This window comes from Acomys russatus, chromosome 4 (genome assembly GCF_903995435.1).
Source record: "Acomys russatus chromosome 4, mAcoRus1.1, whole genome shotgun sequence".
Taxonomy (NCBI): domain Eukaryota; kingdom Metazoa; phylum Chordata; class Mammalia; order Rodentia; family Muridae; genus Acomys; species Acomys russatus.
Genome location: NC_067140.1, coordinates 63044080 through 63188258, shown reverse-complemented (window position 1 = coordinate 63188258; position 144179 = coordinate 63044080). Strand labels below are relative to the sequence as shown.

General features: G+C 43.5%; 3 protein-coding genes and 2 pseudogenes across 4 annotated transcripts in view; 1 reads left to right on the top strand and 4 right to left on the bottom strand.

The window, feature by feature from the left end:
- Nucleotides 1-13703, top strand: part of Ncaph (non-SMC condensin I complex subunit H) — a 22942-nt gene extending 9239 nt beyond the window's left edge. Inside the window, exons 8-18 of the mRNA XM_051144569.1 lie at nt 838-929; nt 1635-1840; nt 3776-3924; nt 4371-4474; nt 5180-5302; nt 6386-6496; nt 8188-8373; nt 9418-9534; nt 10842-10933; nt 11318-11393; nt 12988-13703. Of these exons, the coding sequence (XP_051000526.1) occupies nt 838-929; nt 1635-1840; nt 3776-3924; nt 4371-4474; nt 5180-5302; nt 6386-6496; nt 8188-8373; nt 9418-9534; nt 10842-10933; nt 11318-11393; nt 12988-13047 (1316 nt within the window). The 3' untranslated portion in view covers nt 13048-13703. The remainder of the gene's footprint in view (nt 1-837; nt 930-1634; nt 1841-3775; nt 3925-4370; nt 4475-5179; nt 5303-6385; nt 6497-8187; nt 8374-9417; nt 9535-10841; nt 10934-11317; nt 11394-12987) is intronic.
- A 2770-nt stretch (nt 13704-16473) lies between these two features.
- Nucleotides 16474-29730, bottom strand: Blvra (biliverdin reductase A). Its single transcript, XM_051144914.1, has 7 exons — nt 29721-29730; nt 27984-28149; nt 24804-24923; nt 24001-24098; nt 19960-20067; nt 18492-18663; nt 16474-16815 (listed from the first exon to the last, which is right to left on the bottom strand). The coding sequence occupies exons 1-7, from the start codon at nt 29728-29730 to the stop codon at nt 16536-16538; spliced, it is 954 nt and encodes a 317-aa protein (XP_051000871.1). The 3' UTR covers nt 16474-16535.
- A 1887-nt stretch (nt 29731-31617) lies between these two features.
- Nucleotides 31618-32346, bottom strand: LOC127188626 (coenzyme Q-binding protein COQ10 homolog B, mitochondrial-like; annotated as a pseudogene).
- An 11376-nt stretch (nt 32347-43722) lies between these two features.
- Nucleotides 43723-110739, bottom strand: Ap4e1 (adaptor related protein complex 4 subunit epsilon 1). Of its 2 annotated transcripts, XM_051144562.1 has the most exons (21): nt 110548-110739; nt 106561-106632; nt 102450-102573; nt 97476-97549; nt 90875-90996; nt 86534-86693; nt 84763-84929; nt 78535-78608; nt 73490-73612; nt 73278-73387; nt 70054-70193; nt 69298-69410; nt 69093-69211; nt 67708-68010; nt 65095-65209; nt 60410-60533; nt 52421-52679; nt 51071-51607; nt 49134-49324; nt 47665-47822; nt 43723-44853 (listed from the first exon to the last, which is right to left on the bottom strand). In XM_051144562.1, the coding sequence occupies exons 1-21, from the start codon at nt 110692-110694 to the stop codon at nt 44693-44695; spliced, it is 3393 nt and encodes a 1130-aa protein (XP_051000519.1). In that variant the 5' UTR covers nt 110695-110739; the 3' UTR covers nt 43723-44692. The 2 variants fall into 2 exon arrangements, with proteins under 2 accessions (XP_051000519.1, XP_051000520.1); XM_051144563.1 differs by lacking the exons at nt 97476-97549; nt 106561-106632; nt 110548-110739.
- Nucleotides 110740-121230: 10491 nt separating this feature from the next.
- LOC127188151 (60S ribosomal protein L37-like) lies at nt 121231-121523 on the bottom strand (annotated as a pseudogene).
- Between the last annotated feature and the right edge of the window lie 22656 nt (nt 121524-144179).

Here is a 144179-nt window from a genome sequence, read left to right as displayed (position 1 = left end):
TTACCAGGGCACCCTAGTCACAAGAGACACTTCTCATAGTTATAGGGGTGGTGTTGGCGTTGCTTCTGATTACTCGGGGGATTCTTCTGGACAGCCAAATTGGGTGTTCTTTGGCAGTGCCTAGCAGTCCACTCACTCCCCACCCTTACAGTATGGAATCTAAATAGTAAGCCATTACTGTGTCTATGTGCCACCGACCTCATGCGCTCACTGTTTACACCCAGTGAGCTCCTTCACTCGCAGGCTCACCTGGAGGGTCAGGGTTTGATCTGGGTCCCTCTGCTTACCCATGTTGGCCTCATTTCGGCCCCCTCCTTCCACGCCTGAGTGCTGAATTACAGGCATGCACCTCTGTTCTTAGTTTTAGTCTTTCTATTCTTGCAGAAGTTTGCTCAGCATAACTGTGCTAACAGTTTGTTTTCCGTTCTTATGCTGTCAGCTAGGGCTCTGATCCTCTAAGCTATGTCATCTGTAGTCCTTGAGTTTCAGACTGAAAAGAAGACCCATCACTTGATTACAGGACCTTAGTGTGCTTTCAAGAAAAGGCTTGTGCGTTTTCAGCTATAGCACAGGACAGAGCTCACTTCAGAATCAAATGTCTGGGCCTCTGGCTTCTCCCTTGCATTTAACTCTGGGAACAGCATTTAACCTGACTCCACTGTGAGTGCTCTTATGCTTTTATCTGTGTTTACACCCCCACATGGTCCAGCAACAGGAGGTTGCCAGCCAGTCGACACTGCAGGACAGTGAGGTGACTACCTCTCGGTTTGTGTCATTCTAAAGCCAGGTGAACTTGGCCCCGCAGTAACGTCTCCTATGATCTTGCTGTCCCTGCAGCTCCCTTGCAGCAGTGTGTGGAAGACCGCCAGCTCTGCCCTTCCCTGGCTGGGTTCCAGTTCACTAAATGGGACAGTGAAACACATAATGAGGTGTGGTCAAGTGTTGGATTTATAAGGGCTCGGGGCATTTCCCAGTGGCTGGTGGTTTCAGTTAGCTAGCCCAAGATTAGTTCTGCCCAGTGGGAACCAAAACTGTGGCATCAATTTTATTTATTCAAGAGGACAGAAAATATTTCCTTTGGCATGCCCATAGGAATTCTCAGCCTGGCTGGGAGGGTGGGGCTGTGAACCCCACAGGGCCATCACCATTGTACATTTGTGTGTTCTGGGGTCAGTTCTGAGTCTCCTCGTTCTCTTCCCTAGGGTCAGATTTGACCTTGAGCATGCTTATCACAGTAGCTTCTGGACTCCAGCTACTGTCAGGCGGGAGGCATTTCCTTCTTTTGGGGGTTAAGTCCCTTGGCACACTATTTCCTGAGAAACTGTCATGTGTCAAGCCTTCCTTTGTGTATTTTTAGCAGGCCCCCCTTTAGCCTACTTACTACAACTTCCAACATAAATAAGTCTCCATGAAAAACTGTGCTCTCCAAGCGTGCATTCAATGAATGCAGGTAACTGTTTAGTGTTTTATACATGTGCCTAACATAGTGCAGCTTCAGCCTGCAGACTTGTTCAGGAGAGTGCGGGTTCTAGCAGGTGGAGCTGCGGGGTAGGAAAAGGAGAGGCTGAAGATGGGGGTGGCTGTTCTCTGGATGAGCATGGGGACAGCCGGAGAGCCCTGTCTTCTCCTTGTAGTCTGTGTCGGCCCTGGTGGACAAGTTTAAGAAGAACGAACAAGTATTTGACATCAACGCTGAGGTTGAAGACAGCGATGATGGGGACATCGCTGATGGGCCCCCCGTGGAAGACTTTGATGACAATGATGAGCCAGACCCTTGTGCAGCTGGGGATCATGAAGAGTTCCGGAGCTGGAAGGAGCTGCGCCAGGTCCAAAGCAGCCAGTAAGGCCCCTGGGGTCCCAGAAGGTTTCCAAACAGGCCTCCAGCTCCCATTAGCTGGGCTGGTTTGCCATGTTGCACATGGCTGACTCCCAGGCTGAGGGTTTGTATTTTTTAAAAATTAAATTAGAGCCAGAGCTGGGTCTGGGGGCACATCCCAGCACTCGGGAGGCAGAGGCAGGCAGATCTCTGAGTTTGAGGCCAGCTGGGTCTACAGAGTGAGTCCAGGACAACCAAGGCTACACAGAGAAACCCTGTCTCGAAAAACCAAGAGAGCTGGGCATGGTGGCGCACGCCTTTAATCCCAGCACTTGGGAGGCAGAGGCAGGCGTATTACTGTGAGTTTGAGGCCAGCCTGGTCTGCAAAGCGAGTCCAGGACAGCCAAGGCTACACAGAGAAACCCTGTCTCGAAAACAAAAACAAAGCCGGGCGTGGTGGCGCACGCCTTTAATCCCAGCACTCGGGGAGGCAGAGGCAGGCGAATCGCTGTGAGTTCGAGGCCAGCCTGGTCTACAAAGTGAGTCCAGGATGGCCAAAGCTACACAGAGAGACCCTGTCTCGAAAAACAAAAAAAAAAAAAAAAAAGAAAACAAAAACAAAAAAAGAAGAAAGAAAAAAAAATTAAAATACATATTTTCTTGGGCTTTTGGTTTGGTTTCTTCTGTTTTTCCTTGGTTTATTTGTTTTTGCTTACCATGTAGAGTGTCATAAGGATTCACTCTCGGCTCAGTACCCATGCAGAGCCACTCAGATAAGACTGGATGACCTCACTCATCACCTTTGTCCTCACAGGGCGCCAGATTTGCACTGACATGTTTTCTAGTGCCTTGCCTGAGGAGAGGGCTCCCTCACACACCAAAGCTGCCAGGCTGAATGGGTCTGTGTGTGTGTCATACACGCAGATAAAGCTGGGTGACCTAACAAACTATAAAGGGTTCCCAGAGTGTTTGGGGGGGGGGAGGAAGCATATATGTAAAATAGGACATCTTTTTCACTCTCAGGAGTAGCTAAGGCCCTGTCTGTGGATCCTAATTGGTGAGACAATGGGAACTAGGGTTGTCATACTGCCTAGCAAAATCCATATGTGTGAAAAGACCCAGGTCTGAGATTCAGAGAATTGTACCCAGCTTTGCTTGTTTTTTGGGACTAAACATCATTTTGTAGCTCAGGCTGCCCTCAAACTTAAGACTCTCCTGCCTCCTCGTCACTGTGCAGGGAGTGTAGGCTGGCAGTTTGCTGCTCTATGTAGTAAGTCTCAGGCTAGCCAGAGCCGTGTGGGGACCCTGTCTAAAACTTACAAGTCCTTGATTTTTCTTCCGTTCTCCTGTCTTTCAGATGGGTAGAATGGTTTTTACGAGGCCCTGTGGAACAGCCACACATTAAGTATACTTATGAACACTTAGTGAGAAAATGAGACTAAACACGCAACAAGTAAAACCTTGGTGGTTTCTTTTTTTGTTTGTTTTGTTTGTTTGTTTGAGACAGGGTTTCTCTGTGTAGCCTTAGCTGTCCTGGACTTGCTTTGTAGACCAGGCTGGCCTCGAACTCACAGAGATCGACCTGCCTCTGTCTTCCTAAGTGTTGGGATTACAGGCAAGTGCCACTGTGCCTGGCTCTTGGGTTTATTCTTAGGCTGCTCTGGGTCTAGAGGCCACATGGCTGTTCACAAGCTCCTGTAATTCCAGTTCCGGGGAACCCATGCCCTCTGCTGGCCGCAGAAGGCACATGCACGTGGTACACAGTCAGTCATGCAGGCCAAACACCTGTGCACATAACATCAGCTTCCTTTTGTTTTTTCAAAACAGGGTCTCTCTGTATATCTACCCTTGGCTGTCCCGGACTCGCTCTGTAGACCCGGAGCACAAACTTCTTCACTTAGAGGTGCACAGTGTATATTCCATGCAGTGTATACAGACAGATGATTTTGTGTGTTACAGGGAAGAAATTATTTCTCTTGGGGACAGAGACATCAAAACCATGTGCTCGTTTTTGTCCACGAAACCTGGAGAATACTCCTATTTCAGTCCCCGGACCATGAAGATGTGGGCTGGCCCGGATCACTGGCGCTTTCGGCCTCGGCCCAAGCGTAAGTCCTTGTGGGTTGGGCTGAAAGGCAGTGCTGAGCAGCACATGCTGCCTGCTGGCCTGTGGAGAGAAGAGATGCTGCTGACCCCCTGGTCTTCGCATCTCCTGAGGAGGAGCTGAAGCTGGGGAGCTGAGCCAGCCTTTGGTCATGAGTGGGAAGAGTAAGACTTTGAGTCTGGAGAGCAGGGCTCATGACCTCTGTTTCCTAGTGCCAGCACACAAGTGACACAAGGGAAGTACCTTCAGCCTCAAGCTCTATCAGGAAACACAGAGCATATGATGGGCATAGCCAGCCACAACACAAGCGTTGGCTTAGATGGGTGTAAGGTGTGTGATTCCACCACTGGAGTGGTGCTTAGCTACCGTAACGCTGTACCAGGCCACTGGGAGACACGAGGTGAGAATAATGTTGGTCAATAGTGTTATAAACTGTGTCTGTTTCTGCAGAAGAGACTACCCAGGTGGAGAACAGAAAGAAGAGTGCAAAGAAACCTTTTGAAATTAATTTTGATGATGATATTGATTTTGATGCATATTTTCAGAAAACAAAGGTTTGTGCAAGACATTCGTGCCTTTTTAGATTACCCAGCACTCCTCTGGCCCTTTCAGGCAGGCTTTTCAAAAATCACTGTACAGCCTGATGTCATGGTACATGCTTTAATCTCAGCATGCAGGAGGCAGAGGCAGGTAGGTCACTGACTTCCTGACCAGCTGGGGCTACATAGAGAGAGCCTACAACAAAAGAAACAAGCAGAAATTTATTGTATATTTTATTTTTTGTTTGTTTGTTTTAGAGATAGGGTCTCATGTAGCACAGGCTGTCCTCAAACTTGCTGTATAGCTGAGGCTGGCCTTATGTGTCTGCTTTCTCCTCCTGATTTCCCCAAATGTGCGCCCTGCCCACCTATAACTCTAGTTGGTAAACAAGTTGTCTTTTCTCTCCCTCATTTCCTGAAGGACTGTTGAGAAACAGTCTCAAAGTCAGTGGCAGGGACAGGCGGGTTTAGAGAGCTTTAGACAGGGTGACACCATGTGGCTTAGACTCCTGCCCTCTATAGCCCAGGCCGACCTTGAACTCATGACAGTATGCCCGCCTCAGCCCTATGAGCATCTATTCTTATGCCTAGTGCAGTCACTTCATTATACAGACCAGAGAACTGCAAGTCACTGAGTAACGTCCAAACCCTTCCTAAGTTCCTTAAAATGGTATACATGCATCGTTGTTACTAATAGCGCTTTTTTTTTTTAATGTATAGGCTGCTACCATTCTGTCCAAGGTCACTTTGGAGAACCAGAATTGGAAAGCCACTACTCTTCCCACAGATTTCCACTATGAAATTGATACTCTGGTCCAGCTTTACCTCAAACCAGGCCTAAGGGTGAGACGATGCCTCTTTTCTTGTAAGCTGCTGCAGGGCCTGCTGATGGCCTGTGTGGGTCAGGTGGCTTGTCATGTCGCTGTTGGGCAGTACCTCGGAGGAGGAAAGGAGTCAGGCAAGGAGGAATCACAGAGAGCCAAAGGGAGGCACAGTGTGAGCCCGTGGAAGGCTGAATGGGAGCTCAGGTGTAGTTGGGTGAAAGCTCTGGATGCTTCTTTCTTTTCTGTGTAGTGGGCAGTGGTTGCCCTAGCAAGGGACAGCTGCCTTTATTTTTTATTTGTGTGTGTGCTAATGCATGTGTACTTCCTTGTGTCTTCCTTGTGTGTACTGTGTAGGAACATGCATGGGTGTACCACAGTGTGTGTGTGGAGGTCAGAGGACAACTTTGAGGAGTCAGTCTTCTATATTGGGCCTGGGGACTGAATGTAGGTTGTCAGGCTTGGTGGCAAGCAGCTTTCCCACTGAGCCACCCTACTGGCTTTGCGTTACCTTCTGGGAGAGCCTCTCATGGCCCCCTGTACCCCCAGTCGGCCCACCTGGCTGGCCAGCAGAGCTCTGGGATCCATCTCTTGGCATTCCTGAACTAGGGTCGATGTGGGCAACCACACCTGCTCTTTTACGTGGGTGTTGGAGATCCAGACTTACGCCTTGTGCTTGCAAGGCTGGCCCTGTATTGAGTCCTCTCCCAGGCCCCAGGCCCCAGTAGCTACCTCTAAGATATGGAAATGAGTTCTTAGCAGGGTTGTTCAAGTACAAGTTGAATTTCTTCAGAAAGCTGTAGGCAGGTGGTCCGCTTTTGTATTTAAATAAACCCACAGAAGATGCAGTTGCAGATCAGAGGAGAAAGTGTTTTTGTTGGTGGGGGGGGGGGGGGGGCGGTGAGTAGAGACTCTGTGTCCTGTACCTTGTGGTGTTCTGTGCAGGGGTGACTAGGTTAGCCTTTGTAGCCTGTTAGGACCCTGGCTGTGGAGACATGACATTCTAGAATGGGCCTGAGCATAGGAAACAAGCTTGGGAGCCCCAACCTGGTCCAACAGCTGCTTTTTTAGAAATGTCTTTTTTGCATCCTCCCCTTTATTCTAGTTACTTAAGATGGGCCAGGAACAGAAGGCAAAGACTGAGCACTATGAGGATGTTGAAGACTATGATTACAACAACCCTAATGACACTTCCAACTTCTGCCCTGGGCTTCAGGTAAGGGGAGAAGAGCTCTTGCTCCTCCCAGTGCAGGATGGTCTCTTCCCTGGTCTCAGACAGACCAGTGAACAGTGCCGAGGATGGAGTTCAGCAACTCATACTCTGGGTGCAGGAAGCAGTGGGCATGCTCCGCTAATGCGTGCACACATGGACGGAAGCTTTGGCCTACACAACACAGCACTAATCTTGGCTACTGTGAGATTTCAAAGGAATAGAACTACACCTCCTGTTCATGGCTGAGACACAAAACACATAGGCATGTGAAAGTGGTGTGGTCTAGTGGGGCCAAGAAGTCTGGCAGTATCTCTGAGGAGGAATTGTACAAGCTCCAGACCTTGGTTGGTACCGAATAATTTCTGTTTCTCATTGTGAGTGTTCTGAAGAAACAGCAAGGAGAAGTGATGGGGAGGCGGACAGCAGCCTCCTGTGACCATGCATGCGGGGAGGAGAGAGCACTGGACGGTCGTTCATTCTGTGTTTTTCCTTACTGGGGAGACAGACTGTTGTGATTTAGTGAAGACCTAGTCTGACTTTCTGGCTGATGCGTCTCCATCTTCAGCACCTGTAAGGACCAGCCAGTGGACCTGTGCAGAGCTCTGCCCTACTACCTGTGTCACAGCTCTGATCTGCTCACTTGGGGCTTGGTTCTGAGAATGACTTTCTGTAGGCTAGGACTGTAGACCAGCATGAACGAAGCCGTGGATTTGATCCCCAGCATCATATAAACTGGGTGTCCTAGAGTTTCTGTGGCTGTGAAGAGACACCATGACCATGGCAACTCTTATAAAGGAACACATTTAACTGGGGCTGGCTTACAGTTCAGAGCTTTAGTCCATTGTCACGGTGGAAAGCACTGAGGTGTGCAGGCAGACACGGTGCTGGAGGAGTAACTGAGAGGTTCACATCTGCATGGCAGGCAGCAGTGAGATGAGAGGACATGGCCTGGCGTAAGCCTCAAATCTCACAGGCCACCCCAGTGACACACTTCCTCCTAATAGTGCTGCTCCCTATCAGCCTATGCGGTGGTGGTGGGGGGTTTCATTTTTATTCTAACCATCACACTGGGTGTGGTAGGGCATACCTGTGATCCTAACACTCAGGAGGTGAGGTGGAAGGAGGAGGCTCAGGAGTTCCAGCCATCCTTTGATAAAGGCAAGTTTAAGGTCATCCTGGGATGCATGAGACCCTATGTCCAAAATATATAAGGGAGCAATGGCTCCTGCTACCAACTTAGATAGTGCCTGGGGTTTCCCCAACTGTTTTTGGGTGGTAAGGATGGAACCCTGTACCTCACACGGTGTGTGTGCGGGCGTGCGCATGCGCGCTCTACTACTGGGCTGCGTGCCCAGCCCCTGCTTTATGCTCTTGTTGGCTGAGGGATGCAGGCTGTGCTTCCCTGTTTCGGGAATGCTTTCCATAAGATGAGATATTCTTCTGGCTGCGCAGTGGAAGGGACACTGGCCTCTGTGGTCATTGCACTCCTTTAAAGCCATGCCTCAGAGGCCTCAGGCTGATAACAGATCTCTGTCTGTAGTAGGGTTTATGTGAAGCGGGAAGAAGTGAAGTGAGCAGGCATCCTTGGCGGGACTCTGAGGCGGTCTCTGCCTGCTTGGTGTGTGGAATCTTTCTGGTGCCCTCCAAGGTCCATTGACAGTGTCTGCCAACTGAAGACTGGTTTCCTTGCTCAGGCAGCTGACAGTGATTATGAGGAGTCAGATGACTTATTAGCGGGACCACTTGGGACTCTTGACCTCGAGGCTGATCCTTGCCATACACCGAAGATGGCACAGGAGGACGGCCGCAGATTTCCTGAAAGCCAAGGAGCAGATATCACAACTTATGGAGAGTTGAACTTGGTGGCTGAGCCTCAGAAGGTAAGGAAGAGACAGCAAGGAATGACATGGTTTCCCGGCTGTCTAGTGCCTGTCACATGAGGCCCACCGGCCTACGTGCCGCCTGTTTTCCTTTTCCATCTTAACCTGTTGCTCTGAATTTTTAGACAGGGTTGAGCTGTCTAAACTGGTTAGGTACATGTGGAACTGATATCTTTCCAAAGACCTTATTTTACTAACTTATTGATGTTGGGACTGCTGAGAATCAAACCCACAGCACAAGTAGGAGTGGACTGATCACGCCAATAGAGTGCATGAATGAAGGCTGCAGCAGAGAGCAGAGCTGTGTGCCTCTGAAAGACCTTGGCCAGATTCATTCAGTTCAGTTTATGTGTTAAACATCTGTATGTCCTGTACCAAGTGCTACCTAGTGCACTGGAGTTCTTAATGTTCATTGCTTCGGATTAAAAGAAGTTAGCGTCTGGGAAGGTAGCCTTGTTGGTAGAGTGTTTGCCCTGGGTTCAATCCCCTGCACTGGCTCCTTAGATTCTGGCTTATTAAAAGTGGGCATGGTGATAATCTGTAATTACACACTGTCATCTGGTGCTACAGCTTAGAGGGAAGAGGTTTGGAAGTTTAAGATATGGTACGTCCAGGGCAGACTTGACTATATGAGACCCTGTCTTAAAAACCCACCAAACAGCAAAATCCTAAAAGTAAAAATAAAAAGAAATGAGGTTTTTTTTTTTGTTGTTTTTTTTTTTTGTTTTTTTTTTTGTGAGGGACTCTGTGTATGCCAAAAGAGAGCTCTAAATAACTTCATAGCTGAAACCGGATTCCTGTTTTTGTTTTTTTGGAGACAGGTTACATTTTGTGGCTCTGTCTGTCCTGGAACTCACTATGTAGATCAGGCTGGTGTCGAACTCACAGAGATTCAATTGCCTCTGCCTCCGAGGGCTGTGCCTCTATGCCTGGCCTAGATTCCTTCTTGGTTTCCAACTTTTCATTCCAGTCTTTTGTTTTTATAGTAAATTGATAGTGAATGTTTTTCTTCTGCCTAATTTTGCTTCCTTACACCTATTTCAGGTGAATAAAATAGAAATCCATTATGCCAAGACTGCCAAAAAGATGGACATGAAGAAGCTGAAACAGAACATGTGGAATCTGCTGACAGAGTTTTCTAGAAAGGATGTTGTCACAGAGGTAGGTGACAGCACTCGTGGTCTTTAGGTCCCCGTGTGCAGGAGGGGAGAGCTGATGTCTACAGCTCATGATCCCTCAATGTGGTCCATGGCCCCAAAGTAGGGAGATGCAAAGTTTAAAACAGTTATCATAGGCCGGGCATGGTGGCACACGCCTTTAATCCCAGCACTCGGGAGGCAGAGGCAGCAGTATCTCTGTGAGTTCGAGGCCAGCCTGGTCTACAAAGCGAGTCTAGGACAGTCAAGGTTACACAGAGAAACCCTGTCTCGAAAAACAAAACAAAACAAAACCAAAAAAAAAAAAAAAAAAAAGTCATCATTGCTCTGAAAAAGAAATCGTCCTAGCCGAGGAGCAGGCAGGTACATGAGAGCTGATGCACATGGCAAGCCATTGTTTCACCTTACTGGTGATGAAGATGTGCAAATGGAAGCGTCTTTATGCTGCCTTAGCAACTGAATGCTTTCCAGTATTGATGAGCGTTTGGAGTTCTTACCCAATAGCAACTTCAGTTAAAATACAACCTTTTGCAAAGTAAATTATGACTACCTTACAAGTGGGGCAAAGTGTTTAAATCTTTGAGCTGATGTTCTAATTTGAGATGTTCATTCTCTACAAGAACACTGGAAAGATGGCCATGCTGCTGGGGCAGGGCGAGCCCTGACTGACAGTTCAGACCCATCGGGTGCTACACACTCCACACACTCTCTCTTACACATTCTGCTGGCTGAGCAGTGAAATCAATCATTCAGGACCCTGAGCTACATGGTCTTGGATATATCAGAGAAAGACTCAGTCGCTGTATTAGTCAGCGTGTGTACTGTGACAGACAGCGGGGAAAGGCACTTAGCAGGGCTAAGGTTTAGGTTTTGGTCTGTAGTGCGTGGCCACCGTGGCTTTGGCCTTGTATCTTACAGAAGCACCAAGTAGGGTCCATCCCTGTATCGTGGCTGGGATATGACAGGAAGAACAAAACACGTGCTCCACGGTCCACAGTCACAGCTGAGTGGCCTGGTTACCTCTCTTTAAAGTGCCAGCACATCAGCCAGGCATGGCAGCTCACCCAAAGGCAGGTGGGCTTCTGGGAGTTTGAGGCCGACATAGTTTACATAGTCCCAGGACAGACAGGACTACACAGAGACAAAAATTCCATGTGGGGACCAAACTAGGACACCTTAGGGTCTTCCAGGGATAGCCAAGGGTTTGTCTTTGCTTCACTTTTCCTTACGGGATTTTCTAAGTTTTCTAAGTTTCTGTTGTTTCAAACATGAACTTAGGTGTTCAATCCATAAATATGCTTTTTTGGTTAGGCAAACCACAGTGACAGTGGAAACGAAGGTGCTGCCGAGGAAGTGGCTGATGAGAGGAAACTCAGTGGGCTCACAAAGGACCTACAGAAGAGGTGTGTGCCGACAGAGAGAAGGCTGGGGTGCGCTGTCCCTCCTAGCCCTGGCTAACTTCTTGGTGGGGCTTTTAGCATGACAGGACCACTGCCCATGGCTTGTTTTATGTAAATATCTGAAGGAGCTGCTATCTGTCGTATGCATGGATAAGCTGTGAAAACTTCTCTGTTCGAGTGGCTGGAACAGTCTAGGAAACATTGTGTTTCCATATACAAACTGGAAAAACCTGCTTGCAATGCATCTGCTATAAAGCCTTGAGCATCCTTTGTTGCTGAGTAGTTTTTAGTTGTGTGTGTGTGTGTGTGTGTGTGATTTCATACTTGATGGAGAGCCCTGTTCTCTGAGCTGCATGAGCTACTCAGCGTTTGCCCCTTTCTTTTCAGGTTGCCCCCACTCATGGCTCAGAATCTCTCCATACCCCTGGCTTTTGCGTGTCTCCTGCATTTAGCCAATGAAAAGGTAGGTCGTCTGAGTAAGTACGGGGTGTTTGACCCTATCAAACTTCTGTCAGCTTACTGGAGCTTTTATAGCGGATCTTCCAAGGGTCACTATATTAGTGAGCACATACTCCTCTTCAGAGGGTCTGGGTTCAATTCACAGCAACCACATGGTGACTCACAACCATCTATAATGTGATCTAATGTGCTCTTCTGGAGCTAAGTACTCATATACAATAAATAAATAAATAATAAATAAATAAGATCTTGAAATAAAAAGCCCATGGGCGAGGGTGGCGGGTACACAGCACCTATTGTGGCTATGCAGTGAAGTGTTGCTGGTGGTTTCTGATATAAGCTGAGGCATCTGACGTCAGACGCCAACAACCTGAAGGAAAACTAAGAAAAGCTGAATGGCTAACTGGGGGACTGTAATCTGCTTGACAAGAAGTCTGGGCAGCAGCTGTTGAGTCCTATTTGTAGTAGGAGTGTGGCTCACTGATGTCTCTGCTCTGGCAGCTCTGCCCCCACCCCCTTCCTCAGTGATGGCACAGCTTCCAGAGGCTTGATTCCCTCTTGCTGTGACCGAGTCTCCCCTGTAGAGGCCTTGATATCTGAAGAATGCAAGATGGCCATAGCGCATGCCCTGTCTGGCCGAGTACGGGATTGGACTAGGACCATTTTGGCATTTCCTAAGATCAGAGTTCTGTGGTGACTCAGAGCTCAGCACCCCAAGGAAAACATTCCCCAGATACTTCACCCCTGACCTTCACCTTTGCCCTTCAGTCACTCCCATGTGGACCCTATTCATCCATCACTGTGGCTAGTGACCTCCCTCAGAGACGTTGTGTGGTGGGCTGAGGGCCCAGGGGTGGGTGTGCTTCTCTCTTTCTCTGCTTCCTTAGCCAGCAGCATGGAACTGATTGGCTAACTGCAACGACCACGTGTCCCCCCTCCCCCAGAGATCAGACTTAGGGCCTTATATTTCATGTGTTCTGCGCATGTTGTACCACTGAGCTCAGTCTCCATCCTCTCAACAGCTTCTAGAATGTGAGCTGCAGAGTACCAGGAAAGTTTGTTAGGGAAGAGGGTGGAGTGGATGCCGAGCACCAACATTTCTCACCACTGCACCTCTGAGGCAGGGGAGGGTGAGGGAGAAAGACAAAGGCTTGACAGCTAGCACTAAGGGAAACAGCTGCCTGCAGTTAAGATGAGAGAGAGCTAGGGCCCAGCCAGAGCACAGGTGGGAGAGGGCAGCTGTCAGGGACGTAACAGGTGGGGGTGGGTTATAGACCTGTGGAGGAGCCAGTTTAGGCAGGTTAGTCATGTGGGTCAGATCTCTTCATGGCCTCCCTCTGCGTCTCTCAGCTCCCTTGGACAGATGGCCTGGCTCTTCGCCTTCTCTGGGAGCTGTGTTAACTGAAGCAGAGGCAGAGAAAGCTCCCTGCTTTTTCCCTGCCCTTGGCAAGGCCTGAGAAGCAGCTTTGTACAAATTTTGCTGAGATGATGCTTTTCCTTTTAATGATGAACAGACCTCGTGCTCTGTAGTCACCTTGTCTCCTTAACTAAAATTTGTCTCAGTCTATCAAAGCCCCCTGTCTCTTATCTTCCCTCAGAACCTGAAGCTAGAAGGCACAGAGGATCTTTCTGATGTTCTTGTGATGCAAGGAAACTGAGTCCGCTGAGACATCTGCAGGAGGCCCACTGCTTTCTGGTGGCGACGGAGAGGGGCTGGGTGGCTATGGCCACCTACCACGGTGCTGTTGCTCTCCCCTCTTGCCACCTCGGTCTGGATGCCACACTCAGAAGCCCCATGCTGACGCAAGTTTTCACGTGGGAAACCATCCACCTTGGAGAGGGAGCTTACTAGTCTGGAGTCGAAAGAGTCTGTTCGTTATATCCGTGTGCTTCTGGTCACTAAAAGAATCTACTTTCTGCTCTGTATTGCTATAGAGGACAGTTTCTCAGTAGGCTCTTACTGCCTGTAAGGAATTCCCTGATCCATGTACATAAAATTCATCAACTGTAAACATATAAATGTATATAATACTCAGTAATAAAACTATCCTGGCACAGTCGTCTGAGTGCAGAATCAGCACCTGGTTATCCCCTCAGCTGTCCTTCAAGGCTGGGGATCCACATGAGCAAGAGGAGGGGACTGGCTGTTGGGGATCAGGTCTGTGTATAAGCACTATGGATTCTGTGGATGGGGTGGCAGCACAGATCATAGACATGTTCTTGCCCTTCTGTGCACGACTCCATCCAGCCCAGGCCCCACTGTTAGGAGCACACCAAGTTAGCAGAGCGACAGGACACAGAAGGGGAATGGTTGTTTCAGTTGAGCCTTGTAGTTTGCATCCTGAATTTCTTGGAGCCACTGTGCTGCTGTAGTCACAGGCTTTACAGTGACTCCCTCCTCACACACGCTCCATCTCTCCATTCCAGTCAGCAGCAAAGTTCAGATGCCTAATCATCTGCCCTGGGTGACTGCAATGGCCTCCTTCCTGTCTTCTATGTCCACACTGCAGGGCCAAGGGCCACTCATCCAGCCCCCCCAGAGTTCTCACTTCAGGAAATAAAATGCCTTCTCCTACCTCAGAGAGATAGGCATCAAGGTTGCTTGCATTGTGCCGAGTCCCGCCACTACCCAAGGCAGCACGTAATTACTCCTTATAACTTGCTTTCAGCCCAAACAAAACACAGTCCTCCTCTGTGTGACTTCCTCATCAGGTCCTAATGTCAGACAAAGGATTCCACTGGTCTAACGTGATGAAGCAGCCCGTATCAGGTTATGGGACCATGGTGACAGCTTACAGGCTGCATCCCTGGTGCTCCTGCCTTCAGCTAGCTCGCAGGCAGCTTCATCAGTCTCTAGCAGCTGTCCTGCTTGTGTGGCCTTGTGAGTCAGGCTTCCTGAGTCCTGTGAGCCTCCCTCTCACTACAAGGGAATTACATTCAGAATAGCCCCTGCTCCTCTGCCTCACGGGAAGGTTTCAGAGCCCGTGAACAGTCAGGCAGGCCCTGGGCTGTGGGTGGAGTATCTGCCACACCAGGAGGGTCCGATCCCCGCTCAGCTTTTAGTGTCTCCCTGGGACTGGCCAAGTTTTCCTCAGCTCATTGCTTCTCTCTAGCAGGACACCTTATGTTTTCTCTGTTTACAGTTCCTTTTCACTCAAGACATTTTTGCACATTTTACAATGGGGTATACTGGATATAATTCACTGATAAATTTAAAAGTGTGGGGGGCTAGAGAGATGGCTCAGAGGTTAAGAGCACTGGCTGTTCTTCTAAAGGTCCTGAGTTCAATTCCCAGCAACCACATGGTGGCTCACAACCATCTATAATGTGATTTAATGCCCCCTTCTGTCATGCAGGCAGAGCACTGTATACATAATAAATAAATCTTTAAAAAAAATAAATGTGTGATGAGACCAGGGTCCTTTTTCTCCCCCTCCCTATTAATCTGCCTTGGTCCACTACCCCAGGGTTCCCAACTCCTTTGGGGTTGCATATCGGATATTTGTATTACGATTTATAACTAGCGAGATTACAGTTATGAAGTAGCAATGGAATAACTGGTTGGGGGTCGCCACAACCTGAACTGTATTAAGGGTCACAGCGTTAGGAAGGTTGGAACAACTGCTCTAGCCTCCCCTAGTAGTCTTCTGCCCCCCCCCCCCAAGTAGTTCTCTGCTTTCATGTTATATTTGTATACAGAACAATGCACAATTTGAGGAGAAAGAGGACACCAGGACACCAATATAATGCTGTGCTCAGAGAGATGAGAAGTTTATAGAAAGGCCCGATGTGGAACGGAATAAAGAAAACGGTGGCCTCTGTAAGAATCTCCACCCAGCTAAGCCTCACCAATAAAAAGAAAGGCCTGAGGGACCTCCTGAAGCAAAGGAAAGCGTATTCAGCAAAGGAAAGCCTCAAGGAATCAAAGCTCCTGCAAATTTAAGAAAGGCAGCAGGGCTGGATGTGGTGGTGCACGCCTCTAATCCCAGCACTCAGGAGGCAGAGGTAGGCGGATCACTGTGAGTTCGAGACCAGCCTGGTCTACAAAGTGAGTCCAGGACAGCCAAGGTTATACAGAGAAACTCTGTCTCGAAAAAGCCAGAAAGGCAGGTAGCAGGCTCCACCCCAAGCAGGAAGCAGAGCTCTGTGTCTCTGGTGAACAGAGTCTATGACCCACAAGTATGAAATGTTGCAATGAAACCCATTCTCTGTCTCTGTCTGTCTGTCTGTCTCCCTCTCTTTTCTTGAGACAGGGTTTCTATGTTAACAGCCTTGGCTGTCCTGGACTCACTTTGTAGACCAGGCTAGCCTTGAACTCACAGGGACCCATCTGCCTCTGCCTCCTAAGTTCTGGGACTAAAGGCATGCGCCACCCACGCCTGGCAAACTGTCACCTCTTTCCCATGGCCTTCTAAGTGCTTATCGTGGACTGAAGAACTCAGCAAGCTATTACTATGTTAAGTAATAAATCTCAGGACCACGGTGCTCTATCTGTCCCCTCTATGGTTTATAATTCCTCCCAGCACACCAAGTCCTATTTCCCTCTCTGGGATTTCCTCCTGTAGGCCCAGCTGCCACAGCGCTGTTACCAGGCTTGCTCTAGGCTACGTCATTGCCCATCTCTACCCCGAACTTACTTCCTACAAACGCAAGTGGTTTTCCACCAGCAGTGCACAGGGGTTTTATTCACATCCTTGTCACTTACTATTGCTGACACCCTTCCCGTGACTAACCCACAAGTTACCCACTGGTCAGTAAGATAGGATTACCAGCAACCAGTGGTGACCCTGTGACCGAGGGACAGTCACATTTCCTAAAGGACAGAATGCAGCTTAAGGTAAGTGGTTCGGAACATGGACAGACCTTCAAATCTACATTTTCCCCCCTGCCTGCATGATTTCAAGCTAGCTTTTCCACAAGAATGAATACTGTACTGGCTACATCCAGCTCACAGGGCTGCTACTAGGAAGAAAGATGAAACTAATATAAACCCTGACCTCAGAAGGTTCTTTTCTTCTTCCCACAGGATGGCTCTAGCACCAAATATTACCCCAACACAGCTCACACTACTACACTTCTTCTGTTTATCCAACATATTTAATTCTAAGAGCTAACAGTGAACTGTTGATAAAACCCTGGCCCATTTTCAGGGGTACTGAAGCTTCCCCCTGATGCTGGGGTGGCAGAGCTTCTGGATGCTGTCAGCCAGTCCCAAACAGTGGATGATGCGCTGCTTCTCAGCAGCCAGGTCCTCCGCAGAGACCTGGCCCAAGAGCTTCTGGACAAATATGTCCTGATCCTTCAGAAAAATTTTCTTATTGACTCCTGCATTTGGCACATTCTCCAGGGTCCCAGATTTGAATTGGAAGCTTAAGTATCTGTTTCTTTTTAAGTCGGGCCCTTTCTCTTCAATCCATGACAACAGTCTGAAAGACAAAAAAAAAAAAAAAAAAAAAAAAAAATCCTCATGTTAAAAACCTCACTGGACAGAGCAGGCAGATGGTAAGGACATGCAGTCTTGTGGTACAAGCACCAGAGCTGATAGCCTCAGCTCCCACATGAAAGTGTGCTGGCATAGAGGCCTGCTTGTAATTCCAGAGCTGAGGAGGCAGATGCAGGAGCCCTGGAAAGCTGCCTGGCTACTCAGAATATGCAAGTTTGGATTCAGTGAAAGATTCTGCCTCGGTCAATAAAGTGGAGACTGGTCAAGGAAGAAGATAACACTCAACATCAACCTCCAGCATCCACATGCATGTGCACATGTGCAAACACATATGAACACATGCCTGTCACACACATGCCATGCCCCCCCCAAAAGAACCACACAGGAAAGCAGATGGGTGCTCACATCTGACTTCATGTGACAGGTCCCATCTTCCTGAAAGGCTGGCTCACTGTGGCGGCTCAGTGGCACCCTGATTGTTTCCAACACTGCTATAGCCAGGTACTTATTTGCCATTAGGTAACGTCTGTGTAAACACTGCTTTGCACCCTGAATATTATGGGGTGCTTTAAGGAAATCCAGATAGGGAAGAAAGGCAACCAGAAGCCAGGAAAACTGCAAACTGCTGTTATCTTGTGTGTGAATTTTCAAGTTATTTCACTGGATTCTCAAAGAAAAGAATACACGATAGCAAAAGCCCTCTTGTTAGCAAAGCTCCGCTGTAACCTCACCTCTTTGTCATGACACAGACCCAGCCTCTCCAAAACGCTGCTTCACCTGTGTTGCTTCTTTCTTCCTCCTCCCTCCCTCCCTCCCTCCCTCCCTCTCATTTACTTAGCAGAGCTATGATACCTGGCCATGGAAAACAGAGATCTCTGCCTAAGTTGATTGTGATCTCAAGCAAATACATCATTGAATATTCAAAAGTAACAAAAAGCTAATCAAATTTTATCCAAAAATTAGTCCCCATGCATAGTTTGCAAAGTTCACAGAACAATCTTGGCATGTTGGTAATTCTAGCTGAAGTATGAACTTGTGTTTGAGGTGGGCTATATAATCTATACAGTATGTTGAAGGCCAGCCTGGGCTACATAATCATTATTTTTACTTTAATTCTGGATAAAATAAATTGGAGTAATTCCAAACAGTTCTATCTACTTAAGACAACTTCATATATCCATCCAAATAACAGTGTTTAACAGAGTGTGAAGGTTTGAGGCACCTCAAAATACCAATATGGTTCTTGCTCCTTAATTGCTTTTTTTTTTTTTTTCCGAGACAGGGTTTCTCTGTGTAGCCTTGACTGTCCTGGACTCAGTTTGTAGACTAGGCTGGCCTCAAACTCTTAATTGCCTCATAGCTAAAAATATGCAATGGCAGCAATGGCACACGCTCATGTGTATCCTAGTATAAAAGGGGCTGAGATACAAGGACTGCTTGAGCCTAGAATTTTGGGATTAGCCTGGACAACACGGTGTTACCCTGTCTCTAAGATAAATAGATAAAGCCCGGCGTGTGGCACACACCTTTAATCCCAGCACTCAGGAGGCGGAGGTGGGCTGATCTCTGTGAGTCCAAGGCCAGCCTGGTCTACAGAGTGAGTCCAGGACAGCCAGAGGGCATTAAGAAGTCCCCCCTTTACTGCCCCTCACAACTCACCCCTTGTTCTGAGTCTGGAGCTGCACCGTCATTTTCAGATACTGATCTTCTTTTTGTTCTTCTAACGTGGCAGAAATAAGAGAAAGCTCCCCAAAGAGGCAGACCAGCCAGGTCAGGCGAGAAATGCCACTGAATGCAGGGAAGCCAAATTTCTCTTCTTCCAGTGGGCTAGCTGCAAGAAAACACAAATCTAAGAGGGCTGGGAAAAGGAACTGTCTCACAGAGGTCATGCCCGGGAGGTTGGTGAAGGGGCACGGCTTAGTGATCGAGAGGACACCCTGCCTCATGGCACATGTATGTACCGTGATCAATGAAACGATGAAAAGCAAGGTGTAAAGGGAAAATGTTTTTTTGAGAAAAAATAGTATTTTAATTAAAAATTTAAAATTTGTACCCAATGTTGTTAGTAAAATAAGACAAATTAGCAATAGGAGTTAAAACAGCCAGAGATATTTTAAGTTTGTTGCTTTGTCTTTGGTGTGTGTGTGTGTGTGTGTGTGTGTGTGTGTGTGTGTGTGTGTGTGTGTGTGTGTGTGTGTGTGTGTGTGGTTTTTCAAGACAGAGTTTCTCTGTGTAACAGTCCTGGCTATCCTGGACTCATTTTTGTAGACCAGGCTGGCCTCAAACTCACAGCGATCCTCCTGCCTCTGCCTCCCGAGTGCTGGGAGTGGTGATGATGATGATGATGACAACAGCAGCAGCAGCAGCTTTGGTTGTCCTGAACTCAATTTGTAGACTGGGTTGGCTTCAAACTCACCAAGACCCACCTGCCTCTGCTTCCCCGAGTGCTGGGATTAAACGCATGCGCCACCTTGCTAAGCTGTTTTTATTAGTCTTGTATGAAGTTCTCTAAAGACAATTTAGATAAAAATAATATTTATTAAAAATAGATAATGAGCCGAGCATGGTGGAGCACGCCTTTAATCTCATCACTTGGGAGGCAGAAGCAGGCGGATCGCGGTGAGTTCGAGGACAGCCTGGTCTACAAAGCAAGTCCAGGGCAGTCAGGGTTACACAGAGAAACCCTGCCTCAAAAAAACCAAAAAACCAAAAAAAAAAAAAATCTGGGAGTGGAGTTCTAGACAGTTGCAAATCACCATGTGGATGCTGGGAATCAAACCTGAGCCAGTGAGTGGCTCTTAACCTCTGAGCTGTCTCTCCAGACTCTTGAATCTCTTTGGACATAAATGGCGTGTTCAGTTACTGCAGAGGCATTTCAGTATATGCTCCTTTCAGGTAAGCACATGGGTGTCTTCAATTGCTTCCTGATTTCAGTTGCAATAGATTACTGACTTTCCCTCATTTTGGGGACTGAAGCAGATGACATCTATCCAGCTCACCTGGGCAGAGCCCCTGAGACTGCGCAGGTGACAACTCTAACCGGATGGCTTCTGCTGCCAGAGGTGTCAGTACAGAAGATGGTGGGGCTTGGCATCACCTGGAACCAGCAACCCTGCCTCACACTGACCTGTGAAGTGGAGGCACCCTTGCAGCAGCTCTTTCCCCATCACTTCTTTTTTCAGGAATGCAAATTCTTCCATCAGGAGTTCCACATGCTCCTCATGCAGGACTTTCCCTATCATGACAAAATAGAGTAGCAGGGGGCCATTATTCAGTGTGCACAGCCAGCTGGGTGACTGGAGGTTGTGTCATTCTTCCTCTGGAATAAGATACAGCATGCCAGCAGTGTCCAGAGCACAGGTTAGACCAGTACGCTACCCTGAACACCCCAGCTGACACTCATGTGCACAGACAGGCCCCTAACATCTCTACATCCTCATGCACACTTATTTACAGGTTAATAAAGGGTGCGTGTGGGAGGCATGCGGGTTCTTGTGCTCACAGATAAGCACAGGGGAGCCAGGAGTGTTAGACACACAGGGTTGTGCCTTCAAAGGAGGGATGCATAACCTGTTATCTGCCCAAAAACCTGAGAGCAGACATGGTCAGCAGCCTGGTGACCTTTGTGTCCAGACCCTTTCATGTGAGTGTCAATCTATAGAGCCTATTTTTTTTTTTTCCGAGACAGGGTTTCTCTGTGTAGCTTTGGCTGCCCTGGACTTGCTTTGTAGATCAGGCTGGCCTTGAACTCACAGCAATCCACCTGTCTTCTGCCTCTCGAGTGCTGGGATTAAAGGCGTGCGCCACCACCGCCCAGCTTAGAACCTATCTTTTATTTTTTTTAAGTTTTTAAAAAAGATTTATTTATTTATTTATTATGTATACAGTGGTCTGTCTGCATGTACACCTGCAGGTCAGAAGAGGGCATCAGATCACATTATAGATGATTTTGAGCCACCATGTGATTTCTGGGAATTGAACTTAGGACCTTTGAAGGAGCAGTCAGTGCTCTTAACCTCTGAGCCATCTCTCCAGCCCCTATAGAACCTATCTTTATGGAAGATGTCACACGTACTTTACAAAGAGTTTTGATGTAGTCCCATCTTAGACTTTATTGTACACATGAGATTTAGTTATTACCAGGAAAATTTTCAGCAAATTGTGCCACGCTTAAATATGTGTAAAATAAACTACTCAGGGTCAGACTCCTGAAGTTTGAACAGCAGTGGCTAGTTAGTTGTGTTGAACTGAACTTACTTTTTTTTTCCCCCCAAGACAAGGTCTCTCTGTGTAGCCTGTGTCCTGGGCTCGCTTTGTAGACCCGGCTGTCCTCAAACTCAGTGATCCGCCTACCTCTGCCTCCCCATGAACTACCTTCTTGCTTTCTACTAATCTTACTCTGCTGGCTGTGGTGGTCACAGCGACCTAATGAATGTGCTATCTTTTGAAGTTTTCATTTGCATTTCTTTAAAAACTGGTGATGTTTTACTTGTTTGCCACTTTGAAAAATGAAAATTTCTACAAAGTGCACTTTTCTAGTCAGGTTATTTGGTCTGTTTCTAACTTGTGGAACCCTGAATGTTAAACTTTTTTCAATGATGCCCATATGCATATAGCTTCCTTTTTACATTATTCAATCTTTCCTTTGAAGCATCAATTACATTTTGACAGTTTTATACTTTAAAAAATATTTATTTATTATGTAGACAGTGTTCTGCCTGCATGTAATGTCCGCAGGCCAGAAAAGGACACCAGATCTTATTATAGATGGTTGTGAGCCACCAAGTGATTGCTGGGAACTAAACTCAGGACCTTTGGATGAACAACTGGTGCTCTTAATCTCTGAGCCATCTCTCCAGCCCGACAGTTTTATACTTTTACTTTCCTGTGCTTTAAATGTTACATGAAGAAACTGCTGCCACACACTTTTTTCAATAAATGATACTTGGATATGAAAACATATGGTAGATTCTTGAGAACACTGGCTCTGTTGCTGTGATAAAAAACCATCCGCAGAAACAACTTAGCAAGAGTTTAAGATTTCATCAGAATAGGAGGCATGGTAGCAGGTAGGAGGCACAGAGACAGGCAGCAGGTAGGAAGCACAGAGACAGGCAGCAGGCAGGAGGCACAGAGACAGGCAGGAGGCAGGAGGCAGCAGGTAGGAGGCACAGAGACAGGCAGGAGGCATGGCAGCAGGCAGCAGGTAGGAGGCATGGCAGCAGGGACAGCACCAAGCAGCAGGGAGCAGGGACAGCAGCAGGCAGCAGGGACAGCAGCAGGCAGCAGGGAAGCAGGAAGTGCAGTGAAGCACCCTTTAATCAAAATCACAAAGCACAGAGGGGAGAGGGAGAACTGGAAACGGACACAGCTGTATAATCTCAGACTTCCAGACTTATTCTTTTTTGTTTGTTTGTTTTTTGTTTTTTGAGACAGGGTTTCACTGTGTATCCCTGGCTATTCTGGACTAGCATTATAGACTGGGCTGGTCTCGAACTCACAGAGATCCGCCTGCCTCTGCCTCCCAAGTGCTGGGATTACAGGCATGTGCCACCACGCCTGGTTCCAGACTTATTTCTTAAACCTCACCTAACAGTGCCACTAACTGGGAGCCAAGCGTTCAAATTAGAGCCTCTTTCTTCCTTCCTTTCTTTTTTTTTTTTTTTTTGAGACAGGGCTTCTCTGTGTAGCCTTGGCTGTTCTAGACTCACGTTAGAGCCTATTTCTTACTCAAATCACTACTGGATTAGGCAAAAGTTTCTTAGGTAAGACACAAAACTATAGACTATAAAAGATAAACAACTAAAGTGATATGACAGCAAACTAACATTTATAAATAACAATTAACAGAATAAAAACACCATATACAAAATTAAAATACTTGTAAAATATAGATTCAGTAAAGGGTAATATCCAGAAAAAAACAGAAAATCCCACAGGGAAAATGGTAATAATAAAATTTAGAAAATTAAAAATAGGTAATATGTATACAAATTTCTCTAAAGAAGACATGCAGATGACCAGCAGCTATAGAAAAAAAAAATGCTCAACATTTATCATTAGGGAAATGAAAATATAACCCACAATAAAATATCACCTCTTCCATTTAGAATGACTATTATTTTAAAAAAAAAAAAAGGCCAAAAAATTGCTGGCCAGGATGTGAAGGTACCCCTACACATTGCTAGCACAGCTCTGAACTTACTGTCATGGGGAACACCGTGGGAATTTCTCACAGGCTCAAAATAGACCTAATGTTAGACTCAGATCGTCAGAGTCTATTCCTGGAAGCCCAGTTGAGAGTCAGAGTCCAGAGTCAATGCAGAAGCAAAGGAATTTTATTGAGCTGACGCGCCGGGGTCCAACAACCTCTGAGGAGATGGAAGACCTCGTTCTATAAAAGCAGAGGGTTTAAATACCCTTTCCAGAAGCAGAACTCAGTAAGGTGGTTAGTTATCAAGTGACAGGCTAACAATAGGTGACCTTTTATGTGAATGGGGGTCTGAGGCAGTAAATTCCAAGTAGGGTGGGCTGGGGGCAGTAAATTCCCAGGGCGGGGTGGAGATGGAGGCCTATAATTCTTTTTTTACAGGGTTTCTCTGTGTAGCCTTGGCTGTCCTGGATTCACTTTGTAGACCAGGCTGGCTTCAAACTCACAGAGATCGGCCTGCCTCTGCCTCCCAAGTGCTGGGATTAAAGGCGTGCGCCGTCACTACCAGGTCTCGGCCTATAATTCTTACATTGTTTAACAATGCATAACTTTTTTATTTTTATTTTTTGAGACAGGGTTTCTCTGTGTATCATTGGCTGTCTTGGACTAACCTCCAGCCATATGGGGTATGGGGTATGAACTAAGTAAATCTCTTTTCTTCATAAGTTGCCAACCTCAGTAAACAAAGATCTCTAACCCCAAAACTTTTTATGAGAACTAAGCATACAGTGTGTTTATTTTATTTTATTTTGGTTTTTTGAGACAAGTTTTCATCATAGCAAAGCCAAGAGTTCACAAACTCTCCCACACCCTTCTCAGCCATGCCCTGCCCTCTGCACCCACAGCCTGGGGCAGCAGGGAGATGGGGAACTCAGCACCAACGCAGATAAGGCGACTTACTGGAAAGGCAGAAAGACGGTACCCTAGAGTCTCGCACAGGGGCAGAGAATACGTCACCTTTTTGTGCAGCCAGTTCCCACAGGTCCTGGGCCGCTGCCAACGACAACGTCATGGGGTATTCCACAAGGACATGCTTGCCAGCCTGAAGAAATTGCCTTTGAAAACACAAATACAGAGAAAGGACACTTCAAGTAAATGCTCAAATGCCCCATATGACAGAGAACACAGCGCTGCCAATGCACAAGAGCCTGTGTGTGAACAGAGCAAACAGCCAAGAGTCAGAGCCCTGCAAAACAGTGATCTACACCGCATTTTTCCAGTTATAAAATCAATTCATCAACATCCAAACTCTAGTTGGCTTTCTGTTACTCTGAGAAGCACTATGACCAAAAGCAACTTGGGATGGAAGGGGTTTATTTCATCCCCTGCTCCCCTCCTTTTTATGGAGATGGTTTCACTAGTCTTAGCTGTCCTAGAATTCACTATGTAGACCAGGCTGGCCAAGAACGCACATCGATCCGCCTACCTCTGCCTCCTGAGTGCTGGGATTAAAGGCGTGCACCACCACACCCGGTTTCTTGACTTTTTTTTTTGGTTTTTCGAGACAGGGTTTCTCTGTGTAGGCTTCTTGCTTTGTAGAGCAGGCTGGCCTTGAACTCATAGTGATCCGCCTGCCTCTGCCTCCCAAGTGCTGGGACTAAAGGCGACTGCCACCATGCCTGGCTCCTGACTGTAATTTTTAAAGGTCACAGGACAACCAGAATTTCCTGTGTTGACCATTAAGCCCCATTTGCATAGGTTTAGCTTGCTCAGTCTTCTCTCCACTTGTAGGCAAAGCCTACTTGCATCAAGAAACCTACCTTATATAGTCTTCATGGCTGGAACTCTCACTGCAAATGTAGGCAACATCAATCTCTTGACTGCAGAGAGCGTCTTCCAAAGAAATCTGCCTTACGCCGTCAAGGCTCCCGAGTTCTCGTCTGTTTCAGAATAACAAAGCCTCAAAAGCAGACAGAGCCAAGGCTTATATTAAATGAGCTGTACTCTCCCTGCTCCTAACACTTCCCAGGATGCACTTTTGGAAAGTAAGAAATCAATTTCCTTCTTCCTGTTCCTGGGTAGTTTCCACTGTAGAGTGGAGCAAGCAGCGTTAGGGTTGAAGACAGGGGACCTGGCATGGAATGCCAACATGGCCACCGATAGCTTATAGAAACCAGCAGCCTTCCGAGTTACTTCTCTAAAATAAAAAGAACCAGACCTTTGGCATTTCACACAAAAGGATCTTTGTGGTCATTTCGTATTAAGCTCCTGGTGAAATACTATGACTACCATACCAAGCCCAGTCTCACACACGCATCACCCTGGTATAAACCACCATATATACTCCAGGCTCCTTCACGTACTTCAAGCCTTGGTGACCAGCAGGAGAAAAGCAAGCCTCTCCAGAGGCTGTAGCTGCCACAGCTGACCAGTGGGACCTGGATGAAAACCTAAGGGATGGTCACTACGACAGAGAACACAACAGTACAAGAGCCACTCTGTACCATTCCCCAGAATAAAAGCTGTAGGGAGTGAGTGGTCCTAGAAGGGTGCTGTAACAAAGCAACATGGGGCAGCCAGCAGGCGTTCCCATCGACGGCAGCTTCGGCCAAGAGGGAATTTGTGAGCTACTCAATTTACACTGCTAGATTTTCCCAACACTCATCATTTGCCTACTGTGTGCTGGGCGCTGGAGGAGAAAACACAGAGAATGAGCTCACGTTCTGACAGAGGCATGGAGACACAGCATACGCAGCAGCAGCAGCAGCAGGAGGAGGACCAACAAAATGACTAAGTGAGATTGATGTGGGAACGGATGGGAGGCTGGGGAAGCACAGGGACACATCTAATCTTGGGTTTCAACACAGGCTTTCTAGGGAAGACTAGAAGCCAGCAAGGAGGTCACCGGCAAGAGTGTAACAATAGCAGGACGTAGTAAAGCAAGGCTGTGAGTGGGCTATCTTCCCACATGGTTGAGGAAGTTGAGGAGGTCTCAAGATATGCGCCGTGGCGGCTAGCTGGGGCTTAAAAGAAAAGATATTGGCCTGGAGAGATGGCTCAGAGGTTACCCGCCCTGACTGTTCTTCCAGAGGTCCTGAGTTCAATTCCTACCAACCACATGGTGGTTCACAACCATCTATAATGAGATCTGGTGCCCTCTTCCGGAGTGCAGGGTACATGCAGGGAGAACACTGTATACATAATAAATATATCTTAAGAAAAAGAAAGTAAAAAGATATTCCCGCTTCAATCTTGAGGGCACATTATATTTGATTCCATCTTCAGAAAAAGGTCCAGTGGGGTGTGTTGGCTAATATTAATCATGATTTTCCTGTTGCAAGCAGCCCCACCCTTCCCACCTTGAGTCTGACAGGGAAAAAAGGACTAAGAAGATTCCAGCACACATGGTTTTCTCTCATCCCTGGAATAGGGCCAACACAAGTCAGGTAGTCTGGAAGAATGACTGAGCAAGGTGGTGGTGGTGCACGCCTTTAATCCCAGCACATGGGAGGCAGAGGCAGGTGGATCGCTGTGAGTTCGAAGTCAGCCCGGTCTACAGAGTGAGTTTCAGGACAGCCAGGGATAAAATTATCTGATGTTCTTCTGGACCACTGGAAATAGAGATGTGCCTAAAATGGTCACTGCCACAGCATCAACTCCCCCAATATCTGTGTCTACCTCATAATTAATCTGATGTTGCAGATACTTAGTTGGTAAATGGGGTGGGAACAGACCTGACGGTGAAGAAAGGAGGAGGAGTATTACGACTTAGTTTCCACTGAGTTATAGTTAAAAAAAAAATCCATACAGAAAAATGCAATAAAAGCAGGAAGGTACTTGGAGTAGGGAGTTAGGGGGAAGAAGAGACTAAAACAAATTCTGCTTAAAAATGCCATAGTGAGACCTAATAATTTGCATAAAAATTAATAAAAAAGGAAGTTCAGGTCAACCACCAGCCTGAAAAGAGCACGTAGTGTTAGACTCAAACACTTTCCATTAAATGTAATTCTTGGGTTTTCCAGTTGTTATGGCCTCGACAAGATTACTGATTCTTCCTGTCTCTGCTTTTTGTTTAGTTTAGTTTAGTTTAGTTTTTTTTTTTTTTCTTTTTTGGTTTTTCGAGACAGGGTTTCTCTTTGTAGCCTTGGCCATCCTGGACTCAGTTTGTAGACCAGGCTGGCCTCGAACTCACAGCGATCCGTCTGCCTCTGCCTCCCAAGTGCTGGGATTAAAGCCGTGCGCCACCACGCCTGGCTTGTTTTTGTTTTTCAAGACAGGGTTTCTCTGTGTAGCCTTGACTGTCCTGGACTCACTTTGTAGACCAGGCTGGCCTCGAACTCACAGCGATCCACCTGCCTCTGCCTCCCAAGTGCTGGGATTAAAGGCGTGCGCCACCATGCCTGGCTCTGTCTCTGCTTTCTTATCTTTTTCTAAAAATATTTCTTAGAGCTTTATTTATTATGCATACAGTGTTCTGCCTACGTGTAGGCCTGCAGGACAGAAAAGGGCATTAGATCACACCATGTAGTTGCTGGGAATTGAACTCAGGACCTCTGGAAGAGCAGTCAGTGCTCTTAACCTCTGAGCCATCTCTCCAGCCCCTGCTTTCTTATCTTGAACTGAAGTTGGTACTGAGAATGATTTTAAAACTGTTTAATTACAAAGCCACTGGCATGACCTTCTTGAACGACAGAATGGCTAAGTGACCTAAACTTAGACTTCCTTCAGGCCAAACTTACCATGTGCTCACTGCACCTTCTGTGGTAAACAAACACTATGCTGATTAATGCTCCGTGTGGGGTGTGCAGTGGGCATCACTCACTGGACATGCAGCTGTAGACCCCTGACTCTTGAGCTCCCAGATGGTTCCAAATTAGTTTCTAGGGACCACTCTGCGTGGCTCTCTGGAGTCGCTGGCTTTCCCTTACCCTGGGTCTAGAAAATCTCCATGCCGTGTGGCACTACCACTCACTGCGATTTCCATGGCTAGCGGGCCTTACCTGGACACAAACCCAATCAGGCTCAGGAATGCTGAGGAGTGTGGATCCCGCAAGTCCCTGATCCTCACGGAGCCAGCTCTGCCAACACCAACCACTACCACACCAAACTTCCTCTCAGGCTGAAATACCAAAGACCAACATGGGGTTTGAAGACAGTCCAGGCCATCTAATGGAGTACATCAAAACTGAGGACCAGGTTGGGTTCTGGCAGGGAAAGCTTGCCAGACCCTGGACATATAAGGGTTGGGGTAAGACCACACTAGAAGCCAGGTCTCAGGCACCAGAGAACCCGACCCAAAGCACATTTGGAAAGGGCTCTGCCCATGTCTGTGTTGAAGATCTTCCAGGCATGTACCAGAAGAACCCACCCATTTGGCTCTATCTCCTACCAACCACTCCTCCACAGACCGGGGAATTTCTGCTATAAACCAGTCTGATATGGTACCTCCACCCTACCTGAGTCCAGGCTCTAGAGACAAGACTCTAATCAGCTATTAGTCATTTGGAGGCAACAGCTGCTGCACAAGAGGCTGACAGACCAGGGCACATAGGAACGCCCCTCTGTCTCCCTCTCTCTCTCCCTCTCCCTCCCGGCCCCCTCATTCACTCTCTTTCAAGACAGGGTTTCTCTGTGTAGCCTTTGCTGTCCTGGACTGGCTTTGTAGACCAGGCTGGCCTCGAACTCCCAGTGATCTGCCAGCCTCTGCCTCTCCCAGAGTGTTGAGATTACAGGCGTGTGATACCACACCCGGCAGAAGACACCTCTTCATTCAGACTCAAGACCCATGTTGTTATAAGTCCTTACCATGGCTGAGTTCCAGCCACCTTCATATTCACTCTACTCTGTTAGCTTAAACAGCAATTAGTTATGCTGCTAGAAGACAGATGTTGATAAACCAGAGTAGAAAAAAAGCCCATTTTTAAAAAAAGCCTACATAACAACAACACATTATAATCCGAATACATTACCGCCACAGTCACTAAACCCAGTTCTATTTGTGCACACACATATATATGTAACAATTATAACTAATGAAAAAGAGACCATGAATTTGAGAGGGAGTAACGGGGCAATCGGTTTTGGTGGCTAGAGTAGGTAACGTAGAAAGTCATGGGAAAGCATCTAAGAAGTGACCTGAGACAGAATGCCATACGGAGACAGTTCTCGAAGATTATGCCCAGTGGTTTTGTTAGCTTTGTGTGACTATAGCAACTATCTGAAATAATCACTATAGAAAAAGGCTTGTGTTGACTTCTTATTTTGGAGGTTCCAGGCTATGAACCCTGCCACTCCGGTCCACGCCCTGCCACACGGACTGACTTAAGGTAGGTGGACACAGATAAGAACCCAGGAGGTCCTAATGCTTCCTCTATCTACTGGAACCATGTGCACATGGGTAGCCTAGAGGGGAAATATTTACCTGTTTGTCTGTTTCTAAACTCTTTGTGGTGTGTGTATGTGTGTGTGTGTGTGTGTGTGTGTGTGTATGTGTGTGTGTGTTGGGGCGGGCAGCAGAGACTATCTTAAGTAGGTGCAATAACAGACCCTGGAAACATTATCACTGACTAGTTGGCCGTGTTGTACGGGCCTGGAGGGCAAGCATGCCATGCCAGGAGCACACAGCGGAGGAAGACCTCTCACTCCATGGTTAGGGACAGAAAGGGAGAGGCAGAGGCAGCAGAGTGACCCACAGCAGGCACAAATGAAAACTCAGGGGAGCTAACGTCTTCTCTCACCCACAGCCATGTGCAAGGAGGTGGCCTAGGGGAAATGTTTTTTTGAAAAACCTGGAGAGAGAAAGGATAACCTATAAGCGAAATACGGCACGTTGCAGTAAAGGTATCTGTTAAAGCCCTCTGCGTGGGACTCACCTCAGCAGCGTTCATCTTGGCCTCTTCCGTCAGTGTCTGTGAAGACAGAAAGAGGCTCAGGACCCTGGGAGTTCTGGCACAAACGCTCTGTGAGACTGTCTTCACACTTACCTTCAGATGTCAACTTAACACTGCCAGAGGGAGCTGTTGTGTGTGAAGCGTACACATTCACTCATTCCAAAAAGGGAGCCCTGGACAGACCAAAGAACAACTATTCCCATGTCTGATTTGGTGACGGAGCAAGTTTTTAATTGGGTCACTTAAAACTCATCAACAGGAATATGGGTGAAGGGTCACTCACAAGGAGCAGAGGTACCCAACCATACAGGTGCAGACTCCCAAGACCTGCAAGCCTGGTATGCTCTCCACAGCTTGCGGTGGACACTAAGTCCAGTTAAGAATTCCTTTGTAGGCTGGGCGGTGGTGGTGCACACTTTTAATCCCAGAACTCCGGAGGCAGAGGCAGGTGGATTGCTGTGAGCTCGAGGCCAGCCTTGTCTACAAAGGGAGTCCAGGACAGCCAAGGCTACACAGAGAAACCCTGTCTCAAAAAAACAAAACAAACCCTTTCTGGCCAGGCATGGTGGTGCATGCCTTTAATCCTAGCACTTGGGAGGCAGGTGGATCTCTGTGAGTTTGAGGCTAGCCTGGTCTAAGTGTGTCCAGGACAGCCAAAGCTAACACAGAGAGACCCTGTCTCGAAAAACAAAACAAAACAACCAACCAAACAAAAAACCCACCAAAAACCACAAAAAACAATCTTTGAGAACCTCTATACTATAGGGACAGAGACAACGGATCTCTTGGCAATGGTGTTTGGCCAATATAGAATCACTGACCGAGGGTTAGGAAAGGAAGCCGAGCCGGTCACTGTCTCACATGCACAGTTCTCCCAACAGCTCATCAACAAAGCATGTTTGGCCACAGCTGCTACAGCCCTGGAGGAGGCACAGGAGGCATGGGAGTGCTCTAGCCGCCTCTGCCACACCCCAGCCTTGGTCTGAGTCCCTCCTATGCCTTCAGAGCAGTGTGGGTGGAGGCAGTGGTCCACTGAAGTACATCATTGGCTGCACCCTTGGGAAGGGGAGATAAACCTGTTTTTGTTTTGATCCCAAATGTAGGACGCAGAAGAGGGCAGGATGTTTACCCCGTAGATGTGAGAAAGCAGGATATTTTTCCACATAGAAGTCGAACTACTTCGCGGGAGAGCTTGGTGAAAAACACCCTTGAACAGACTGGGAGGATGCACACAGACACACAGACACACACAGACACACACACACACACACACACACACACACACACACAGACACGCCCAAAACAGGAGAGGGGGCTTTTGGTTGGGACTTGGTTTTTGGCTGTTCATCCCTGCACTTCAAGAGGCTCCTAAAGAGAACCTAATAACTTAAACATGATACAGTTAATAGAGCACACACTGCATCTCAGTGACCCTTTCATGTGAGGTGCTAGGTACTGTTAGCTCTGTACATCAAGGGAGGCAGTATCCTCGTGTGGTGATGACACCCATTATTACAAAGGCAGAACCTGCAAAGGTACACATTACTTTTGAGTTACATTTGATTGAAGAAATAATTCTATGTACAAGTGGGTCCATATTCAATGTGTAAATTTTCAGTGGAGCGGGCTTAGAATCGAGGCAGGTTTAACAAACGCTTTCTGACTTCTCAAAAAGATGGTGAAAGGACTTCCTATAAGTGAACAAGCTAGTCAGAAGTAGGTGGTGGCAGTTCTGATTTTCCTCTTAGGTATGGTGCATTTCGTGAAGCATCAACTCCCGGGGTATGCTTGTTTCTGGGCCACACAGCTTGCACGCTTTTCTTTCAAAGGCAACTACCATCTGTTTCACAACTTCATCAAAGAACAACGTAGCAAGCTGAGAGTGCAGAAGCGAGCAGAATTCAAAAGAAATTGAAAAATCCAAGGTACAAGTCCTTGGATAGCCAGGAAGACCTGGGCTAAAACGCCAAATAGTCTCCAAATGATTGAAAAGTTTCCCATCAGTACAAGATGCCTTTATCAAATGTGGTTTTACCAAGGTTACCATTGATGTGTATCGTTCCAAAACAGGGGGAAACCCAATTTCTAATCAAGTTTTACAATATCCAGATCTCCTTGATATTATGTCTGATTTTTTACACCAAGGAACAAAATGCTCACAGACCTCCATTCCTGATACGACATCATATATTTCTTGCATTGAGTACCCTATAATTCTTCTCTCTGAATATTCTTTTCATTTGTTTACTAATGGTGCAGTGATTTTGAAGAAAGTTCTTACATAGATCTCTTTAGGCAAAACTGAGGTACGAGGTGGGAGAGTTCTGTTCATCAGAATACCACAGGAAGCCAAGTATCTGACGTTGCGCGCAGGCCCCCGCGCCGGGGCTTCCATCACGGTAGTTGACTTCGGACGGCACCCTGATGCCACCCTCACCAGGGCCCTCTGACTGGTCCGAGCTGCCATGGTCATTTTTGTGAAGCCGGTAGCCGACCCATTGTAGTGCTCTTTAATATCCTCTTCTGATTGTTTGGGTTAGTCGGGTTGTTAGGGAGGCAGGCTCGTTTAATAAGTTCATAATAAAATATAATTGATAAGAAAATTGAGCCTACACCCGTCCACTCACCGATTTCCTCATTCTGCCTATTTGTCTACAATAAAGACCAACAACAATTCCTTTCCTTTTGTTCCACTTTGTTTTTCTTTCTTATCAGGCAGGATTATGTGTGTGTGTGTGTGTGTGTGTGTGTGTGTGTGTGTGTGTGTGTGTGTGTGTGTGTGTGTGTGTTTGTGTGTGTGTGTTTAATTTTTTTTTAGGACAGGTCTCACTTTGTAGCTAATGCTGGCATGAAACTCACTCTGCAGCCTAGACTGACCTCAAACTCTCAGCATCTCTCCTGCTCAGCCCTGTTTTCAATGAGATCTACGGAGAACAACTACACAGGAAAGTCTGGGATTGCATACATCACAGTATTAGCAGTAAGTCTGTCTCTCAGGCATGGAAGTTTGAGAAAATGTGTTTCTTAGTTCTAAAAGTTCATGTATGTCTTAGTTTTCTAGCTATCGGAACCCCCTTGGTAACACTGTTGTCTACCACGTGACTTCGGTGTGTTGTTCCAGAATACAAAGAAAAAGATCTGCATATGTACCAGGACCATCTTCTACAGTAAAAAGAAGCCTAGTATTCTAGCTCAATAGTTCCAAAAACTTCTTGGATTACGGAAATTCCATTAATTACGGGCGGAACCTTCCAGCCCAATATTGTTTGCTTTGTAGATTATGAGTGCTAGTGTTTATTAAATCTTACGTTGGAAATTCTGTTGCCTTCCATAGCAATCCTACCAAGCAAGCATTATCTTTACCCCCCACTTCTACAAATGAGGAAACGGAGACAGCCAGAGGTTGTTAGCTAATGTGCCCCAAATCTAAAGGCAGGTTTGTTTGTTTGTTTGTTTTTTGAGACGACAGGGTTTCTCTGTGTAGCCTTGACTCCCCTGGACTCACTTTGTAGACCAGGCTGGCCTCGAACTCACAGTGATCCACCTGTCTCTGCCTCCCAAGTACCACTGCCCGGCTTCTAAAGGCAGTTTTAAACTGGCATTATAAACATTAAGTGAAAAAATATCTGGACACAAACCTGTATAAGCATAATGCTTTAATTCCACACCCCGCCCCTAACTGGGCTTCTGAACAGCCCTGGCTGTCCAGGAACTCACTCTGTAGACCAAGCTGACCTCAATTTAGAGACTGGCCTGCCTCTCTCTGCCTCCTGAGGAGCTGGCACTAAAGGTATGCGCTGCCACCACTTAGGATTCAGGATTCGGCTTTAGTCCACCTACCTATGATGTCATTGCTTACCTGCCACAGGGGCATGGCCCTTCCAGGGCCATATAAAAGGACAGACTGTCCAGGTGGCCCTCTCTCCCTCTCTCTCTTCCTACTCCCTCTCTTCTCTCTCTTCTCTCAGATTCTTCTCATTCTTCCTCTGCCTCTCTCTGGGGTACACCTTCCCCTTCCCTTCTCCACCCCCCATGCTCATTTGATAAACTCCTCTACAACATAATATCTGGCTTCTGGTACCTTTCTTACTTTGTACCTTATTGCCTTAATTATTAAATATAAAATTGCTGCACGTGACTCGGACATGAAATCCAGAGGGCCATTCTGTTGTCTAAATTCCTTTCTCAAAACACTGTCCTGCACCGGGCTTGCTCTTCTATGACTAACAAGTCTGGAACCCTTTATATCAACCTCTATTCTTCCAAACTCCATTCTAAAGCTCCATTCATTTTAGTCCTAATCCATCACTGCCGTGCCCTCAGACCCTGATTCTAAGCTGGAACAAATTGCTGCTGCTTCTCGCTTTCTCTTTCTCTCTCTCTCTCTCTCTCTCTCTCTCTCTCTCTCCCTCTCGACCTGGAATGCAGGAAATTTCCTCTGCGGCATGCCAGTACCTCCCCCAATGGGGCTGTCTGCAGTAACCGGGGTATAGACCAGTGGACTGCCTTTGGCTGGATTAACCTCTCTGCCCCTGGTGCTGCCTGCTTATTTTTGGTAAGCTACCTGTAAATCTCAACACCCACCCCTCCTATTTTTGGTAAGCTCTCCATCAGCCTAGGGTTACCAAGCGTAGCTTTACTGAGTGGGCTGGGTATCCAACCCCCCCCCCCCCCCCCCCCCCCCGAATGTGCGTGTTGTTGCAGATGGTCTACTTCGATTCCGAGGGAGGCCAATGACAGCCCATGCCGCCTAGGGTTAACTGCTGGGTCCCTTGCAGTCCCCTGGCCCCCTGGCTGTGTTCTGTGGTCCATCAGCCGCATGCACTCACCACATTCTCCGAGTCTGTCCCACTCCCCCGACCTTACCCAGGGCGTGTCTCTATTTGGTTTGTTCCTGCTGGGCAGGCCACACAAAGCTGGGATGGAACGGGGCTGCAGCAGCTCTGCTTCCCTGTCCGTACTGTGCTCAGCCACTCTTGACTTTTTACAGACTCTTGGTTCTAAATCTGCCACTACACAGTAGTCGCCATGTTGCCCCTCCGCTAGCTTCCCGCTGCGCTCTGGTCCCTCCCCCTTCCCACCACAGGTATGCCAGAGATTCAGTGGATATGCGCAGGCATGGCTCCTACCCCTGAGCCCAGCCTGCACCAGACCCGGCCAGGCAGGCCAGGGGTGGGGTTAACCTTCTCCAGGTAGTGACCAGGGGCTGGCAGCTGGGTTAAATCAGTATTGTACCCTGGTTCTAAATGTTTCTTATTTCAAAGTTATAAAGGTCTATTCAAATTAACAAGATAAATACTGTTTCTCCCACCGGGCTCCTGCAAGCTTCCTGGTCAAACTGATCTGTATAATGTTCTGCTGTATTAACATTCATTTGCTTACAATGTTAAAATTTAAATCACTGCCTTAAAACATGTTTAGCCTAAAATTCTAAATGAGAAGTTACTAATCATACAAGAAACGGTTCTCTCTGTGTAACTCCTAGTTTTAATTAAGGTCTTATAAATGATCAAGTCCTTTGAAATGTTCAAAAAATATTTTAGTCATGCTAATTAATTATATTTTCAAGGTCAAATATAGAATGAGATCACAACATTCTATTTTATGTTTATAAAATATAGTTTAGAACAGATAACTAGATACAAAGATCGCTTACCTCAAATATGCTAACCCTCAAACTTGTCAAACCCAAATCTGAATATGGCTTTTTTGTTTGTTTGCTTGTTTGTTTTTTGAGATGGTTTCTCTGTGTAGCCTTGGCTGTCCTGGACTTGCTTTGTAGACCAGGCTGGCCTCAAACTCACAGAGATCTGCCTGCCTCTGCCTCCTGAGTGCTGGGATTACAGGCATGAGCCACCATATCCAGCTTTCTGAATATGACATTTAACATGTATGAATCTCTCATAAAAACAGAGACTCCCAGATCATAAGAGTTTCAGGTCTCAGAAGACGTGGACACAAGCGCAGGTGACTTCAAACCTGAATTGTGGTTTCTGGCCATAGAGCAAAACTGCTCCCAACCTCTGCTAGGAATCAGCCGGTGGACAAACTCTCATGTTGCTGAACACAAGGTGAGGTCAGTCTTTTCCATGTTCAAGTTCCACAGAGACAACCTCTTGTCCTCTGTGCTTGATGCAAGACTGTCTCTGCCCATCATGCCATGCTGCCACAGGAGACAACTGGGACACTGTCTATTTACTGGGATATGACTAACTAGTCTTTTCTGTCATTTTTATTAATACATAGATTCCTTTATGTTACAATTTATCCTCCTCACGTCTCTGATCACACTGACGATTAAGCTGATGATGTTTAGCTTCATAGCTAGAAAACAGACAATTAGCTCCTTAGTCCAAAGTAATCTGCCATGTTAGTTCATTGGTCAATTCAATAGCTAGTTACAAGTACTAGATACTAGATCTCTTATTTAAAAGGGCAAATAGGTTTGCCTTACTCACAGACCTCAGGTTAAAATAAACAGGCTTCAAATACCTTCCCAGCCCTCTTCATATGCAGGAGAACAAACTTTCATTTCTTTATTTTTGGTTTTTCAAGACAGGGTTTCTCTGTGTAGCTTTGGCTGTCCTAGACTTGCTTTGTAAACCAGGCTAGCACCAAACTCACAGCGATCCACCTCCCGAGTGCTGGGATTAAAGGCGTGTGCCACCATGCCCGGCTACTCTCTCTCTCTCTTTTTAAAAGATGTATTTATTTTTATTATTTATACAATGTTCAGCCTGCACGTATGCCTGCACACCAGAAGAGGGAAACAGATCCCATTAAAGATGGTTGTGAGCCACCATGTGGTTGCTGGGAATTGAACTCAGGACCTTTGGAAGAACAGATAGTGCTCTTAACCTCTGAGCCATCTCTCCAGCCCCCTATCGCCTATCTCTAAGGATGGGATTTCTCTCCCTTTTCACTGGTTTTGGGACTCCCCAATTGCCACCTTTCTGCACCCAACACCAGCTGACAATCCTGGTCTGCATGACTGGCTGTTTCTTCTCACTAACTTACAACTAGGACTTTTTCACTGGGTGAAACTGCTGCTGCTGCTGCTGCCGCCGCCACCACCACCACCACCACCACTGCCCCGCCGCCGCCACCACTGCCACCACCACCAACGCCCATGAAAAACAGTCCATTTGCTGCTTCTCCAGGCTCCTCTGGTATGTCTTCTGAGAATTTCAAATCCCTACGTCCACATTAAGGGCTTCTAGGCTTACATGACTCTGCAACCAAACTTGGACAGATCCAAAACTAAAACCTTTAAATTACGGCCAGCAATAGGGTAAAATGGAAGGAAGCTCTCATATCCAGACCTTTTCTTTGTTCTCCCATGTTGAAGCCTTTCCTAGGGTAAAATGGAAAGAGGCTCCCTATATCCAGACCTTTTCTTTGCTCTCCCAAAATTTTCACACATTGTCAGCTGCCACAGCAACTCCAGTAGATTCTTTGTGACAAGTTCCACAGACACAGGCTTTAACTTCTCCTGGAAGTGGTTGTGGAACTCTTGGCTGGAGAAAAAATATTGAGCCATAATTCTTATGGCAATTAATCTATTCTACTCCTCTTCTTATCTACGAGATGTTCCTGATAGCCTAGGCTGAGATTTTTAGTGAGAAATTGGATAAGAGACCATCCCTTGAGATGGAGTCACTAGCTATGACCTTATCTCCGGGAGAACAAGCACTTTACTTTAAAAATCATTTATAAAATTACAAAATAGTATTATTGATAAAAACTTTTCCAACAACAAGATTTCCATATGGTTATACGTGTGTTGTCGGAAGTGGGCTTTGGTATATGGTTAAGAGAGCCTTAAATAAAAAATTAAAATAGTTTAAAATCACACCTTGAAGATTCACAGAAATATAGGTTAGATACTACTGACCATAAAAATTTTTAACCTGTTCCTGGAATTATGCCATTCGCCTTGGATAATTTTATACTTTCCTGTGCCAAATAACAATGAAGTTATCTGTCCTATCCGCGACTGCTTCACTATGCACAGCTTCTGTGTTCTGTTCCTGATTGCTTCACTGAACACATCTTCTAAGAGTTGTTAGGACTTGTTTCATTGTGTATAAATATCCTTGCTTGAGAGCTGCAAAATACAGTCAGGTTCAAACTGCCTCTGTGTCTGTTTCGATTTGTCACCACCAAATCCTTACCCACCTAGTCTTCAAGGACCCTCACCCCAGGGACCCCCCACACCTGGTTGGGATGGTCCGTGGCAGTCAGCATTGTCTCAAGCCTTTTCTCTTTGCTCTCCCTTTAAAGTTTCAAATGTACACCTAAAGGGAATTTTCTCCCTAACCTACTAACTTTGTCTTCTGTCCACATCTATGGTCCAGTATCCTGCCAGACCTCCTACATTTGGGACATTGTCAAAGCAGCTACCCACAAGTGCTGTCCAACCTCAGAAATCCTGCCAGCTGGGCCTGCATTGTTCCTCCTAGCTGGACCTGCATTGCCCTTCCCACTTGCAGAGGTTCTCAGGCCCTGGACAGCAAATTCAACAGCCTGTTCTTCTGGAACGTGGCCAACATTTCAGCCTTTTAAACCCCCTATCACTGCCCTACCATCAGCAGGAAGTTGTTAAGATGATTACTTTGCCCCAATTCCATTTGCAAAAGGCTGAAATGGTGTGCTCCAGGCCTGGGACAGACAGCTCCAGGTTCCCCCAGCACTCCTCGGTCCCTATCTGCTGCAGGATATGGCTGACATAGCCTGCCCTCCACCTTAAACTTTCAGGGCAGAACTTTTCCTTCCTCTTCACCATATAATTTGGACATTTTGTTGCTATTGCTTTTTTTCTCTCTTTACTCCCTTACCTAAATTTATATATTTTAACTTACCTTATATAAAAACAATCCAACGTTCCTCATTTTTTAATTATAGGAAAAGGTAGGAATGTTAGGGTTCTGCTTTAGTCCGCCTACTTGTGATGTCATTGCTTACCTGCCACAGGGACATGGCCCTGCCCAGGGTCATGTAAATGGACAAACCGCCCATGTCCCCCTCCCTCTCCTTTCTACTCGCCTTTCCCCCCCCGCCCAAGACAGGGTTTTTCTGTGTAGCCTTGGCTATCCTGGACTTGCTTTGTAGACCAGGCTGGCCTTGAACTCACAGTGATCCACCTGCCTCTGCCTCCCAGTGCTGGGATTAAAGGCACGCGCCACTACACCCAGCTCGCTTTCTTTCTTCCTCTCTCTTCTTCCTCTTCCTGTCTTTGTCTGGGGTGCCCCTTCCCCCTTTCCTTCTCCCTCCATGCTCATTTAATAAACTCCTCTACAATATAGTATCTGGCATCTGGTACCTTTATTACCTTATCATTTTTTCTTACTGCTATTAAACATAAAAACCACCACTTGGCTTTTATTTTTTTTAAAGTAGGAGATAAACAGCTTTATTTCTGAGTTCTTCAGGTAGTATATAACTTACAATGCAACCCTCACAGCATCTTGCAACACTTTTTTTCCCCCTTTCGGTCTTCAAAGAATAAAGTCCAGCTAGAAGAGGTTAAAAGACACTCTTGGCGCAAACTCTCACCCCTCAGAGTTTAAAGTCCCCATTCTGGAGACGACACTGTTGAACCGCAGGCCAGTCCGGCCGACAACAGTGCGCGGCACCCACCAGCCTCGTCTACATCAGGCCCGAAACCGGCAGCAGATTTAAAGGAGGTCAAGATTTAGTTTCTTCAGGGTCTTTACTTGGGAACACTCCGAAAGGAGCCTCCGGCTCGCCGCCTTCCGGCCTGCGAAGGGTCCCACCGAGAGGAGCGGGCGGTCAGAACGCTCCTGGGTCCCGACAGGGCGGCGCGGGGTCTCCTGTCAGCCTCCGCACCCAGGACCGTGCACCCAGCCCCGCGCCCTTCCCCGGTCTGAGCTCACCTTGCCAGCCGCGTACCAGTGTTGGGCTCCGGCTCCCGCCTAGTGCAGCCCCCACGCAGGTAGGGGGTAGAGGGACGAGCGACTGCTCGGATTCGATTGGCTGCCCAGCTGGTGGGCGGGGTTTCTGCAGGTGGTCTCTGCGTAGCTAGCCACGTACGCTGCTGGGGGAGGGGGCGACAAGGAGAGGGAATCTCTAGTTCCCGCTCTGGGCCTGTGGACGATGCGATGGTTTTTGCAGTGCTGGGCACGGTATCGCTACATATGTCACGCCATATGTAACTGTCTGGGGCTTTTTTTCTGGTGGTCCTAAACTAAAAAATAATTGATCTGATATAAAAGCTTGTTTCTGTAAGGAGCGAAGATTCCAGAAGACTAGTGCTTGTGCTTTCCCTGCCTTCGGGGCTAGGAAACAGCATCTCGCAGGAACAGCTAGGAGTTGACACACGGAGAGGAGAAGAATCAGGGTTGCTCTGGGGTAAAGTGTACCATCTAGTCCAAGGGTACTCAGGGAGAAAAGCAAGGGAAGGGCTTCTGAAGGACGCTTTGTTCTCAAGGCTGGCGCCTGACACTCCCCAGCCGCCCCCCTCTTTTTTTTTATTTTGGTATTTTGAAACAGGATACCTCTCTGTAATAGCTGTTAGGATTCTGCTTCAGTCTGCCTACCAGTGATATCATTGCCTACCAGCCATGGGGGCGAGGCCCTGCCTAGTATATAAAAGGGCAGACCTACCTCGCCCTCCCCTTCTTACTCTTCCTCTCTCGCCTGTCTGTTCTTCTGTCTGTCTCTCTCTGGGGTATCCCTGCCCCCTTACCTTCTTCCCCCATGCTCACTTAATAGGCCTCCTATAATCTAATATCTGGCACTTGGTATCTTATTATTTTATTGCCTTATATCTTATCTTATTTCTCATACATAAAAATAGCCTTGGCTGTACTGGACTAGCTTTGTAGACCAGGTTGGCCTCAAACCCACAGACATCCTCCTGTCACTGCATTCTGAGTGCTGGGATTAAAAATCATATGCCATCACAACTGGCTAGCCATTTAAAAAATTTTTTTTAAATTTACTTTATGTATGAGTACTCTTATCTGTACGTACACCTGCAGGCCAGAAGAGAGCATCATATCCCAGGACAGATGGTTGTGAGCCACCATATGGTTGCTGGGAGTTGAACTTAGGACCTCTGGAAGAACAGCCAGTGCTCCTCACCGAGCCATCTTTCCAGCCCTGGGCTAGCCATATTATTACGAGTTAAAAACTAGGGGCTGGAGAGATGGTTCAGAGGTTAAGAGCACTGAATGCTCTTCCAGAGGTCCTGAGTTCAATTCCCAGCAACCACATGGTGGCTCACAACCATCTATGATGTGATCTGATGCCCTCTTCTGGCCTGCAGGTGTACACCCAGGCAGTGCACTGTACACATAATAATAAATAAATAAATCTTAAAAAAAAAAAAAAAGAGTTAAAAACTAATAAAATAGTGATGAAGAAACCTGATGTTGCCCTCTGGCCTCTGAAACATGAACATGTACATATAATGCACATGCAAAAACATATGTACAGCTGGACGTGGTGGTACACGCCTGTAATCCCAGCATTCAGGAGGCAGAGGCAGGTGGATCTCTGTGAGTTCGAAGCTAGCCTGGTCTACAAAGTCGGTCCACGACAGCCGGGGCTACACAAAGAAACCCTGTCTCAAAAACAAAACAAAACAAAACAAAAAACATGTACAAGTAACATTATAGAAACCAAGCAAGTTGTACTTATGTGTTAGAAACATATATGCATGTATATACCAATTAAATGATTTTCATCTACTTAAATTATACAGAACACATAAACCAAAAAAAGCATTGATGTTTTTATTATACACTCAATTGAAGTTTTTCAAATTACAGAGTTCAACACCAAAACAAAGTAAAAAAAAGAATCATATTAAGTTGCTAATCACTTGCATTGTTCTGTTCTAAAATCCTGACATAGGAAAACAGATTAAAGACACACGAATAGGCTCAGTGCCCTTCTAAAGGCTTACCATGCAACAAAACTGTGTTTATCCATAGAAAAGAAAAGAACCAGGAGCAAAATGAAAATAAAATACTGCACTTTTACACAATCAATTTGGAAGATTTTGGAAGAATGTTTACTATGCTCACCTGCAGCGCACACGCTGTGCTGGGCAAGCTTGGCACAGTAGCTCTCAGTAACTAACCGCTCAGCTCCTCCTCTGGGCTCTAACAGGACTAACACAGGACTCCACGTGCCCTCAGTAGCTCTCATGCTGACCCTTGCTGGGCATGATTCTTGGGAAGCACAGCCACTTCCTTCCAGCTTCTCTCGTGCCCTTCCTGTCTTCCTTTATTTGTCCCCAGCCTCACACCTGCTGTTATTTCATTCTCAGTGAGATCCCTGGCACAAAGCGCGCAGCCATCCTTCTCCCAGGTGTCGCCCTCATTGGCTGGATTATGACTATAAAGTGACTAGATCCCAAACTCTCCTTATCTTGTGACCATATCCCCTAAAATGCAAAAAGGGTCATGATGCCTGATTTAGAGCACAATTCAATGAGTTTAGATGTAATATATACTGGTCCAAAGCTTTAAAATATCTCCTCTTTTCTATTATTATTATTATTATTTTAAATCATAAACAATCTATTAAACATTTCAGTAGAAACCCTGTTACCCTCCATTTTATTCAGTGAGTTCAGAAAGAACAAAAGTGACACTATATTCCCTTTGGCAGATCTAAATTCATGCCATGTACACATGCACTATTAGACAGTGTTGTAGGCCAATCAGGTCCCATGAAAATTCCTGCTACTCTCATGAACACACCTTGTAACAAATCAGGAGGAAAAACAAAACAAAACAAAACAAATCAAAACCCCAAAACCCTGACAATCTCTCGGGACAGCCATCTCTGTGATTTCAGACACCTTACTCCCACTGCTCCACAGCTGACCCACCCTCAGCGACCACAGCAGCAGGTGGAGGATACACACAATAGGGAGCAGGAAGGCTGCTGAAGGCAACAATAAAAAGGGAGTTAATGAAGCTAGCTGCTTCAGATCCCTTGATCATGGAAGTGCTGACTCTGATAGTGCAACTGGTTTTCTACTCAAAGGGAAAAAATCCAAAATACAGGACAATCTAGTCACCTATTGCTCTTTTAGCAAGGTTTAACTGCATGTTTTTAAAAAAGAGAAGTTAACAAAATACTGCACTTAAAAATGAATAATCAAAAAATTATTTTAAAAAAATGCTATTGTTAAAAAAAAATACTATTGTTTTGTTCTAACTGTGGATGACAGACCTACTAGCTCTGTAGAATCCTTTTAGCTTTTTTTTTCTTTTTGGTTCTTCAAGGCAGGGTTTCTTTGTGTAGCTCTGGCTGTCCTGGAACTCGGTTTTAGACAAGGCTGGCCTAGAACTCAGAGATCTGTCTGCCTCTGCCTCCTAAGTGCTAGGATTAAAGGCCTGTGCCACCATCACCTGACCTCCTCTTAGAATCTTTATCCGCAAGTATGGATAAGATAACCTAAAACCAGAGTGTCTGACTTGGGTAAAAACCAGTCCTATGAACTAGAATAATTAACATAATGACTTAAAAGTTGTATTACCGGGAGTGGTGCACATGCCTTTAATGCCATCACTCAGGAGACAGAAGCAGGTAGATCTCTGAGTTTAGGACTAGTCTGGTCCATAGAATGAGTTCCAAGACAGCCAGAGCTACAGAGAAAAACCCTGCCTTCCCCCCCACCCCCTTTCTTTCTTCTTTCTTTCTTTCTTTCTTTCTTTTCTCTGTGTAGTCTTGCCTGTCCTGGGTTCACTTTGTAGACCAGGCTGGCCTCAAACTCACAGAGATCCACCTGCCTCTGCCTCCCTCCTGAGTGCTGGGATTACAGGCATGCACCCCGACGCCTGGCTCGAAAAACCCTGTCTTTAAAAAAAAAAAAAAGTTGTATTACCTGAATAATTTCAATGGTGAGGTACCAAAAAGGGTAAATATTTCCCACAGCACCATAAGTTTTTTTTTTATAAAATACTATTTTAGTTAATATACAATCTCAAGATTTTAGCCTATTATACATACTAGGCATAATCTCTTTTTGCTAACAGATGCCCTATAAGCATAAATATCACACGAAAATGATGTTTTACTGAAGTATCTGTAGGCTATATTTACATGGTCACTACTCTGCTACATCCACTGAATACTAGTAAATTTAAGGGCCAGGAAAAAAAATCAATTGGCCATTTATACTATGGTCACAAATTTTAATTGCCAAAAGAATATAATAGCAAACAGATATACTTTATGGCCAAATTATCTAAAATTAAGTATGACAAATAAAAAAAACACAAGATTGAATCTGCCCAATACCCAGCATGCTCACAGATCTTCTACAACAGTTAGTGTGTGCTAGGCCACCTTAGTTTAGCACTGGCCTGAGCAAAACATAACCGAGAGCACACTCTGCATTCCAAAGCTAAGTGTAATTTAGGTGTATGCCCATCTCGCATGGCTCATCTCTTGTGATGTCTCTGCATCAAAGCAGAGAACTGAGTCTTAGCTTTATTAGAAATCAGTTAATGTTAGAATAAACCTGCTATGAAACATTTATAACAAAATAAATATTTTCAGTTCCTCCACATTAAGTGACATATAAATCATTAGCATTTTATAACATTAGCTTCGGTCATTTTGGGGGCACCCAAACACACTGTACAATCCTGAGTAAAAAAATTAGTGACACAATTTCTTGGGGATCATTCTTATCAAGAATCAAGAAGAAAACACGTAAACCAAAACTTACAATGATTCCCATTTCTGTCAGAAGTACCATGCGTTCTTTTCACTTTGGTAAGTTTATAAGTGTAAACCATTTATGTGGAAAAGTGAAATTTAACAGAACTTTGCTAGGATGTCTCCATCACCTTTTGACACTGACATGATAAATAGTCTGAGAGAAGAGAGCAGGAGGACCGGAACCACAGGGCTACCGCGTCGGCGTGCACTCGGCAGTGCAGAACGCACGGGGTGGATGGAAGCAGCTTACAGGCCAACAGCCCTTCATTGCCTGCAAGAGAATAAAATGGGAAAATTATTTTTCAAAATGGACTTCACTAGACCTTCCTCCAAGGACATCTACAAAAGGCCATGAGCACATGAAAAGATGTTTGTTACCAATCCCCAGGGAAGTCCCAATCACACTTTAGAGATAGTACTTTGTATTTGTTTGGAGGACTATCTTATGTATTTTTTTAAAAATGGAAAAAGTGCTAGGTGATGATGGTGCACGTCCTTAATCCCAGCACTTAGGAGGCAGAGACAGGCTGATCTCTGAGTTTAAGGTCAGTCTGGTATGGAGACTGAGTCCCAGGACAGGCAGGTCTTCACGGAGAAACCCTGTCTCAAAAAATCAAAAACCAAACCAAACCAAATAAAATAAGACCAAACAGAAAGAGCATTGCTGAAGATGTGGACAAACATTAATTCTTGCTTACTAATATGACAAGATATATTTGCTATATAAATGATCTAATGATTTATCAAAAAAAAAAAAAATCAGCATGACTCAGCAATTCTACCCTGAGTACATAATCAGAACAACTGGGAGCGAGAACAACATCCCATATCCAACACTCACAGTCACAGCAGCGTGTTCGTGTCAGTGCCTCAAGGGCCTGGTAACGGGCTGACAATGTACTAGTGTAATAAAAAGATGGATAACAGCAATGCCATGCAGTAGTGCACTATAGTGCACACAGTGTAACATATGCTAAGAGCATCACTAGTCAGAAGTGATAAGGGTCACTTTATATCCACTAAAGGAACAGCCCATCAAGAGGACATCACAATTCTAAACGTGTATTCACCAAACACAAGTGCATTCCATTTCCCAAAATAACTACTACTAATTCTAAAAGATTTAACACAGATTAACCCAACATAGTAACTTCAATACTCCACTCTTACCAACAGTATGCTACTGACATATAAACAGATATACAGATAACACATCAATACAATAGAGTTGAGGACTCAGAAATAAGCCCATGCTCCTACAGTTCCTTGATTTTTGACAAAGAAGCCAAAACTACACATTGGAAAATATACAATATGTTTAAAAGGTGATGCTGGCCAAAATGGATAGCTATAAGTAAAAGAATAAAACTAGATGCTCACCACAAACCCTGCACAAAACTCAACTCTAAATACACAAAGGATTTCACACAAATTCTGATACCCTAAATCTGGTTGAGAGGAGAGTAGGAAATACACTTGAACATATAAGGACAGAAGAGGACTTTCTGAACAGGACCTCTGTAGCACAGACATTAAGAACAAAAACTGAACAATGGGACTGCATGACAGTAAAAAGCTCCTGCACAACAGAGAACACCATCATCACGTTGAAGAGGCGACCTATAGAATGAGTAAAACAAAACAAAATGAAATGGACCAAGAAAACAAATAAAACAATTAAAAATTGGAGCACAGAATTAAATGTAGTCATAAAGAGAAATACAGCGCTGGGCGTAGTGGTGCACACCTTTAATCCCAGCCCTTGGGAGGCAGAGGCGGGCAGACTGATGTGAGTTCAAGGCCAGCCTGGTCTACAAAGAGAGTCCAGGACAGCCAAGGCTGCACAGAGAAACCCTGTCTCAAAGAAGAAGAAGAAGAAAAAAAGAGAAATACAAATGGCTAGAAATATATATTTTTTATTTGTTTGTTTTTTGGTTTTTCAAGACAGGGTTTCTCTGTGTAGCCTTGGCTGTCCTGGACTCACTTTGTAGACCAGGCTGGCCTCGAACTCACAGCGATCCGCCTGCCTCTGCCTCCCGAGTGCTGGGATTAAAGGCGTGCCCCACCACGCCCGGCTAGAAATATGTATTTTTTAATGTTCAGTATCTTTAGTCATCAGAGAAATGCAAGTTAAAACTACTTTGAAATTTTTTTCTATACCAGTCAGAATGGCCAACGTCAACTAAAACTCAAGTAACAAGAAAAACACATATAGAAACCTAGTGCTTTATAAGCAAACTAAAAGATATGATTAATTTTATTAAAGATCTAGAACAGAGGTATCCTGCAAAGAAAAGAGGGTGCTGTTCCTAGACACCATAAGTTTCTAAACCGAATTGTCAGATATAACATAGTAGTACAGTGACTGCTGACCAGGAGGCTCCAGAGGCTCTGAAAACAGTTGACATCACTGCTTTTGATAACCCACTAGAACTAGACAATAAGACTGTATTACTGGAGACACCACACCCTTTAGATGTCTCTCATACTGATAAACATGAAACTGATCTGGAAGGTTCCTCCCAGGTGACTCGCAGTGTGCTGGGAGGTGCCCTGAAGGCTGCTGGGGGAGAAAAGGCATCAACAGTCTTACCCAATGCGGACACTGCATTCTACAACAGTCACCTGCCAGGCTACATGTGTCTTCTGATGCTACAGAGACTTTCTGATTGGTTTTTAGGCCTACTCCACACAAATGGAGAAATATTTAAAGTGTTAAAAAGAAAAAACAAAAGCAGGCTGGAGAGATGGCTCAGCGGTTAAGAGCACTGACTGCTCTTCTAGAGGACCAGGGTTCAATTCCCAGCGCCCACATGGCAGCTCACAACTGTCTGTAAATTCTAAGATCTGGCATCCTCACACAGACATACATGCAGGAGAAATACCAATGCATATAAAATTAAAAAAGAAAAGAAAAGCTAAATGATAGTTAATTATATACTGTGGATTTTTTAATCAAATATTCTTTAATACAGTCTGGAAAATACATTTATCTTAAAGATACTCGTGATAAGAAGCTCTAAGAAGTACACCACTTGGAAGGAAAACCCATATTCACAGAAGGCTGTCTTTTTCTACCCACCTACGACGTCAATCACATGAAGTCTCAGTTTCTGCTGCAGCCCGGTGAGGACAGAGGCCAGAGCAACTTGAGGCTCTGATATTTTTATACTTTGCTTCACATCGTTTGCAAAGGACAACCAGAGTTTGCCAAAATCTTCAGTTGAGATCTTTAGTGGTCTGAAAATAAATTTTAAAATGAATCTATGTTGACAGTAATATAATGATGCTGAACAAACACATTTCACGTGACTTATGAAATTAAGTACGTATTACACATACAATACAAACATATTATCCACTATAAATCTGGGTCCCGAGATTTATGCGTTTAAGCCAGGTTTTAGAATGCTGAGTGTTGTCTTCCAACCTGATAAAGTTCCTGACAGTGGAAGATTTAAACTGCACTTTTCCTTTTAATAATACATTCAATTTTGTCTTTGAAATTTCTGTCAAAGGGATGTATAAGAGAACGAATGTTAAAAACTTTAAATAAATTAGCCAAAGAATTAAGACTCTGTTAACAACACACACACACACACACACACACACACGCACGCACGCACACGCACACACACGCACACACACGCACACACACACACGCACACACACACGCACGCACACACACACGCACACGCACACACACGCACACGCACACACACACGCACACACACACGCACACACACACGCACACACACGCGCACACACGCGCACACACGCGCGCACACACACGCACACACACGCACACACACACGCACACACACGCACACACACGCACACACACACACACACACACGCGCACACACACACGATGGAATAGTTGTATGTTGATAATGCCAGGAACACCTAGGGTTATAGGCAACTTTCATAGTCTATTTATATATTTTTTAAAACATTTGAATTTCTGATAAGTACACATAGATGTATTGTTTAAAAAACAACATTTAAAAGATACAGAATTTAAAAATACAAAACTGTGTTGCATATATACTGTGTTTCTTCAAATTGTGAAGAAAGGGTAGGAAAGTGCTAAAACTTACACTGAAGTGAAGGCTGGCCTAGGGCTCACTTTGTAGCCTAGTACTGCTTGAACAGGTGACAATCCTCCTGCCTCAGCCTCCTGACTGCTGAGATTATAAGCATGAGCTACCATACCTGGCTTATAAGAATATAAATTTTAAAAATATGTATTCATGTGTATGTATGCATCTGTGTGTGTATGTACATGCATGTATATACATGTATATACATGGTCACAGGGGCCAGAGTGGTGCTGGATCCCTTAGAGCTGGGATTACAGAGAGCTGTGTGCCATCTGCTATGGGTGCTAGTCTGGAAGCTGTCTTAGCCACTGAGTCAACTCTCCAGCCCAAGATTGTCTAATATTTAATCTTACACTTCCTAATAGCTAGCATAGTGTCTCTAGCAAAAAAAAAAAAAAAAGGGGAGGGGCATACTGGATGAATAACAAACATATCAGAAAATATTTACCTAATAAAATCTAATAATGATAAGTTCATGGAAAATTCCAATTGAACAGAATGTGTATCCATCGTCTGATAATTTATAAAACCAGAGAGCGTCCCCTCCACAGAAGGGTATTCCATCTGGACACTATATTGAAAGGATTTGGTGCTTTCTGGTTCCATCACAGGCAAACAGCATCCAGGTTGCTCAATGATCTGTTAATGAAAGTAATAAAAACACTGAAGAAAGCATCAATAAACTGTTATATGAATAATAGCCTTCTACTTAAGTGATAAAGCACTAAAGTACATGAGTGTGGGAAATTAACAAACCACATTATGAAAACCTCTAACAAAAATTCACTAAAACAGATAAATAACACTGTATAGGTCAAAACTATCTTAACAGATTAGTATTATAGCTACAACCAGTGTATATATATTTTAAGGTTATTAAATTCTAATCTGGCCAGGCGGTGGTGGCACACGCCTTTAATCCCAGCACTTGGGAGGCAGGGGCAGGCGGATCGCTGTGAGTTCGAGTCCAGCCTGGTCTACAAAGCAGGTCCAGAACAGCCAAGGCTACACAGAGAATCCCTGTCTTGAAACAAACAAACAAACAAACAAACAAACAAACAAACTCTAATCTGGCACCAGAATTATTTTACTCATAGTGACAAACCCAGTGTCTGTGCGCTAGGCAAGCACTCGTCCAGAGCTCCTACCACCTGAATCTCATATTTTTGCTTGAGAGCCTAGCTTTTAGCGGCTGAGCCATCGCTCCACCCCTACCACCTGATTCTAAGCTAGGAAATTTAAAACAATCACAGATGCCTTCCATTCTCACTCTCAATCCCTACTCAACGCTGCTGGCTGAATTCAGGCAGGTGTTTTGTTGGTTTTAAAAGGTCTACAGTAAGCTGCTACCTGTCTGCCCTGGCCAGTCGCCCGTGCAGCATCTCATTCAACACACTGTAGTTCACAGAAGAAAGCGCCTAGTTAACGACACAGGCCTGTCAAATGTCACAGCTGTGCCAAGGACACTTATAGCACTGCAGACAAACCAACTTTCAGAAGTCGCCAGAGAACCCTTCCAGAGCTAAGGAAGAGAATCTCGCCTGAGTACTGCATACAGAATATGAAATCAGGGAGAGAAAGAAAACTGTGTATGTTTACCCAGAACATTTTTTTTTCTTAACGCTCTATTGGTTCTGTTAAATAATCTGAAACAGTCGCAGCGAGTAAGACACTGAGTGACTGAAGCACTTAGTGCATGAAGAGAGACCACAGAGGAGACCCTGAGAACACCAAGACAACAGGGCATGCATTGAATGCCACAAGTGTTCCACAGATATCAACTAGCTAACTCCTTACAGGACCGTGACATTAATGTTCTTGTTTTCAACAGCAGGAAACAAGCAGCTAAGGACTCTGACCATGTAACACAGTGAGAAGGGCACAGAAGCGAGAGTCAATGTATGTATTCACTTCACCATGTGTCCTCGGCTAGCATGGAACACACAGATCCTCCTGCCTCTTCTCCTGCATGCTGGGTTTAAAGCTGTGCACACCTACATTCTTTACTATGGCCTACAGAAACTCACTTTACAGTCTCATTTTCTTCAGGCTTTTCGAGACAGGAGTTTCTCTGTGTAACAGCTGTGGCTGTCCTGGACTCACTTTGTAGACCAGGCTGGCCTCGAACTCACAGAGATCCACCTGCCTCTGCCTCCCGAGTGCTGGGATTAAAGGCGTGTGCCACCACACCGAGCTCAACTGTCTCCTTAAATACAGTATTATTGGGCTTCCTCTGTTTCTTTAGAGTCAAGTATCCTGAGCCCTGTTTTTAGGGAAGAAAAGAAGATATGGAACCAATTCATAAGGCACTAAGATCCAAAGACAGAAACACTCACTAAGTGTTATTTACTTAAGGCAGAAATGATATGGTATACGTTGTCTTACCTTGAAATTTTCCACAGGAGAAATTTCTAACTGAACACCTGTCAACTCTGAATCAGTCCTACTCGTGACTGACCATATCGTCAATAAGCAATCATCCTTCCAGATTTTGTAAGAAGACACCAATACGGCTTCATCACTACAGATTTCCATGAGGCTTGAGTGCCCGCACTCAGGAGTTTCTTCCAACAAAGAAGCTAAACTGATTTCCTGGACAATTGAGGTTGCAGAGGATGAAGGGGGGTGAAAAACTTCCATGTTGTTATCAGCAAACAAAGAAGGTGCAGGCGAGCTGACACTTGAGGGTTTTTCAACTAAGGGCAGCTCTGAAAGAGACTCAGAACCCACAAGCTCTGAACCGAGTTCGGTGTCTCCTCTGTCCAACGTATTCAGATCAACATCATCGCCACCAGCCACATGTGACAAAGGGCTCAGGGTAGAGGAGGTGTGGTTAGAAGCACTGGTTGTCTTGTCATTTTGGGCAACCTTGAATTTTGATTTCCTCCTGAACTTGTGAGACACGACATCTGCTTTTCCCAACTGCAAAAACAAAATACAATAATACTAAAAATACTTTACTAGTCATGAGCTTTAAATATCTTCTACAATTTGAAATGAAAAATATATTAACACTAGGAGGATGTAAAACAAAATTTAGTAAAACTCAGATAAAAAAGTTAAAACCTTAAAATTCTGACAGCTATGTAAGGTCAAAACTCAGTTGTAATAATTCTAACAAATGTTTTTGGTTTCCAAATACTACATTACAGGATTGGCCAACCTAGCTATGTTTTTGTTTCCAGAGCTATATATAGAATCCCAAGTTACCCCTCACTACAAAGAAGACCTGAGTCTGTTTTAATAATCTAATAATTGTGATTTCATGGTTTATGCTAGTAAGCAGAGAAGAAAAGCTGGGCTGACTTAAAAAATAAAGTATCAGAAGCTGACCAGGAAATACATCGGGAAGAACTCCATAATTAGTGATGCTTGCCAAATTTGCCACCACTAATGTACCTGAAGAACAGGCTGTGAGGCTACATGCAGAGCCACAGACAGACCACTGTTATGGACAATATGCAATCCAGCCCTCAGAGGCCTCTCTCATGCGCGCTGGTTACTCTTGTTCACTTATGGGGGCCCTGGGCCTGTGCTAGCAGACAGGACTTCAGAGAATAACTTACTCAAGGGGGCTGGACTCGTCCCCTCGGCGGTATGAAAACCATGTCACTGGTAGCCCTAGAGCTGGAAGGTGAAGACTGCGAGAGCATTTCCCACCATGCACTGATGAGACCTAGCTCTTGGTACCAGCAGAGGGCAGAGATTCTTACAGGAATGTGATGGTTAACTTACCAAATTGATTGTATTTTCTGGTCCTAGCCCAACAAATAACGATGATGCCAACAGCTGCTTTTCTTTCTCCTCTGCAGACTGGGTAAGGCCTTGAGTTTGGTCCTTTCTGGCTGAGGCTTGCTCTATATTCTCCATTGCTGCACTTTCTGCAGGAACATGCAGGGCTTCCGTTTTCTCTCCAGTTCCACTTTCCTTCTTGGGGAGATAGCCCTCTTTACCCCATAATTTCTTTATACCTTCCAGCTTCAAGCTACTTGTCCTAAGGAGTTTAAGAAAGTAAGCCAATTTCAATAATTGCTGAATAGTTAGATCCTTGATATGTTTTTGTTTTTTATTTTTATCCAAGACAGGGTTTCTCTGTGTAGCCTTGACACTCAAACTCACAGAGATATGTCTGCCTCTGCCTCCCAGAGTGCTGGGATTAAAGGTGTGCACCAATGTGTCTGTCCAGTCTTGATGTATTTTTAAAAAACATATTATGCACTGGGCAGTGGTAGCACATACCTTTAACCCCAGCACTTGGGAGGCAGAGGCAAGTGGATCTCTGTGACTTCGAGGCCAGCCTGGTCTACAGAGTGAGTTCCAGGACAGCCAGAGCTGTTGCACAGAGAAACTCTGTCTTGAAAATCTAAACAAAAAAACCAGCCATATTATGCCTTTCAAAAAACAGCTTTCATGATGGGCAGTGGTAGGGTACATCTTTAATTCCAGAACTCTGATCTCTGAGTTCAAGGCCAGCATAATCTAAAGAGTTCCAGGACAGCCAGGGCCATACAGAGAAACCCTGTCTCTAAAAACAAGACCAAGAGCCAGGCGCATGCATGTAATCCCAGCACTCAAAGAGGCAGAGTCAAGTGGATCTCTCTGAATTCGAGGCCAGCCTGGTCTACAAAGCAAGCCCAGGACAGGCAAAGCTACATAGAGAAGGCCTGTCTTGAAAACCAGCTTTCATGTTAATTCCATAGGCCAGAAGGAAACCTTGATTTTTAAAATGTATGTTCATTAGACCTAACTTCCTCCTTCCTTCTAGCAAAACAACTTAGATCACCAGAACTCTAGGCTTGGTTAACAATCTCAGATCATGTAATTGTCATTTAATTACCCAAGTAAGTTACAAAGAAAAGAATGGCTATAGACCATCCCTCTCCTCTGCTTACTTTTCAAAGATACCTTGACCTTTAATTCTTAGTCACATAAAGAGATCAAACCTCGATTCATAAAATAGTAATATATAGACACAAAGTCATTTTAAAATCCATTGAGAGCAAAACATTCAAATTTGCACCAATACATAAATATATTTTTAAAGATTTATTTATTTATTATGTATACAGTGTTTTGCCTGCATGTACACCTGCACACCAGAAGACCTCATTATAGGTGTTTATGACCCACCAAGTAGTTGCTGGGAATTGAACTCAGGACCTTTAGAAGAACAGCCAGTGGTCTTAACCTCTGAGCCATCTCCCCAGCTCCCCATAAATATTTTTAATAGAAAATGTTTTATTAATGTTAGCACTAATTACATGTTTAATTTTTATAAAAGTGATATAAAGACTAGTCTGGAAAAGGCGGATAGAAACTCTTCTTTGTCTTTTTCTTTCTTTCTTTTATTTTCTTTTTTTCCCCGAGACAAGGTTTCTCTATGTAGCCTTGACTGTCTTGGACTTGCTTTGTAGACTAGGCTGGCCTTGAACTCACAGTGATCCACCTGCCTCTATCTATCTACCTGTCTGTCTATCTATCTATCTATCTATCTATCTATCTATCTATCTATCTATCCATCTGCCATATGTTTTATTTAAGTGTCACAGCCTGCCTATCTATCTATCTATCTATCTATCTATCTATCTGCCATATGTTTTATTTAAGTGCTATAGCCCATGTGTTGAAGCCAGAGGACAATTTGCAGGCGTCAGTTCTTTCCTTAAATCACGTGGGGCCTGGACACCCGTACTTTTACCCGTGAAGCCATCTCAATGGCCCAGAATGTTTTTCTCTAGTTATATCACCCCTTGGTCCCAAGTGCTTTAATGAAGGACCCTCCTTTCTGCTCCAACCAATCAGAAACCACTTAATCTAGATGTTCTAAACTTTTCTTCCTCCAATTTGCTTTGAAAAAACTTACTTTACTGATACAATTAAGTGTGATTCTACTTTGCAAGAAATAAATTCATAATTCGTATCTTAAAAAAGGCTAGGCTTTGTTTGGCATACAATTCCAAGTTACAGTCCATAATCGCAGCGATAGGTATTCGAGACAGCTGGTCAACCATGTCCACGGTCCAGAGAGAGACAGATGCCCCTCTACTGACTGCTCCCTTCTGCTTTCACCCAACTTTCTCTTGTCCAAGAAGTGGTGCTGCACACAATAGGCTGGGCCCTCCTATATTAACCAACAAGCAAGAAAATCCCCACAGATACACGCCCCCAGGCCGACTGAGCTAAAGAATTCCTTAATTGAAACTCTTCATAGGTTGTGGCGAATTGACATTTAAATATAGTCACTGCAGGTATCAAATGGTTTTTCTAAGCAGTGGTAAAGACAATCTCCAGCTCTCTAATAGCCTCTCAGAAGACACCTGGCTGTCCTTGCCACAGGCAGCTCTATGAGTGGCCATGAGAGCCTGGGAAGAGCCTGGGCGTCTCTAGGGTGCTCAGAAGCAGCGACTCTAGGGGATGCGTGAGCAACCAAAGTGGTTAGACTGCTACATGTCTACTTTAACCAAAACATTTCTTTCACCTACAAAAAAGTACTCAAATTCAGAATGCAATTTTAGTTTGGGTTGTTTTATTCTTTAAAGGCAAACAGGTACTGAGCTGCCCCACACAGACTCAGCTGCTGGAAGCCTCAGCCAGGCAGAGCTTATCTCAGAACCCACCAAAGATCGAGCTCTTCCCAGTGCAGCCCATTCAATGATGCTGAGCAGAAGGATAAAGCCTGGGCTGGGAGGTGGCTCAGTGCATAGTGCTTGTCATGTAAACATAAGGTCTGGATTTCAGGCCCCAGCACCCACACAAAAAACGAAGTAGGTGCTGTGACATCAGACTAGGGAAGGCAGACAGGAACCCTGGATAAAGAAGGCTAGGGAAACTGGCCAAGTGAGCTTCAGGTTCAGCAAGAGGCTCTGCCAAGTAAATAAAGACTAAGGCGATCAAGAAAGATGCTAAAAGTTAGGCTCAAGCCTTCACAATTCACCTGTCCACATGTGCACCACAGGCATGCACCCACACTCATGTGTGACAGATGTGCACACACACAGTGTAAAAGTTCTGGCCACCCATTTTAGGCCAGCTTAGAATAACTCTCAAGGTCATTGTAACAGCGCAGATGCTGTCATGGACATGACTTGATCTCCTCTTCCTCTGTCCAAACTTGTTTCTCCCCACTTCTTTCCACAGGTATGGCTGCAAAAGGCATTCCTAAGAATTCTGCACACTCTGTCACTGTAGGCTGTATTTCACAGGCAAGTGAGAGAGGGGCCACAGGAACCTACAGCTTATTCTCAATTATTTCATTTACTTACACACACCTATTATCCACATAGCGTTTGTTATGTCTCAGTCAAAAGCCTAAAAGTGGCAATGCACATAAGAACAGCGCATGCTCATTTCACACACATGGGGAAAGTCAATAAAAGTTGTTTTCTATTTAAGCCATCTTTGCCTGGATTTAGAATTAAGCCACAGTTTTCTATAATGTGCCTTTGTAGTATTGTAAATCAGACCATGAAGACACAAATGTTAATTCTAGGCAAGAAACTGTCAAAAGATTAAGGTTGTACTTTACCTCAGTTCTAGAATTTCCACCTGAGGTAGAGTAATGCTTAATAATGGGCTTCCAAGCGAATTCTAAATTGGGCTTGACTTTATTCTCAGCTAAGCAGGGACTGTAGAAGAGCAACAATATCACTTTGAGAGCTGATTCATTGTAAAAAAAAAAATTGCTATGGTCCACTTTCAGTATAATATTCACTTAGCACTAAGCTGCAGGTCGGCAGGACGAGCCAGAACTGTCCCCATCCCTCAAGCTGGCAGCTGTCCCCTGCTTGGCTCAGAAGTCTAGAGGTGGGAAGTTCCAGGCTATGTGACTGAGCCCATTATCAGAAAAAGGAGTCTCAAACTCCAAATTATTAATTATATTAGGCTTTATGCCCTAAACCAATGAGATGGGGGAATTTGAGGAAGGTAAATTCTAGCCTATGGGAAGACAGAAATTTCTCTCAGTTGAGACTTTTTTTTCTTTTGTCTTTGGTTTTTTTTGAGACAGGGTTTCTCTGTAGCCTTGGCTGTCCTGGACGTGCTTTGTACACTAGTCTGGCCTCCTACTCACAGAAATACACCTGCCTCTGCTTCTGTGGGTGCTGGGATTACAGGTGTGAACCATCACACCCTGCTGTGACTTTTTCTTTAAAGTAAAAAAAAAAAAATTTTTTTAAATTTATTTTATGTATTGTTACAGGATCTTTGATCCCATTGTGATCCCTGAGATTGAACTGTAAATCCCTGTTTCTTGTGGTTGAGCCCTAACACACCTTTATTATTTTATTTTATTTTTTATTTTTTCTAACACATCTTTAAGCCAAGAACTTTTTCTGTTTGTTGTAAACAGGCGATTAAGATATGGTTCAGCCAGCCTTACACACACCTTTAATTCAAGAGCTATCTGTACACAGGATTTAATAAGGTTAACCCTAGGCAAGAGGCAGAGCAAGAAACCAGCTGACAGGGATTAAAGAGTAGGAAGGACTTTGAGTTGAGGGGTGTTTAAGACAGTGGGTAGAAGTAGAAGGAGTTTTTGGTCTTTGGTGCGTTAGCTCTTCGGCTCATAGCTCTCTAGCTCCTCAGCTCCTTGGTCTTTGGCTTTTTGGGCTTTGAGCTAGCAAGCCTGTGCCCTTGGGTGTTTTGGCTTTTCCTCCTGGGCTGTCAGCTGAGCTAGTGAGCCTTTGGGGCCTTCTCTATTGGGACATAAGCTGAGTAGGAAGTTCAGTTGGTGCTTTCTTTGCCTCTCTGAGCTAGCAGGTTTTTCACCACAGCATCTGGCTCCTGAGTATTGGTAAATTAGAATGATCTGGGATTTTCTTTTCTTTCTTTCTTTTTTTTTTAGTTTTTTGAGAGAGTTTCTCTGTGTATCCCTAGCTGTCCTGGACTCTTGACAAGGCTGGCCTCAAACTCATAGGGATCCACCTGCCTCTGCCTCTCAAATGCTGGGATTAAAGGCACGTGCCACCATGCCCAGTGGGATTTTCAATTAAAACAATAATGTATATTGATGTTTTGTTTGCATGTACAACTGCACATCAGAAGAGGGCACTGGATCCCACAGATCCAGTGTTATGTGCTGCCATATGGGTGCTGGGAACTGATCAGGACCTCTGGAAGGGCAGCTGAGCCAGCTCTCCAGTCCCTCTCTATCAAGACTTTAAAAACCACTGTCCTGTACCAAATTAGTGCACCAGCCATCTCTGCCTTTTCCCCATGCTGGTGCCCTTTCTGCAGAATGGTATATTTAAAAGTGTTTCTCTTTCACTAGTCTCTCTAATTTGTTATTATCTTATTTTCAGCATTCACCTTGCCAGTTACCACACACATTCTGAATATGAAATAATGCGTGAACTGTGATCTTCTCTGAAAACTTCAATACATCCTTCATGTTCTGTTTCTAAATAAAAAAGCGCAAATAGTGGATATAAAACAGTATAGAATCTATAAGGTCCCCCTCGCATCCCCCTGAATGCTGTTCACTTTATAGTCTTTCTCCGTGGGCCTGAAGGTCTCTGTCTCTCTTTGTTACTTTGTTCTGTGTGAGACACTACACAATCATCACAAACCCACAAACCACACCTGGGATGCTCAAATTAAATGTCTAGGAAAGAAATTAAGACTGTTAGGCCAGAAAGGGAAATGGATAAAAAGTAGAATTAGAACTCCTGCCATTTTATACATCATATCATTCTTTTTTTTTTTAATGTACATTGGTGTTTTGCCTGCATACATGTCTGTGAGGGTGTCATATTCCCTGGAACTAGAGTTACAGAGAGTTGTGAGCTGCCATATGGGTGCTGAGATTTGAACCCAGGTCCTCTGGAAAAGCAGTCAGTGCTCTTGGCCTCTGAGCCATCTCTCCAGTCCCTATCATATCATTCTTTATTCATCATATCTATATTATTTCTGGGAAATATTTTATAACTACCTCATTGAAAAAGTAATAAATTATAAGTATGAAAATAAAGTGACCGACTTAATACAAGAATATAAAATTCAAATGTCCCTTATAGTTGTCATCCTTAAGTTCTTATTACATTTGTACTTAAAACATTTGAACGTTTAATATATATTACATATTTTATATATTTTTATATAAATTATATTAAAAATATATTTTTAAAAGTTGGGCAGTGGTGACACATACTTTTAATCCCAGTACTCAGGAGGCAAAGGCAGATGAAGCTCTGAGTTCAAGGCCAGCCTTGTCTACACAGTGAGTTCTAGGACTGCCAGGTCTACACAGGGCCTTCCCCTTTGTTCCTGCAACCTGATAGCTGGTGCTATGGAAGAGAACAGTTGTAAATTTGGCTCAACAAATTCTTATGCATGATGTGGCATTGGTGGGTTTTCGTTGTGGTTGGATTTTTGAGACAGAGTTTTGCTCTGGCTGTCCTGGAACGCATTCTATAAGATCAGGCTGGCTTTGAACTCACAGAAATCTGCCTGCTTCTGCTGGGATTAAAAGCATGTACCACCACTACCTGGCTAAAAATTAAAGTATATTTAACAGAATAATAATTGGCCCCAAATAAATATACAACCATGTCAGCAATTTTCAAAGTGGCCAAAGAATCCCTGAAAACATTTGGTGGAGGGCATGGCTGCCAGTGTGCAGGTGTGCTCTCATTTACATGCATGCAGAGGCCAGAGGACAAGGTCAAACATCCTCCTCTCTCTCAACTTTATTCCCTTATGACAAGACTGAATTGGAAGCTGTCATTTTGGTAGGCTGACTAATCAGCAAGGCCCCAGAATCTATCTGTCTTCACCACCCACTACTGGGGTTACAGGCATGCATATGGGTGCTGGGATTTGAACTCAGGTTCTTGTGCTTGCATAACAAGTGCTAAGTTCTCTCCCCAGAGCCTCTGAAAGTATTGAGCAAAGAATAGAGCTTCCTCAGACAATGCCAGTCTTTTTTTTTTCTTTTGTTTCTTTTTTTTAAGACAGGGTTTCTCTGTGTAAGAGCTCTGGCTTTTCTGGAACTCAATCTGTAGAGCAGGCTGGTCTCAAACTCAGAGATCCACCTGCCTCTGCCTCCTGAGTGCTGGGATTAAAGGTGTGCGCCACCACAGCAAGGCTTCAGCCAGTTATCTTATTTCATGCTGATCTTTGTATCTGTCACTCTTCGATTAGATGATTAGAAAAAATATTTGCAAAAGAATGATATAAATAATAAGGAATAATAAATACACTTAATACTTATCTGGTTAAAAGTTCCAATATGCTTCTTAAATTTTTATTATATGTGGCAAAACATGCACTATGTGCAAATCTGCATATTTTTTAAATTAATATGTATGTGTGTCTATGTATGTGTATGAACACATGCATGTGGGCGCCCACAGAGGCCAGAAGGAGCCATCTGATGTCCTGGAGCTGGAGTTACAGGCAGCTGTGAGCTGCTTATGTTGCTTTGGAAGGCAGAAAGCTCCCAAAGTTTAAGGACATATTCTATAGTATCAGAATCTTGAAACCAATCACTAGAAGCAAGTGAAACAAAATCTCACATAGAAAATAGCTCTTAGGAACCTTTCAATGATATTAAACACTTAGTCACAGATACGGCTCTTTTTTGCATTATTTGAAAATGAAGACTTCTTGGAAGTCACCTTATGATGAGCAAGGAATAACCCTGAGGACATAAGCAGAGGCAGAAAGCAGGCAGGATGCTGGAGGGAGTGGAGCTTGCCAAATTCCCAACTTTACAAGGAGACTTACTCTTTCAGCCCCGTTTCAGCACTATTTCCAGATATATCTGAGCCCAGAGAAATGCCAGCAGGAGACTGTCGTCCAGTGAAGCCAGATGAAGAAAATGATAGTCCATATGGTTCAAAATTGAGAACTATAATTTTAAAACAGTAACAGAAGTTCATATTTAAAACAAAGCATAAGAGTAAAATTTGTAAGAGTCCATTCACTGTTGAAATCATTAAAAGGCTGGAATCCAGTGAGAACTTTCTAGAATAGAGGCTTTATGTATAACCAACCAGACATGCACAGTAAGAGTGTAGCAGCCATACGAGTAAGGGGATAACAATTGACTTGTAATCTGAATAAATTAATTATATTAAAAAAACTGTAAATAAAAAAAAAAAAAAGTGAAGCAGCAACCACCACTGACTTAAGTCTGCATATACTAGGGCAATCAGAGACAAACTGTCCTTTGGTTTTAGCCTTTTATGTCCTCTAAAAAGCCAAAAAAAGAATTCAGTTAGAAATGGCAAATAAAAATAAGCCAGGCATACTGAGAACTTGCTGCTATCATTAGAAAATAAAAGAAGGTAATGAGCTAAAGTGAAGTGATAACTATGTTCTGCTTACCTCAGATGAATGGATGGCCTTCAAAGGGAATCTTCCTTATGTATACAAACAATGTTTACTAACTCACACACTAACTGTCTTGAATATGGATATTACCTAAATCAATCCCCTCAGAGCCATCGGATTCCTATTATTATTGTGGCGGAGCAGATGCCAAACATCCACCCTCCTTTCTTTAAGTAGCAGAATCCTCCAGCCTTAGGTAGGTACACGAACAGCCAGAGGACACATTTCCAGATTCTGTTGTCACATGACTTATGTGCTCTGGTCAATTAAATTATACACGCATTTTGAGTGCAACATCTGAGAGAAGTCTCTGCAGAGAAAATTCTCTTCTCCCATTTCCTTTCTCCTGTTGGTTATCATGCAAGTTGGTTGCTGAAGTGCAAGCAGCCACGTTGAATCATAAAGTGAAACAGCAAGCCGTATGTTTTGTGTATGGCCTCATTTTTTGAAACAATTAACTAAATCTGATTATAACCGTCAACTCTATCATTTTAGACATGGGCAATGAATGCATCAAGTGTCACACAGTGACTACCAGTAAACCAAAACAAGTAACAGACAGAGTGAGACAAGGATTTGTCATCCAAACAGATGTGTAAGATGGGGGTTGGGGAGATGGCTCAGGGGTTAAGAGCACTTGTTGCAGCTGGGAGTGGTGGCACCTTAAATCCCAGCCCTCTGAAGGCAGGAAGGTAGACATAAGCAGATCTCAGTGAGTTTGAGGCCAACCGGGTCTACAAAGAGAGTTCTGGGACAGCTAGGGCTACATCGAGAATCTGTGCCTCAAAAAAACAAAACAAGGGTCTGGAGAGATGGCTCAGTAGTTAAGAGCACTGCCTGCTCTTCCAAAGGACCTGGGTTCAATTCCAGCACCCACATGGCTGCTCACAACTGTCTGTAACTCCAAGATCTGACACCCTCACACTAATACACATTAATTAAAATCAAATAAAATATAACAAAACAAAACAAAACAAACAAAAACTAAAACCATTTATTGCTCTTGAAGAAAGTCTGGGTTCAATTCCCAGCACGGTGGCTCCCAGCTATCTGTGACTTCAGCTCAGGGAATCCAGTGCTCTCTTTTGGCTTCTGAAGGGACTAGGCATATATCGTTGTGTGTGTGTGTACGCACATGTGTGCGCACACACACCCACAAATAAATAAATAAATAAAACCGTAAAAAAAATTTTAAGAAGAAGAGGTAGGAGGATCTCTGAGTTTGAGGCTAGCCTGGTCGACAGAGTAAGCTTCAGAACAACCAAGGCTATGCAGAGAAACTCTGTCTCAAACAAACAAAACAAAACAAAAAATTAAGATGGCTATAGTACCAAAACCAAAACCCAAAAAACAAAAACCCGTGAGAGATTCAACTCAACTACCATCAAAATTTCAATGACATTCTTCACAAAACTAGAAGAAACAATCCAAAAAGTCATATAGAAACACAAAAGACCATGAATATACAAAGCAATCCGCTGACCTCAAATTTTACTATGAAGCCATAGTGACAATGGCAGCATGGTACTAAACAAAAGTCCATGTAGATCAGTGGAACTGAACAGAAAATCCCAGAGACAAACCCACACAGATATGGTCATGTAATTCCTGACAAAGGTGCTAAAAACATACACCGAAAAAAACTGAACAGCCTCGTCAACAAATGGTGCTGGCAAAACTGGATACCACCTGTAGATTCCTATAGAGAATACACTTAAAGATAAGAATTTTCTGAACAAGATCCAGTTGGCACAGGAAATAACCGAATAATTTACAAGGCATTACCTAAAATTAAGTTTCTTCATGGCAAACAAAACTATCAGCTTAGTGAATAGACATCCTACAAAATGGAAGAAAAGCTATGGAAGCTATACTTTAGAAGGGAGTCAATATCTAGACTATATAGAGCTGAAAAAAATAAACAGCAGCAGCAAAACACACTAGCCAAACAAAGAACCCTGCCAATCAATAAATGGGCTAATCAAATGAGCCCTAGATAGTTCTCAAAAGGAGAAAACACAAACGGCCAGGAAATATTTGTTTAAAGTGTCTAAACCTTGGCTGGCCATGGTGACCCACACCTTTAATCCCAGCACACAGGAAGCAGAGAGGTAAACTAAGCTCTGAGTTTGAGGCCAACCTGGTCTGTAGAGGGAATTCCATACAGGGCTACGTAGAAAGTTTATGTATCAAAAGTGTTCCATCAGAAATTCCTAGCCATCAGGGAAATGTAAATTAGAAATACTTTGAGACTCCATTTCATTCTAGTCGGAAAACAAACAAGGACAAAGGACAGTGAGACTGTGGTGAGAGAAGAGCCCTGATGCCCACAGGTGGGGCTATTAGCTAGTACACTGCTATGTACACCAATGTGAAAGTTTCCCAAAAAGTAAAAAATACAACTACCAGATGAGCTCCTGGGCATATGCTCAGAGGACTTTATAGTCTACTATAGAGACACTTGTACATCCACATTTATTGTTGTCCTAGTCACAGTACCAAGGAAACAGAATGAGCCTAGATGTCCATCAACAGACCAGGTGTTAATGAAAATGTAGTGCATATACATAATGGAATTTTACTTAGCTATAAAACAAATGAGCTGGGTGTGGTGGCCTACACCTTTAATCCCAGCACTTGGGAGGCAGAGGCAGGTGGATCACTATGAGTTTGAGGCCAGCCTGGTCTACAAAGTGACTCCAGCATAGCCAAGGCTACACAGAGAAACCCTGTCTCAACAAACAAAACAAAAACAAAAAACAACAACAAAAAAAAACCAACACTTTCCAAAAACCCAAATGAAATTAGGACATTTGCAGGAGAATGGATAGATCTGTAAAGTACATAATGTGACCCAGAGAGACAACCACTGCATGTTCTCTCATACACAGTCTCTAGTGTCATGCATACAAACATGTGGACCTGTGAGTCTGGGCTATACACCTAGACAGGGGACCATGAGAGGGAAAAGTGCCAAGAGGCCACAACAGAACACACAGAACCAGTAAGGAAACTACTGGAGGTAAAATGGAGAAAAAGACGTGTGTGTGGAGGAGGGTGGGGTGGGGATGGGGGCCTAGAGTGGGGAGGTGGTGATGGCAGAAGAATCAATAAACACAAATTTGTTTTAAAATGCAATAATAAAACCTAATACTTTGTGTACTGCTTTAATTGGAAATTACTTTAAATAAATTTAATTTTAAAATTTAATCAAAAGCTTTAAAAGAGCAAATACTTCTGTAAAAGACAATATGCTTAGCAACTTTTTTATCTCACTGAATTCGGAACAAAATGGCCTGGCACACAGCATAGAAAATGTACATTCGACAAAACCATTTGAACAATGAAAGAACAAACAAAAACCAATCTTTCTTCAGTTACGTTGATACTTGAAATCACAACCAACAGTACACACTGCTCTCCCTATTTCACAGGAGAATGTCCCAGGCGGCATGTAAATGACTCAGTGATCTCCTCTGCACCAAGGAGGTAAAAGACTCCCTTAGAGACTATGCTTCTGAAAGTATAAAGTTCTTGCCTTTGTGAGTTCCTTGTGATATAACTAAGTGGATGCTTAGTTAGAGAAACAGTCTAATACACAGTGAAATTGAGTCACTAGCCCACAGTGACTAGGGCTCCTTCTGGCACCTTTCTTTCTTTCTTTCTTTTTTTTAAAAAATTAATTAATTAATTAATTTTGTATGCAGTGCTCTGCCTGCATGTACATCTACAGGCCAGAAGAGGACACCAGATCCCATTATAGATGATTATGAGCCACCATGTGGTTGCTGGGAATTGAACTCAGGACCTCTGGAAGACAAGTCAGTGCTCTTAACCTCTGAGCCATCTCTCCAGCCTGTTTCTGGCACCTTTCTAGACGTGCTCACACTATTCAGTGTCCCCTCATCAGGTGTGGTGGCACATGCGCTTAATCCAACACTCTGGAGGCAGAGACAAGTTCTTGACCAGTCTGCACTGTACAGTCAGTACAGCTTGTCTCAGTAACAACAAAAACAAAAAACAAAACAAAACAAAGGTCCTATAATCCATTGTATGCTAAAGGGATGGAAATATACCTTTTTCCTGAGAGAGCTGTTCCTCTTGGCGCTGGTGATGGGGCTTATAAGGGGCTGCTCCTTGACTGAGTCCTTCAGCCACAAAACCATCCAGGAAAGATAAAGAAGCATCCGCCTGTATTAAAGTTAAGCAAATATCAGGACTTAAAAAAAACAAAAAACAAAAAACATATACTTGGAAGACTAGATTATACAGTCATAAAACCTTGGCATATGCTTCTCTTAAACTGTTTAAAGAGAGACCCTCTCCAGGGTCTAGTCAGGTAAGCTGGCCTGCTTGTATCCTCTATAGCCCCCAAGACCTAGTGTAAATTCCATACCTGCCCTACTTGTTCACAACATACAGGTGCTCCCCCCATGCCATATTCAAACTCTTCACCCACCTGTATCTGGCATATCCTTTTCCAGTGTCTAGCCAGTGAGTCTACTTTATCCTCCCTTCCTCACACTCATCCCAGTTCCCAGATCTACCCCCAAATTCCAGGCTTGGACTAGGACCCATATCCTGCACACCAACCCAGCATCCTGTGCTGCCTGACCTCAGCTCATCTAAGCCATATTCAGCTTCTAGGCACAGCCTGACCTGAACATCCTGTGTTCTGCCACAGCCTGTTCTGCCTGTATCAGACACAGAACTAAAAGAAGTCTGTGTAGACATAGACATAGACAGACATAGGTATAGACAGAGACACAGACAGTTTAAATGAAAATTTCCCACCTGGACTGACCCTGTTTCCCTAAGAGTCATAGACTATCTGACAAAAAGTTTAATATTTAACATGAGCCTTCTTTTGAGTTGTTGGTCAGGGCTGTCCCAGAGACTCCCAAAACATACAGGCTATTGCTACTGGTCCTTGGTCCAGAGGTGGATGTTAAGTACCTGTTACTGAAAACATCATGTGTTTTGGACACAGGATCCAGAGGACCCAAGTTGTATCTATCTGACTTTGTGTTTTTATGTCATCTTGGCATAAGCAAATGTCATCTGAGAGGAGGGAACCTTAGTTAAGAAAATGCTACTGTAAGATGGGGCTGTAGGCAAGCACGGGAGGCATGTTCTTAAATAATCACTGATGGGAGGGCCCAGCCCACTGTGGGTAGTGCCATTCCTGGGCTGGTGGTCCTGGGCTCTATAAGAAAGCAGGCTGAGCAAAGCCATGGGGGAAAAGCCAGTAAGCAGCTCCCCTACGTGGCCTCTGCATTAGCTTGTGCCTCCAGGTTCAAGCCCTGTTTGTGTTCCTGTCCTTACTTCCTTTAATGATAAACAGTGATCTGAAAAAACAAGCTAAATAAACCCTTTCACCCCAAGCTTGCTTTTTGTTCATGGTGTTTCATCAGGGCAATGGTAAACCTAACCAGGACAGACCTAGAAGTCGATTCCCTGAGGACTAGCTTTCATTATGTCAGACAGTGCCATGCAAGCTTCCAAAGGATGGAGTAACCAATAGTTCTACTCAGTAATGACACCTATGAACCACAAGAAACAACTAGCAATGCATGATAATTTTAAGGGTGTGGCGGTGGCATGCATACTTTGGAGGTGACCAACAGCTCTCTAGTTGGACTTACGGCCGGCTCTACAATCAAGAAGTCATGTCTGGGACAGAAACCTAGCCAATTATCCAGGGCTAGTGAACTCATGGATCCTGTAGGAGAACCTACAACCATCACAGATTAGTGTAGTCCTCACTCCTCATCAAGGAAACTTCTCTTTGCAACAGATGAAGACTACTACAGAAAACCACAGCCAATCAAAATGCAAAATTGTGGAGCCCAGTCCTAATGGATACATCTACAAAGCACTACCACACCTAAGGCTCCAGGAACACTGGGGGAGAGAGGGCAAAAAGACTGTAAGTGTCAGAGAATCAGGGTGTTTGCTGTGAGAATGTGTCTCCTCAACAGGTCTGAGAAGCTATACTGACAAATAGAGGATTCCTGATTTGCTTTCTGTTTAGCTTTCTTCTTTTACAACTGCATGAAGGCTATGTGTGAATGTGACTATAAACTAAACCCCATGCTTCAAACGAGCAAGGCCCTAGCCAGTGACCCCTGGTGGCAACCCATTTCTTAGGACTTGATCTTGCTATACAGCTTTACTTATTTTTTGTTTTGTTTTGTTTTGTTTTTTGTTTTTTTCTTTTTCTCTTAAACCTATGATCCCTAATAAAACTTCTTCCTGAATCTTGCCCTTCTATGGTTGTGAATTTCATTGTTCAAATTCAAGAGACAAAGCTTGGCAGTCACTGACTTGGTAGAATGTGCGATCGCGACCCTAACTTCCAAGTTAGGCCCACACAAGGCTAGACTAGAGCCTGTTCCAGTCACAGACCCCACACCACACCACATAGCTCTCCCCAGCCTTTCCCACATCTCAAGACTACCATAAGCTAAAACATCTGCACTGCACTTCTCAGGAGAGAAACTGCTCCCATTTAGAAGCAGTGTTAAATGGAGCCTCTCCAATTCTCTCCCTACCAACATGAGAAAAACTACAAAGTTCATCATATGTGCTACAGTAACTATATTTTGATATATCCCTTATATATCACACATACAAGAAGCATTCGGTTTAGGCAACATGATTTTGGCAAAATGGAGCAGGACTCTTACCACTATGTCTTCACAACTCTGAGCACCTTGAAACAAGTTCTTCATAAGCTCTCCATTTTCACGAAGATGTTTCAATTCAAATGCATGCTGTCTCAGACAAGTATTCAAGGATACAGTGAATTCTTGGATTAATTTCTCAACTATATGAGAAGAAAGAGCTTGAGGTGTCAGCTTGGTGACTGCAGCCATCAGCCAGGCTTTCGTTTCTGAAGAAATGGAGTCACTCATAAGTAGCTTGTAGAGCCTGCTTATCACCTCCTCTGGACTTTCTTTATCTAGGAGGTGGGAGTACTCTCCTAACACCTAGAGTAAACAAGAATGGTGTCCACGTAAATACCAGTCAGCAGTGCCCCATAGTCACACCTACTGCTAGGATGAACCTCTATCTGTATTACACACATTTTCAGTGTTTTGTTTTGTTTTGTTTTCAGTATTCGAGGCAGAGTCTCTCTGTGTTACAGCCCTGGCTGTCCTAGACTCATTCTGTAGACCAGGCTAGCCTCGAACTCACAGAGGTCAGCCTACCTCTCCTCCCAAGTGCTGAGATTACAGGCATGCATCACTGCGCCCCGATGATATTGCATACATTTTTATGAAGAACATTATTAAAGGAACACTATAAATTATACCAAGAACTGTATAATAGAAAAGAACTGAAACTCATCAGTAACAATATATAAAGTAAAATATCTTCATAGGTTAGTGTTCTTCTGCACTTTGTTAGAGGCTGGGTTATTTTCCAATAAGAATTTAAACAGGCAGGTCTCACATGTTAGTAAGAGTAAAATTCTATAAAATGTAGATTGTGTGTGTGTGTGTGTGTGTGTGTGTGTGTGTGTGTGTGTCTGAAGACAGTTTCTCTTTGTAGCCCTGGTTGTCCAGGAATTTGCTCTGTAGACCAGGCTGGCCTTCAACTCAGAGATCCACTTGTCTCTGCCTGAGATTAAAGGCATGCACCACCATCACCCAGCTCTACTATTTCTCAAGGTCTCTCATAAAACTTTCTATCATTAGAAAGTATATTTGTGAGACTGTAGAGAGGATCCAGAGTACACAGCTGAACAAGCATCAGCTGACACTGACAAAACAGTCCAGAGGACTGACATCAAGAGCACTGACCATGCTACATAGCCCTTTTCACATCTAACTTACTCAAGGCACATACCATTTGACTGGCCTAACAATCTTTTTTTTTTTTTTTCTCCCCCTGAGACAGGGTTTTTCTGTGTAGTCTTGGCTGTCCTAGACAGCCTGTCTCAAAAAAAAAAAAAAAAAAAAAAAAAAAGTAAACATTGGGGAAGAGAACTGAATGTGAGAAGAGCTGAGTGCTCTCTGGAGGAGATATGTTAGGTTCTAATAATTGGTATGTAGTGCACTTTGCTCACCCAACTCATAACTTGAAGAAATCTCTGTGGATACAAAGTATTTTCCATATCTAGTAAAGTAAGGTAAGACTGAACTGCATAGACTCTTAATTGTTGGTCTTCTGTTTCATCATCAAAACCTACAAAGAAATTCAAACACCAGTTTAGTTTCCAGTCAACTGCCAATATCTGTAATAAAAAAAAATAGTTTAAATCCTTTACCAACCTTCTGCCAGCAGTCTCAGGAAGTTACTGAGAATATCAGGGTGCATTACATCTCCTCCCACTGAGAACACAGCGTTCATTGTCTGAATAAACCACACATTGTCAGGAGCATATGTGTCCAGTGTTAAGGACAAGTCACTTCCTCGTGTCACTTATTGAAATCATCCTCTCTGCAACACAACTCATGTCAGAGTGCCAGCGTATCTCTACCTACCAACAATGCTCCACAGCCTGGTCCTATATACAGTGGTGCTCACTAAGTGAGTAAACTAAGTTTATATTACTTTATCAAGCAATAGGCATACTCGTAGCAGGTATTCAATAAACAAACATGAATAATTTGAAGAAATGAGCCGGCTATCTTGTGATAGACAAATCATGGAAAATTCCCACGTATTTCAGAAGGGCTAAAGCTGTGGTGTGCCCATTGGAGTAAATGGTTTACCTTTTCTCTGAGGTTAGAACTTATCAGGTCTAAAGCTATCATTCTGCTGGGTCAGAGCTACAGCAGTGCCTATGCGGAGCACATTTAACCAAGTCCCAAGAGACATCTTTAAAAAAAGGAAGGAAAAAAAAAAAAAAAAAAAAAGCCAACCTCCAAGATGTCTAGACAAGTTCTGAGACTTAAGAACTAAGAATTAAGAATCACTTAATTGCTCGGTCCCTGAACTCAACTCACAAGTGGCCACATCTGCACTACCATTTTCAAGTCAGGGAATAAAAGCCCTGTATGAGTCATAGTTGAAGCAAAGGATATTTCTCAGCCAACTCGGCTATTTTGCCAACTAAATTGATGATGATATACTCTTCTTTGCTCTGATGTAAATATTCAAGCATTTTCTGTACAATAACTGTTACATTCTGTGCATTTGTAATTCTGTAAAGAAGTTCCAGAGTCTATTAAGAGAAATAAAAAGTATTATAAAACAATACATGCTAACACCAATAAATTAAGAAATGTGTTTATAATAAGTTAACTGTTCTGCTTTTGTATAGATTCTCAGGACAATCAGCTAACAGGTGACAAGGAAATGCCAATTTTGCTGGGGTTAAAGGTCAGTGGTAGACTAGCACTTAATGGCCTAGAATATGCAAGGTCTAGGTCTTATTCTTCAATGCCAAAAAATAAAAAAAGGAAAAAAGGTGTAAATTTCAACTAAGTTGGGGAGGGAGGAGGAGATACAAGTGATATGAAGTGGGGAATGAGGAAAAGTGGGGCGGGGCCAGCACCGTGAGGCTGGTGAAAGACATCTTTTTTCTGCAGCTGAGTTGAATACAGTGGAGGTGCCCTCAGGAGCTACACTGTGACCAGAGGGCATGAGGAGGAGACTGTTCCCCTATGGAAAGACTGATGTGTGGGCCATATATTAGAACTGTAGCACAAGTTTGTTTTATTAAAAAGAAAACTAAACTAAAAAAGAAAAAGACATAGACATGCCAGGCATGATGGCGCACGCCTTTAATCCTAGCACTCGGGAGGCAGAGGCAGGCAGATTGCTGTGAGTTTGAGGCCAGCCTGGTCTACAAAGGGAGTTCCAGTACAATCAAGACTATATATAGAGACCCTGTCTGGAAAAACCAAAAAGAAGAAGGAGGAGGAGGAGAAGAAGAAAAGACATAGACATGCAATGTAAGAAGTTAATAATGAGAGGGAAACTCTGTATTGACTGTGTTTAACTAACTTTCTAACACAAAAATGCATGCTGTGTGTCTGATAAAACAAATGAGCTGTATAACTATTTTTTATTGCCCTTGGAGTCTTTTTAATTTTAGGCTGTTTTAAATTATGATGTCTATATGTCTATATGTAAATATATACATGTGCAAAAAAATCTATCTTAAAAATGCCTTTTAAAATTCAAAAATCATTATCTTTTAAAAGAATGTTTATTTATCTTATATACATGAGTGCTCTATTTGCATGTACACCTGCAGGCCAGAAAAGGGCATCAGATAAAATTATAGACAGTTGTGAGCCACCATGTGGTTGCCAGGAATTGAAGTTAGGATCTCTGTAAGAGCAGACAGTGCTCTTAACTACTGAGCCATCTCTCCAGTCCCCATAATCTTTTTAAAAACAATTGCTATGCATAATACGGTGTTCAGTCAAGCCTAATTTTTATCACACTGAAGTTATTAAGGTATTTAATATTCACTTTTTAAGAAGTAGGGTTTATTTATTTGTTTGTCTGTTTTTTCAGACAGGGTTTTTCTGTGTAACAGCCCTGGCTGTCCTGGACTTGCTTTGTAGACCAGGCTGGCCTCAAACTCAGAGATTCACCTGCCTCTGCCTCCCGAGGGCTGGGACTAAAGGCGTGCACCACTATGGCCGGCAGGAAGTAGGATTTATTGATTTTTGTTTTATGTGTAAGTGTTTTGCCTGCGTTTATGTCTGTGTGCCATATGTGTGGCTGGTGCCAGAACCAGAAATGGGCATTGAATGCCCTGAAACTAGAGTTAGAAATGTGAACTGCCATGTGGGTACTGGGAACCAAACCCGGGTCCTCTGTCAGAGCAGCAAACCCTTGTAACCACTGAGCCATCTCTCCAGCTCTCCATTCTCCTTTTAAAACCCTCATTATAATAGCTGGGCATGGTGGTACACGCTTTTAATCCCAGCACTCAGGAGGCAGAAACAGGTCTCTGAGTTTGAGACCAGCCTGGTCTATAAAGCACGTTCCAGGACAGCCAGGGGTATTATACAAAGAAACCCTGTCTTGAAAATTTTAAAAATCATTATGTTTTAAATATGAAATAAACTTCTCACTTTTCTTAAATAGGCCCATATATCTCTTTAAATGAAGAAAATGAACAGAACTCTTCATGTAGGCACCCAAGTGGATACTGAATCAATTTAACAAAAGAAGTTAGAACATTAGGCACATGAACATAATTTCTCTTCCAAGAAGTTCAATTATCTCATAGTTCTACAGAATCCTATCAATTTTCTTATTTAAGAGTGAGTTTATTTAATAGCCATCATAAATTATGTATTATATATAACTTGAGTATGTTTTATTTTCTACTAATACAAGGATCCAGGACTAGAATTCAGTTCCCATTGTTGTAGTACTCACTTTAATACTTATATTACTAAAACATAAATAAATCAATGGCTTCATATACATAACTGGACTTAAGTCCCTGTGGGTTGGCTATGGTGACACACCTATAATCCTAGCATTTGGTGACTGAGACAGGGGCATCACAAGCTTGAGACTAACCTGTGCTACACAGCAAGACCTGTCTCATAAGACAAAATCCCAGGTTAGTAGTCACAACCTTCTGTGAGGCACTACTTAACAGTTTACAGTGGCTAGAAAGGAGCATCAACTTTTTTTAGTCAATAGCCACCCATGCTCGTGTGAGCAACCCTGCCTAACTAGACCCATGCTCAATGACATGATGGCCACCATGCTCATGTAAGCAACCCTGCCTAACCAGACCCACACACAAATACATGATGGCCACCCACGCTATTGTAAGCAACCCTGCCCAACCAGACCCCCACACAAAGACAAAATGAGAAGCAGAGGAGGTAAGAGAGGGACACAGGAGGTGGAAATGACTAACATGCATTATATACACCAGACTGTCTAAGAACAGAAATGAGATTTTAAAAGTAGTAAGATTTAAAAAGATACAAGAGGTAAAATATACTTGCATACATACACATCCACTGGCCATCATTTGAATCTCTCAAGAATATAAAAAAAGTTTTTTAAACTTACCACTTTACACACATTATTGAAAATATTTTACCTATCTTTTTTTAAAAGGAGATTTAACTTTTACTTATGTGGGTCTTTATCTGTGTCTGTGAATGTGTGCCACATGTGTGCAGGTGCCTGGAGGCCAGGAGAGGACAGGGCACTGGATCCCCCCCGCAGCTGGTGGGTGCTGGGAACTGAACTCAGATCCTCTAGGAGAGCAGCGAGCACCCTTAACTGCTGAGCCATTCTCTCTTCAGCCCTAATTTACCTCTCTTTTAATAATGGGATCAGGGTGGTCTAGGCATTCAATTATGGTTATCTGGTGTTGAAGAGCCAGAGAAGGATCCTGCTGGATAACATAGGTAAGAGCCTTCAGTCCTAGAAATAAAGATCACATTATAGTTCAACGACCTGACATACGTACCCAACAATTTTCAAAAGCTCTCTCTCCAATTCCCATATAAGAACCAATTACCTTACCTAAATATTTGAGGTTTATTTTAGGTGACAGAACAAATTTTCCAATGCACTTGACAGCCTTCTCAAGTAATTCTGATTTAGGATAAATAGAATAGATTGTGTGTACACATTCAAACAGAATAGCTAAAGAAAGAAAATACAAAATGACAGAATTATTTAAGTACAATAGAAGAACAAGTTTGGTTACAACTTAGCAATAAAACTAACTGGGAAATATGTTTTAGTCTAAATTTTTATTTATAAAATATTTTCTTTTCATGCTTATTTGGGTTAACACAGTACAACTTAAAGAAAAATCTGTCACCAGAAAAAACAGAATTATGTATTCATTCATACAAGTATGTACTGAACACTTACATATGCTAGAAATGGTATTAGCACTATGGACGCAACAGTGAATGAAACAGATAAAAATCCTTAAGAAGCCCACAATTGGACATACACATGAAAAATACATCATTATTTCTGCATAAACAGATCTCCCCAACAGTCCTTGAGTACTGTAAAAAGATATCCTTTCATGTAGCTTCTACCACTTACACAATAGTCATTCTAGTATGCACAGCCATTATTCCAAAGGTCACTACTTAAGAGTCTGTAGGCTGCTTCTTTAAAAGAGATAGATAGATAGATAGATAGATACATAGATAAATAGATAGATAGATAGATAGATAGATAGATACATACATACATACATACATACATACATACATAGAACGAATGAACAAACAGGCTGTGGGATATCTTGAAAATGTTCAAATTTAATTTTGTGATAAAGTCAAAAGAATAAGTACAATGATTAAAGAAGATACAGATTCTTTCAAGTTCCTGCAAAGACCATGAGCGGATGTGGTTTGCCATGTGAAGAGGATCACTGAGAGGCTGAGCATGGCAGCGCAGACCTGTAACTGTAGCACTGAGGAGAGAGGGTGGAGACAAGAGGAGGCTCACTGGGCAGCCAATCTATCTGAGATGTGCATTCCAGGCTCAGTGTAGAGACCTGGTCTCAAAACTGAAGATAAAGGGCCGGGAAGACGCCTCAGGGGTTAAGAATGCTGCTCTTACAGAGAGAGGACCAGAGTCCAACTCCCAGCACCCACACTGGATGGGTCCCAACTCCAGAGGAATTTGATGCTCTCTTTTGGCCTCTGAGGGGACCTATACTCACCCGCACAAACCCACATGTACACACAAGCACACATAATTAAAAATAAAGTAAGTCTTACATTAAAAAAAAATAAGGTGGGTCTGGAGAGAGGGCTCAGCAGTTAAGAGCACTGGCTGCCTTTCCTGAGGACCCAGGCTCAATCTCCAGCACCCATATGGCAGCTCACACCTGTCTGTAACTCCCAGTTCCAGGAGATCCAACACCCTCACACAGACACAAGCAGGATAAACACCAATTCACATAAAAAAAAAAAATAAGGTGAAGAGTGACATGAGAAGTCAACCTCTGCCCTCCACATTTGCACACAAGAAAGAACACACACAGGTGCAGGCGCGTACACACACACACACACACACACACACACACACACACACACACACACAGAGAGGAGAATTATTAAGACATTACTAAGTCTTATAAGACCTATGCAATCATAGCATCTGAAGGGAGACATAAAGCCAAACTGTGGTTGTGCATGCCTGTGGTCCCAGCATCCCGTGATCCCAGCATCCCATGATCCCAGCATCCTGTGGTCCCAGCATCCAGGAGGCAGAGACAGAGGGAAAGTTGAAAGCTCAAGGCCAACATGAATACATAGTGAGCTCCAGGCCAACCAGGAAGACACAGTAAGACTCCATTATAAAACAAAAATAAATGAAGGAAACAAAAAGAAAAACATGAGACACAGTGAGGCAGCAGAATCACTTCATCCCTGTAGCTCAGACTGGCTTGTAGGATGGTCAACAGCCAACCAGGAAAATTTCACTCTAGATGCCACACAACAATTAACGCACAGATATTCTGCTGGAGAAGATTTTAGATAACATCTCTCACAACTGAGAAAAATAAATCAGAATCGGAATTACTATTCAAAAAGGAGCTGATGCCAGGCTGCGGTAGCGTACACCTTTAATCCCAGCACTCAGGGAGGCAGAGGCAGGCGGATCGCTGTGAGTTCGAGGCCGGCCTGGTCTACAGAACAAATTCCAGGACAGCTAATGCTATATGAGAAACCCTGTCTCAAAAAACAAAAGAAAATAAAAAAGAGAAAAAGAGGAGAGCTGATTTTTAACATTACGTACTACATAGTAGGTGACCCTAAATTCAGATGATGGGCTTTGCAACAATTCACAAAAATAGGCAACCACCACAACCCATCCTCAGACAATTTTTGTAAGCCTATGAACTAAAAATGACTTTTATATTTTACAAAGGTTTAAAACAAACAGGGAGAGCAAGGTGGGGAGATGGCTCATGGGTAAAGCATTTGCCTGACAAACTTGGTGAGCTGACTTTGATTCCAGGGCCGGCAGGTGGGAGATGAGCGGGAACTCTACTAAGTTGTCCTCTGACTTCCACAGGCAAGATATGGAATGTAAGCATTCCACGCAGACAACAAGAAGAAAATAAGGGTTTTAAAAAGGAGAATATGCAATAGAAACCTATGTAAAAACCATGGTAACATATGCCTATGGTCTCAGCACTGAGAAGGCAGACGCAGGGTTATCAAGAGTTCAAGGTCACCTTCAGCTATGTATGGATTTAAGGCCAGCATAGGCTCTGTGAGAGTCTGTTTCAAAAGAAAAAAGAACACAGAGGAGGAGGAAAGAAAAAGAAAAAGAAATCCATGTGATGTGAAAAACCTAAAGTATTTAATATCATGGTCACTATGTGAAAAAGAAAACTTGTTGAATCCTGAACTATTACAACAGTCCCAAGTAAAATTTAAAATGATGATACTCTGTTTTTCTATTATAACTGATTTTTTTTTTCTTGCCATTGGGAACTCTCCTGATATCAAATTTGTTTCACAAACAAAAAACTTGTTATTATTCAGCTAAACTCTAGATTTTATACTTAGATGCTCATGAGATTACTAGGCTATCAGTATAGAAAATATTAATACTTCAAAATTTGTACTTAGGCATAATTAGGTTGAAAGGTCACTCAAAAAAGAAAAAAGAAAAGAAAAGAAAAAAGAAAAAAGAAAGAAAATCAATCTAATAGATTTTTTTCTTTTGTTTTTCTGGAGGATGGGATAGGGTCTCATAGCCCAGGCTGACTTAACTCACTATGTAATGCAGGATGACCTTGAACCTCAAGCATCCATCTATCACCACCCTACCTCCTCACCGTGCTGGGATTACAGCTGTGGCCTACACACCGCACCCAGAACTTCATGCACGGTAGATAGGCACTCTAGCAAATGAGTATATTTTATCTCCTACTTGAAAGATTTACATTTTTATTTTCCCACCTAGAGCTCTTCAACACCACAGAAATTGGAATATATGTCCCTAATGGAAAGAACAGCCATTATGCTATCCCTTCCCGTCTCTGCAGTGGTTAAAATAGAAAGTGCTTCTGCAAGTGTCGAAGCTTAAAAACCTCTCAGGATAGAGAGATGGGCGAGTGGGAAACGGCACCTGCCACAAAACCGTGGCCGCCTGAGTTCGGTTACTGGAGCCCACACGTAGATGGAGAAGCTGGGTTCCAATTCCACATGGAAAGCTATACATATACATCAGAAATACAACAAATACCTCAATAACAATAAGGCATTTATTGTTACGTATTATCATTGCCTAATAACAATAAGGCAAATAATAACAATAAGAGTAAACAATACTTTGTTTACTCTTCAATAACAATCCAAGTCCTTATCCAAATACCAAGTATAAATTATTAAATTTTAAAAATTGTAGTGTTCTAACATTCACAACACTAGTTTTATCTTTGATATTTTGGGTTGGATTATAGATTTTGGGTTGGGTCATGATTAAAATCCAGAATTCTTCAGACTAGATTTTAGTATTGTCTTATCTCTAACATATCAAAGAAATTTAATAAATACTTGACAACTGGTTAACCAGTTTAAGAACTTCAAATAGAAACTTTTTACAAAATAGGTCACAGACTTAATGAGTTATCTTCAAAATTAAATGTTTTGGTGGGATTTTGTTTTTTGAGACAGAGTTTCTTTGCATAGCCTTGGCTGTCCTGGACTTGCTTGAACTCACAGCAATCTGCCTGCTTCTGCCTCCCAGGTTCTGGGATTAAAGGCATGCACCACCATGTTCGGCTTTTGGTGGATGTTTGCAACAAAGACAATTATAATAAGGAATTTAAATACATATTTAGAAGAAGTCACAATTTCACAGCTGAAAAGATAGCTCAGTTGGTAAAGTGCTTGTCAAACAAGCACAAGGAACAAACATGAGGACCTTGTTAGTTACTGCTAGTCTCTGTTAGACCCAGAACCCACAGAAAAAGCCAGAAATAGTGGCACATGCTTGCAATCCCAGGGCTAGGAGCAAAGGCAGAAGGATGCCTGGAACACACTGACCAGCCAGCTATCTAATCAGCAAGCCCCAGGTCCTAGGGAAGACCCAGTCTCAGAAGGCAGGATGAACAGCTCCTGAGGAGCAGCACCCAGAACTGGTCTGGCTTCCACAGGAATGTGCATGGACACACAGGTGCATGGACACACAGGTGCATGGACACACAGGTGCATGGACACACAGGTGCATGGACACACAGGTGCATGGGCACACAGGTGCACGGGCACACACACATGGACACACAGGTGCATGGACACACAGGTGCATGGACACACACACATGGACACACAGGTGCATGGACACACAGGTGCATAGACACACACACACACACACACACACTTACATATCTATACTCATACGCACAACGCCACAATTCCAAATTATTACTATTTTCAGTGCTTACATTAACCTGAAGAACTATCTTAAAATTAATGCATAAAAATTTCTTTGGAATTTATTGTAATCTAACATAGATTTAGGTCTGACACTGAAAAGCACTATTAGTCATTAGGAAAACAAGTTCATGTTTTACCTACCATAAGTGACATTGTGATTTAACTCGGCTCTTCGTAAGGATTCATCAAGAACATCATACATTAATTCACTTGTCCTGTTTAAGAGATATTATATTTGCGGGAGAATTACAGTATTCTAACCCAACAAAACAGTTTTTCAAACTTCTCTCTCTTTAAACCTGAGGATCTACAGAAGACAAGTGGAAAAAATTCATTTTACAGTAAAGTTATGCAAAATTTCACATCAAAAGAACTCATTTGGTCTTTTCATGAGATAAACTTCCTATTTTACCAAAAGGGACTAATTTAGCCAATGAGGAGACACACAGGGCAATCAACACTGTCCTGGCCTGTTCCTAGTTTACAAACCAGATCGTTATTTGATTGAGCATGCCCTCTTATAATTTTATTTACAACAAAATATTTCCGTTTTCAGTTACAGTATTAATATTTCATATGTATTGTTTGAGATGTATATTATTGTTTATCAACTGCCTTGGTGTTATAAAAATATTCAAATTCTAGTCTTTTTCTAAAGAGCAACTAGGTTTTTTTCTAAGAAAAATTTAATTTCCAGTTATATTAAGAATAAACAAACAATCATGTTTTATGGTCACTGGTTATAGTGACAGTTAATTGGGTTGAAGCAGATACTTTTAAAAATTAAAAAATCAAAGATGGGTGGTAGTGGTACACACCTTTAATCCCAGACCTTGGGAAGCAGAGGCATGTGGATCTGAGTTTGAGGCCAGCCCGGTCTACAGAGTGAGTTTCGGGACAGCCAGGGCTACACAGAGAGAAACCTTGTCTCAAAGAAACAAAAACAAAAAACAAAACAACAACAACAAAAAACAGAAGTTAATTCAAAGTAGATGTATTTTCATTTTCTCTAGACAGAAGTATAAATATACAATGAGACTCCAGGATAACACTCTAAAATTTGTCATTTTACTGTGTATTTCTTTCACTACAGCAGGTACTACCAATCCTTCTACAAAACTCAATAATACTACACCTAGATTATAGTGTGGTATCTCAATTTTACAAGTCACGGTCTGGTCAAAGAGGCAAAAACCTCATGAAATATGAAACATTTATGGACATGGTTGAGCTACACATTAATAACCTAACATGCATAATGATAGAAAATAATCAAATAATAGATACAAAACATTTTCCTAAGAAAAAATTTTAATCAAATATTTTATAATCATGTTATGAAGTAAACATTTTTATGTTGCCACATTAAGCTCATAAGTGTCATATGAATTATAAATATTTAAAAATCCATTTTAATTTATTTTGTGTGTATGGGTGTTTGATTTTCTTGAATGTCTGTGTACCACATGCATGCCTGGTGCCAGAAGAGGGTGTTGGAGCTACAGACAACAACTGTGAGCTACCACAAGGGTGCTGAGATCAAATTTGGGTCTTCTGTAAGAATAACAAGTGCTCTCAACCTTTCAGCAATCTCTCCAGTCCCATGAACTGTAAGATTTATTAGCAGAGAATGTTATTATAGCTTGCTCAGCAAAGGAGAAAACATTCTAATTTTCTATAAGAGTTTTAGATTCTACATATTTATTTAATTCACCTAGTTACCATTTGACTGAGCTACCTGAAGGTAAAGAGTATCTTCCTCATCTTTTTATATATTTTCCAAATTCATCTATGAAGATGGTAGAAATAAAATTGGTAAATTTGCTAAACATCCTTGAAGTTACTTCCTCACAACACACAACGACAAAGGTCTTTTTTGGATCAGTAAGTTATAATACAGTAACATGAAATTACTAAGTTTCAGGCAGAATTCCAATAACCTTGAACTAGTGCTCTATGGTATCATAGGACAGAATTCTATAAGCTCAGTTAGAACTGGTGAGGACCTAGAGAGGAGGATGCTGACAAGGCACTTTAAGAGCAACACACTGACGGATGGTCCCTTTGGAAGGCTAAGAATCAAAGCACAGATGTACCCACTGTATAACGTCAGTGCCAGAACACTGACTAGCAAGTATTTTCTTAGGACAGAATGATCTTTGTTCTCAAACATACTAAATGTAGTTAGACTTGCTCTCAAATACTTCAGCAAACACTTTAAAAACAAAAATAGTATATAAACTGGGTAGTCCTGGCAGTCCAGGAGCTCAGGGTGGAAGCAGGATGATCAGAAGTTCAAGGTCACCCTTGGCTACACAGTGAGCTCGAGGCAGTCTGGACTCCACAAGGCAATCATTTAAAAAGTATAAGACACATGTGAACAGATGGTGCAGCAATACGAACTTATGCACTGCAGGGGTTTCAATGGGAACAGCCACCAAGGGCTCACATACTTGAATACTTGCTCTCCAGTTGGTGGAACTGTTTGGAAAGATTATGAGGTGTCACCTTGTTGGAGGAGGTGTCTCTGGGGTTAACCCCCCAGTTAACCCCCTCTCTGCCTCATGTTTGTGAATCAGATGTAATCTCTCAGTACCATTCTCACCTGCCTGATGCCATGATGGTAACAGACTCTACTAACCTTTGGGACTGTGAACTCCAAAATGCAATGTTTGCATTTATAAGTTGCCTTCGCATTGGTGTTTTGTCACAGCAACAGAAAAATAAGTAAGACAGAAAGTGGTACCTGAGAGTGAGCTATTGCTCTGACGAGCCTGACCATGCTGGCCTTTTTTCTTTTTCTGAGATATGTGGAAGACTTTGGGACTTTTGACTAGGAAAGCTGCTCAACATTATACTAAGCGGGGCTTACTGGGCCATCCTGCTAGAGCTTGGAAGACATGGTGCTGAGAGCAATGTGGACTGTGGAGACCCAGCGCAAAGGGGTCAGATGGGAACAGTGTTAGCGACTGCGTTAGAGACCGTGCCTGTGATATTCTGGCAAAAAATGTGGCTGGTTTCTGCCCTTGTCCTAGGAATGTGCCTGAGAGGGGCATGGTGGCGCACGCTCTTAACCCCAGCACTCAGGAGGCACAGGCAGGTGGATCTCTGTGAGTTTGAGGCCAGTCTAGTCTACAAAGAGTCTAGACCAACCAACCAAGGCTACACAGAGAAACCCTGTCTCAAAAAACAAAAACAAAACAAAATAAAACAAAAAAAGGAGCAAGCCAGGAAGCAGCACTCCTCCATGACCTCTGCATCAGCTCCTGCCTCGGGGTTCCTGCCCTGATTTGAGCCCCCACCCTAACTGCTTTTTATGATAAGCTGTTATAGGAAAGTGTAAATGAAATAAATCCTTTCCTCCACAAGCTGCTTTTGGTCACAGTTTTATCACAGTAAGAGAAAGCCTAACTATGACATGTACAATTTTTGGAATAGAAAACGTCTATTATTTTGAAAAGCATGACAAAAACTGTGCACAGACACCAATCTCCAAGCGGAGCAAGAGTTGGCAAAGGACAGCTCTAGGCCTGATACAGCCGGAAAGCTGTTTCTAGTTTGCTTGGTTTTCTTTTCAGTATTAAGAAATTAAAAAAGAAAAAGAAAAAGAAAAGAAAGAAATTAGCATTTGGGACTAGAGAGAAGACTCAGTGATTAAGCATGCTGACTGCTCTTCTAGAAGACCTAAGTTCAATTCCCTGCATCCAGTTGCTCAGAACCACCTGTAACTCCAGTATAGGGGACCCTGACTCCTTTTCTGGCTCCTGTGGGCACCAGGCACACACGTAGTGCTTAGACATGTATGCAGGCAAAACACCCATACACATAAGATATTTTTAGTTAAAAAAAGCCCTACCATTTAATTGAAGCCTTAATAGGACAACACAATTAGTACAAGAATATACATGATGAGTAAGATGTAAAACATTTCAAATAATACAGCATTTTCTCTACTTATCCCAAACCACAGTCCTTACTACGACCAATGTCCACCGGCCTCGCTACAACAGAATTTGATGGCATCAGGACATGAATGACTGTGGATTTTTTTTCTTCTCGATACCTGTGTGTCTTATTCCTTTTATGATGGAAAACTGTTCTCTCTTTGTTGTTTACATTAAGTTTATTCTAAATTTGTACTATGGAAACACTTAAAATTTTAAAGATATACAAAAGCGTAGTGTCAGTCCACGCTCTCATTACATCACTTCCACAGGTGAGTAATGGACGACTCTATCTGCTTCTTACATGTAGAGATTATTTTTGAAGTAAATTCTAGAAGAGCATAGCCTTAAGAATAAATGTTTATAAATATTTTAAAATCAAGTACATTTATACAAGAGATGTAGATATTCACTCTGTCTCTTTTGTAATATATATACACATACATATATACAGTCACAATTCCTTAAAGTCCAATTTGTGCTCAAATTATCAGTTACAGCATAGATTTTTCCTTAGAAATCAGGATCCAAATAAGACCCATTCCTTCTTTTACACTTATTTGCCTGTTTTGTGTGTCTATGCGAGTATGATGTGTGTGTGGGCACAAAAGCCGTGGCACCCATGTGGAGGTCAGAGAACAACTGACAAAGCCAGTTCTGAGCCAGGCGTGGTGGCGCACACCTTTAATCCCAGCACTCGGGAGGGAGGCAGAGGCAGGCTGATCGCTGTGAGTTCAAGGCCAGCCTGGTCTACAAAGTGAGTCCAGGACAGCCAAGGCTACGCAGAGAAACCCTGTCTCGAAAGAAAACAAAAAACAAAAATAAAACAAACAAACAAACAAAAAGCCCCAAAACAAAGTCCACTCTGCCCTGCCACCATGTGGGTCCCAGGGACTGAACTCAGGTCACCAGGCTTGACAAGAAACACTCTTTCCTTCTCAGCATCATGCCAGCCCAGGACCCATACATTTTAATTGGTTGCTAATGCTTTTAAATTTCTTTAATCTACATATTCTTACTTTTCTTTCTCTGTTTATTAAATAGTTACGGGCCATATGTGTTTCTTCTTTTTTAAATTTTTAAAAGAAAATTTATTTATTTATTAAGTATACTGTGTTTTGCCTGAATGTCATGTCTGCATGCTAGAAAAGGGCACCAGATCTCATTATAGATAGTTATGAGCCACCATGTGGTTGCTGGGAATTTAACTCAGGACCTTTGGAAGAGCAGGCAGTGCTGTTAACCTCTGAGCCATCTCTCCAGTCCCTCTTCTTTTTTCATTAGTTTATTTATTTTGATTTTTTGAGACAGTGTTTTCAGTGTAGCCTTGGCTGTCCTGGACTCACTTTGTAGACCAGGCTGGCCTTGAACTCACAGCAATCGGCCTGCCTTTGCCTCCTGAGTGCTGGGATTAAAGGTGTGTACCACCATGCCCGGCTTTTTAATTTATTTATATTTTATGTACATTGGTGTTTTGCCTGCATGTATGTCTGTGTGAGGGTGTTGAATCACTTGGAACTGAAGTTACAGAAAGTTGTAATTTGACAAGTGGGTGCTGGGAATTGAACCTGGGTCCTTTGGAAGAGCAGCCAGAGCTCTTAACCATTGAGCCATCTCTCCAGTCCTATTCTTACTTTTCAGTTTTCTCTTCCATCTAATCATTGATGAAAGTCATCTGTCTGCTATTCTCTACAGCCTGTGTCTTGGAGTTAACACCATTAGTATATCCCTCTTCGTGTCCTATCAAACTAACTAACGCTAGGAAAGACTGTGAATTTAATTAAATTTCAGCACAGGTGCTTCTAAGAGACAATCTCTGTCTTTGCTTTGTTGTTTGCTAAAATAGATAATGAATATTATATTTTATGGTTTCCTTTTTGTGACTTTCATGTTATTAGCATCTACTACTAATGGGCTTCATACTGGCACTTTCATAATATACATAATGTGTTTTAGTCATACCCCTCTTTATGACTGCAAGTTATGAATCGCTTTTATATGTTAAAAATAATATCTATTGAAATGTTCAGATCATCTGAAATTCAGGCATTAATGTTTATCAAACTTTTTTCTTCTCGAACACAGCCTCCTTCATTAAACTGTGTTTTCTATGGTTATTTTCAGTCTTTTACAGAGTTCTGTAGCTGCAGCAGACAGCATGTGACCCACACCAGGTGAAGTGTTTATTATCTGGCTCACCCTCTATTCCAGTGATTAAGCAAGTACATTTCACAAAGAGAAAATATGGGTAAGCTAGCAATGCCCCAGTAAATGGAAGGAATCTGTGTTCACACATCGGTTATTTACTTCCACCAGTAAGGCAGGAAGTGCTGAAAAATTTTTGGAAGGTTTTTGCTGAAGCTTCTTGGTGACTAACCTAGGCTGTATGACATGTGTGGTCAGCCGGTGACTCGGCAGGGCTTACCTTTGATCGTCTTTTCCCAGCAGCCCCAGGATTCTCAGGAGCTGGATCTGCAGCCACGGTGCTGGCACACTGTGGTAACTGAACTCAACCGGGAGCTTTCCTCCCACCACTTGCTTTAAAATTGTTACAAAACTCTCAGTCAGTTCTTTATAGCCGGAAGAATTTTCCTAAATTTAAAAAAAAAAAAATCTGTTAATAATGTCTTTTCTTTTCTTTCTTTTTTGAAACATGGTCTCATATAATCTAGGGCTAACCTTAAATTTGCTGTGTAGCCAACTTATTCTTTTATATCCATATATATGTTTATATGTTTTATAATTTCATACAGAAATACTGCATTTATATCATTTCCACTCCTTCCTCTTACCAGCTCCACCCACGTCCTTCCCCCACTCTCTGAGATTCATGACTTCTTTTTTAATTATTATTATTATCATAAATGCACATAAATACATATAAAAACAATCTGCTGAGTCCATTTAAAGTTGCTCATTTGTATATATGCTTAAGCTGACCACTTGGTATTGCCTGGGTAGCTTACCAGGGCCTCATCACTGGAGAAGACTAGCCCCCGGCCCCAGCAGCCATTCATTGCCTGTAGCTCTTCCTTTGGGGAGAGGGGGCCTTATGAGACTTCTCCCACCCACTGCTGTCACTGCTCAGATTTTTAGGTGACCAAATTGTTGAGATTTCATGAGTGCTGCTCTCTGTCACAGGAGACACTATGTTACAGCAGATGCCCTAGTCCTCTGTTTCTTATAATCTTGTCATCCTTCTGCAGAACGTTCCCCGAGCCTGAGGTGTGGGAGTTGTGTTGTAGATCTATCTATTGTGGTCAGGCATCACACAGTCAGTTTCCTCTACATTTTGACCAGTTGTGGACTTGAATTCCTGATCTGTTTTGCATACAACTCATTATCAACAATTTACAAAAGTTACACTTAAAAGTAAATAATAGAACTGGGCATAGTGGTGCACTCCTTTAATCCCAGCACTCCGGAGGCAGAGGCAGGTGGATCACTGTGAGCTCAAGGCCAGCCTGGTCTAGGTCTACAAAATGAGTCCAGGACAGCCAAGGCTACACAGAGAAGCCCTGTCTCAACTCTCCCCCAAAACCGCCCCCCCACAAAAAACAAAAGTAAATAATAGCATAAAATATATTTATATGTGTAAATATAGTACATATGTTTGTGGTATATGCACAGTGTGTACATGAGTGTGTGCCTATGCACATGCAGAGCCCCGCGGGGGATTCTGGGTGTCCTGCTCTATCACCCTGCCTTATTCTCTTGTAACAGGGTCTCTCGCTGAACGTAGAACAAGACTGTGAGGCAGCAAGATCCAGAACCCTTTGCCTCTGGCTTCCACAGCACTAGGGCAACAGGCATACACGGATGGTCATGCTAACTTTTTATATAGGCGCTAGGATCTGATCTCAGGTCTTCCTGCTGTGTAGCAAGCACTCTTACCCACTGGCCATCTCTCTAGCCCAATAATGGTATAAAATACTAATCATTTTATTGAGATATCTGAGTTTTCTTTCTTTTTTTCCCCCTGCCTTTTTGAGACAGGGTTTCCTATCCTTGGCTGTCCTGGACTCACTTTGTAGACCAAGGTGGCCTTGAACTCACACAGAGATCCACCTGCTTCTGCCTCCTGAGTGCTGGGATTAAAGGCGTGCGCCACCACGGCTGGCCCCTGAGTTTTCTATTTCCACAGTGATGTTGTTACAATGGTAACTACTGAGCACATGCTGTAATTGCCAACTTACCTTAATCATCCTAAGGTATATATGCAAAGAGGCAGCCATGACCCCAACATCTCTGTCACAGAGTGCCTTCCGAAATTTAGTATGGATATGCTGTACTTGGTTAGGGGCAATGAGGTAAAATTTGTATAATGCCAGAACTGCTTTTCTTCGTATAATCTCCCTAAGGATAAAAAATGAAATTTAAACAAGGCAACCTCGGCCACCAAGTATCTATTACTAATTATTTTATTCCAATGCAGCAAAGTAGAAAAAAAGACAAAAATCTTACTTCTTACTAAGAAGTAAGATTTCAAGAGATCCTCTTTTGGAGGGAGGGAGGGAAGATTGTTGTGTACAGATACACACTTGTGGATATGCATGTGTGTGCAAGCAGATGTACGTGTGTGTGCAAGTGGAGGCCAGCTGGGTGTCAGTATCTTCCTGTCACTCTCTACCTTCTTTTCTGAGACAGGGTCAGATCTGGCAAATCTGGAGTGTGCCTATTGAGTTTATCTAGCCTGGCTGGCCAGTAAGCCCTGGGACCCTCCCCTCCCTGTCTCTACCTCTCCAGCACTGGCATTACAGGCGCATGCTGACACAGCTTTATAAAGATGGCAGGGATCCAAACTCAGGTCTTCACAATTACACTCCAAGCACATTGGCAATTGAGCTCTCTCCTCAGTCCCTTTTAATTTATTGTTGTTTTTTGTTTTTGTTTTTGTTTTTCAGAGACAGGGTTTCTCTGTGTAGACCAGGCTGGCCTTGAACTCACACTGATCCGCCTGCCTCTGTCTCCCGAGTGTTGGGATTAAAGGTGTGCACCACCATGCCTGGCAATTATTTTCTATAATAAGTAAGTAAACTCCAAACACTGCAGGGAAGGGAAGCACAGAGGGCATATACCAATAAATAGATGCTACTCTTCTTCCTGGGACTTGTAAAGCCTCGTGATAATAAAGAGCTAAAGTGTAGACCAGTCTCATACTCCATCTGTAGCAGATTATGTCTAGCAAACATGCAGCAAAAATGAAAAGATGAGCTCATACACCCTAGTTTTTTATTTCTCTGGTTGGTTTTGATTTCATGTTTTGTTGTTGTGTTTCAGTGCTGGGGATTGAACTCAGAGAATCGTACATACCAGACAAGCAAAAGACCCAAGTTCAAATCCCAGCACCTACGGTAGGGGGCTCACAACCACTTATAACTCCAGCTCCAGGGGCATTGGCTGCCTCTGGCCTCTATGAACATCTGCCCTCATACACACACACACACACACACACACACACACACACACATGCATAAACGTAATTTTAAATTTTAAAAAAGGAAGGGGAGCTTGGTATGGTGACGTATCCTTTTAATCCCAGCACTCAAGAGGCAGAGGCAGGCCTGTTTGGGGGGGCGGGAAGGAAGGGGCTAAACATCAATATATATTAATAGCTTAACAATATGTCCACTTAGCAAAACAACAGTAAATCCTCCCATAGGGTCCATGGCCTCCTGAGCTAGGAGGTTTTGAGCAGGTTTCTGGTCCCGGGCAGGAATTCCCTAGTAAAGCAGTCCCTTTTCAAGGCTTATGGAGCCTACAAAAGAAAGGGTTTGAACTGGGTATCTACAGCAGGGAGCAACACTTTTCCCAGAAACCATAGGCTATTAGATGGCTTACTAGTCAAGAGAGCCTCCAAGGCTCCCAAACAACACAGGCCACTGCCACTGCTCTTGGTTGTCCGCCATAACTACACTGTGAGACCCCGCTGATGGAGGCAGCACACATTTCGGTTACAGAGATTTGTTTGTGGTACTATGTCCAGCTTTTTACCTGAGGGCTCAGGTCCTTGTGCTTGCACATCATACACTTTACCAACCCTACACATGCTTGGTGAACTTTTTTTTTTTTTTTTTTTAACATAAGGGTTGTTAGAGATTTGGGAGTTTTTTCTCTTATTACTTATTTTATCTGCTTTTAAAAGTATATAAACATTCAGCCGGGCGTGGTGGCGCACACCTTTAATCCCAGCACTCAGGAGGGAGAGGCAGGTGGATCACTGTGAGTTCGAGGCCAGCCTGGTCTACAAAGAGTCCAGGACAGCCAGGGCTATTACACAGAGAAACCCTGTCTCGAAAAACCAAAAACAAACAAACCCAAAACAAACAAACAAATAAACCCCAAAACCCCCCCCAAACAAAACGTATGTTAACATTCTAACATGACAGTGTATTGTACTGTAGCATATACAAATGGTAAGCTAGTCATCAAGCTGGAAGTAACTGGAAGCTTCTCCCTGGCAGTTAGTTTCCACTGTTGGTTTAGTTGGTTTTGATGTCCACTTGTCACAAATCAGAACCACCTGACTAGGAAGCTTCGCCTGAAGAAGTGTCCTATTAGTCTTTACTGATGTGGGAAGGCCCACCGAATTCTGGGCTGCACCTCCTGCTAGCAGCCCAGATCAAAAGGGTATAGCAAAAAGGACAACCACCCTGCCTTCTGCGGGCTTGGCCTCCCTTTGGACACAACTGATGTGCCCCGTTGTTGCTGCTGCTGATCCCCTTGCTGATGGCAGAACCAACATTTCCAAACTTTCATTGTGAACTAGAGACCAGGGTGATCCAGGAACCTTCTCAGCTTCCAGTGCCAGACTGGGACTGCTGAGGTGCTTTGCTTTTTGAAGTGAGAGACCACAGGTTATGTTTTCCTTTTTGTCCCACCTCCACCCTCTTCTATGAGAGAGCTACCATGGGATTGTCCTGACTGGTGAAGCACGCAGCCTCAAGGCCTAAGTAATTATGAGATTATCAACTCTTGGGTGTGATTCTGCTGTTGTTACTATTGTGAAGCTGACTTATTAAATTCTTTAATAATAATTTTATAACATGTATATATGTATTGATATATACACATACATATATATGTATATATGTGTGTATATATACATGGTTAAAAGCATGTGCTGTTCTTGCCTCTTCCTGAGGACCCAGGTTCAGTCCCCAACACCCATGTCAGTTAGCTCATAACTGCCTGTGATTCCAGCTCTAGGAGATCTAATGCCTTTGCCTCTGTGAGCACCTGCACTCATGTGCACATACCCACACACAGACATATATATGCATAGACATAAGTAAAAGAAATATTTGAAATATATGTATGTATGTATGAATGAATGTATGTATATACGCATACACCATTGGTTCTGTTCCTCTAGAGAACTCTAATACAATAGTGCTGGAAAGTGTCATGCAGGCCACTGGGGGAGAAAAGTGACCAATATTCTTGGTGACTACCTCAGAGGTAGACCTTATATGCGACAATACTGATTTGTCAAGCAAGATGTGCCAGTGCAATAGTGGCATGACTAGTACAGCGGGGACCAATCACTCTCTAATGGGATCGGAGGCCTGCTCCACAGGAGGGAATTCATGCATAATACTGTAAACCTAGTCAAAAGTCCATGTCTGGGGATCATGGGCCCTCTGAGAGAACCTACTACTATTATTTTGTTAAATGGACACATCGCCAAGCTGTCTTCTAAGTATTTGTGTTTATACCCATAAATGAGTGCTTTTTCTCAACCTTAATCAGAAAATCTTTTGCAGTGGGGCAGTGGTTAATGCAGAGACTTTTAACTGCTCAAAGTGCTGAGAAAAGTAACTGATGAGTGCTCAGCTCTAAACAGGACATCTGTATTACCAATACCATCGCCTCAAGGCTCAGGGGACATCCTGGAAAGGAGAGGAAAGAATGCAAGAGCTGGAGGGTGGGGAGGAGTCCCGAAAAGACTGCCTCCTGGAGGGTGGGGAGGAATCCCGAAAAGCCTGCCTTCTGGAGGGTGGGGAGGAGTACGGAAAAGCCTGCCTTCTGGAGGGTGGGGAGGAGTACGGAAAAGCCTGCCTTCTGGCCATGACGTGGTCACCACCTTATGAACTCACTGGAGCTGTGCTTACCTACATAAAACCCGCACAAAACGAAGCCAGGGAATATTCCAGCATGAACAGTAGGGAGGCTCAAATGGTCCAGCCCTACCTATTGGCAGTTGACGACTGTTGGAGAAATGGGAGTCATTGTTCTCTGGGACAGGCTCCTGTTAGTTGCTCATGTTTGGTGGATGGTTCAACACCCGCATATATGGGCAGCACTGACTGGACTCAGAAGGTTGTTGTTATTATTATTAGAAGGGGGAAAAGACATGAAGGTGAAGAAGATGTGTTGGGAAGGGTCTAGGGAGCTAGAGGTGGATATGATTGAGCTACATTATACAGATGTATGGAATTGTGAAAGAATAAATAAAATATACACATAAATATACTATATCTATTTAAAATAGATATAGTATAGACATCTGATCTATGTCAAAATAATTTACTTACTTAGAATGTTGAAGTTTATCTTCTATTAATGGAAGAACAGCTGGAATCATTTCTCGAGGGAAAATCTGGCTGACAACAGTGAGTGCCATACACACTTCTACCAGATTTGTGCTCTGCAGGTCCTGCCATAAGTAAGCAAAGAAGACAGTCTGCACAAACTTAAAGAAGAGATGACAAACTCAGCATCATAACAACCCTGCTTACTTAGTCATTTCCCCTAGCTTTATAATCAACTTACACAGTCATACCTGCCTCTGCACCTATGAAACACTTCCCACTTTAACAGAGTCAAAGGCAACTGACCAGCTACAGGCCAAACAGTCTCCTTTGTCATAACCCTTAAACTTTCCCAGACTAATAAAACAACTTCATGAACTTTTCTAGTAAATATAAATGGAGCTTTAGAATTTATACAATACAATAAAAAGTATGTGCTCATACATACTTAAATATGCATATAGTCTGTAAAGTGAGTAAATATATTTTTGAAAGAAAGGCTGGTAAGGTGGCTCAGTGCGTAAAAAAAAGTTCACTAAGCAAACCTGACAAATTTAATCTCCAGAGCCCACAAAGAAAGCCAGAGATGTGGCAAGCATCTATATAACACCAGTACTGTGGTAAAATGGGGTGCTGAGATAGAAATGCCCAGAAGCTCACAGGCCAGCTCGCCTGGAGTCTGCAGGTGACAGGAAGACAAGACCCTGCCTCAGCAACATAGGAGAGAACTGACTCCTAGAGGCTGTTCTTCGACTTCCACATATATGCTCTAGCAAGTGTGTATGTGCACACATGTACATGCACACACTAATCAATTAAATGATTTTTTAAAAACTTTGACAGGGGTTGGGGAGATGGTTTGGTGAGTTCTCCAGCACCCATGTAAAAGCCATGCACGTTATCCCAGTTCTGGGAGGAGGACACAGGGAATCCCCAGAGTTCACCGGTTGGCCAGTCTCGCCAGATTAATGAACTCCATATCTACTGGACACTATGAGAAGATAAAATCTTCCACATCAAAAGTATAGAAAATTGTATTCAATACAATTAGAGCAGAAAATTTCCCAAATACAAAAAAAAAAAAAAAAGAAAAAAAGAAAAAGAAAAAAAAGAAAAAAAAGAAAAAGAAAAAGAAAAAGAAAAAAGGACTGCCCATCCAACTATAGGAGGCATTTAGGATACTAAACAAATGAGACCAGAAAAGAACCTCTTGATTTCATCTTACACCTCAAACTCAAAATATGCAGAAGAAGGCATACTGAATGCCATAAGAAACACTGTGGTGGTTTGGGTGGTAATGACCGCCATAGGCTTATATATTTGAATGGTTGGTCTCCACTTGGTGAAACTGTTGGGGAAGGATTAAAAGATGTGGCCTTGTTGAAAGAGGTGTGTCACTGGGGCTGGGCTGTGAGGTTTCAAAAGCCCACATCATTCCCAGTGCACTTTTTGCCCCTTGGTTGTACATCAAGATGTGAGCTCTCAGCTGTTCCTGCCACCATGTCTTTGTTCTGCCATCATGGACTCTAATCCTCTGAAACCATAGCCCAGTTAAATGCTTTCTTCATAAGTTGCGTTGGTTGTGGTGTTTTATCACAGCAATGGAAAAGTAACAGACAAACACCAAGTCATAGGTAAGAGTAGGCTCATTAAGAGAACAATAATTTTCTAGCTGTCATGGTGGTGCACGCCTTTAATCCCAGCACTCGGGAGGCAGAGGCAGATGGATTGCTGTGAGTTCAAGGCCAGCCTGGTCTACAGAGCGAGTCCAGGATAGCCAGGGCCACACAGAGAGACCCTGTCTCGAAAAAACAAACAAACAAACAAAAAGAACAGTAATTTTTAACAAAAACTTTTGAAGACTGCAGGACTTGGAGCTGTATTTCAAGCTCTGAAAGATCAGTGCTAGGCAACCACATGCAGCAAGGCCGGTGGGGGGGGGGGGGGGCGGCGAAAGCAGCTTTCCTGCAACAGAAACAGGCTAATGGTGACTACTTGTAATTGGTAAACACTGTAATAATGAGCAACAGTTGAATGCCCAGCCATACATGGAACATCTACATGACCTCTGCAAGGCTCAGAGAACATCATGAGGAAGGGGCAGAAAGAGTCTAAGAGCCAGGGGGAAGTTGGGAAGGAGTATGAAAAGCTAACTTCCAGCCATGACATATACTCTTGAGCCACAGAATCTGCACAAGAAGAAGAAGAGGGCGGGGGGGGGGGGGAATCTACACAAGATTGACTGGGCCATCAACACCCTGCTCTAGAAGAGAGATGAGCTCATGGGACTCCAGCCCTCCATGAGGATGTATATGCCGTTGTCTGATGGAGGCAGGGTAAACATTTTCTTCTGCAGTGTAGCCACCAGTAAGGTGCTCCTGTTAATATGCCTTTACCTACTCTCCTGTAAATAGTACTAGTGAAACTCATTGGGCCATACATGAACATAGCAGGGGGACAACTGGGAGACCAAGAGGAACAGAGGTGTCAGAGGGCAAGAGAGGATCAAAGTGAGCATGGCTAAACTGCATCCTGTAAGGAATAAAGCACAGTGAAAGCCCCTGTACAAATAATACACGTAATTTTAAAGAGCTTTTAGAAAAGGCTGAAGGAATCAAAAAAACCACTGAATCAATTCTGTAGAAGATACATGAAGAAATTCTTCAGACTGCAAAGAAAAATGAAGCCTGGGAAAAATAAACTACACCAAAAAAATTAGTTAAGTAAATGAAGATCAAGAAAACACCCAGTACTACAAAATTAATATACACCTTACAATAATAACTCTGCATTACCAATTGCCTCGACTCACCAATCAAAAGACAGAGAATGCTATACTGTATTAAAAACAAAGCAAACATGCACCTCACACTCAAAGACAGACTCAGCCTTAGGGCAAAAAGGATGGAAAAGGGTATCCAAGGAAATGGAATAAGAAGCCAACAGGTGTTAATATTCTACTAGCTGATGAAACAGAACTTAAGCCAAAGTTAGTCAGAAGAGTTGAGGAAGGGAACAACCTTGCTCAGCACGTAGAAGCATACGCTTCAGGAGCCTGACCGCCTTAGCTCAATCCCTGGAACTCACAGTGGAAGGAGGGAACCAAAGTTGGCCTTCGACCTTCACATGGCACACACTCTGCACACATACAATAATAATAATGATGATGATGATAATGATAATAAATTGGATTTAATTTTTTTATATCAGAGAAAGTACAAGCAAATAATATAAAAATGTACCTTAGGGTGTCAGTAAACAAGAACAGCCAAATCTAAAACCAGTAGGTAGAAAAAAACTAGATCAGAGCAGAAATGAAGAAAAACAAAGAATCAATGGAATATCTGGTTCTCTGAAAGGATAAATGAGATCAACCCTTAGGCAAAACAACCAAAGAGAAGGTGGACCCAAAATAATAAAATTACAGCTGAAAAGGGAGACATTTCAACAGACAACAATAAAATTCAGAATAGAACATTCTTTTATTTTTGGTTGTGAGCCTAGCGTTTAACAGCTGAGCCATCTCTCCAGGCCAATTTTTTAAAAACATGCATTACGCTACTTTAGGAAATCTAAAATAAATTAATTTCCAGATCCACATGACCCACCAAAATCAAACCAACATGAGATAATTTAAATATAACTACAACAGGAACAGGACTGAAGCAATAATAAATAAAATCCCCACTGAAACCATCCAGGCCCTGAAGGCTTCACAGAGCAGATGAACTTTAAAGACTAAGTAAGGCCAAAGTCTCTCAATCATTCCATAAAAAAAGAAAAGTAGGGACACTACCAAACACTCTCTATGAAACCTAGTCAGGAAACAAAAAGAAACTAAAGACTAATTCCTCTGATGAACACAAATGTCAAAATCCTCAATAAAATGCTTGCAAACTGCCAGGTATGACGGAGCACACCTTTAATCCCAGCACTCAGGTCGGAAAATCAGGCAGAACTCTGTGACCAGGCCAGCCAGGGAAATATAGTGAGACATTGTCTAAAAACAGACAAACAACCAAAACAACACACCAAATTCAATAACAAATCAAGCCGGGCGTGGTGCAGCACTCGGGAGGCAGAGGCAGGCAGATCGCTCTGAGTCACAGGCCAGGCTGGTCTACAAAGCGAGTCCAGGACAGCCAGGGCTGCACAGAGAGACCCTGTCTTGAAAAATAAAACAAATCAAATCAAAAGATCATGCACCATGATCAAGTAGGTTTTATTCTAGAGGTGCAGGATGGGTCAACATGCAAATTAATACTAACACATCACATAACTAGACACAGGCAGAAACTACACGATCATCCAAATACAAAGGAAGATTCTGACAAAATCCAACCTCTCTTTATGATGAAAGTCTTGAAGAGACTAAGAATAGAAGGAACACAATACAGGCTCTATCTGGCAAACTTATGGCCAGTATTATCCTAAGTGTGGAAAAACTCAAAACAATGAGACAAGAATGGAAAATAAGGATAGAAACACACAAGGAAGAATACAGATACGATTCTATCCACAATAAAACCTTAAGACTACCAGAAAACTCTCAGCCCAATAAACACTTGCATGCTCAGCACATACTACAAACTTGTGAGAAAACGCCATAAGGCGGGCAGTGTGTGCCTACATTCCTAGCACTGGGGCGGCACGGGCAGAGGATCAGAGTTCAGGGCCATCTTCGCCTGTGAGTCTGAAGCAAGTCTGAGACACATGAGATCCTATTTCAGAAAGAACGGTAAGGGGGTAGGGGAGAATAGAAACGGTCCTTAGAACACATGCGCGCGCGTGCACGCACACACACACGGGTTAATAATAACAGTGATCTGGGGCTGCAGTTCTATTGGTAGAGTCCTTGTCTGGCATGCACAAGGCCTGGGCTCAGTCTCCACAAAGTCATAACGCAGTTGTAATGGTGCACATTGCAATCTCATCACTCAGGAGGGGCGGGGCCAGGAGGATTAGAAATCCAAGGCCAACCTTTGTATAAGGAGAACTTCTCTCAAAAAATAAACAGCCAGGAGAGATGGCCCAGTGGTTAAGAGCACTGTCCATTCTTCCAGAGGTCTGAGTTCCAATTCCCACACCATATGGTGGCTCACAATCATCTATAATGTGATCTAATGCCCTCCTCTGGCCTGCAGGTGTGCGTGTAGATAGAGCATTCATATACATAAAATATATAAATAAATCTTAAAAACAAAAAACAAAACCAGCCAGGTGAGTAGTGCACACCTATAATCTTTGCCCTCTGTAGGCAGTCTCTGTGCATCTAGAGGACTAGAGTTGGAATCCCAGTGTCTACGCCAGGCAGCCCACAACTGCTATTAACTCTAACACCAAGGAATCTGATGTATTACATACATGTAATAAAAAAAAAAAGTAAGTGTATGAAAATAAACTATCTTCTTGTAAAGCTCCTGTCACCCCCAGGCCCTTTGCTCCTTCCCTCCATTGTTCCTCTGGACTCCCTAAGCTTCACCCACTGTTTGGCTGTGGGTCTGAGCATCTGTTTTGAGACACTGCTTGGTGGAGCCTCTCAGAGCACAACTCTGCTAGGCTCCTGTCTGCAAGCACAGCAGAGCATCATTAATAGTGTCTGGGGCTGGCTCTCTCCCATGCAGTGGGTCTTGGGTTGGGCCAGGCATTGGTTGGACATTCCCTTGGTTTCTGCTTATCTTTATCCCTGCATGTCTTGTAGGCAGGGTGAATTTTGAGGGTTTTTTTTTTTTTTTTTGTGGGAGGGGGGTGGGGGGGTTGGTGTTCCCCTCCCTCCACTAGACTTGTCTAGTTAGAGGGTGTTCTCTTTAGTCTCTATAGCCCCTGCTACTACTGAGGCACCAACCAATGACCTTACATGGACTGGACCTAGGCCCCTTGGAGGGATGTGGCCAATGGGTAGTCTGGGCTTCATGTGGGTCCTCTATTGAGGGAAGGGGGGCTATCTCAGGCATGAACTCTCTGGTTGGCTTTTCAATTACTCCCCCCTGGCAGGACTGCCTTGCCAGGCTACAGAGGACGGGGATGGGGGGGGGAGGGAGTGCTTGGTCCTGATTCAAATTGATGAGCTGTGGGAGGGCCCCCCTCTTCTGAGGAGTGGGAGAAGGGAGGGAGGGAGGGAGAGTAGGATTGGAAGGTGAGGAGGATAGGGCTACCATGGAGATGTGAAATGAATAAATAAAAAATAAATTTTAAAAAAGGATGAAATTATGCCATTTACTGAAAATTGGAATCAAATGGATATCATCTAATAAAATAAAATAAAATAGAGTTGAAAAAAAAAAGTATCTTAGCCAGGTCTTAGTGGCCACTTGGGAGGCAGTGATAGGCAGATCTCTATGAGTTCGAGGCCCCCCTGGTCTACAGAGAAAGTTCCAGGACAGCCAGGGCTACACAGAAACCCTGTCTCAAAAAACTAGAAAACCAAAAAAACCAAAACCAAACAAAATGAACAAAAGAGAAACCAACCAACCAACCAATCTTTCTAAGGTAATTTTTTAAGTAAACCTATACTTTCAAAATTATTTAAGTAACTATGACTAAAGAGTCATATGACAGCAGAAATACGACTTCATATTAACCAGCGTACAATATGATACGGTACCTTTACCACTGTATTCACAAGGAGAAGCAAAAGTTCATGACTTTCATGTAGAAATAAAGAGACAGCCAAATAACCTATTAAAAAATGAAGGAAAAGTTTTCATTACTACCTACCTCCCCAAAAATTCCTATTCTAGTAAATTAAAGCCTATCCATTCCATGTTTTAAGTGTGAAACACATCACTTACAGGTAACATAAACACAAAGTGTAAAATACAAGGTTAACAAATGTCACTAAAGATTTCAGGTGTCGCCCGGTGGTGGTGGCACACGCCTTTAATCCCAGCACTTGGGAGGCAGAGGCAGGTGGATCGTTGTGAGTTCGAGGCCAGCCTGGTCTACAAAGCAAGTCCAAGACAGCCAAGGTTACACAGAGAAACCCTGTCTCGAAAAAACCAAAAAAAAAAAAAAAAAAAAAAAAGATTTCAGGTGTCCTTCATCCTGCAGATTCAGAACTGCAGATTCTACAAGATGAACACCAAATTAAAGCCCTGTGGATGACACAGATTCTAGTGCAAATCTCTGCATTATCAATCAAAATATTCTTAGAGCCAAACATACAATTATTCAAAAACCTAGTTATTGAGTTAGCACTGAGTCACTGATGATTTGCATAGTGTAGGAGCTAGCTGACTAATTATATTACTCACATCTTGTTTCTCAATGTGAAGAGCGGTGAATAACAGTTGAAGAACCAACGCCATGAGCATGGAGCCCATGCGCTTTCTGCCATGTCTTCACACTGGCAGTGGAGCCATGCGCTTTACGCCATGTCTTCATCCTGGCAGTGGTGTTTATTCATTACTATGTGACAATAACTCTATAAGCCTTGCCTCATTTAATTCTCCAAATCCTATGATGCAAGCATGATTGCTCTGCCAGTATGATGGTGAGATCAAAGGAGAGGGTAAAGTCCTGAAGTCTATAGCTATTACAAGGGGGAAGCAGGGCTCACCAGACAGAGACAGAGCCCACGTCCCCTCTGCCTTGGGCCCGCTTACCCATTCTTCTTTCTCAACCCCATTCTTCTTTCTACCCAACTCCTTTAGCCTTTTCAATACAGACATGGTGTTAGCTATCTTTCACATTACCCATGCATCTGTGTCTGGTGTACAACATGGGAAACCATTTAGAACCTTTTAGTCTCACAACCACAAAGGAGCAGCATAAAGGACTGCAATGACAGAGGACCAAAGCTATGACTCCTACATGAGAGGGAAAAGCTGACTAGGCCAGGGAGCAATTACAGCAGAGCTGCGTCTTCTTGCTCAGGACTCACCTGTCCAGCTAAAATATAACCCACACCCAAGTCACCAAGACCAAACTAGCACAAAGGTCATATTAATGAAACCTTAATTCTGTTACAACAAACATCCTGCTTTGACAGGCTGGCCTCAAACTCACAGAAATCTCCTTGCCTCTGCCTTTCAAGTGCTGTAATTAAAGACCTGTGCACCACCACAGCCAGACTTAATATTTTCTTTGTTTGTTTTTCAACGCAGGGTTTCTCTGTGTAACCTTGGATGTCCTGGATTATCTTCGTAGACCAGGCTGGCCTCGAACTCACAGTGGTCCACTTCTCTGTCTTGCAAGTACTGGATTAAAGACGTGCACCAACACACCTGGCTCAGACCCAATATTTCCAGTTATCTATTGTTTCTTAGAATTCCTGCCTATCCCAACACAGAACTCAGCCGAGCAACAAACAAGAGCAGGCTGAAGTCCCATGTTTGTGCCAAAGGAAGCTAAAACAAAAATAGCTGATGCCTTTAATGTAAGCACCGGGAGGCGGATTACTGTGAATTTGAGGCCAGCCTGGTCTACAAAAGTGAGTCCAGGATAGGCAGGACTGTTACACAGAGAAACCCTGTCTCGAAAAAGCAACCAACCAACCAACCAATTAATTAATCAATCAATAAATGGCTGCTCCAAAGCTGTCTGACTAAATTCTAGCCTGCAATATTTAAAGATATTCCACAGAACTGTATCGTGTGATCTGGTATGCATTTTCCACACAGACTCAGCAATCAGGGAAACTGAGGGTTCCATTGATACCCTTGGGCCTGACCATATGAGAACAACACTTAGACCATGGTCATGCAAGTGATTTTAACATTATAACTACTAACTTTTATGTTGGTTTCTATCCCCTCCCCCACCATGGCAGAGTCTCCAAATGAAGCAATGTAAGTTACCCACCTATACAAGTGACTGCAGTGTGTGGTATATAACGGGCATCCACTTGGATCTGTTCTGAGTCCTTAACAAAATAGCTAACACTAAGAAGGGCATCACAACAGGAACAGGACCGACTCTTACCTCCACAAATGTGTTGTGGCATGTGCATATTCACATACACAATAAAGACACTAAAATTATTTTAAATATTTAAAAAAGAAGGATATCACTATTTTATAAACTAAAAAGGGCAATATACAAAGAGAATAAAGAAAATAATTCAATGTTGAAGAAAATATTAGGAAGGAAAGAAATAGTAAAGGTAGAGAAATGAAAAGGAAAATAAGAAAGATATAGAAGAAAGCAAAGAAACATCAGATTTTGCTTGAATCTGGAATCTACCATTACCACTTCCTCCCAGGACTAAATTATAGACATTTCAAATCATTCACATCTAACACACCTCCATTTATAAGTAAAAACGATGAGGTTGCTTTTCACTTCTCCTATAATGTTCAATTATAATGTAAAAAAATTTTTCTTTTCTCTGATAGGCATGTTGGCACACGTCTTTAATCCCAGAATTACAGAGGCAGAATCAGGTAGACCTCTGTGAGCTCAAGGCCAGCCAGGGCTATATAATAAGACCCTGTCTCAAAAAGAAAGAAAAGAAACAACAACAACAAACAACAAAAACTTTAAGAAACAAACAAACAAAATAAGAAAAACACTCCAAATATAACCACTTAGAAGCTAAATGAAGATCATTAGAAAAGCTATGGAAACTCTCAGTAGGGTGGGAGCCTAGAGGCACAAAACCGCAGGCTCACACAAGCCAGGAGTGCAGGACAGTCCTAGCATTTGGGAAATGAAGGCAGGAAGATGCAAGTTCAAGATCATGGCTACATAATAAACTAGAGGCCAGTCTGGACTTCAAGAGACTCACTCCAAAACAAAAAAACCCTCAGGTTTTTCAATTCACAATCTTGGGGTTCACAGGGATCAAATGTCCTGCAACAATAAAAACAAAAAAGGAACTTTCTGCTGAAGCTTTTTAAAAAAATCAGTTTTGGGGGGCTGGAGAGATGGCTCAGAAGAGCACTGGCTGCTCTTCCACAGGTCCTGAGTTCAATTCCGAACAACCACATGGTGGCTCACAACCATCTATACTGAGATCTGATGCCCTCTTCTGGCCTGCAGGTGAACACTGTATACATAATAAATAAATAAATAAATAAAAATCAAATTTTAAGCCGGACATGATGATGTACATCTTCAATCCCAGAGGTCAGAATTTTTTTTGGGGGGGGGGTGTTTTGTTTTGTTTTTTGCTTTTGTTTTTCAAGACAGTGTTTCTCTGTGTAATAATCCTGGCTGTCCTGGGCTCACTTTGTAGACCAGGCTGGCCTGGAACTCACAGCAATCCACCCTCTGCCTCCCAAATGCTGGGATTAAAGGTGTGCACCAAGAGATCAGCCCCACTCCCACACCCTCTACCCCCGTTTTTTGAGACAGGGTTTCTCCATGTAGCCTTGGCTGTCCTAGACTCACTTTGTAGACCAGGCTGTCTTGGAACTCACAGAAAGCCACCTGCCTCTGCCTCCTGGGATTAAAGGCATGTGCCATCATGCCTGGCCCAAGAAATCAGTTTTAAAGTAAATTACCAATAAAGATTATTTTTAACAGCACAAAAAAGTTCAGGATTATAAAAAGCTTAAATTAATTTGAAAGCCAAGATATTATTAATATATGAAGAAACATTAATATATAGTAAGAAAAGACACATGTCACCATTAAGGTACCAGACGGAGGGCGTCACAGAGTGATCTCAGAAGAGTCAAATTTAATTTGGAATAAGGACAGGGAGATGCCACAGAACATTCTACTCTGGGAGATAGGAGAGGATCTGGGGTAGAGTGGGGGCAGTATGTGAGTGCTGTTTACCTATCATCTTTTCCCCCTCCTCCATCACCTGGGGCAATCAATACAATCCATAAAGCCTGCTTGTCCCTAGAGCTCAACATTATCAGGCCCATCAATGAGGCGCAGCTCCACCCTACTCGGCCCCAGTGACTGGAAACAATTCAAGGCCTTGAAAGAATGTTTCCAAATACCCTAAAGGACTATTGCAGGGGGAAAAAAAAATCTTAATACCTCTAATCTCTATAGCTAGCAGTGTGAAAGTGAGAACAGCATATTTTAAATTATTCTAGTTTGTTTCCATTCTTATTTTACAAATAATTACTTCTTAGCCAAGCAAGCCCGTAATCCACCATTTGAGAGGCAAAGTAGCAATTTTGAAGCCAGTCTGGGTTACACAGTAAGACTTTGTTTTAAAAAGCGTATTAACTGATTAATTAAGTCTTCTTTCATAATTAAACTAATGGGATTAAATAGGTTTCTTAAAACAAGAGTTACTAAGGTACACTATGCACACAAGGACTTAACCTCTGCGTACAGTTCAATAGATTCTACACGTGTATGTAGCATCTCATTATCACACAATCAAGCAATTTTTAATCTCTGGAACTCCAAAATGATTCATATGCAGAAGAAGGCTGGTTTTATGTATAGGCTTTGTATTTCTAAAGTGTTAGCTTTGGGGATGTGGGCTGGTCTGTAGCTCAGTGGTAGAGAACCTGCCTCAGCATGTAGGTCTACATTTAGTCCCAAGACTATGAAAGAGAAAATATATAAGAAAATGCTCTAGGAACTTACTATATACCAGCCATCGTTTTATATAGTGCTTAAAACCTTAAAAACAACAATAAGTATGAAGTCTTAAAGAAATACATACCCACTCTTTTTTCTAAGAGGTTTCCTTGCTGGGCCAACTTGATCGCATGTATATAACCAAAAGAAGCATCATATCCAAGCATTTCACAATAGATAAGTCTCACCATACACTCCTTCATCATTTTCTGAAAAGCGAAAAACCGATCACTACTTAAACAAATGGAATGTTTTCCTTTTTCTGTGTGTCACATTCATTTAGCAAGTGAGCCGCTTATCCTAGCTATGAAGAACTAAGGTAAATATTACAAAGCAACTGCCTAATATCAGAATATAGAATAAAAGTTGCTTCTAACAATTACTAACACTATTAATGTCAAAAAATTAGTTCAAATATTTCATTGATAATGACACTATAAACTATCTGAAGCTACTTCTAATTCTAAGTTTGATTAGAGGGGGTTCTCAGACAAAATTTCGTGAGTGGTGATCATATTTGGCATTTAAAATCAGTTTGAATATATTTCGCCAAGTGAAAACTAGAAAAATTGCCACAAGTTGGTAATATATTCTGTAATGAAAATATACAAGCCTGGCACAATGGCGCACCCTTTATTCCCAGCACTCGGGAGGCAGAGGCAGAGGACAGTCTGGTCTACAAAGTGAGTCTAGAATGGCCAAGTATATACAGTGAGACCCTGTCTCAAAACTGCACCCCCCACACACACACAAAAAAAAAAAAAAGAGAGAAGAAAAAGTATTCAAATTTGAACATCAAACTTCAGGCCAGCTGTATTCCTATCACCTGGCACTCAGGAACTGGGGTTGCAGGCTAATGCAGAGGATTGTGGGAGCCCAGGAGCTGGAGACTAGTCTGAAGAACCCATCTCAAGAAACAGGGTGAGGGGGCCGGAGAGACGGCTCAGTGGTTAAGAGCACTGGCTGCTCTTCCAGAGGACCGGAGTTCAATTCCCAGCAACCCAGCTCACAGCTGTCTGTAATCCAGCTCCAACTGATTTGACATCTTCACACAAAACACCAATGCACATAAAAATAATAAATAAGCCATTAAAAAAAAGAAATGGGGAAAACCAAACTGAACATAAGCTTTCTTCAGCAGTGTTAAGTGTTATATTACAGATATATTAATCATGTTATTTGTTTATTTATTTATTGTTTTTCAAGAGAGAGTTTCACCTTGGCTGTCCTGGACTCACTTTGTAGACCAGGCTAGCTTCAACTCACAGAGATCCACATGCCTTTGCCTCACTGAGTACAGGTGTGTGCCACCATGACCGGCTTTTTCTCTTTTTAAATAACTCATAATATTGTGAATGTTACAACAACAACAACAAAAAAACCCACAAGAAAAAAGTTCAGACTATTTTAATATCTAAAATTAAAATTTGGCAGTGATAGTGCATGTCCAGTTCTGAGTGCAATCCCAGGATCATAAAAAATAAAAAAAATATATAAAATTCAATGTTCTATAAACAACATCTGTAATGCTAACATCAGGACATAGAGGCAGAGGACAATCTGGGATATAGCAAATCTGTCTCAAAAATTTTTTTTTAAAAATAGAGCTGGATGTGGTAGTATATATGTTTAACCCCAGCACGTGGTTGGCATAGGCAAGAGGGCCCCTATGAGCTAGAGGCCAGCTTGGGCTACACAGTCAGACCTTTGGTCTGTCTGTCTGTCTATCTATCTGTCTGTCTGTCTGCCTGCCTACCTGCCTGTTCTCTCTCTCTCTCTCTCTCTCTCTCTCTCTCTCTCTGTGTGTGTGTGTGTGTGTGTGTGTGTGTGTGTGTGTGTGTGTTAAAGTTAAAGGTTATCAGGTTATTACATAACAAGAGGCTTAGGAAACAAACTATTTTAACAAAACGGGGTGTGGCAGTGTATGCCTATAATCTCAGTACTCGGGAGGTCAAAGCACGAGGGTCCAAAGCTCATGAGTCAGAGGCCAGCCTGGGCTACATGAGACCTTGTCAAAAAATGAAACAACAAAAAGACCTGGAGCAAGACATTATTTAGTCATATATGTGTGTGTATTATTTAGCCATATATGTGTGTGACTCTTAGGAAAATGCAGTTTAGTTCAAATCATTTTTGTTTAAATCAGTAAAAGATAATTAATTAATTGATTGATTGATTTTTGGTTTTTTGAGACAAGGTTTCTCTGTGTAGCCTTGGCTGTCCTAGACTAACTTTGTAGACCAGGCAGGCCTTGAACTCACAGTGATCTGCTTGCCTCTGCCTCCCGAGTGCTAGAATTAAAGGCATGAGCCACCACACCCTGCTCAAAAGTTAATTTATTAACATATCAATTAGGACTACTAAGTGATTTGTTAGTATGTGTGTATCTATTTTTAATTAAACCACAGTGAGAATCCATTTGCAAAGGCTTTTATATTAGTTAGGAATAAGGCTGCTAATTCATGCCATTAAACTTTCAACCCTGGCTTCGTATCATGAACTCAGAGTTTTGTCTAAGTACAACTATTACCTAAATTATTATTCCTGTACGTAGAGAAGAAAACATATTCCCAATGTGGGGCTTTGCCTTACAACTTCCCTCCAGTTGTCCCCGCTCTGTACTTGTATGTGGTGTGTCCAGATCTGCCTGAATGGCTGCAATTATAATCTTCCTGCTAAACTCTGAGTGCCCAGTGACCAGTTTTATCCAATACCAGGTTTACGCCTTGTAGTAAGCAAAATTGTATTCAATTATATCCATTACAGAAAGTGAAAACCTAACAAAGTAAGAAGAGGAAAACTGTCTCTATTTAACATTTCTATTAAGCATCACAAAGCATGTGTACATATGTATATATCTATATCTACAGACATGTACACACAGATGTACATATCTATATACACAACACACACACACACACAAAGATACAAGACTAGTGTCTCCAATTTTATTTCCTTGAATATTATGACTACAAAAAGAAACAATTACCTTCTCTTGGACTTTGCATATTCATGTTTATGATAATATATTTATGCAAAATTATCACCTAGATATTTACTAAGCGGTTACACGTTTCCATAATGACTTACACACACACACAAAGACTCGGCAGGCTGAGAGTAATGGTACACACCCTTGATCCCAGCAGAGGCAGAGGCAAGTGGATCCCTGTGATTTCAAAGCCAGTCCGGCACAGCAAGTTCTAGGCCAACCAGGGCTACACAAGACCCTGCGCCAAAACAAGTAAGAATAAACTGGGCGTCGTGGCGCACACCAGCCTGGTCCTGGAAAGCCAGGACTACAAGAGAAACCCTGTCTCCAAAAACAAAAACAAACCAACAAAGAAAATAAGTAAGAATAAATAGATATTATGGTTTTAACACCACCCACTAGAGGCAGGAGAGATGGCTCAGAGGTTAAGAGCACTGTCTGCTCTTCTAGAGGTCCTGAGTTCAATTCCCAGCAACCACATGGTAGCTCATAACCATCTATACAATGAGATTTGGTGCCCTCTTCTGGTGTGCAGGGGCACAGCGGGCAGAACACTGTATTTGTAATAAATAAATCAATCTAAAACAACAACAAAAAACCACCCACTAAATACTTGATGAACAGATGTTGGTTGTAAAAGAAACCTCCTCCATAAAAGTGTACGGCCAGCAAGGTGGCTCTGCAAGTCAAGGTCCTTGCTACCAAACCTGATGGCCTGAGTTCAAGCCCACAGACACTGGCAGCAGTACAATTTGCCTTCTTATTTCCACACACATGCTATGGCATGCACACCTGAGCACAGGCTTACACACTAAAAGTTTTAAGTGGAATAAATGTTAAGTGGCAATACACAGTGTGTCCGTTTAGTGTTGGATTGCTACAATGTGCCCTATGAGGATATAGTTAGTGCCAATAAAACCCTGTAACAATTAAAACCTGGGCCAGCATCTCAAGACCTGCAAAAAGCTCAGCGGCCAGGATGGAGCAGGTGAGTGAATGTTGTTCAAAAAGTCCTAATCTGCTGGGCGTGGTAGCACACGCCTTTAATCCCAGCACTTGGGAGGCAGAGGCAGATGGACTGCTATGAGTTCGAGGCCAGCCTGGTCTACAAAGCAAGTCCAGGACAGCCAGGGCCACACAGAGAGACCCTGTCCTAATCCGTGGAGCGGGCTTCAGATGCAAGTGTGCAGGCTGTGAGACGCACCAGGGTCGTGGCAGGAGCGGAGACAGTTGCCCTCAGACTATTCAGCTCCTGCTGGATTAACTTCTCTTCTTCCTGAAAAACAGAATTACAGTAATTTCAATTAAAATGAAATGCCATTTTTTGGGGGGGGGGCGGGGGCTGAGGGAGGTGAGACAGGGTTTCTCTGTGTAGCTCTGGCTGTCCTAGATTCATTTTGTAGACTAGGCTGGCCTCAAACTCACAGAGATCCACCTGCCTCTGCCTCCCAAGTGCTGAGATTAAAGGTGTACCCACCACCACACCCAGCAAAAAACTTTTTAAAAAAGTTACATTCCCTGACCCATAGAACCCTTCTTGGAAAGAAAAAATATTTCCAAGTTAACCTATTACTCCTCTTCATTTCACTCAGTTGCTAGTAAAGAGTGGCAGAAAAAGCAATTTTTTAAAACTTCAAACTGGGGTGGGTGAGATGGCCCAGTGGAAAGAGGGGTGTGCTGCGAAGCCGGATGACCTGAGCTGAATGAACCCCTGGAACCCACATGATGAAGACAAAAACAACAACAAAAAACTGAGTCTGGCACATAAAGGCCACACACACAATACCACCACACACAAAATAAATACATACATGTAAGTTTTAAAAATTCAAAATAGGGCTTAGCCATTAAAGACTAGGCCCCCAACCAAAAATATAAAAATTCAAAATAGCAGCCAGGCGTAGTGGTGCATGCCTTTAATCCCAGCACTCGGGAGGCAGAGGCAGGTGGATCTCTGTGAGTTTGAGGCCAGCCTGGTCTACAAAGCAAGTCCAAGACAGCCAGAAATACAGAGACAAACCGTGTCTTGAAAAAAACCTAAAAACTAAAAATAAATAAAAATAAACAAAATTCGGGCTGGAGAGATGGCTTAGAGGTTAAGAGCACTGGCTCTTCTTCCAGAGGTCCTGAGTTTAATTCCCAGCAAACACATGGTGGCTCACAACCATCTATAATGTGATCTGATGCCCTCTTCTGGCATGCAGGTGCACATGCAGGCAGAACACTGTATAATAAATAAATCAATCTCTTTTGAAAAATAAACAAAAATAAAAATAGTGGGGCATGGTGATATGCACATTTAATCTCAGCACTCTGAAGGCAAACACAGGTGAGCTCAAGGCCAGCAATCTATACAGGAGGCTCCAGCCATCAGGGCTACATAGCAAGACCTTGTCTAAAAAAAAGAAAAGCAAACCAAAATCCAAAATGGAGAGATAGTAAAAAGAAATTGTGTATCTGGGATGAGTGTTACATCTTCCCTAAGAAGCAAAACATTCTCATGGAATAAAATAAAACGCCTTCATGGAACACAGAAATAAGACAGAAACGCCTTCGTGGAACACAGACATGAGACAGAAACGCCTTCGTGGAGCACAGACATGAGACAGAAACGCCTTCGTGGAGCACAGACATGAGACAGAAACGCCTGCGTGGAGCACAGACATGAGACAGAAACGCCTTCGTGGAGCACAGACATGAGACAGAAACGGTCCTTTTTACCTCTATTCTGCCTCCTCATTGTTTGTTCATTTCCACCTCTTCTCATATTTTCGCCCAACATGGTCAAATCCAATGCTTGCCTTGTATTTGACCTCATTGAACACTTACACCTTGGCCCAACTATTGGCTAATACAATGCGATCTTTAAGTCACACATCAGTTACTGATGTTAAGTGCAGCGAGGGCTGCAGATAAGGCTACAGACTGCCCATGCAAAGGATCAGTTTGGTTCCCAGCACCCACCCCAGTGGCTCACAACTGCCTAAAACTGCAGCTCCGGGGGCTCGGACATGCTCTTCTGGGCTCTGAAGGCATCTGTACTCATGAACATATACCCGTGGACACACACATAATTTAAAACCAAATAAATCTAACAACAAAACAAAACGTAATCCACCACATCTGGCTGTTTCAAACTACAGTTTGAAACTGCAACCTAAGCAAAAACAAAAACAAAAACCAACAACAACAACAAAACAAAAACAAAAAACCAAACATGCTTAAAATTTCCTTCAGGAGCAGGGGCAGATGGCCTAACGATAAAAAGCACTTGCAGCCGGGCTTGGTGGCGCATGCTTTAATCCCAGCACTCGGGAGGCAGAGGCAGACGGATCGCTGTGAGTTCAAGGACAGCCTGGTCTACAAAGTGAGTCCAGGATGGCCAAGGCTACACAGAGAAACCCTGTCTCGAAAAACCAAAAAAAAAAAAAAAAAAGCACTTGCTCCCTACGCCTAAGGCACAGAATCCATCATTTAAAAGAAAACCCAGATGTGGGAACACACCTGAAGTGAGCAACAGACAAGACGGAAGCTCCCTCTGCGAGTTTCCTGTCCTCCTATACCCTGGACCCTCCTGGACCAGGGCTACAGGTGGGAGTAGCTTTGGGAGCTGGAGAAATACTTGAAGATGAGGCTGCATTCCGACCTCAAGGATGGTAAGGCCCTGGCTACCAGACTCAACTTGAAGGAGGAACAAGTTGCGACTTGGTTCATCCAGCGTTCCTTGGAGCAGGAGCTGTGTCCCCCATTTGCCCGGCTGCAGCAGTCCACCGGGGATAACACCTCTTCCTGTGCTACCCACCAAGGCCACTGCTGCCAGACACCGAGCGGGAGGTGCAGGCTCCTTCCTATCAACTCCTCGGAGCCCTCCACCAGCTGTGAGCACAACTGCTGGCTCTCATTGGCCCGTGGGGCCACTCCAACATGTAGCAAGGCCGCCCCCCACTTTCTGACTCCTGGCAGCACCAAACTCACTAAAATGCTGGATGCTTTCTAAAGACTTGGGGGCGGGGTCAATGCTTCAACACTTGGGTGCCAAGACAGAAACCATTGAACAGAAATGGCGTTGCAGATGTCAGGACACGTGTGATCTTATCTCCAACAAGGTGTAAGGTGAGGACTAACACCCACAGTTGTCCTCTGAACCCGGTACATGTGCCATGGTACATGCACCCTAACATACCAACACACACACACACACACACACACACTGTACATACACGTACACATAAAATATTTACTTGGCCTCTCACACAAAATTAGCAAAAGAAAACCATGAAGATATGTTAAGCTCACAAATAATGACTGCGGGGTGTGCAGTGCAGCAAAGCCCTGTCCAACACAGCCTCACTACACACCAGACCACAGTCAAAACACAAGCACCTTGCTTCTCTCTCTTCTCTCTGCTGGCATTTACTGTAGCGCAGTTACTTACGCTTATGTTAAACCCAAAGTGGACGATCAGTTCTTTGACAGAAAGAAAAGTGTTTCCCCCCCCCTTCCTTATTTAATGCATGGTTGCGCTTGATAAATATTTGCTTAAGAAATTTAGGACACAACATTAGACTTTTAAGACATACACTCCTCGAGGCTTTGAATCAGTACCACACACAATCCGTGGGAACTTAATGACTTCTGTTGTTAACTACTAGTTTTCAAAGCCGGTCTTGGCCCAACTCGTTGGTCTAGCCCAAGAACCTCAAGCTCCGCAAAAACAAAAGCACTGTGAGGGGCGAGAGAGACGGCTGTTCTGTTGGAGTACGTGATGCCTCCAAATAGAAGGAACTAAGTTAAAACTCAAAAGGGAAGAGAAACTTCGTAGGAGGCTATAGCTCAGAACTTCAATCGCACTGGCTCTTTGCACTCGATTGACAGCTCACCTAATTCTCAAAGCACCCCATGAAAAACACACACACACACACACACACACACACACACACACACACACACACACACACACACACACACACACACACACACACACACACACACACCAGTTTAACGCGGAGAAAGCACACGGAGGGTTTTCGGGCCTCTAGATCGGAAAGCCGGTCGGTCTCCTTGAGGTCAGTGCAGGCAGCAAACCCAAGCGTGGGGCGGATGCCGGGGCCGAGTCCATCCAGCTGACCGACCGCGACACCTCCGGCCCGGCCGCCCCACCCCATCCCGCCCTGCCAACCCCTCCACATACGTGCTTGGACGATAGCGCAGTGACGCCGCGGATGAGGCCGCCCAGCCTGGAGAAGAAGGGTGCTCTGGAGGCCGCAGGCCCTCCAAGCTGGTTCTGTAGGAAGAGCCCCGGCAGTGCGGTCAGCGTCCTCTCCACCATGTCGCTCATCTCTGCCTCCCGTCACGGATACTTCGCGCTGAACCTCCCGGGTCTCCGTAGTCACTTCCGGCGTTTTGAATAAGAAATCTTTATTCGCTTCCCGGAGGTGCGATAGGATGAAGTTCCAAGAGAGACCGCCGGGGGGCGCACGAGTCTGCCAGTAAGAGCGGAGTTCTCAAGCGATGTGAAGATCACTGGGTTAGTGGTGAAATGTATTCTTGTATTTTCTAGAATCTTCTAGGTAGTAGATTGGTGAGCTCATGCCATTCTTCAGCCTCCAAGCCCTGGGATTAGAGGCATGACCCACCATCTTTTTTATTGTGTTAACACCTATACAAGCTCTTATATCTAAATTTTCATCTGTGATAAGTGAAAAAAAAAAACAAACCTATTTATTTGTTTTTGGTTTTTTTTTTCAAGACAGGGTTTCTCTGTGTTGCACTGGCTGTCCTGGACTCTCTTTGTAGACCAGCCTGGCCTCGAACTCACAAACATCCACTTGCCTCTGCCTCTGAAGTGCTGGGTGGGATTAAAGGCATGAGACACCATGCCCGGCTATGAAAATGTTTTAAATTTTGAAGTTGTTCTTGTATCTATCTATTTATACTTCAACAAAAGAAAAAGTTTGCCTGACAGAGTAATTCTGCAAAGATAAATTTTAATTTATTGGAAAATTTCTCAATATTAAAGTTGTATTTAAAAACAGATTTTCTTTAGAATTTAATAATCTATGCCAAAGTAAAATATTTCTTACATTAAAAGAAAAGCTCTAAGCTTTTTCTTTTTCATTAGCTTAAATTAGGAAATTTACTTTCCAACCATGTATAGTGTTATTTACCTGTAATCCCAGCACTTGAGGGTAGAAGGAGGAACAAGAAAATTCAAGGTCATCATCTGCTGCGAATCAAGTTCAAGGGGCACGTGAAACCTTGTCCTAACTTTCTCCATCCCAATTATTTTTTCTCGCATCTAAAAAATGCGGGGAAAGCTGATAGGAGGTTAGCATCGATATCAGATACTTTTCTGAATTGGGGAAAAGGAACGTGGCAACCCTGCCAAAAAGTAAAGTGAAGCTTTCTTTATCCTGGCCTAGGTGGTGTTGATCATTTGCCCTAGTGTATCTTATTCAATAGAACAGTTTCAAATTGTAGCACGGTGCCAGTAAAGCAAGGTCATCTTTTGGACAAATGTTTAAAGGAAGAAAAATTACACATTCAAAACAGAAACATGATAAGCTTTATAAAAAGCAAAGCTCTGTTGCTACTACTTCTCAAAGCAACACTGAAACTTCTTACCAAGTTTTAATTATTGTACTGAATTGGCTAGAAAATGATGCAATAGCTGAAAGACTCAAAAAAGGGAAATCTGCAGGACGCCACCATGGAACAGCTTTATGCAGTGGCGCACGCCTATAATCCCAGCACTCGGGAGGCAGAGGCAGGCAAATCTCTGAGTTCGAGGCCAGCCTGGTCTACAAAGTGAGTTCTGGCTAGCTAGGACTACAAGAGGAACCTTGTCTCAAAATTAAAATAAAATAAAATAAAATAAAATAAAACAAAGAAGAATCAGAAGAAAAAGGAAAAAGAGCAAGTCCCAAGAAGAGGCCCCTCCACCCCAGGAGGAGACAACTTTTACGTTGCTTTTCCACCGTGAGTAATTCACATTTCACACAGACCTTTGCCTGTGCTTTCTTTCCTCTGCTTTGACCCCTAGCTAGCCAGATTATATCCACAGTGTTTTCCCATGCCCTCTGTCTAACCAGAATTAGCCTGGCATTAGCTTGAAGAGTTCTGTGTTTACTGGATAAATCCTTCTACAGCAAATTCTTTGTGGTAAAGTCTCTATATAAGTTCTCCATGACTTAGCTTGTGTTGTCTGTCCTAGTTTAAGCCATGTCCTATGAAACAAAATTCTGTTCCACACTGTGTATTTAGACAGTCCAGCGGAACCACTTGTAAGGAAAGTTTTTGTTGCTGTTGTTGTTGTTGTTCCCCCCCCCCCCCCGAGATAGGCTTTCTCTGTGTAGCCCTGGCTGTCCTGAACTCGCTTTGTAGACTAGGCTGGCCTTGAACTCACAAAGATCTGCCTGCCTCTGCTTCCCGAGTGCTGTGATTAAAGGCGCGAGCAACCACACCCAGCATTGAGTTTTGTTCTATTTTTTAATCCACAGTTGTTTTTGCTTTTCCCCAGGTAGCCTAAGAAATAAGTAGAGTAGAAAACCTGAGCATTCTATGTCCTTTGAGCATTTTTCTATGGGCACCCGTTGTACAAGTTCCCGTTCCCTGAATATCCTTGTAAGGACTTTTCCTAACAGCCTACAAGATCCAGCAAAGTGAAAAGAAATAAGCTCCAGTTAGAATAAGCAAAAGTCTTTCCAGAAGAAATGGGGTAGGAATGCAGTATTCAAACACTCCTAGTGCGCGTGGGTTTAGAAAGTGACCAGGGCATTAGAAGTTAATCAAGTCAAACGGAGTGAAAGTAACATTCCAAGAGAGGTGACCTGCTGCAACCTGAGCCTGTGCTGACTAATGAGAATCCGGTCTTTTAAAAACTGCAGGGCCCAGGCCGTGAGATGGCTCAGTGGGTTAAAGGCTCTCACGATGGATGGAGAGAGAACTGACTCCCACAGTGGTCCTCAGACTTCCACATGGGTACCAAGGCACTACACGCACATGCACACACACACACACACACACACACACACACACACACACACACACACTTAAAAATCAGTAATTCACAAATTATTCCATCAGGAAACACAATCACTACACGGCCCGGATTAAAAGTTGTGTTCCTTGGTAAAGGGGGGAAGCACCTTTTCCAGAAAAGAGTGCAGCACGGAGGCCTCTGCAAGGCTCTGAGTGGCAGGAAGCTTCAAACAGGGACTCAGAAAACTTGTGTTGAAGTCTTAGCTCTTACAAAATGAATTCAATTTTGCAATAAATTTTAAGATTTAAATAAAACTGTAGAGTGAAAAAAAATGGTGAGCCGTTTCTTATTCAGCCACTGTAATGAACACCCTGACAAAAGCGTTACGGAGAGTGATTTTGGCTCGCAGTTCCAGAGGCGTGTAGTCTGTGGTGGGAACTCGGGTTTCTATTGCTGTTATAGAGACCATGATCAAAAGCCGGTGGCACACATCTTTAATCCCAGCACCTGAGAGGCAGAGGCAGATGATCTCTGTGAGTTCAAGGTCAGCCTCATTTTCAGAGTGAGTTTCAGGACATCCAGGGCTACATAGTAAGATACTCTTTCTCAAGAAAGAAAAAAAGAAAAGAAAAGAAAAAGGAAAGAAAGAAAGAAAAAAAAATGAATCTTTGGAACTAAGAAATATGACAACTGAGGTGATCCAGACCCCAAAAGACAAATGCCATATGCTCATCTTGTAGATACTGCCTACCTCCAGATCTTCCAGATTTGTGTTCATAACGTGTGTTTGAAGAAGCCAGGAAAGTAAAAAGGGGCCACAGGGAGATAGGAAGCAGGCAGGGGATATGAACGGGGTGGGGGCTGGGGAGGGGCTGGGGTGGGGGTGGGGAACGGATGGGGAGGGGATGGGAAGGAGTTCTAGAGAGGGGCCAGTAGAAGACAGGTGCTACAAAGGGGGTATTGGAAACTAGGGGGGACTTTAACTGGGGAGGGAGGAGAAAGATGACGTAGGGAAGGAGAAAAGAAAGACAAAATAACACCAAAGCTATCTGAAAAACCCACAGGGAAACGTTACCTTAAAAGCTTACTCAGAAACATATACATGCACGTGTGTGATGTGTATTATTTTTTAGAAATATATTCAAGTTGATAATCAGTTAAGTGGTAAGCTATAACTTGAACCTATTTATTACGTGTTATATAGAACCACAATTGAGGATTAATATCCTCAGTTATAAGGCATATAGGTAAATATATATTAAAATGTTTTAGCAATACATTACCAAATTTGATAAACTCACAACAAAAACACTTCATCATTGAATATAAGCCATACTATTACAAGTTTTAGGTGCTGGGCCAGGTGTGATGGCGCATGCCTTTAATTCCGGCACTCGGAAGACTGAGGCAGGCAGATCAATGTGAGTTTGAGGCCAGCCTGGTCTACAAAGTGAGCTCAGGACAGCCAAGGCTACACAGAGAACCCCTGTCTCGAAAAACAAAACAAAGTTTAAGGTGCTGGGCAGTGGTGGCTCATGCCTTTAATCCCAGCACCCAAGAAGCAGAGGCAGGTGGATCTCTGTGTCCAAGGCCAGCCTGGTCTACAGAGCGAGTTCCAGGACAGCCAGGGTTACAAACAGAAACCCTGTCTTGAAAAACCAAACGCAAACAAAACAAAACCTTAAGGTAACACTTTTAATAGCTGAGGTGTCAGGTAAGCGTTTCTTGTTAAGTACGCAATTTTACATTGAAAGCATTAATAAAGGCTCACTAAAGTTTGATTCAGCCTTATGAAGACGTGCTGTGCAAGCAACAATAAATTTCACCACGTTTATTTATTTAAAAAGAGTTGCTGTACTTGAGGTACAGTACCAGGCGTGGGACACCTCCTCTGGTGTTACTGTCAGAAGAATACAAGAATCCTCCAAAGAGCATGGGCTATTGTCATTGCGTTCAGTTGCCTTCCAGAATTCTCCATAGCCTTCCAGAAGGCTACATAGAGAAACCCTATCTCCACCCCTGCCCCCCCAAAAAGACCTGTATCCTAAATTCTTCTTTGTACCCACAAATAAGGGTATCTCTCAACCCTCATCAAAGAGGCTTTTCCCCCCTCTAAGAGATGGAGACTATTACAGAGATCCACAACTGGTCAGGATGCAGAGATTACAGGTCTGTGGGGTGCCCAGTCCCAATGGATGCATATCCAAAACACCCCCTATCCCTAAGGCTCAAGAAAAAAAATCATAGGAAAAGTAGAAAGGTTGTAAGAGTCAGTGGCCCAGGGTGCTTGTCCCCTAGGCACGACAGGGAAGATGCACTCATTAAATCTCAGCAATATGATCACATGAACAACCCACATGAAGACAACAGTAGTTGACACGCCATGCGGACGGAGGGCATTCCACCTGGTCCCATCCCTAGATAAAGAGCTATGAAGATTAATGGCATCTGAAAGAAAATCACTTTCTTCCAGGGACAAGCTCCCGCCTAAGACGTGCAATCCCAAGTGGTCAGCCCTGGATACTTGAGCATATAAGCAATGCTAAATGGACTCATATATACATGGATACATACATGTGCATACATATGTCTGTATATGTAAAAATAGTAAAGGAGGGGCTATGGATTGGGAGGGGTAGGCACTGGAGCAATTTGAGGGATGAAGAAAGGCATAAAGTGTTAGAGACTCAATACTCACGTACAAAGTTCTCAAAAGGTTACGAAAAGAATTTAATGAAGAAGAAGAAAAAAAGAGAGAGATAGTCTCTTTTGGAGACTGAGCACAAGAAAGTTTTTCAAATCTAACTGTTGACCTGGCTCAGTGATGGACAAGAAGACACTGTTACAAAGGATGTTGTTAAGTTGGTCTCCTTAGGGGCTTAGGAACAAAGAGACAATCTTACAAGTCGGGCTCTTAAGGTAGTCTCTCTGGGGGAAAGGACACTAGGAGACGATCTTACAAAGTGGCCTGTTAAGGTGGTCGGTGTGGGAGGAGTGCACAGGAGACAATATTACAGAGAGGGCTGTCGGGTGGTCTCCTTGGTGGGGTGCACAAGGAGACAGTCTTACAGATGGCTGTGTTGAGGTGGACAGCGCCAACCTGACTCCTTTCAAGGCAGGTCCAAAATGACAGGTAAGGGGACAGCATCCTCAAGAGCTGGAGGGTAGCTGCAGTTCCCTATGCTGTCACTAGATGACCTTGTATGTCCAGAGGAGAAAGAAGAGGAAATCAGCTGGGTCCCAGTGACAGGATCATTCCGTAAGAGGAAGTAAAAGGAATTAGACTTTTCCTAAGTGCCATAGCCAATAACAAAACAGCAGGGAGGCCTGTGTGTTCCAAAATACGTGGGGCCTGCCTTCCAAGACTCAGAAAGCTGTCCACTGTTTCTGGATAAATTACACTAATGACCGTTATAGTCTGTCTTGTATTTTGTGGCTTCTTTCTTTATTTTATTTCGGTGTTTTGTTGTGTTCTTGTTTTGTTTGAATCTGGGTCTCACTCTGTAGACCTGGCTTTCCTAGAACTCACTATGTAGACCAGGCTGGCCTCAAACCCATGGCTGTCTCTTCCTGCCTCTGCCTCCTCCTAGGTGCTGAGACTACAGTCAGGCATCCTAATCCCTGGCCATGACTTGTTGGTCCTATTTTTTTGGTTTTTCGAGACAGGGTTTCTCTGTGTAGCCTTGACTGTTCTGGACTCACTTTGTAGCCCAGGCTGGCCTCAAACTCACAGCAATCCACCTGCCTCTGCCTCCCAAATGCTGAGATTACAGGTGTGCGCCACGGCACCTGGCTGTCTTTGTTGTTCTTGTTCTCTCCTGTTTCCTTCTTTCTCTCAGACTGAAATTCATAGGAGAGGCCCAAAACAATTTTTTGATAAGACCATGCTTGAAGTACATTTGGAAGCTCTCCGGCTTTATTTTGTTTTATTACTTTTTAAAAGATTTGTTTATTTTATGTATGTGAGTGCTCTATCTACATGTACACCTGCAGGCCAGAAGAGGGCATCGAATCACATTATAGATGCACGTGAGCTACCATGTGGTTGCTGGGAATTGAACTCAGCACCTCTGGAAGAGTACACAGTGCTCTTAATTGCTGTGCCATCTCTCCACCCCGTAGCCTTGACTGTCCTAGACTCACTTTGTAGAGTAGGCTGGCCTTGAATTTACAGCGATCCGCCAGTCTCTGCCACCCAAGTGCTGGACTAAAGGCATGCGCCACCATGCCCTGCTTAGATAGAATTTCTTATACTCTCACAAATACGTCCATAACTTTGGAAGCTTCTAGATTGGATCAGATCAAGAGACACACAGATACAAATCCTCTTGGTAACCAATGCTGACTCTCTAGCATTGGTACATTGGTGGCATATATGTCTCTGAGTAGTTTTTATTAAGTGTATTAGAATTTTAAAATGACCTTTAAAATGCTACTGATTAAACAATGCCACCTCAGCATTAACCTCACTCCGTATCTTCTCTTCCTTTGCATGTCCATGGGTTTTGGTAGAGTTTCTTAGGCCTGATTCTGAATCCATAACTTTATTGGTCTGCTATACAGATAGTCTCAATGTACACGAAAATCAAACAGAATGAATGGCTTGTGAGGAATTACCAAAAGTTTGGGATTGACTTTCTGAGGAAAGTGTGTGGACATAGTCTTTCTTCTTGCTTGTCTTTTATCTTTGTATATATGTTCTGGGCACACGCGTGCCATGTTGTGTGTGAACACAAGCATTTGCATGCCAAAGCATATGAGGCGGTCACTCCTTACTTTCTACTATGAGAGTTACTGAATCTCTTCTTGTTTGGTTTTGTCTTGCTTTCTTCCTTTTTATGCGGCCTACCTGACCCACCAGCTTCCAAGGATTCTCCTTAAACACACACACACACACACACACACACACACACACACACACACACACACTACCCCCGTGTCTGGTTCACATGGGTTCTGGGGATTGAACTCTGGTCCTCACACTTGAGTGGCAAACACCTTACCCACTGAGCCATGTTCCTTCCAGGGCACCGGCCAGCACTCCTAACATGATTTATCACACCACTGGAATTCACTCCATAGTTTACTTACAAGTTTTGTTGCTCCTCTTACGACTTTTAACACATTAGCAACAAGTAATGAGAGAATGCATTTTTATAGCAACCCAGGGATTCTGGAAGCTCTCCAGACATAAATTAGCAGGAACTCTTGAAAGTGGCTGGAGTGGCAAAACGCAGCCAGTGTGATGTGGCTTTTTTATTAACTTAGCTATAAAGTTGGGCTATTAACCGGCTACTTAATTGGCTCCCCCCGCAATGGAACCATAAAAGCATTCGGTCCCACAGGCTAAAGAACATGCTGTCCCTGATGAAAACTGTTTAAGACACCTTTAAAAGTCTGCTTGTAACTGAGCAATGACTAAATGTCACCTTATTAAGCCAGACTTCCAGAGTTGGTAGGAATCGTGACCACCTACACAGAACTGAGCCCAGACAGCCGAGTCTGAATCCCACCTCGGCCGCTCCATTGCAGTCTGTACGGCTCTAATTACATAGTTTACACCCGTGAGCTTCTCCATCTCCGCCTCGGTAATGAGGGCAACAGGTACTGCCCTTCTTACCTGTGGAATCTGAATGATTAAGTTAGATCACACACAGAAAAGAGCTTTGAAGACATATTAGTCCCGGCTCCTCAGCCAGGCAGTCACACTTTACAGAGGGTGGGAGGTCCAGAGGAGCTGACTGACTTCCATAAGGACCAGTTGGGGCTGAGTTAGGATGAGGACAGATTGCCAAGGCTGCCTTTCAGAGCACCCATCAGTGTTCCTTTGTGAGTTATATAAACTAAGTATCCACCCCTGTCTCGTTTGCATACGATTTATTACCCAGCCATAAAAAGCCATTAAAGTTTAACTTTACATTTGTTAGAAGCTAGACTTAATTACCACATACATTACTAAGTTTCCAGCTGCTCCTGAAGGAAGATGGGTTTTTGTTTCCGTTTTTATTGTGTATTTCAATGCTTAGCTAAAACTTCTAGTTTTATGGGAGTCACATGAGATGATTTGAGTCCTAAATCCAATTACTAGGAGGAATCTACAAAGCCAGATCAAACCTTGTATAAAAACTAAAACGTTCACTGTACTTTCAGGCTTCTTTAAATAATGTTTCCCCTTCATTCTACGCTTTGGTTTTGCTACTGACAAAGAAAGCACCATTTGTGGCTTCCAAAAACAAAACAAAACAAAACAAAACTCTTTTTTGTTTGTGTGTATTTGAGTGTGCCTGGGTGTCGCTATGTGTAGCAGTTGTATGTAGGTGCCCAAGAAGGCCAGAGGACGGCATCAGATCCCCTGGAGCTGGAGTTACAGGCAGTTGTGACCTGCCTATGTGGGTCCTGGAACCAAAATCTAGTCCTGCGCAAAGACGGCAAGTACATTTAATCACTGGGTCATCTTACCAGGCCCTCAAAACATCTCAGCGCTGAGGAGGGAGAGGCAGGCCGATCTTCATGAGTTCAAGGTCAGCCTGGTCTATATAATGAATTCCAGGACAGATAGAGCCCCATTTGACTCGGTCTCAAATTAATAAATGAATAAAATACCCATTCTAATGCTTCAATACAGTCATTTATCATTAATGTGTCTATGATTATGGCATCCAAAGAATTTTTCTGTTGTAAAGAAATCTATTTTCCCTAAAATTTATGGTGGATTTGTACTTTTTAAAATTTGCTTCTGGGCACTGGAGAGATGGCTTAACAGTTAGGAGACTGGCTGCTCTTCCAGAGGACCTGAGTTCAATTCCCAGGATCTACCATGGCAGCTCACAACTGTAATTCCAGTTCCAGGGCTTCGGACATCCTCACTCAGACATACATGCAAACAAACACCAATGTACATGAACTAAAAATAAATTAATAAAAAAAAGTAAAATTTGCTTCTGACTCTTAAGTTCTAAAGAAATATGATTCAGAATTCCTGGGAGGAAAGAGATGAAGTCTGGCAGCTGCCTCCACTGGGTTATTTTCCAGCTCCTTGGCGCTTTAAGGCCAGTTTCTTTTTCACAGGAAGGAAAATCCACAGAAGCGGCCCGACACTGAGGCCTTATTAAGGAGAGCATTTCAAAGTCTTTGTGAGTTTATGGTATTTTGACTTGTGAAGGGTTAGCTCTTGTCCTAGATAATGAGACGCTTCTCCAAGACATTGCCCTGACCTTTTAAAGGGGATTGTTTCAACTTGGTTTAACAAGCTCCTGCAGGCAGAACAGCCAGGATTAAAGAAGAAAGCAGAGGTAGGACGCTAAAAGAATTATTAGAACATCCTTGTCAGAAAGCTAGTTTCCCAGTCTAGAAAGAGGTAAAACTTCCCATTGTGGTCAGCCTTCATTCTGAGGCAATGACCCAACTTGAGTTACTTACAAAAAACCTGAGCCGCACAGCCGTCCTGGACCAGGAAGAGCACACAGAGAACCCCGTGTGCAGATAGCTGCCGCGGTGAAGCAGTGGGTAGTCTCCGTAATAGAGCAGGAAGCGTGAGCTCCTAGCTCACCACCATCTACTTTGCCAGTCTGGAGGTGCAGGCGATGTCTCCTCTCTCTCTAAGGATCAGAGGGACGAGGTCGCCCCATTGTTTGTGCCTCAGGGTGTGCATTCTTGCTGGTGAAGGTGGTATTCAGAAATCCAGGCTGAGCCCCAAAGAGAAGGCAGATGCTCGGATCTCAGCCCCAGGAGAGGAAGGCAGCCCTGCCCCACGCTGGGCCGCTTGCCCTACACACACCTGTTTCTGCAAGAATGCACAAGCTTCACGCTCTTATTCTTTCTATCTGTCTATCTTCCTTCTTTCCTTCCTTCCTTTGGAAACCAGAGCATTTATGTCATGACTGATTGAAATCCTCAAGATGAAGGGGACGCTGCAGCAGCTGCCCTCTTGGGCTTGGGTGGTGTTCCTTCACTGAATCCATGTCTGAATCTGCGGAAGACAATTTTTAGGTGCCTCATCCGCCCAGTCCCGGTTGTGTTTCGTCTCTTAGCCTTGGCGCTCCAGTTATACCTTCTCTTGCGCTTGGCAGGGCAGCCACATTTGCCACAGAGTGACTTCTGAAGGTGGTGGCCCTAGAGCCACAGCCGCGGCGCAACGAGTGCGTCTTATTTTGAAGCTTTCAAAAGGATGATGTTCCTTTCGTCATCTTTTTGCTTGTTTGTTTGTTTTGTTTGTTTTTTGTTTTTGAGACAAGGTTTCCCTGTGTAACCTTGGCTGTCCTGGACTCTCTTTGTGGACCAGCAATCTGCCTGCCTCTGCCTCCTGAGTGCTGGGATTAAAGGCGTGTGCCACCATGCCCGGCTTGAGACCGGAAGAGGCTCTTCATAAATTTCAATGCAAAGGGGAGGGAAAAAAAAAAAGAAAGAAAAGGTAAACTGTGCTCACAATCAGAACTTATTTATGCTAATAAATTGTTTTAGATTGTGTGTGTGTGTGTGTGTGTGTGTGTGTGTGTGTGTTTCTATATAGCCCTGGCTGTCTTGGGCTAGCTTTGCAGACCAGGCTGGCCTTGAACTCACAGGATCCACCTGCCTCTGCCTCCCCAGCTGCTGGGATTATAGGTGCGCACCACCATGCCCATCTTCTGAATATATTTCAACATCAATAAAAGTCATATTACATTTGTCACCCAGCCTTGATATGAAAAAAGGTGCCCAGTCTTACGGCAACTTGATACGCCATGTTAGGTTGATATCCATGGGAGGCCTGCCCTTTTCTGATGAGAACCGAGGGGTAAAGGGGAAGGGGGGAAGGGGGAAGGGACTGGGAAGAGAGGAGAGAGGGGAAATTGTGGTCGGGATGCAATACATGAGAGAAGAATAAATTTAAAAAATTAAAACGAAAAAACCAACCCCCTCTATGAACTCAGGGATGAAATCATATTTGCATACCTAAACCACACCAACTAGGCTATTTCAACCCCATGGCTTTGAAGACAGAGAGCAAGTATTTTAGTGTAGGAGTGAATATTCAACAGATGCTATCATCTACAGGTCTTGATTAGGTTTATTTTCTCCATCAATTAAAGAATTTAAAGGCAGGGAAGGGGGGGGGGGAGGAATGGGAGGATACAAGGGATGGGATAAACATTGAGATGTAACAAGAATAAATTAATAATAAAAAAAAAGATTTAAAAAAAAAAAGGCAGGGGAAAAAAATCTCAGACACAGTAGGCAGTAAGCTGGGAGGGGGTGGTGTGGAGACAGAGAGAGAGAGAGAGAGAGAGAGAGAGAGAGAGAGAGAGAGAGAGAGAGAGATGGAGGTGGGCTGGGGGTGGGAAGAGGCTCCCTGAAGAGCAGAAAGGAGACTCTTTAGTTTCTGGTTTGTCAGCTAAGAAGGCCCACGGCTTCGGTGAACATACTCAGAACCTGACCAGCACCTACCATTGACCAGGTGTAGCAAACAACTAACATATCTTTTTTTTTTTTTTGGTTTTTCGAGACAGGGTTTCTCTGTGTAGCCTTGGCTGTCCTGGACTCACTTTGTACACCAGGCTGGCCTCGAACTCACAGCGATATGCCAGCCTCTGCCTCCCGAGTGCTGGGATTAAAGGCCTGCGCCACCATCGCCCGGCTAACATGTCTTCCTTAAATGCGTTGGTTTGCTTGTCTGTTGCAGTTCTCAGGGTTGAACCTGGAGCTTTGGACACACTGGACAGTGCTCTACCTCCACCATACACCATCAGTCCCACAAACATTTGTTTTTTATAGCTTTGGAGGCTAGAAGTTCAAGATCACGGTGCTGCAAGGGTTTATGTCTGGCGAGTCCCCCGGTACATGGCTATCTTCTGTTATTCTCATGTGACAGGAAGAAAGCTGGGAAACATGGAGCTCTGTGCGTGTGTGTTTTTTGAGATTAGGTCTCATGTAGCCCAGGTTGTCCTCAAACTTGCAGCAATCCTCCTGCCTTTGTGCTGGGGGCTGTGCGGGATGAACAGCAAAACCGCTTTAGAACTCCTGGGCCATGGCCCACCAGTTAGCGCAACCACAAATCACAATGGGTGCTCCTCGAAGAGGCTGAGCCCCGAGGACCCCATGTCCTGGGGTCTTCCTGCTGTCATAGAGCATCGCTCTGCTCGTTGCCTTCCACGGTCAGTACATCCCTCATAATCTATGAGGTGCATGAAAAACTCTAAGGGTAGTGTCATTGGCACTTGCAATGACAGTGACTGGTCTTCTTCAAGCATTGCTGTTAGAACAGACTAATGTCTCAACAGCCACCCTCAGAAAGGTAAATTGTTGGTAAAGTTAGGTTAAGATGTTTTTGTTAGTGGAGTTGTAGAAAATATTAGGGAATAATTTGAAGTTCAGAAAGGCATACTCTTTTTTTTAAATTTTTTTTATTAATTTATTCTTGTTACATCTCAATGTTTATCCCATCCCTTGTATCCTCCCAGTCTTCCCTCCCTCCCATTTTTCCCTTATTCCCCTCCCCTATGACTGTTCCTGAGGGGGATTACCTCCCCCTGTATATGCTCATAGGGTATCAAGTCTCTTCTTGGTAACCTGCTGTCCTTCCTCTGAGTGCCACCATGTCTCCCCCTCCAGGGGACATGGTCAAATGTGAGGCACCAGAGTATGTGAGAAAGTCATATCCCACTCTCCACTCACCTGTGGAGAATGTTCTGACCATTGGCTAGATCTGAGTAAGGGTTTAAAGTTTACTGCCTGTATTGTCCTTAGCTGGTGTCTTAGTTTGAGCGGGACCCCTGGGCCCAAATCTGCCTATCATAATATTCTACTTGTAGGTTTCTAGGACCCTCTGGATCCTTCTACTTTGCTATTCTCCCATGCTTCTCTCATTTAGAGTCCCAATAGGATGTCCTCCCCTCTGTCCCATTTTCCTGGTAAGTGAAGGCTTTCGTGGGACATGTCCCTTGGGCTAGTATGCAGATATAAGTGAGTATATACCATTTGATTCCAGAAAGGCATACTCTTAGTAGCTGAGTTAGGGATTTTTTTGAGGTCAATGGCAGCCTGACTGGTGCCAGCTGATGTGCCTCGTTCTCGCTAAAGCTGGGCTGGTGATCAAGGCGATGATTAATTTCTTATACCTGTAGAGTCTGATAGGATTTAATAAAAAGTGTTAATGAGTAGATGTGCACCCTGAGGATTTAAAGTAGAAATGACTGCTTGTTTTTATATGAAAATTTACATTGTGATTCTTTTAAGATTGCTGTAAGATCACTTTTTAAAAGATAAATAATAAGACAATTGATCCCTTTTTTTTTTTTTTTTTTTTTTTTTTTTTTTTGGTAACCACAAATGGCAGCCTGCCAGTAAGGAAACCAGCTGAGAAAATTACCTTGCTTGCTCACACTTTGTAAATCTATAACAAGTTGCTTAGTTATAAGTGTATATGGGTTCTTGGGAATAACGCGGTTTCATCCACCATACACAAAGCATTTGATCTTGTGATGATATTGGGGAACATGTTTTTCTACATATACTCATTATAATTGTTCACGTAAAGAAAAATAGAATGAAACCACATCATGATTTTTATACTGTTTGAAAGATTTTGCTGAGATATATAAACTGTGGGAGAAATAATAAAGTTGTTGGAGCTTTGTTCCGTCTACCAAGTATATGTGTGTGTGTTTATGTATGGATGTATGTGTGGGTGAAGTTGTTGGAGCTTCTTCACCCACTGTGTGTAAGTGTGTAGCTGATTTGCTTTCATTGACAAACCCCCCCCCTCCCCTCCTTGGGTCGCTGGACACACCGTTGTAGCTGGCCTTCGACACCTTTGCCTCCTGTTTGGTGGGAGTAAAGGTATGAGCCACCATGTCCAGCCTTTGCTTGGGGTTCTTGTCCTGGGTTTTGGTGAATAGATACACAATGAATTGGGAGTAGTGCTGTGAAGAGTGAGCACTTTGAAGCCAGCATCCTTGGATTTATGTGCAGTCGCCACCTTTACTAGCAGTGAGGCTTCAACGTATTACAGAATCCAAGACTTAAGTTTTCCCAGCTGTCAAGTGAGGATTACAGATTTTATGTTGAAATGCAGTCATGTGAACTAAGTGAGCTAATGCTTATTTACATAAAGTTTTATATAAATGCCTGGCACATAAATGGCACCTATTATTTATATGCCGATGTATTTCTCCTAAGATCTGCTGTGTTCTCTTTCACCGTAAGACTTCAGAGCGGGTGTCACAAAGCGGGGCCACATTCACTGGCAGTTCTGCACAGGTGCTGGCTTGTGTGGTCCCACCTGACCCCTGGGGCACGCACCTGCAAACCTTGGGCAGGGCTCTGTGTGGTTGCCAGACAGATGAACAGAAGTGAAAAACAAAAGCAGTCTGTACACACAGCAACCTATTAGGCTGGCCTAGAGAAGATTTCCAGATGTGGGGATTGGAGAAAGCAGGTTTGTATTCACTTTTGAAGTTTCAAACAAAAAAGTCAGAGCCCAGGGCGGCACTGTTTTGTTTTGCTGAGACATAGCAACAACAGAAGCACAACCCTATTATTCCTTCTCTCTCTCCAGCTCCTGCCACCTCTGCCCCAGACAGGGCTTCTTGGTGTAGCCCTTGCTGTCCTGGAACTTGCTTTGTAGACTAGGTTAGCCTCGAACTCACAGAGATCCACCTGCCTCTGCCTCCCGAGTGCTAGGAGTAAATGGGAGTAAAGGTGTGTGCCACCACGCCCAGCTTTTGTTGTTGTTTTCTTTCTTTCTTTCTTTCTTTCTTTCTTTCTTTCTTCCCAGTCTTAAGATGTTTCCTCAGTTTACAGTGTTTATGGAAACCAAGTTGAAAATGAGATGTGGCGGTACACGGCTGGCGACCCAGCTCCTTGGGAGGCTGAGATAGCTCAGGGGAAGCCTAGGACACATAATGAGAGCTCATCTTTTTTCAAGACAGGGTCTCTCTGTGTAGTCTTGGCTGTCCTGGACTCGCTTTGTAGACCAGGCTGGTCTCAAACTTGCAGCGATCCTCCTGCCTCTGCCTCCCGAGTGCCGGGATTAAAGGCGTGCGCCACCACGCCCGGCCTGAGAGCTCATCTTTAAAATGAGGTGGGGACTCAGGGTTATTTTCCTGTAACTTCTTTTCTTAGAATCCGAGTAACCTTTGTTCTGGAGTTATTGGGGTTAGAGGATGGGTTGAACCTCAGAATCTAAAACCCCAATGCCATAAGCCCAAGTTAAACTGAGGTGAATCAGTTATTTAGCCCTGAAAGGCATCTCAGGCTAAAGAGATTTACTGGCACTCGGAGTGACAAGTGTCTCTCTTTGCTTAGGGGGAGGACACAACTGCCTCCCTGACCTTGCCTGATACCCAGGACTGCTGCCTGTTTGGGAGATTGTCTATAGTATTTTGATTTTTTTACTCAAAGGAACCTCCTTGTACTCATTTGCCCCCTTCTCAAACAGAGGCTTTTTGTGTCCAGTCTGTTCCTTGTTTGCCGACCCTTCTGCTCTCGGCCAGGGCTGTTGACGTATAAATACCTAGGTGGGATGCTGTGTAAGGTGGAAGTATGTCTAAAAGCTCAAGGAGCCCGGGACTATTGTGATGGGCCAGTCCTGTGGGTAAGAGGGGAAGTGTTTCTTCCTGGAAGCTTAAAAAAGGTTGATTCTGCTCAAAATTCCAGTTTCCTTCCCACTCCACTGTTCTTAACTCTGACTGCTTATTAGAACCAGGCAAAAGAACTTTCCACTCCCAGCCAACCGAGTCAAACTACCCGGGGATTTGAAGATCCAGGGTAGTTATTTTTTCAAGCTCTTGAGGTGATTCTAATAAGCATACTGGGTTAGGAACACTGCCTTACATTTAAGGATAAATGTGCATCTGTGTATTATGGCTGTCTCCACTGTAAAAGCAGAAATGGCTCACGTGCCTGGCAACACACACACCAATTTGAAACCATCAATGGAGCCAGTAGCTGCAGGACAAAAAAGTTTAGGCTTTATATAAGAAAGACCTTCTCCTCCTCCTCTTCCTCCTCTTCCTCCTCCTCCTTGTTCTCCTTTTTTTCAAGACAGGGTTTTTCTGTGTAATAGCCCTGGCTGTCCTGGAACTCTCTTTGTAGACCAGGCTGGTCTCAAACTCACAGCAATCCTCCTGCCTCTGCTTCCCAAGCGCTGGGATTAAAGGCTTAAGAACGAACTTCTTGACCACAGGCAGCTGCCTGACAATGGAATTGAGAAGGTAGGGAATTGACTTATCAATGTTCCTGCAAATACAAGAACGTTAATCAATACTAACTGGGAAATTAATCACGGGCACTGGGCACTAGCACTGCAGTGGTTGCGATAGACAGTGTAAGACATAGACTTTGTTTTCATGGTAAATGTAATTCCTGGACAGAACCTTGAGGAATCAGGGAACACACATATAGACGAATGAAAGAGAGAAGCAAGACTCACGTGGCACTTTTCAGATTCAGGATGTGGCTGTGATGGCTGTGGTCTGGGTAAAGGAAATAAAGCTGGGGCTGGGTTATGGGGAGCCTGAAGGTAGGAAGGAAACTCACATTTTGTGCAACAGAGAAGAGGAAGAGTTGGCTTTGGGAAGCCCAATGCTTGTAAGCATCGGGAGCGACTCCCAACACACTGCAACAGAAGAAAGTATGGGAAAAATCTGCGGAGTGTCCAGAGCCAGTAGGAAGGCCAAAGAACCAGGCCTGGAAAGGGCTAAAAAGTGGGACTACAGTAGTGATCTCAAAGCAAGGTGACCAAGTATCCAGCCATAGTTGGTCTCTTTATTAGATTTCTATGGAATTAAAATTAGAAAACATTAAAGAATCACATGCCCAGGTTTCTAGACTGTATCAAGTAGGAAAAGAGAGTTCCCTGAAAAAGAATAGAAGTGGGAATGAGAGCAATGCTGGGCAGCCAAGGGACAACAGTGTTGGCAGACAGTTCATTGAAGGTGTTCCCCAGGCTGCAGTGGACCCCCCAGTCCTCTGTGAGCTGGGACTCTGCGTGTACACCCACTTCTGTCCCATGGGAGGTTTTGATCAAGGAAGCAATGTGAAGAATGCTTCGGAGAAAATGGTCAGTTTGTGAATGCGCTAAAGGAACAGGAGGGTGGCTGTGGGGCTAGAATAGTGATGACATTCAAAGTACAATAGTCTCGGTGGCTACCCCGGAGTTAACAAACAAGAGGAATACGCCTCACAGAGACTAAAGGAATGACAGTGGTAAAAGTGAGCCTGGGCAGACTGCAGTGTCAGTCAGAGGAGAAGGCAGCGCTGACTGTGCGCAGTTGGTAGGGAATATGCAGACCAGCGGCAGGTTTAGGAGGGTCTGGAGCGGCAGCAACAGGCTGGTTTACAGAATACGGAGAGTGATGGGCAAACAAGGTTGGAAACTGTCCTCCAAATGAGGAGGAGAGGAAGGCAGAGAGGGAGGGAGGGAGGGAGGGAGGAAGGGATGGAGGATGGGAGGGATAGATGATAGAGAGATAGAGAGATAGATAGATAGATAGATAGATAGATAGATAGATAGATAGATAGATGAAGCCCCAAAAAGGATTTGTAGAAAAGGTCTGGGGAATTTGAAGTAAGAACTTCTGTTCTGTGAAGGCAGTATCCTGTTCCCACTTCCCCCCAATCTCCTTTCTCCCCCAGAAACCACTCTTACTATATATCCTTAACCATAAAACACAGGGGTGTGTGCGCGTGTGTGCATGTGTGCATATTAGTTATGCTGTATTAGAGAATTTTAAAAATTAATTTTACTTGGTGTGGGCATGGGCACGTGTGTACCTGCGTGTGGGTGTGCATGTGAGTGTATAGCTGTGCACGTCGTGTATGTGTGCATGTACACGTGTATGTGTGTGTAGGCCTCCTCTGAGTGTCCTGCCCTGTGATCCTCTGACTTACTCCCCTGAGACAGATTCTCTCACTGAACTGGGAGTCAGCAAGCCCCAGCGATCCTCCTGTTTCCACTCGTCCCACGGTGCTGGGCTTAGAGGATTCTAGAGCTACGCTTGGCTTGTTTTTTAAATGTGAGTGCTGAAAGTTTGCGCTCATGCCCTCATGCCTCCACAGCAAGTGTCACTGTCTACCAAGCATCCTCCTCAGCCCCTGACTTTATTTTGTATGGTGTGGTGCCCTGTGAAGCTGATCTGTTTTATGCTGTGCTACTGGCCCACTGCCAAGGGTACTTTCTCTTTTTACTTTTTTTTTGTTTTTGTTTTTGTTTTTTTTTTTTTGAGACAGGGTTTCTCTGTGTAGCCTTGGATATCCTGGACTCACTTTGTAGACCAGGCTGGCCTCGAACTCACAGAGATTTGCCTGCCTCTGCCCTCCAAGTGCTGGGATTAAAGGTAAAGGTGTGTGCCACCACCACCTGGCTATTTTTACTTTTTGAGACAGGATCTGACCAGCTTGTCTTGAATTGGTGATCTTTCTGCCTCAACCTCCAAGTGCTAACATTATAGCATTGACTCCACACTTGGCTAGATACTAACTTGCCGGTTTTAAGACGCTGGCCTCTAGACACACAAGGCTGTACGTGGTGTCTCATCAGTACCACAATTCAAGTGCACATCACTGATGTCAGATATCAAGGAACACCCAGCCGTTGGTAGCCTTGAATTGCTTTGTTTGTTTTGTTTCGTTTTGTTTTGTTTTGTTTTGTTTTGAGACAGGGTTTCTCTGTGTAGCCTTGACTGCCTTAGACTCCCTTTGTAGACCAGGCTGGCCTCGAACTCACAGCAATCCGCCTGCCTCTGCCTCCCGAGTGCTGGAATTAAAGGCTTGACTTGCACTTTGATGTCCTTCTCCACAACCAGATCTCAAAAATGTGTTTTTTGTAGGCCAGGCATGATGACCCATGCCTATAATCCCAGCGCTCAGAGAGGCAGAGGCAGATGGATCACTGTGAGTTCGAGGCCAGGCTGGTCTACAAATCAAGTCCCTGACAGCCAGACAGCCAAGGCCACACAGAGAAACCTTGTCTCAAAAATACACAAACAAAATGCAGGCTTTTTTAAAAAAAGGCTTATTTATTTATTATATATACAGTGCTTTGCCTGCATGTACCTCTGCAGGCCAAAATCAGATCACATTATAGATGGTTATTAGCCACTGTGTGGTTGCTGGGAATTGAACTCAGGACCTCTGTAAGAGCAGTCAGTGTTCTTAACAGCTGAGCCACCTCTCCAGCATCCCCAAATGCAGACTTTAACCAAAAGAATAACAAGGGGCAAATTATTCCATTTGATGGCTTTTAATAGCAGTACTATCTTTTAGCTATATTTTAGGTAACTGTTAAAATATTTATTTTGTGTGTGTGACTGATTTGTGCACCATGTGCATGCAGTGCCCACAGAGGTCAGAAGAGGGCGCTGGATCTCTTGGACCTGCCATGCAACCTAGGTTTTTGGTAGAGCGGCCAGTGCTAACCAGTGAGCAGTCCGTCCAGCTCCTGAAAAGATAAATGACCTTGATGTGGATGATAGAGAACTGGCGGTAATAGAAAGATTTTATTACAGTTCCACCTGTATTTAGTTAATCACTGGATTACTGTGGAAAGTGAACTAATCTCCGTTCTTTACCAGCTCGAAGCTAAACTACCAAATTCTGCCAGTACAGAACCCCATAAATTGGCCCCATCCAGTTTCCCTATCCCATAATCCCCACGAACTATAGGTGCTACTTACTAAAGCACCATTGTTTACGTTTACACCTTCTCACCAACGTTTTGGGAGGTCTCGGGGTTAAGATGGCAGCCTGAGAGGCAAACAGTCAGTTTCTTAAGTAACGTTTCCTGATGTTGAGCAGTTGCTTTCTACGTAGCTTGGCGTGGCTAAAATTCATGTGAGCGACTGTTTTCACCTTGAAATAAATCACCTGACTTCATACAAAGAAGAAAAAATACGCTAATGTCTGGAGCAAGTATAAAATAACACATTCAAGATGAGATACCAAATGATACGGTGTTTAAAGCTGAGGTCAACTCCAGGCCTGCTAATACGCCCGTTACAACCACAGAAGTATAGGCTTGCCTCGGTAAGAATTGCAATCTTCTTCAGACCCTTTAATCCAAGAAAGCAGTTTCAAGGTTACAGAAAGTCAAAGGTGAGACCAGCTCACCTCAGACTTAAGGCTCGGGATGTCTCGAGCCTGATGTCATTTATTCGGGATTCGTATTGGGAATTCCGTTTCACATTAAGCATTAGCAGTTACTGGAATTTAAAACAGCTAATTATAAATTAAGGCTGACCCTTTCCACTTGGCTCCCAACTTTGGGTCTAATTATGGCCGTGTAAATGTATAATTTTCATTTTTTTTCTCTTTCAGAGTTTATGAGGCTTTGGGTACAAGTCTGGGCATTTCATTAATGCCAAATGTTTCTGGTGTATCTTATGACTGCTGCAGCTTCCATGGCTACTGGAAAATTTTTGCAGGTGTAAGACTTGGTCTCTCAAGATCATTTTTGTCCTTGAGTTAGCATGAACTTCCCAAGGCAAAAGTAAACATTGCACTTTTCAAATTTCGGCTGTGATTTGTTTTGACCCAAGTTCAACATTCCTTTCTTTGGTGCTTTCTGGGTTTGTACCCTTCATGTTAAAATACATTCTTTGCTATTTTTTCAGGCTATCCATGGACAATAAGCTCTCAGTATCTGTAAAACTAAAAGCTCTTTTTTTGTTTTGTTTTGCTTTTTTAAACCAGGGTCTCTCTGTGTAGCCCTGGCTGTCCTGGAACTTGCTATGTAGACCAGGCTGGCCTCCAATTCACACAGATCTACCTCTGCCTCTGCCTTGAGTACTGAATTAAAGGTGTGCACTACCACCACCACCCAGCTAAGCTCTTTTATTTTTATTCTTCCATGATAATTAATCAGTGTAAAAAACTTCTATTTTTGACAATCATTAGAAATAAAAATAATATGTTCACATAGATATAATGAGGCTTCAGCACTCCAAGGATGGTCCTGTTCCCCCTCCCACCCTTCTCAATCTCTCTCTTTTCTTTCTCTCCAACCTCTTAGTTTTTTCTCTCTTGGCTTTGGACAGGTCACGTTCAGGTCAATCCCACGCAGGTAGCCTCTGAAGTCTCTGTCAATTCTAGCTCATCCTCAGGGCTCACATTTGCAGCACTTCAGAGCCTTTGAAATTTCCAGGTTTCTTTCTTGTTTGCTTGTTTGGCTGTTTTTTGTTTTTTTGTTTTTTTTCCTGAGACGACAAGATTTCACTATGTAAACCCTAACTGACTTGGAACTTACTATGTAAACCAGTGTTCTGCCTGCATGTAATATCTGCACTCCAGATAGGGCACCAGATCACATTATAGATGGTTGTGAGCCACCATGTGCTTGCTGGGAATTGAACTCAGGACCTTTGGAAGAACAGCCAGTGCTCCTTAGCCTCTGAGCCATCTCTCCAGCCCACAAAATCTGGGTGGTGGTGGCGCACACTTTTAATCCTAGCACTTAGGAAGCAGAGGCAGGCGGATCACTGTGAGTTTGAAGACTGCCTGGTCTACAAAGCTACCCCAGCACAGCCAAGGTTACACAGAGAAAAAACAAACAAACAAACAAACAAAAAAAAAAAAAAAAAAGAAGAAGAAGAAGAAGAAGAAGAAGAAAGAAAGAAAGAAAGAAAGAAAGAAAAATGCTAAGCATGGATGGGATAAAGCCCAGAATAAGTAAGAAACACCAAGCACAGCTTGGAAAACAACATGAACATTAGAAAAGGCAAGGATTCTTGTTAGCAACAAAAAGAGACCTGGAAAGGGAAGATTATCAAAATTCATAAAACGAATCAAAGCTTTATCAGTTATGGTCTGATCATGTCCGATATGACTACTAGTTATAACAGGGAAACTTAACTAGTGGCTAACTAGGTACTGAAGCATTAAAAAAAGAAAAAAATGAACATGAAGATTTTAGATCAGTACATAGGTTGAGTATCTTGTGGGAAGGATTTTCTACCCATGGAGTAGGAAAGATTGGATAATTAAAACTGAGAAGGTTGGAGAGGGAGCCTAAGAAACTGAGTAATAGAAGGTCATGCTAGGGCTGGAGAGACAACTCATTGGCTAAAGGTACTTTGTTGCTCTTGCAGAACTCTGGGGTTTGGTTTCTAGCACACACAGAGCCACTCACAACCATCTATAGCCCTAATTCCAGAGAATCCAATGCCTTCTTCTGGCTTCTGAGAGCTCTGCACACACATGGTGCACAGACATGTTTGTGGGACTCAGCACCATACACATAAAATTAAAAACGAATCTAAGGCAGTGCTTAACCAGTATTAAAGTCTTACAGCCTGTTCAGAGAAGGGCATCTATGGGACGTTAAACTCCAAAGAAGGGGTACAAGGGAGGTGCGATGCTTTGGACCTGTAATCACAGCACCTGGGGGGAGCTGCTTGGAGTTCAAGGCCAACCTGGTGTACATAGTGAACTCCAGACCTTGTCTTAAAAAAAAGGGGGAGGATGGCAAAGAAAAGATGCTGGAGTCTTGAGTGTCTGTGTGATGAGACTGTTTCCTCATGAGTTAAACCAGCTCTGACTGTAATGACTTACAGCCACAGTGCTGATACTGGATTAAACCGACTCCCCCAGTGTGCAGAAGCTCGGGTACCCACTGCAAGTAAGCCTAACAGAAAGGAATGGGCAAAGCAGAAAGACAGTTTCCACAGACCCCACCTGACATCATCAAACCAGTATATGGAAGGATGGGTGTGGAGCCAAGAGATGATATTTAGTAGTTGGCATAAAAGCCAAACCGTATCATTACAGAATTAACTACCTTGAAACAGGGAAGGGGGAATGATCTGAGAAAAGAGTCAAGGTTTATTTTATTTGGTACTGGGCATGCAGTGCCTACCCCAGTGTCTGGAATGTAATAGGCATCCAGTAAACACAGAAAGAAGAGAAGAGAGGAGCAAGGGGAAAGAGAGAGAATGAGGGTTAAGGTGGGGGTGACTATCAACAGACTACCGTACAGTCTCTGTTATGGCAGAACAGGTTGTGACCTTAAGTAGCTGGAATTTCTTTATAGCTGTTGTCTTTGACTTGTGGATATAATGTTCCGGAGAATCGTCATCCATTATGACCTAGACCTGAATGGACAAACCGTATCATGGACAGAGCCACCTTGTGCATCAATGGAGACAGTAAATAAAGTACACAGCCTCTGATGAGACCCAGGAAGAGCTCACAAACGCCATGTTTCACTCATGAGTGTGCTTCAAGGTTGTGTAGTGTTCTTTGTCATTGCTCTGACAGAAACTACCCTGTGTTTTCCCTCCCCAGTGAGCCCTACCGTCCATGACTACATCACATGCTCTACTCAGTAAACACGAGTGTCTTCTGAAGAGAGGACGAGCAGCTGAGGTTCTCTCAGCCTTGAGAGTTCGTGGCATCATTCTTTTGAGGGGCTGAAGAGGTAGCTCAGTGGTTAAGGGCGCCGATTGCTCTTCCAGAGGACTCAGATTCAAATCCCAGCACCCAAACGGCAGCTCACAACTGTCTGTAACTTCTGTAACTCCCAGATCTGATGGTCTCACATAGACATACATGCAGGCAAAACACAAATGCACATAAAATAAAGGGAAACAAAAAATATCAAGTTTTCCTTTAATCCCAGCACTTGGGAGGCAGAGGCAGGTGGATCGCTGTGAGTTCGAGGACAGCCTGGTCTATAAAGTGAGCCAGGACAGTCAAGGGTACATAGAGAAACCTTGTCTTGAAAAAACAAAAACAAAAGAACAAAACAAAACAAAATCAAGTTTTGAGTACATAAACAATCATGACTAAGGAAGTGCTTCATTGTTCAGCTAGAAAATTTCCATAGTGCTAAGGTTAGTGAGGGTAAAATTTGATTCCTTATCTGTTTAAAAAAATATAAGACCAGGCATGGTGGTACATGCCTTTAATCCCAGCACTTGGGAGGCAGAAGCAGGCAGATCAATGTGACTTCGAGGCCAGCCTGGTCTACAGAGCGAGTTCCAGGATAGCCAGAGCTGTTACATTGAGAAATCCTGTTTCAAAAAACAATAAATAAATAAATACCATAGTTTTCATATTTGATTGTTTTTTAACCAATAAAATTTAAATGTTTTCTATAATTCATATAAATTTTCTAGGCACTTGAAACAAAAAATCAATCTTACGAATTTACTCTAAAGTCCATCTATAACAAAGTTATATGGATATTTTGTTTAGTCTTTTGTTTGATCTCTTTTATTTCATTGCATGTGGTGCCATGTTACATAACCTTTTCAGGGCTGCAGAGCGCACTGGTTAGTAGTGTTTGCTGCTCTTGTAGAGGACCTGAGTTCAGTGCCAACACCCAAGTCAGGTGGTTCACAACTTCCTGAAGTTCCAGCAGCGGAAGACAGGTGCTGCGAGGGCACTTGCATTCACCTGGCATACACTCACATAGATACATATACATATGCATAAATAAAATAAAAATAAATAAGATATGAGTGTGGTAACATACACCTTTATCCCAATACTCAGGAGGCAGAGACAGGTAGATCTCTGATAATTCAAGGCTAGCCTGGTCTATACAGTGAGACCTTATGAAAGAAAGGAAGGGAGGAAGGAAGAACATTTTCTATAACTATATATCCACCCCTTTGTTTTTCTGTGTGTCCACATGGAGGAGCTGGGACTTGAACCCGGAACCCCATACACACTAACTTCTGAACCACACAGTCAGCTCCTGACAGTGCTGTTTAAACAGGTTTCCTTGACAACAGAACTCATTTTTAAAGCTGTTGCATTCAAATGTGCAGTTGTATATTTTCGGAAGTGAAAACTGACAAGAAAATGAAAGTATAAGAAAAATGTGGGGATCCAGGTGTCGGGGCGCACGCCTTTAATTCCAGCACTCAAGAGGCAGAGGCAGAGGCAGGCAGATCGCTGTGAGTTCAAGGCCAGCCTAGTCTACAAAGCAAGTCTAGAATAGCCAAGGCTACACAGAGAAATCCTCTCTTGAAAAACAAACAAACAACAACAAAAAGTGGGGATAAGAGAGGAAGATAGATGAATGCATTGCCCCACCAGGATTACCAGTTGGAGGAGTAGGGTCTGCTCTGCATCCTCTGCCACTTAGCTTTATAGCTCCTTGAAGGGCAGATAGGTAGCAGCCAGTTAGTCATAGTCACTTTTCCCATTTGCCTAAACTTTACAAGGTAGTGTCGGGGCCTGGAGAGATGGCTCAAAGGTTAAAAGCACTGACTGCTCTTCCACAGGTCCTGAGTTCAATTCCCAGCAACCACATGGTGGCTTACAACCATCTATAATGTGATCTGATGCCCTCTTCTGGCCTGCAGGCAGAGAGCTGTATGCAAATTAATAAATAAATCTTTAAAAAGAAAAAGAAGGTAATGTCAGCACAGGTCCACCCAGTTACAAATTACTTAGCTTACTCCCTATTCCTCCTCTGACAATCTTTCTCCTTTTTTTTTTTTTTCACTTTTCACATACAGCATATTTTATATCTCTGAGTAATTTTTTTTTACTTATTCTTTGACAAGTTTATTCAAATATATAACATACTTTGACCATATTCACATACATGCACATGTGTGCACATACACACACACACACACACACACACACACTCATTACCCTCTCTTATCCCCACTTTCTCATTTTTTCTTTCTTTTTTCCCTTCCTTCTTTTCTTACTTTTTTTTTTTTTTTTTTTTTTGAGACAGGGTTTCTCTCTGTAGCCTTGGCTGAGTTGGACTCACTTTGTAGACCAGGCTGGCCTCGAACTCACAGCGATTCACCTGCCTCTGCCTCCTGAGTGCTGGGATTAGGCCACGCCCAGCTCATCTTTTTCTAATTTGTGTTCTTTCTAGACACTTATCTTCAGGCCCCTGAAGAACTACAAGGTATTCTGCAGTTTATGGCCATCTCCCTTAAATTTCATCAGGGATTCACGCTATTGGGTCCATCTCCCAATGCTGTCTCAGGTGCTATTGGGTCCATGTCCCAATGTTGTCAGGTGCTGTTGGGTCCATGTCCCAACGTTGTCAGGTGCTGTTGGGTCCATGTCCCAACGTTGTCAGGTGCTGTTGGGTCCGTGTCCCAACGCTGTCAGGTGCTGTTGGGTCCATGTCCCAGTGCTGTCAGGTGTTATTGGGTCTATATCCCAACGCTGTCAGGTGTGCAAATAGATGAAAGATGGACATTAACAGACTGAAAAGCTGTTGATATTTCCGACAGACTCTGGACCCTCCAAGTCTCATGGTTCGAGGCTGTCTGTTTCAGATCTATTATGATCTAAAGCAGGGACGCCATAGCATTTAATGACACGGTGCCCCTGAAACACGGAACAGCAATACACAGTGCCCAGTAAACATATTTTTTTCATTTCTAACATTTTGCCAGTGAGACTTTAACTCACAAGCTCTAATTTATTTACTGTTTGTTCTAAGATTCAGTCTCCTATGTAGCCGTGGCCAGCCCAGAACCACCGTGTGGCCCAGCCTGACCTTGAACAGGTATTTATCTCTTCCTGTTCGGCCTCCCGAGTGCAAGGCTGACAAGTGTGAGCCACCTGGTGTTATTCTGTTTTTGTTTGAATATTCTAGTTTAGCTGTGAGCCTTTACCAGAAAAATTATAATCTGCATGGTATACACAAAATCCAAAAGGTACCCACTGGATATTACTGGACAAAATCCAAGGGAAGAAAAAAAAAATTCCATATTGTGAATAGTACATTTTTGAAAGCACTAACAACAAATAAAGGGTGTGCCTTTACCATACAGTGTTTGCCCAAGGCTCAATTCCCAGCATTGGGCAGGTATGTGGAGAGGGTGAGAAGGGAGAGAAAGTTAAAAATGTGACCAAGGAAAGCTGTATGGTAGTTTCTTTAAAAAATAAAATAAGTCTGGCCGTAGTGGCTCATGCCTTTCATCACAGCACTTAGGAGGCAGAGGCAGGTGGATCTCTGTGACTTCAAGACCAGTCTGGTCTACAGAGTGAACCTTAGGACAACAAAAGCTACATAGAGAGTCCCCATCTCGAAAAACAAAAATAAATAAATAAGTAAATAAATAATAAAAATAAAATAAAATAAAAGTTAAACACAACTGGACATGGTTGCCTGTGCTGCAATTCCTGCACACAGGAAGCTGATGTGAGAGTCTGAAGCAAGCTTGGGCTACACAGTGAGACCTTCCCTATAAACAAACAGATAACTAAATATAGAATTACTTCTGTGAGTTTGGGGCCAGCCTGGTCTACATACCAAGTTTGGGGTCTGCCAAAATTGCATAGTGAGACCCTGTCTCAAAAATAAAATAAAACAAAACAAGAGGCCTTTGGAGTCTTTGACTTGTCTATTTGTTTATTTCTTGCAGTGCTGGGCATTAAGCTCAGGGCCATAAGCTCCCTCACAGACACTCCATCACTGAGCAACGCCAGCAAAATATTTTTCTAATAGTATAAATGGGAGACCTGATGGTCCGGCTCATAGGGAAACCAAACTCAGATGCCAGCAAACTAACATCCCTGTCTCAGAATTCTACCTCTTACCTCAGATTACTCAAGGATTATCCAATCCTGTCTAAATTCAGGTAACCCAAAATTGCCTGCGAACGTAAACAGTTGTGTCAAACGTGAGTTAAGTAATGGCCTCTGGTTAACTAACTCAGAGTCTGCAGACTTCTGGGCCAGACTTCGCTGCTACTGGATCAAAACTCCTGGCTGCGCGGAGGATGGCAACTGAATATCCTAACACAAATGACGGGTTTGGCAGAAATGGATTCTTTAATTGTGCGCCTTATCTACTCTGTGGGTTTTTAAATACACCCCACTAACTGTAGAGTTCTTAGTCTACTTAAACATGCAATTTAAAAGACATTATCCAGCAGTATAATTCGCAGACTGTATAAAGATTGGTTTTGCAGTGGTAGCATGGGGAAGACAGGCACAGCTTCAGACGGGTCGCTTGGTCTCCTTTGCAGTCTGTGTGACAATATTTAGCTTTCTGAACCCTCCATAAAAAGAAATGTTGCTGATAAATGCTGGTCAAGATGGAGCGTCTTGATTCCCGCCCCCCGCCCATATCCCACCCCCCCCCCAATTGCAAAAAACGCTAGGTCTTATCAAATCACTTACTGGCGCAGGTTCCTGAACACGCGCTTGGGAGATAGTCGCACCTGCATGCCAGCGTCGTTTTCTTACTCAGCAGCCGTGTGACCTCAGGGAAATTGCTGACCCTCTTGAAATTTTAGTTTACTCATCAGTAAAATGAAACCTTTACTCAATGGATTAAGAAAGGATTAAATTAGGCAATTAGTGAGGAACAATTGACTCAGGGGCAGAGCCACTCAGTAAATGGTTAAGTGTTAGCCGCCATTTCAAATGCTGTCGCCAGCACTGTTCTTGTTGGCAGCAGCTGAGAGAAACCAAGGACCTCTGCTTGTTAGTCCGTTTTTTCTCTCTTCTCAGGAGGCACATCAGAGACTAAAACCCAATCCTCTAGTCAGGGAGAAGTGGTCACCTCTTCTCTGTAATCTAAAACCCAAAGGTTTCTCCCTCATTTCAATTTATATCCACTCTAAAAGAAACTTTTTGTATTGAGTTTTTAGTGTTTTAAAATTGACGACTTTGCGCAGCTTGGTTGACAGTTTTGTTGAAGATGATGGCTTTGCAGCCTTGGACATGAAACCTGGGGCCTTGGGAAAGCCAAGCAGGCACTCTGCCACTGAGCCAAATGCCCTGTTTTTTTGTTTTTTGTTTTTGTTTTTGGTGGTGGTGGTGGGGTTTTTTTTGTTTGTTTATTCGTTTTTGTTTTAGAGACAGGGTTTCTCTGTGTAGCCTTGGCTGTTCTGGAACTTCTTCTGTAGATCAGGCCAGCCTCGAACTCACAGAGGTTCGCCTGGCTCTGGTTTGGCTCTGGCTCTGCCTCTGAAGTGCTGTGATTAAAGGCTTGTGCCACCATTACCCAGGCTGGTTTCCCCCCCCTTAATGATGAATAAACGAATGGTATAAATGCCGCTTCATGGAAGAGTCTATGAAATGTTATTCACCCTGTGTCTATGAAATACAGGCACTGAGCTTTTCGCTGAAAAATACTACAGAGCTGAAAAAAAAAATCTCCCTAATGCCTTCTGCCTCACTGCGCTTGTCACACTAGTGTGTGATCTGCCCCCAGCTTTCAACCCTAACGTGCTTGTCTCTGGCACAGAGGCTTTTCTTAGTTTTGTTTTGTTTTGTTTTGTTTTTTTATGACTTTCACGCATGGGCTTGATCTAACCTTATTCATCATCCAGACTGTAAGTCTCTGAAAAAAGTGTAAGCAAAAGGTGCAATTCCTCTTCCCGGAATTGGACAGTGTGATCACACAGTTTCAGGAACTGAGCAAACTTGTCTCACCTACATGAATCTGAGAGGGTGAGCTGCTTATGACAAACAAAACAAAACAAAACTAACAACAACAACAACAACAACAAACCACCTTAATCTGATCAGCGTTTGTCTTCCCCACAGGGCTGGTGTCGTGGCATATGTTTAAATTGTCTAAACTTGTTTTTAGACTGTGTGTGTGTGTGTGTTGGGGGGGTGGGGGTGGGGGGCATGATCGTATTCTTGCCAGCCAGACTTTCTCAGGCTCTCTCTAAGAGTTCAAATCCTTGAGTTTTTCCCACACCCACTGGTCCGGCTGTCGCTGACCAGAATTGGATCTGTAGTAAAAGAAGCACCGAGTATCAAGTAGGCGCCTGCAGCACAGCTGAAGTTCTGTATGCGTATGGTGGTTCACAGCCATCTATAATGAGATCTGATTCCCTCTTCGGATGTGCAAGAAGGCAGTGTTCATATTACATAAAATACATGAATAAACAAATCCTTAAAAGGAAAAAAGCCTGGGAGCCTTTTTTCTCCGTTCTAGTTCCAGCTTCCAATTAAGCTACTGTCACAGCACTTCCAGAAATGCGGAATTGTGTCTAGAACCATTTCTCTGGCCCAGCAGTGACAGAGCATGCAAATCCAGCTCTCTTAGCCCCAGCTAGGGAAAGCTTGGGAGCAGAATTCTCCACAGCATCAGGCTGAGGCCAGACCTCCTTTGAAAACTGTCTTTCCTTCGCTTATGTCTTCCTCAGTCTCTTCTTCAAGCCCTTAGTGGAAGAATTAAGCTCTGGACTTAACGGTGTTTGGATTTTAGCATTAAAATTGGGGGGATAGAAGGGGGTGTGGTGGCACACACCTTTAATCCCAACACTCAGGAGGCAGAGGCAGGTGGATATCTGTGAGTTCGAGGTCAGCCTAGCCAAGTGAGTCTAGGACAGCCAGGGAAACCTTGTCTTGAAAAAACAAACAAACAACAACAACAAAACCACCACAAAACAAAAGCAAACAAACAACAAAAAACCCCAAACCACAACAACAAAAAACCAAACCAAAAGAAAACAAAACAGAAAAACAAAGAATTGGGGGAATGTTTTGTGTTTTATGATTTAAAATTTTACAGTATAGTAAATCCTGTTAATTCATTAGGTCTATGGAGAAGCTCACCAGGAGAAACATTAAACCTTAAGCAAATCCAGATCCAGGGACTCTTGCTCCCTTCCACAGGAAGACATGCTTGTTCTGCTTAGAGCAGACTGGGAGGACCACCAGCAAAACAAACAAACAAACAAACAAAAGAACACTCAAACCCAAAGAGCCAACCAAACATTTTCACGGTCAGGTCTAGTTTATTTACCTGTGATATTTCTCTAGTTCTATTCTGTCTGTGTCTGGCCTTTTTATGAGCACCTTTGTAACTTTTTGGAACCAAAACAAGAACATAAAAAAGGTGAACGATCCCTGGGCATTGTTCAACATGCAATCCACACATGGATAAAATGATTGACCCTGACACGTCAGTTACATGACCATTCGATATACAATTATAAAAGAGAACAGTGTTGTGTGTGATTTATGTTGTGTTCCTGGCCCTTTAAGGGATTCCCAGTTCCTAGTCATCTGGCCCTTTGGGAATTCTTAGTCTTTAGAACTGCTTGACCCTATGACCTTCAGTGTCTGTTGCCTCTGGGATTTCTGGGAACAGGAGAGGATATAAAAAGCCAGCAGAAGCTGAGAGTGGAGAGTAGGGTCAGAGAAGAGAAGGCGGTTGAGCCAGAGAAGACTTCGTTAGGAGACAGAGGAAGCCACAAAGCAGCAGAAGACAAGCTGCGGAACGGCATCTTCCAACAGGCTCTGATTGCTTGCCGCTTCCCTTGGAATTGTCTAGAAATCTCAAAACCATAATGAAGAGCACTGTTACACACCACAGCTTTGGTTTCCGGCTTCACAAATTTGGTTTTTACTTTGCTTAAAGCTCTTAGATGTGGCAGATGCTAGCGAGAGGAACACAAGCTTTCACGTGAGGCAGCGTGGGGATGAATGCTTCAACGTCATCTCATCTTCTATGGCTCTAACTGTGTCGTTTAGTTTTTCTGAGCTTGGATGTGTCTCTCTCAATTAGATTATTATAAAGAAAGGAACAAGTTAAAATGTGTACGGCAGCTGTTTGGGATGTGTGTTATGTTTGGCTACAGTAATTTTTGTTTGTTTGTTTGTTTTTGAGATAGTGTTTCTGTTTTCTTTTGTTTGTTTTGTGTTTTGCTTTGTGAGACAGAGTTCTCTGTGTAGCCTTGGCTGTCCTGGATTGGCTTTGTAGAGCAGGCCGGCCTCGAAATCACAGAGATCCCATGGCCTGTCCCTCCCTGAGTGCTGGGATTACAGATGGGTGCCACTATCCCAGTTTTTTGTTTTTTGGTTTTTTTTTTAGGATTTATTTATTCATGTATTTTATGTATATGAAAACTCTGTCTTCATGCACATCCAAAGAGGGAATCAGATCTCATTATAGATGGTTGTGAGCCACCACGGGAACTGAACTGAGGACTTCTGGAAGACCACTCAAGTGCTCTTAACTGCCAAGTAATCTCTCTCCAGCCCCCTGCAGTAAATATTTTTGCCTCACCTATCCATCCAAGTAAAGTCATCAGATCTACTTCGAGAACGTGTTAATGGTTTAATGGGCCAAAATGAAAAGTTGCAGCTCAGTTGCTTAGCATGAGTAACACACTAGATTTGCTTTCCAATGCCAAAAAAAGAGAGAGGGAGAGAGAAAGGGAGGGGAGAAAGAGGGCGAGAGCTGGGACACAGACTAGGTACCCTACTCCCATACATTTGTTTGTTTGTTGTTGGGTTTTGTTTTGTTTTGTTTTGTTTTTTTCCGAGACAGGGTTTCTCTATGTAGCCTTGGCTATCCTGGACTCGCTTTGTAGACCAGGCTGGCCTCGAACTCACAGCGGTCTGCCTGCCTCTGCCTCCCGAGTGCTGGGATTAAAGGCGTGAGCCACCTCGCCCGGCTCTCCCATACATTTGTTTGTGTCCTGTGCTCTGATGGTGATAACTGACTTGATAGATGCTCAGAGGGTGGGACTGGAGAGACGGCTCAGTGGTTAAGAGCACTTACTGCTCTTATGGAGGACCGGGGTTCAATTCCCAGCACCCACATGGCAGCTCACAACTGCTTGTAACTTCAGCTCCAGGTGACCCAACACACTCTCTGGCTCCCATGGGCACCAGAGATGCCCATGTTACAGGTACGCACGCAGGCAAATACCTATACACATAAAATAAAAATAAATAAATCTTAAAAAAAAAAAAAGATACACAAAGGGTTGGCTACTAAACTCCAATTTTTGTGTGAATTCCATGGCTCAACATTTGTGCAGAAATAGAGAAGCGCCCCACCCATAAGGGCAGTGTGACCTGTAGACACAGGAGAGGCCCTGCTCTTGCCCTGCATGGACTGGGCTCTTCATTGGAATATCTACCTTGCCACCTACAGCCACTGTACTACTTCCACATTGCCAAGA

Bases quoted from the DNA above. Each gene is read 5' to 3' on its own strand.
- Blvra (XM_051144914.1), bottom strand. The intron at 24,099-24,803 runs GTAGGTTTCTTG...GTGTTTTCAAAG, and splicing joins AGCCATGAAGACTATATAAG to GCAATTTCTTCAGGCTGGCA. The intron at 18,664-19,959 runs GTCAGTGTGAGG...GTTTTCTTGCAG, and splicing joins AGGGTGCCTCCACTTCACAG to CTAGCCCACTGGAAGAAGAG.
- Ap4e1 (XM_051144562.1), bottom strand. From the start codon at position 110,694: ATGAGCGACATGGTGGAGAGGACGCTGACCGCACTGCCGGGGCTCTTC. The intron at 86,694-90,874 runs GTAAGTAAATTA...TTTTATCCTTAG, and splicing joins GATAAACTTCAACATTCTAA to GGAGATTATACGAAGAAAAG. The intron at 68,011-69,092 runs GTGAGCAAAGTG...TGTTTACTCTAG, and splicing joins TTCTTCAAGTTATGAGTTGG to GTGTTAGGAGAGTACTCCCA.